The 144,179-nt window shown below is 41.3% G+C and overlaps 5 protein-coding genes across 8 annotated transcripts; all 5 read left to right on the forward strand.

Moving 5' to 3' along the window:
- Positions 1-5,544: 5,544 nt before the first annotated feature.
- On the forward strand, positions 5,545-21,548 carry LOC144517992 (ectonucleoside triphosphate diphosphohydrolase 2-like). 2 transcript variants are annotated; one of them, XM_078250309.1, is made up of 9 exons: positions 5,545-5,744; positions 10,194-10,311; positions 13,959-14,109; positions 14,257-14,416; positions 16,133-16,360; positions 18,162-18,434; positions 20,371-20,490; positions 20,690-20,824; positions 20,966-21,548. In XM_078250309.1, exons 1-9 carry the CDS (start codon positions 5,628-5,630, stop codon positions 21,170-21,172), a joined length of 1,509 nt encoding a protein of 502 aa, XP_078106435.1. In that variant the 5' UTR covers positions 5,545-5,627; the 3' UTR covers positions 21,173-21,548. The 2 variants fall into 2 exon arrangements, with proteins under 2 accessions (XP_078106435.1, XP_078106434.1); XM_078250308.1 differs by lacking the exon at positions 16,133-16,360.
- Positions 21,549-24,454: 2,906 nt separating this feature from the next.
- On the forward strand, positions 24,455-41,800 carry nelfb (negative elongation factor complex member B). 2 transcript variants are annotated; one of them, XM_078250310.1, is made up of 13 exons: positions 24,455-24,728; positions 25,703-25,863; positions 25,954-26,053; positions 26,172-26,402; positions 26,520-26,705; positions 28,406-28,518; positions 28,616-28,718; positions 31,191-31,286; positions 31,433-31,575; positions 35,791-35,897; positions 38,390-38,552; positions 38,838-38,946; positions 41,289-41,800. In XM_078250310.1, the coding sequence occupies exons 1-13, from the start codon at positions 24,627-24,629 to the stop codon at positions 41,445-41,447; spliced, it is 1,773 nt and encodes a 590-aa protein (XP_078106436.1). In that variant the 5' UTR covers positions 24,455-24,626; the 3' UTR covers positions 41,448-41,800. The 2 variants fall into 2 exon arrangements, with proteins under 2 accessions (XP_078106436.1, XP_078106437.1); XM_078250311.1 differs by having other exon boundaries at positions 38,411-38,552.
- Positions 41,801-41,890: 90 nt separating this feature from the next.
- On the forward strand, positions 41,891-51,283 carry LOC144517994 (P2Y purinoceptor 4). 2 transcript variants are annotated; one of them, XM_078250312.1, is made up of 2 exons: positions 41,891-41,989; positions 49,232-51,283. In XM_078250312.1, the coding sequence occupies exon 2, from the start codon at positions 49,261-49,263 to the stop codon at positions 50,257-50,259; it is 999 nt and encodes a 332-aa protein (XP_078106438.1). In that variant the 5' UTR covers positions 41,891-41,989; positions 49,232-49,260; the 3' UTR covers positions 50,260-51,283. The 2 variants fall into 2 exon arrangements, with proteins under 2 accessions (XP_078106438.1, XP_078106439.1); XM_078250313.1 differs by lacking the exon at positions 41,891-41,989 and adding an exon at positions 48,029-48,232.
- A 1,427-nt stretch (positions 51,284-52,710) lies between these two features.
- arrdc1a (arrestin domain containing 1a) lies at positions 52,711-77,259 on the forward strand. Its single transcript, XM_078250314.1, has 8 exons — positions 52,711-52,894; positions 55,678-55,788; positions 57,661-57,711; positions 65,047-65,201; positions 68,587-68,769; positions 70,924-71,100; positions 74,161-74,683; positions 76,046-77,259. Exons 1-8 carry the CDS (start codon positions 52,777-52,779, stop codon positions 76,081-76,083), a joined length of 1,356 nt encoding a protein of 451 aa, XP_078106440.1. The 5' UTR covers positions 52,711-52,776; the 3' UTR covers positions 76,084-77,259.
- Positions 77,260-100,303: 23,044 nt separating this feature from the next.
- ehmt1a (euchromatic histone-lysine N-methyltransferase 1a) lies at positions 100,304-142,094 on the forward strand. The gene is made up of 23 exons (XM_078250315.1): positions 100,304-100,405; positions 100,781-101,210; positions 103,531-103,636; positions 103,978-104,060; positions 105,370-105,592; positions 106,292-106,437; positions 108,344-108,487; positions 110,049-110,356; positions 110,884-110,967; positions 111,079-111,167; positions 113,466-113,572; positions 117,004-117,126; positions 120,527-120,628; positions 120,743-120,847; positions 123,096-123,250; positions 126,302-126,469; positions 127,701-127,845; positions 129,209-129,286; positions 133,008-133,123; positions 137,473-137,559; positions 137,666-137,744; positions 140,294-140,469; positions 141,493-142,094. The coding sequence occupies exons 2-23, from the start codon at positions 100,839-100,841 to the stop codon at positions 141,587-141,589; spliced, it is 3,093 nt and encodes a 1,030-aa protein (XP_078106441.1). The 5' UTR covers positions 100,304-100,405; positions 100,781-100,838; the 3' UTR covers positions 141,590-142,094.
- The last annotated feature ends 2,085 nt before the right edge of the window (positions 142,095-144,179 follow it).

A 144,179-nucleotide genomic window follows, 5' to 3' on the forward strand; every position in this document is an offset into this window, starting at 1 on the left:
CTCAAAACAGTCAAAGAATCAGGTAAAATCTATAAGAAGTTTATTTTACATTATATGAACATTTAGAAAGGAGAAATGCAAATCATTTTTAATTCCAAAACTATATTTAGCAATTATTTAGTGAACGTTTTTTCCTCATTAAAACATTTTTTTTCATGGAACTTGTCCCATTTTCTCAAAATATTCTCTTCATTACTCTCCACATGATGTGCAGAATGTAACTGTGTGCTTTCTGCAGATGTAACTCTTGCATTTCACACAAGGTGCTTGTTTTACACTTGCATATTCCATGCATAGCTAGATTTGGCATCATAGGATGCCCATATTTTGATGCCATACTTGGCAGGCTTGTTGGGCATGTACTGTCGGAAGGGACAGCGTACCCTGAATTGAACAAAGGTTTCGTCTACAGCAGGGATGTCAAACTCATTTTCACTAAGGGCCATACTGGAAAAAGAGAATCACACCAAGGGCTAGACAGGGAGAGTTTATGACGTCCTTTTGTTACTGCATGTCACTTCTTCTTTCTTTTTTTTAACATTTTGGTAGCTTTTTTCCTCATGTTTGTTGTTTTCTTTCCGACTTTTTTGTGGCTTTCTCAGACATTTGTCACCTTTTTGTAAAACATTTTGTACGCTTTTTGTCGCATTTTTGTTGACATGAAAACAAAATGACAAAAGTCATCAAAAGAGTTCCTTAGCCATAGAATTTAGCAAATCAAGCAAAACAATGATAATTTTTTTCATGTGTTTCGCAGCCTGAATATGAAAACTCTCTGCTTCTGAACCCAATCCCTTACATCTCTGATTGCAGCTAGTTTGTCTCTTTCACGTCAACCAGCTCTGGTGTTGTGGAACAGCCGAGATATCACATGAAACTACTCCATAGACATTGTTGCTCAAAAGATCCGGATCGTCAATAGCATTGTCTTTGGTCTCTGAAAGATCCTCTGACTCTGGACCCTCTTCCTCTAAATCACCATTACCATCAAAAATCTGTGCTAAAACTTCTTCAGTTGCAAATCTTCTGGAGCTCATTTTGTAGTGTGCGTGTCAAAAAGATGACATTATAACAGTGAAGAGGACAAGCGTGAGAAAGCTCCTCCTACTTTACATACTCACCTGGTTTGTGGCTCACCACAAACTCGGAACAGACATTCCACTACACATCAGTGTGTTCTGATTTAACAGACAAGTTCATGACCCTAAATGAGGAAATGTCATAAAATTTCATGAAGAAAGAGATAGGTTAACCAGTATTTTGGTCAACACAAAAACGGAAATGGGTCAAATTGACCCTTAACATAATATAAGGGTTATAAGTGGTCTGCTGAGAGATATTGTTCATGGTAGTTTGAACACAGGTTGCTCTCCTCTCTCTGTATATCCACAGCTTGACCCTGTATAAGGCTGGGTCCGTGTCGACACGATGCCTCCTTGTGGTGAGACTGCACCGGGTGACACTCTGTAGCGATGTGTATGTAGCCTCGACACTGTATGTTTTGTAGTGATTTTCATGATATTTTGTAGTAAATCTTGCATGATATATTGGAGTGAATCTTGCATGATATGCCGTAGCGAATTGTGTAGAAATAAGTCTGTAGTGCATGTCCTTGTCGGTGCTGGGCATTCTGTCTCCTCTTTCTGTCTCCTACAGTCGCCTCCCGGGGTGGTGTGTGCGTGCTGACCCAACCTTCCTACTTTGAGGAGAGTAAAGGCCCAGACACACAGACCAGACGGCCGACCCTCGGCAGATAAGGCAGTTGGACTGATCAGTCTACCCGAGTTGGTCAAAAAAGTGCCTCGGAACACACCAAAGTGACGAGACGTAATACGTCGCCATAACAGCAGGCGCCGCTAATCTGTATTGTCGCCCAAAAATGAAAACCAGCAGCTGATTGGACGAACGCGTCACGTGGGTCTGGTTTCTCCGGAAATTCAAAGACAGACTGTCATGGCGGCTTGTTCAGAATACGATCTCATATTGTACTAAAATAGTTCACCGAAACGTGTTTCTGAAAACATTTTAAGCAAGAAATAGGCCATACAGTTGCTGAATCTGTCTTCATTTCAGATCGACAAAGGTCAGTTTAAAAGATTTTCATCAGATTTTGAGACACTCTAGTCACGCTCATTCCGCTCCCCGTTTCCGGGTTAGCACTCTACCAATCAGATGGGTCATCCGACTGCCGGCAGTGCCCGCCGATTATACATGTCAAATCGGCCAAAATGAAGGCCGACGGCCCCTCGGACGGACGACGGCACGGAACATACCGAACAGACTCGAGTCACTGACCTCGCCAGACTGTCCAACGGCCGATTATCGGCTCGGTGTGTAGCTTTAAGACCAAATGTAGCTGCCACCTAATTTATTATTTTACTAATCTGCCCCTGCTATTTTAATTGGGATTTTTTTAACTTCTTTGTAATAAAACCAAACTTATTTTTGTACAATATTTGCCTCCTGTTAATTGTTCCTGTTCGGGGAGAATCAGAGTTGGTCACACAACACACTAATTAACATATTAAGGGTTTAAAGGTCTGAAGGGTTGCTGTGCACTACAGTAGAAAAGGGCATATGAATAGCAAAAGTTGTATCAATGTTGGAGGCAGCTGGGAATATGGATATCCAAAAGTGGGATTTCTGACATTTCCTAGGGGGCGGCTGACTGATGCTGTTGACACAAGTCTCTATGGTAATGGAGTATGGACTACTTGATACAGGACATCAATGTGGCCAGTCAGACATATAAACAGTAGCCTGACAAGCCAGACCCACATCAAGATGTTGGGTCTGGGAATGCACCATTGGCAGGGCTCAATACGAGGGGCAGAATAAACGGTTGTCTTTCAAATTCCCTCTGCACTCATAGCCAACCAGAGCAACGCTAGTTGATAGGTTAAACTTTTGCCGTATCCGGTCGGCAAAACTCCGAACACATCTTTCTTTTTTAAGAATGACTTCAGTGCTTAACTCCAAATCACCAGCAGCAGCAGCCATCTTCTTTGTTTTCAAGTAGCAGGGAATTAACGCGGAACCGTCACAACTCTGCCGTCCTTATGTTAAGCCCGCCCACCGACTCTATACACGATGTGATTAGCCTTACCAGAATTTGGTTTTTCCAGCTTGCAAGCCAACGGAGAGTTGCTAGACTGACCCTGGCTGCAAATTACATTTGCTGCCGCTAGGGTGCGTCTAGATTTCTAGGCTATATAAACAGTATACTGTAAACAAATATCACAAGCGTGTACAAACATATATACGGTAGCATGTGTAGCATAAGGGCTGCAACACATGACCATGACTAATCTGCAGATTATTTTCTCAATCAATAATTTGGTCCACAAAATGTCAGAAAGCAACTCTTCAAACTCAAGACGACACTGTCAAACTGAAGATACTGAGACGGTGCCTCTGCAAAATGGTCTCGGGAAGGAACTTGTTTTGGTGGAACATTTGCACCCTGCAAAAGAAAACGCCACATAAAATATAAAATGAAGTTAACTGTTCACACAATACACAATACAGTAACGTGAGCTATTTAAATTAGTATATGGATATGGTTAAATGGATAAATGGTTAAAAGTAACATCCTCGTGGCCGGGTTAGCTCAGTTGGTAGAGCGGGTGCACATATGTAGAGATTTATTCCTCGATGCAGTGGCCGCATGTTCAATTCCAACCTGCAGCCCTTTCCTGCATGTCTTTCATCTGTCCTGTGAAAATAAAGGCCTAAAAATGCCCCCCCCAAAAAAAATGTAATATCCTCTGTTGCACTGTGTACCTCGCCCACAGCAATCATCACCAAAATGTCCCAGTCCATGAACATATTCTTTGTAAATCTTTACAATCATTCACTGAAAGAACCAAGCAGGCCCGCCTTGTTGCACAATCCAAATATTCTTTTTTTTTGTAACAAATTTTTATTGGTTTTCAACAGAAACACAAGTTATACATGTTGCCATCATGTCAGTAACAGAGATAGATAAAAGAAAAGAAAAAAAAGAAGAAAAATAAATAAATAAATATATATATATATATATATATATATATATATATATATATATATATATATATATATAGCCATCCATCTGTTCTTAGCAGGAAAATGTCCCAATCTACTGCCCCCCCCTTCATCTTCACAGTACATATTAGAGCCTCTCTCCATGTATGCTCTGCACATGGGGATCTGCATACACACACATTGTCCATTCGTGTAGCCATAATCACAACGGCGCCCATATTCTACAAAAGTAAGCAGACATTCATCAAGCGGAGTTAAAACATTAAAAAAAAAAAAAAAAAACACAGTACAAGAGAAGACACTTATGGATTTATCCCAGGTGGGCGTGGCCATTTTAGGGAAAACTGGCCCCTCAGTTGTTTCCCGTAGCACGAGGCGAGCTGACGTCCGCTGTGAGCTACATGTCAGGCCTATCCTGGAAATTTACTTCCATTGATCCAGGCTAGAGGAAAACAATTTTTTTCTCCATAATGATTTAGCAGAACATCACTTAGTGAGGCATGCATGCTGCTCATTAATCATCTCAGTTTGGCTCTTGGGAATGTTTGGTTTTTGATAATGTTAACGTTTCACCAAATTATCTCTCTACTCAGCCATTAGCATTAACCCTATAGTGGTTGCCAGCTGTTTTAAGGGCTGTTACAGCAAAATTTCCTATTTTATTATGTATTTTATACTTCTGTGGTAATCATTTAGAGTTGACAATTGTTTGATGAAGTATTCTTTGTCCAGCAGCTGATGAGCAGTAAAAGATTTAGTTGTGGTTGGTGGCACAAATCAATAGGTCTGGAGAGAAACTGAACTAAACCCTGCCAACTGTGTCTTTAACATTATTCTAGCTGCCAGAGAATGAGCTGGCATCTTCGGCCACAGCAGAAAGACAATGAACTGTTATTATGAAATGTTATTTCATTATTCTTATTGTAATAAGTTATATTGGACATCGTATTGATTTCGTAGACATATAGAAATACCTAATACTGGAAATGTGAGAAGGTGGTGACACCAACACAGGCATTAAATAATATGTGTCATTATGACATGTGACATTATAAATTTTAAAGAGGCATTCAATCAAATGTAATTGGGAAAATGCCACTATGAAATAAAAACAGACTTTTAAAAAAGCACATTTCGATACCAAAAAATGTAATAGCCTAAATAAAACTCTGAAAATAAGAATGATCGAATAACACTTCAATATGCGTTGAGTTTCTTTTTAGACATTATTGTTTCATTTATATATTTTGCACAATGTATTCATGTGATTATTCATTCAATAGTTACGTGTTAATGTATTTAATATTGAATACTTTGAGCCTCCAAACTATGCAGTCAGAAAGATAACTTCAATCTAAAATATAAAATATACCCATCATCAAGTGCGTGTGTGCATGCGCGGCCGCGACGGTTCGTGCAGGAGCGAGAGGAAGCGGTACTGGGAACTTACCAAATGACACGTCAAAAGCTCAGACCAAACCCACAGCCGTCAACTATTAAATGCACGCCCTGTATGTCTGTGGGTTTCATTACTGAGCATTAAGTACTCGCGCGCTTTTACGCAGAGCTGCCGGGATCCTCCGAGCGCACGCACAGTCTCCAGTATGGCTCTGCGCTACTCCCAAACACTACCTGCGGTTGTGCTGCTGATACTGGCGATAGTCGGGATTCTGCTGGTGGCCCTTTCTACTAAAAACACGGAGACACCACCTGAGTACATGGTAATGAAAAGAATTATTGTATGCATCATCTCATAATTGGCAGGTTACAGGTAGGTCTATAGTTTTTTTCAATAGGTCTGCAGATCGTTCTACTGTATTATCATTACATTAATTAAGTTTGTTTTTAGTCATACCGTTTCCTCCCGTTTGAACTAATGTTGCTCTATACAGCACCTTGTTAGTGTTACCATGGTTTTGAAAGGTGTTTTATAATTAAGTTTACATACTTACTTTACTTACTTACTTACTTACAATTAGGGACTGTACGAAAATATAAATGTTTGCATTGCATTGTCATTTTCCTTTGGCAGTCTTGACTTTCTTATGAGAACAGGATGAGGATCTTTTGTTCTCATCCTAGATTTATATGCTATTATATATACTGCACCTCTCTTACTTGCACCATTGTTCATAATGCTTTGCCATATGCAGAGGACGGCAGTTGTGCATCAGGGATTTATAATGTGGGCTATAGGTTGGGCACCTTAGAAGTTCCATTATTAAGATAATTAAGTTTAAATTGTTAAATTGGGCTTAAATGAAATACTGTTTTAATATTTTAACATGTTGTTGGGAGGGCATTGCACATTCTTTAGTCAAGATAAGGGCTCAAAGAAAACATAACCCTGGGGAGGGACTTGTGAAACATATATGCGAAATAATAAGGTTCAGCTTCTGTCACCACCCCAATCCTTTTTGGTGTAGTATGTTAAAATCATAGACTGTAAAAAATAATTGACTAAGCTTTTAGGTCTGAAAAGTGAAGCCAATGCCGAAGTGGAAATCACTGCTTTCAAGTCTTCTTCAAAACAGCATGATGTTCATTTAGTAAATTATTGTCCCATTTCTTTTTAAAATTGACGATAAAGCAGGGGATGCTTCAGGGGCATGGCTACACACCGATTGGAATTTTTTTTAGTCTATGGTTAAAACACTGACTATTTAAATAGATTCCCTAACTCTGGTTTACATATAATGTCACCACCCACAACTAGGCTACATTAAAACATAGTCAATTATCAGTATCTTGTTAGATTAGAACACAGGTTCAAATATAAGTGTTTCACTTGTTACTGTTGCTGAAAAACCTCTCAGCTGTTGTGTCATCATCATAGACAATGGTCAGTTTTGAACCTCATGTGTCCAGATTTTAACTTGCTCTGCCGAAAGTCTGTGTGTTTGCTGAATGCTCAAAATGAAACGCGCAGCTCTTACCACTTTTCCTGGCATGCGACAGATGCTAACCTCAACGGATTAAAAGGTAGTAAAAGGAAGCGATGCAAAGCACCACTGAGCAGACAAGACAGAAAGAAACAGACAAAGGGTGCGAGATAAAAGAAGCCGTTTGTGTTTTATTTGAGATTTTTTTCTGAGAACATTATTCATGTGCTCATCCTTTTGTTTCATGTTACTTTGAAATACATTTGAAAAGAAATTGGTTTCATTCTGCCTTATGCTGCCTTTGCCTACAGAAGAGCGTGATGCTTTGAAGTTGTCATTGCAAAAGAGCACACAAAGACAGACAAAGTCAACATTGCAGAATGAGTTAAGACACCACAATACATAATAACATAACCCAGGGCACTATAGCAAATCAGTTAATCTGTACGTTTAGTCTCATGAAGATATGTTTGCAAAAACGATGAGTTCAACAAAAGGTGATAATCTATAAGAATATGTACATAAGTTGCAAAATTGTAAAAATAAAAAAAGCAATTGACAGTTGGAGGTCTAGCCACATCCTGTTACCCAAGTAACAATACGTGCAAACTAAACAGAACAAGCCCACGCAAGTTGTACAGCACAGAGTAGTAAATACAAATACATCACTAAATCAAATGTACACAGAAAAAAACCCCATTTCAAACCAATTTGGTTTTTACAGATGTAGTCAGTGAACCTGATGTTATCAGAGGGGCTGTGAGGTATGTCCAGTCTTGTATAAAGTACTCGAAAGCAATACTTGAGTAAAAGTATGAGTATCTTACCGAAAAATGACTTTGGTAAAAGTCAAAGTCACCTTTTAGAATATGACTTGTATAAGTCTTAAAGTATTTGATATTTACTGTACTTAACCCTCTGTGGACAAATGACGCACCGGCAAGTCCAAGCGATGTGTGACAACAGTCCTACTCAAAAAGCGATATTACATTTTTTTATTTACTATTTTATTCATATATTGCACTACTTTTCTGAACCTAATACTTTGGTAAACTCATTTCAAGCACCAAAACAATTGAGGGTAGGTACGTTTTCACAGGAAACTTGAGATATTTCCGCTTTAGAGCCAAATTATCTATTCATACATTGATGTGAAACAATTTTGGGCGTTACTATACAGAAAGCTGAGTTTGTTCTGAACATTTTGATATGCAACACATGGGGATCAGGTTATATGCAAAACACCTTAAAAGGAGTAATTCAAGAAAATATCTAAAAATGCCCTTAGACCTCAAGTATCAAAAGTATTTTTCTGATATTAAATGTACATAATTATTAAATTATTAAAAGTAAAAGTTAATAAAAAAAACGTTATGAACTTTATTGTGGCTTCCTTATAGTAAAGCATAATATTCACGGTTTCCACACATCCTAAAACATCAAATTCAAAGTCTGACATTAACATAAAGAAAAACAGAAACAGAATTTTCTTTTTTTTTTGTGAGGAAGAATCTTTCACTCCAACGCACAAAAACATTTCTTGCAAATACGGAAACAGGTGTGTAACATTATCTTCATCACCACCCCGTTCACCGCTGTCGTCGGCGTGATCATCGTCTGTTATTATGGGGTCTATATCCACGACGTTCCACTTCTGGGATTGCTCCGTTGCCGCCGGAAATTCTGCCGGATGTCACTCTTTTCAGCCGGATGTCCGTTACCTTCCGCTTTCTTTGCAGTTTTTTTAAACTGTCGATTTCTGAGGACTACGGTTAACTGCTCCTCAGATCTCTGCAGGGTAAATCCAGACAGCTAGCTAGACTATCTGTCCAATCTGAGTTTTCTGTTGCACGACTAAAACAACTTCTTTTTTTCTTTTCTTTTTTTTTTTACATAGTTTATTTAAGTTTTGTTACAACAAGTCAACAATTCACCATGACACGTTGGGCTTGTATATACCCACCCCCCTCCCCCCACATCAGAAAACATCAGAGGGTAATCAACTTAGCAATGTTGAAAATAAAAACAACAGTAAAGAAATAATAATAAAATAAATAAAAATAAATAAAATAAGGTAACAAAAGTAAATAAACAAACCAAGATGTACAAAACATGAACTCAAGTTATTTACATTGGTGTCCGGGGCACTGACATGCATATGGACAGCACAGGAAATAAAAAATAAAAAATCAATAAACAATGCCATGATATAATCAGCAGACAGTTCAGTACTACATGTCCAACACTGCTAGCTGCATGTACCGAAATCTTCACTCAGCCATAACTAAAACAACTTTTGAACGTACACATGTTCCAACTAAACGAGTTCCTTCCGAGGCTATTTTGCAGAGGCACCGGGGCTCCGTCCGGCACTTAGCACCGCCCAAGACGATTGTGATTGGTTTAAAGAAATGCCAATAAACCAGAGCAAGTTTTTCTCACATTCTCGGAATGCTGTGAGGACTAGCCAGACCCTCCTCTGCAGCGCTGTGGAGGAAGGTCTGGCAATGCGAGACATATGTTGGCGCCTGAGCCTGCAGCAGGTGCTTCCATGATGCTATCAGTTATGCTTCCTCCTCTTCTTTTTTTGTTTTGGTCTTCGGTGTTGACGATAGGCAAGAAACAGGCTTTACGTCACCAACTGAAATGGAGCGTGCATTAACTTACAATCTAGGAGAAATGATTCACCAAACCTGCTTTTTTGCAGTCTAACAAATTTTGGTAACACTTTACTTGAAGGTATCTACATAAGAGTGACATGACACTGTCATGACACGTGAACCCTAACCCTAACTTGTCATGACAAAAACCGAATGACACTTACTAAAAGAAGCGTTATGTCATGAACTTCATGACTTGTTTATAATGTTTATGACACGTTCATGACAGTTTCATGTCACTCTTATGTAGATACCTTCAAGTAAAGTGTAACCCAAATTTCTTCTGATTCTTTTGTAGTAACGAGCAACAAAAATTCTTAGGGGCAGTGTAGTAAAGGAGTAAAAGTATACATTTATTTAAGAAATGTAGTGGAGTAAAAGTTTCCAGAAATATAAATAACAAAGTAAAGTACAGATAGTGAAAATTCTACTAAAGTACAGTAACAAAGTATTTGTACTTCGTAATACTGGGTATGTCAAATTAGGCCATCAGCAAAGCAATATATTAGATTAACTTGATAGTCCATGTTCTGAGCTGCATTAATGATAGCTAAAATGAGGTACTGGAGGCATGCTGTATGTTCTGTTGCCATATTATTTCTGACATTTAATGATCTGTCTGTTTCAGTATGGAATTGTTCTAGATGCAGGCTCATCCCACACCTCCATGTACATCTACAAATGGCCGGCTGACAAGCAAAATGGCACTGGTATTGTTACCCAGCACAGCGAGTGTAATGCACAAGGTAAGCTGCTCCCAGTGGGTGAGAAGGTTGGCGTAATAAACACTGCTTTAAAATAAGGTTTGCCTGGTTGAGGCTTTAAAGACAATACTGACAAGATTCAGGAAGTCCAGTCAGTATTGGATTGGTAAGCTAGTTGTGGTTAGCTTGCAGTCTGGAAGGAAGTACTGCTTGAGAGGTCTTGTTCAGGGCAAAGAAGTATTTTAAAAAAAGAAACAAGTACTCAGCATTTTCTTAGAACTGTGTTCTTGAAGTGGAAACACCAACATGGGACAAACACACTCTCCCCTGAACACACAGATGAATCATTAACGCTTTATAATAACAGTACAAAAACATATAAGTAATGTTTAAACTGGTCTTGGTCCAAACACGTGGTCCACTGTTTCCTCAAGTCCACCGCGGTCGGAAAATAAAATAATGACAAGTTGTCGTCTTCACCGGTGGATGTGCACAAGATTTGTGAATCTTCACTGATCTCCCGATTTGATTATGATTATCAGGTCAGCGATTCGATTCAATTCAATTCGATATCTCGATGCATCACGATGCGTCAAAAAGAAAATTCCATATAGGATATTTGACTTGACACACTTGCATTGTCAAGTGCAATGCCCAAGCTGCAATAAGTAACTTTAGACTGAAATGATGAAGTGTTTGGGTTTGTTTCTTTAAAGGTAGCTACCACGAAGGTTTACCTATTTTGGATTAGTCATATACCACCCTACTTTTAACCGGCAAATCTATTGTGCTGTATTGGAATAACTGACCCCAGACAACTCTTTAACAAAAAAGGTATTGTTTACTGAACGATAACTTAAATGTACAAATAATATTTAGCCGTTAGATTGAATAACAAACAAAAAAAAAACATAACACAAATCACACCCTTCAAATATGCTAACAGCAATATTTCTTCAAATGATATTACACACAACTACCCCTTTACCCGTTTCTCTATCAGTTTCCAGTAAAACTTACTCAAACCCTATTAAACCACTGTGTTACCACACACCCACCCACCCACTTACAGTTAGCGGTTAGTCCAAGAAACACAGCTCAAACACGAAAACGAAAACCAGTCACCAGCTACGGCAAAGTCCTCTTCAGCAGGGAAACACGCTGTCGTCCTCTCCGGTCTAAAATCAGCATCCTCCGAATCAGCAACTCTCCGCCCTTAGTTCCAACTTTATTGTCCGTTAGCTCTAACTTTAGCTAGTCCGTTAGCTCCAACTTTAGCTAGTCCGTTAGCTCCAACTTTAGCTAGTCCGTTAGCTCCAACTTTAGCTAGTCCGTTAGCTCCAACTTTAACTAGTCCGTTAGCTCCAACTTTAGCTAGTCCGTTAGCTCCAACTTTAGCTAGGCACACTAGCACAACGTTTGTTCTTAACCATTGCTGTTAGAGAGGAAAAGTGCTGTAGTGTAGCTACACCTCTTCAGCTCCGTTATTCCACTTAGATCTTCTCCAAGCTAACTATTCTAGTGTCTCTTGATGTTTCTCAGTGTTTTCTTTCCTCTTCTCGATTTGTGATTCTCTCCACTCTCCCGTGTCTCCGCTCAGCCGTTTTGCGTGTGTGTGTGTGTCTGTGTTTGTTTGTTTGTGTTTCTGTCTGTCTGTCTGTCTGTGTGTGTGTGTGTGTGTGTGTGTGTGTGTTTTTTTCATTTGAATGTTTATGCCGCGGCCAAACAAGTTAATATAAATAAGTTAATAGGGCAATTGTCCAGCTTGTAATTACCTTCACAAAAGTGCCATTTTGCCGCTGACAGGCTCAGATTAATATTCTGTTATTCTGTTAATATTCTGATTAATATTAAGTGTCTGACATTAGAAAACATGGGAAAATAGGGTCCAGGTTGAAAGAAATGGCAGTTACCCTTTAACAGAAACTTAAATGACTATTTTGAATTTGGATTGAAACTAATTAGTAATACTTGTAGATACCTATTATTATGTATATAAGAACCTTAAATTACGTAGTAAGAAGGCTATTGTGGCTTTAACTCATGCATGACTCATGGTGATTTAATGCATGAATTACTGCAGGATGGATGTGTTGCTCACTATTAGCAAATAAAATTACTACTACTTACTACTTTATGGTCGTAGTTTACATTAATAGATCATCAATTGAGGAACGGTAATTCACAGTTATTTAATACATTAATTGATATGCGATCAAATTAACAATACCTATTCTCACGGAAATATAAAGCTTTTTTTAAATTATCAAACTGGTCGTCCGATGCAAACATTTACATGTTGCTGCACCAAACCACAATCATCTAGCAGGTGCCAAAGGACAAATTAGAGGAGAATAGACTAGAAATGAGAAAAATTTGCTTTATATTTCTATGAGAATAGTTAATGTTCTCCTTTCAGGAAGGTGGAGCAAATACTTCGGTCTGAAATAAACTTGTATGTATTTGGTATCCAGCTAATATGGCTGCATAAAGTCACTGTGAATTAACATTCCTTAATTGGTGATCTGAACATAAAGTCATAGTGACTTGATCCTTCATTGATACATCCTGCAGGGATCATCATGCATTTAATCATCATGAGTCATGCATTAGCTAAACATTACTTAAGTGTATGATTTGTACCCTTATTTGAAATCAACGTTTTTTTAGGCCAGGGACCCCTTAGCTGAAAGAGAGACCGAGGAGGGACCCCCTACTGCATATATTGTATACAATTGAGTAGAGATTAAACTAAACTAAATATTAAAATAAATGGTTATTATTCATACATCATGTTTTAACATGTAACATACATTTGGAAGGCACAGTGAATTCTTAAGCTTAACTGTTTGGCTATCATAGTGTCTACCTTACCTATAGTAAGCTTATCCTAAATAGGCCAATTTATCTTTGCTAGTAATATGTTGGATTCATATTAATGTATATTTTCAGACATATTTCAATTCTTAAATTGGAGTAACTCTGAGGACCCCCTAGGGTTCATGGACCCCCTGTTGAAGATCTCTGTGTTAGATGTTAGGTCAGTCTAACCCTTAATTACCATTACGGTTGATATAACCAAAACAAATATTTTTTTCGTTAACCTCTTGTGGTATCTAGCCAGGCAGTTCATTTTGGATTAATTTTCCCAGGTTTTGAGATACATCCATCTCAGAAACTTAAAATTCATCATAATGCAGTACAGGTCAACTTGCGATGTTTACAGCAATAAAAAATTACAATTAAAAATTGAATTTCCAAAAATTCCATTCACCTCCATTAAAAATCTTAGGAGATCTACAAAGATACATTTTCAAAACTAAGTAAGGGAAAAAATATGTTTACTTGTAATTTGCCTGAACCAATCCTTTAACTCCAGACTGTCCTGGTGGTAAAGACATTCTCACTTTCAGTTCCACAATGCCATCCTAAACTTCTCCAATGACTTTATCAGAATATTACAGACACAATGTCAACATGCTATGTGTTGTGCAAGACATTTGTTCATAAGTGCTCTACATCCTTACCAGTTGCCGGTTGTTCCCTGTTTGTATTAAGAGTTTCCTTAGAAACCCTTAACTTCGCCTTTCTTCCAGTTAGTCAGTCATCCTTAAAGACAGGGAAGTCCAGTTTTTGAGAAGGTCAGGCTGAGTTCTTTGTAAGCAGAACTACATTCTCTTTCTGACAAGGTGGAGGGATATCCAGCTATGCAGGTGTTCGTGGTGGGGCAGCAGAAAGTCTGAAGGCCTGTCTGGAACAAGCTGTGAAGGATATCCCCAAATCCAGGCACCACCAAACTCCAATCCAGCTGGGAGCTACTGCAGGCATGAGACTCTTGAAGTCAGTAGAAATTCCTATTAAGACAGGATATTGCACTATTATTTCCATCACACTTCTTATCAATTATGCATGAATGCATTAAAATGGATCTCAGAAGGAAATAAATATTGTTTCATTCCCAATTTAACTCTCACCACTTTTTAATAGCATAGTCAATGCCACAGAGACCCAGCTGTTACTGAAAGAAGTGGAAAACAAACTGCGGTCTTACCCTTTCAAATTCAAAGAGGCAACCATCCTGAGTGGACAAGAGGAGGGGGCATACGGCTGGGTCACAGTGAATTACTTACTTGAAAACTTTGTCAAGGTGAGCTCTCTGACTTTTCTGTTCAACTTATAGAAAGTCACAGAGGAAAGAATCCACCCTGAAGTGCTTTAACACTGTTAAATGAAAGCCCCTTTGTGGAGGAATTAAAAGTGCCTGACTTGTGCAAGACATGCGTTGTAACGACAGAAGAAGTAGCCAGCTATTCATTCTAGCATATTTTTGGGCCCTCCTCACATGAGGGTGTGAGGTGTCCCCCCCCCCCAGTCCAACACCCCTGCTCAAAAATAACTAGTTTGTGTGATGTGTCGTCCAATCCCATCCTCCCCAAACTGCTATCTTAGGGTGCCGTCCCAAAAGCCCAACTTGAAGTATTTGCAAGTGCAAGTGCCTACATGTGTGACGTATTTCTGTCAAATCATAACATTATCTTAAAAACTTTCTTCAGGCAGAAACCTCGGACAGAACCTGGCTCTTGGTGGGCGGCCACAGTGCCCAAGTGTCATTAAAGGGTTTACCGTTTTTGTGTCTAAGTGACTGATGTGAACAACAATCTTTGACATTGACAAAAGTGCTTGTTTTGCCGCTGACAGGCTCAGATTAATATTCTAAGTGTCTGACAACATTATGGAAAGGATTTCTAGGGAAGTCGGTCTTATTGTTAAAGAGTAAGATCCTTTTTTTAAACATTAAAAACATCCGTGAAATTGCGTTCGCTAAACCCACCAGACTCCATGTAAATAAACAGTAATTTTAGCATTATAAATTACACATTCAAAGTCAACAGAAACAAAATAAAACTATGAAAAGCCGTTTTGGATCGTCTTCCCACTTTTCCAACAATCACAACTCTAGTTTTGGTTGAAATAAACACATTTATTATTTACATGTGAAAATATGTTGGCTCTATACACGCTAAAAGTATTGTTTTGAAGACTGGTGGGTTTAGCGCTAGCGACCTCAGAGCTGTTTCTGGTTCAACAGAAAGGTTTCAAAGAGGTTTTAAAAAGGGCTATCTCTGTAGGGATCCTTTCCATAATGTTGTCAGACACTTAGAATAATAATCTGAGCCTTTTAGTGGCAAAAACAGCACTTTTAGTGGACCAAACTGAACATTTGCCCCATAGGGTTACATTGCAGCTCAGTCTGTGGCTGCAGGTTAGAGCATTCACGCTTAATACTAGACCAATTTCAAAGATTGTTGGTCCAGGTTGAAAAAAACGGTAGTTACTCTTTAAGACCACAAGCACGTGGAAGTTTGATAGGGCGCATTACCACCCAAAGTGGACTGTTGTTTTGCACTTGCCCACCTGGTACAGATCCTTAGTTTAGCGTGTTAGCATGCTGCTGTGCAAATTAGCACTAAACACAAAGTAGCCTACAGCTGAGGCTGATGGGAATGGGAAATTTTACACAATGGTGGAGCTAATTTAAAAAAGTCAAAGGATCACCAACGTCATTAGGATTGATCGTCAGGGAACCATGGCTATTTATATAAAATTCCATGGCAATGCATAGAGCTGTGTCACTCTGAACCGCAGTGATTGACCGACTGACAGACTGTGACCAACGGATATTTCTATGAATTCATGTTGGTTGCATGGCTAAAAAAAAATCCACACAGAGGGACTTTGAAAGTGTCAGTGTTTTTGAGTGGATGTTCTCCTCAAAGTAAACTCTGTTCAGAATTGGAATATTTATATTGTCCTACATCAATTCAAACTGTTATGTTTTGACATGTCCTTTCTTGCCATTCAGTATGATTTTGTCGGGCGTTGGCTGAATCCTGGCAGAGCAACAATTGGAGCTTTGGATTTAGGTGGAGCTTCCACACAGATCGCTTTTGAGACCTCGGAAAAGGTGGAGGACAAGGATAATGCGATGGAGCTAAAGCTTTATGGACAAACCTACAGAATATACACCCAGAGCTTCCTATGCTACGGCCAAGACCAGTTCCTGCGGAGTCTGCTGGCTCGTCTTATCATGGTACTGTTAAAAAAAGTTATAAGCCTAACAGTTACATATGGCTGTTGTTGAAAAATATCAAGATTTTCATGATTTCTGCTTTAAGGATTCTCTTTTATCTCTGCCATCTGATAGTCTTTCTGTAATACACTTGTCAACAAGGATGTTTAATCCAGAGTGCTCTGGTTAAAGGGTGTACTCAACATTGACTACACCAACCTGCTGCACCAAACGTGCTCAAAGGAATAGTTTAGTTATATAGTTAGACATTTTGGAAAATAATCGTAAGCATTTTCTTGCAGGGAGTTAGATGAGAGGATAGGGCTATAGTGCTATAACGATTATTTGTTGATTTTAACCAAAACAAATTTTATAGTCACATAGGCTAATTATAACTGCTTTCACATCCATATTGTGCTACATTCCTGCCAATACATCAAAATTGTGCTACATTCCTCCTTTGTTGAAGGATACTATGAAGGAGTATGCTATTTCAGCTGTTGTGCGACCGCTTTCCAAACATGCGCGTTTGCCGTGAAAAGATACAAGCAACGCAATTTTCTGTTCACGTTAACGGCGCATGTTAAAATCCCGGTGCCCGGTATCTACCAGACGAAATAGCAACGCAGATTACGGTGCCACTTAAATGTCTGCGTTACACTCTGATGCTCCAAAACAGACGTTAGAGGCAACAGAAACTTTGCTGCATGTCACGCTAGTAAACACTAATAACACGTTACACAGCAGTTAACGTTAGCCTACCATTAGCTACAGTAGTAACTGGATTAAACACGGCTAAAATGCTGACAGCTAAACGGCGTAGTGTGACTGTATTTCACTGTAGAGGATTCCAACAGCGGGACGTACAACTAGTCTGTCGCTAAAGCTATGAGCTAAAAGACTCAAACTAGCACTGGTCACTGCTGTTGTCTGAAAAACAACACAGACGGGACAAAATGTTGGGTTTACTGGTAAACTGGTAAACCTTTTGACGACTTGCTATCTGTTGTGGAATTTTCCTCACATTACTCTGTCCTCTGTGACTGTCTACATCTAAACTAAGCTGCGCGGTGCAGGGAACAACTCTGATTGGCTCATGGAGGCACGTAATCAGACAGTGGTTTACGGAGCTTTGGTAAAAAATAAACTTTGATACAGAGCGTTCTATGAATGGAATGAAGCATTTTAAATATCGCTCGATCACGTGAATTTGATCGTGGGAAGCCAAAAAACGTGATCGTGATTACAATTTGATTAATTGTGCAGCCCTATGAGAGGATCAATACAATTTTAATGTCTGCAGCCATTTAGCTTAGCTTAGCTTATCATAAAGACTGGCAATGGAGTACAGCTAACCTGGCAGCTGGCATTGTCCGAAGAACAAAATCCACCTATCAACACCTGTACATTTCTGGCAGGTTCAAACTTCTCATCAAACTCTCGGCAAAATGCAAATTAAAGTATTCCCAAAATTTTGAACATTTCAGAACATGATACTGTATAAGTTGTGAAGTCATCTTCTTAAGTGCACCTTCTTTTTTGGATTTGGTTGGTTGTCAGTCTAAAGGTAACCCTGTTTATTAATAATTCTAAAAGAGGTGTAGATAAAGCTGGCAATGTAAATATTTGCTTTTTACTGAAATACATACAAGTGTGATTGCACATACTGTATATACTACCAGCCATTCTAAAGTTCTGGCAATTTGTGAATGTCTCCTTATTCTACCATGTTCACTTGGAATTATACTTGTCATATGCTGCACTTTCCTTTCGTATTTACCAGAAGAATGTTTCAATGTTATCTTTTTTTTGCCTCTTTCAGACTGAAGGTGTGAAGCCTCAAGTGTCCAATCCCTGCTATCCACAACAGTTCAATATATCTATCAAGCTAGGAGAGGATGTCTTTGATTCTCCGTGTACTAAAAACTACAGACCTGCCCAGTTTAACCCCCAGATGTCTGTATCAGTAGTGGGCACGGGAGATTACCAGAAATGCTTGGACAACGTAAAAGAGATTTTCTCCTTCAACTACTGCAATTATTCCAAGTGCTCCTTTAATGGAGTCTTCCAGCCCAACGTGAGAGGAAGCTTCATGGTGAGGGAGCCTTTTAAACAGACCTATAGCTGAAGCGGAAAAGTTCCAATTCATTCTCAATCAAAAATTTCTGAAGCTCAAGATTATGTCCAAAGTAGTCTATATCCACGACGTTCCACTTCCAATTCCACCGGATTTCACTCATTTAGGCTGGATATCCGTTGCCTTGGGCTTTCTTTGTGTTGGCATTTTAAACTCCGGTCGATTTATGAGGACTTTCGTTAACTCCTCAGATCCTTGCAGGGTAAATCCAGACAGCTAGCTAGACTATCTGTCTAGGTTCTTTGTTGAGGGGAGGGTCATCCAATTTTTTTTAGTCTAGGGGGGAGGGTCACCCAACTTTTGTATTCGTGAGAACAGCAACATTTCAAAGTGGCTTGTTTGGTGCATATCTATCTATGTAGCTCCATGTAGCTCTCTCAGTCTTGGCCCCCATCGCTAGCAGATGGGTCCCTCCCTGTTTAGTCAGCCAGACAAGTTGAAATTGTCTGGCTTTGGGATTTCCCAAACTGAATAAATCCCGCTCGCACATATAAACACAAAACTGCTTTTCTAGCTCCATCGTGTTGTAACTAAGACATCTGATAAAAAAATATAATTGTATTCATTAGCATGATTGCCGTACTGTTTAGTTCAAAAACATCCAAAACACCGTACGAAAACGTAACGGGCCAGACGCAAACTTTTATTTTGAAAAGTCAAAGCTTGCGGACTGCACCAAGCCGGGAGGGCATGAGAAGGGAGGTCTCCAGGCTGCAGCCATACCCGACTCAAATATCCTTTCGGTCCCAGTGATTATTTGTTAAATTGTGCAAACGACAGCCTTTTCAAGGCATTTGAGAAGGAAGGAGTGGTAGCATGCAAGCTCCCAAATTGACGCTCGTCTGAGAAATGGAGTTTTGGATAATGTTCAGCTTTGGCAGCTTTACCTTTATACTAAAATATACAATGACTGAGGAAGCCTAGTGACGAGTCCATAGCAACCAGTGTTAAATAACCCAGTGTGCTTTGCTGAATGGTCTCAATGTTTTATTGTTTTATTTCATGTGAATACTAGTTTACTAGATGAGTAACTTAGTATTTGAAGTAATGCAGTAATGCAGGAAGTGTGCATTTAGTTTCCATGCTTGTTGTGTTTCCACAATGCGTTGATGCGTAAGTCACGTATGTCATGGCTGTAAAAGAATAATGCTCATCTGTATGTCTTTGCCAAGCGCAAACCAGTACAGAAGGCATCAATAAATTGTTGGGGAGGGTCATCCCTTTTTTCCATATCATTTCGGAGGGTCATCTAAAACTTATGGGGGGGGAGAGACTCAAAATGTTTCTAAACTTAAAATGTATTTTCGCCCTGTTTGTGTTTGTATTGTTTTACTACTTACACTATTATTTGAAGTATATATTATATGCAATACACAGCGTGGTTTTAATGATATTTTTATGGGGGGACAACCCTCAGATGGGGTGGGTCCTGATCCCCCCCGTCTCCCCTGCGATTCCCGCCTATGTCTCTACTGTAGCACACTTTCAGCTGGTTATTTGGGAGGGTTGCAAGTCCAATTTTTAAAGACATCTAGCTATTGTTCCTTTTGAATTTGAATGCACTTATTGTAAGTCACTTTATACAAAAGTGTCTGTGAAATGAATGGAAAATAATGGAAAAAGGGGAATCTTATGTCATAAGGGATCTTAGAAATGTTTCAATTAAATTCAAAGAACTTTATTTCTCCCCTGTGGGAAATTTATAAGTATCCTTAATAGATGACAGTATATTGTATCCCTCCCATTATTTACTGTCAGTTTTGTTATGATTAATTATTTATTGGGGTTCAGTCTAAACAGTATGTTTTCCAATGTCTTTGTTTGAAAACTAATCTTTACATCTCAGGAAGATTGTGTAACTCTGGATTAACTCAGTGTCCAATCTTCCCTACAGGCATTCTCTGCCTACTTCTTCGCTCACAGCTACATCACCAACCTCACCAGCATCCCTCTCACGTCCCCCAGTCAACTGGAGAAGGCAATCCGACTCATCTGCAACCTGACCATCTCTGAGGTAACAGCTCTCTGAGCCCAGCCCCTAATAAATGAGGATTCTCAAACATGTTCCTGTTTAACAACCCAAAGACCCCTGTGTTATCTGCTATACCATTGAATAGTCTAGAAATGTCTACAGTGATGGTAGACAAGATCAAATTGATAGAGATTTGAATAACCTAATACAGATCTTAACCCCTTTGTATTTCCACCCACAGATGACTAAAAGGACAAATCAGAAAGAGAAACACATGAAGAATGTCTGCGCCGTCTCCAATTTCATCCAGGTCCTCTTACTGCAGGGCTACAAATTCAACGAGCACTCCCTTCCGTCCATCTCTTTTCAGAAAAAGGTCAGAAGGAAATAAATGAAACAGTCTGTGTTCAAACTATTGATTCAGGTTAACACTGAAATCTATAGGCTTGTCCACAGTGTGCTTTCAGTGTGTGTGTTTCAGTGTGGTTTCAGTGGGTCCCCTCGTGTGTTTTTGCAGGCGGGAGGAGCATCTGTAGGCTGGGCTTTGGGGTACATGCTGAGTCAAAGCAGTTTGGTACCAGCAGAGGGACTGGGACTGATGAAGGCTCTCCCCCTAGGGCCCTGGGCTGGCATTCTCGTCCTCTTCATCGCCATTCTCCTCATTGTACTGGGATACCTACTCATGATCTACAGACACACAAGAAATAAAGAAGGCATGGTATAAGAGCAAGGGTGACACACCTCCCAGCCCAACTCCCAGCTCATATTAATCTTAGTGTGTCCACGTTCAAAACTCTCTGATAAAATGCTTCTTTTTTTTTCTTCTTTTTTTTTAAACTTTTTTTGTTGCACTATTGTTTGTTTTGATTGCTGTGCTTTTTAATACTCAGGCAGTACCAACGCCATTTCGTTGTAATAATGTTAGACTGGTGCAATGACATAAAAGCTTCTTATGTCTTATGTATGTAAGTGAAATCAACAAAGCAGTAAAATATGGCCTGCAAAATTGTCTTTGCAAATCCTTTTTGTTTTTTTTGCTTGTGGAGACTCATGTCAGTGTGTGTAAAATTAAACCACAGAATAAACCATGTTTTTTGTAAGTGTTTCTGATTCATTACATATTACACCTTCTTTCGACGACCACAAGAGGGAAGCATGCTTTCTGTTTTCTTGCCTGACAGGAACAGCCCACACGCAATGTTAACAAACACAGCTACCTACAAATTCTGAAAGGAAAAATATAAACAAAGTCAAAAATCATGGACATTCTAATGAGTTCTGAACTGTGGTCATAGCAGCATATGTGGATACTCTTATGAGTGACACATTTAGAGGTCAGGATTCAGACAAAACAGCAAACCAAGCGGTGTACAATTAAAAACAACACGTAAGTGTGACTTACTATGGCAATAAAACCTTTTCTGAATCTGATTCTGACATGATATGGGGATATGTGGTAAATGTGAAGATGAGATGTGCCGTGACAGAAACTGGAAAAGAACCGAAGTGTAATCAGTTTGGGGGGAATCATAAGTCATGGCTAGCTGACTGTCTGAAGACAAAGAAAGAAAATGGAAGTCATGAAGATTAGGTTAAAGTGAAGGCTATGCCACGATGCAGCAGCTAGGAAAGTAAAGATTCAAGTCAGTCAATCAGGTAGAAAGCATTGACGATCATTATTTATGTAAGGACAAGGTTAGGTTCTCAACATTTCTGGCCATATTGATTAACTGTAATGTTGCTGAGGCGGAAAGGAAATCGGAGAAAATAGAAATAATTGTTGATGCTGCCGGAACAATTTTGAAAATTGTGAGAATTACTGGAGAGGAAGCGCAGGGACTGTTTAGAGAGGCTTTCAGGCCATCTCAGAGCCTAGATTGATAGGATTGGTTTATTAGAGAATAGGATGAGGGGTGGGAAATAACCTTTTGCTTTATCTCTTTTAAATTTAGTAGATAGGACAATTCAATAGTCTGCAATTTGCCGCAAGGCTTCTCGTCTGCCGGAAAGTCAGAAGAAGAAGAATAATTCAATAGTAGGTGTCAGTCACGGATGTATTAAGAAAATGGTGTCGGTACGCGATCTGTGATGCCTGCACGATCCATTATGCGCATGCGCATAAATACGTAGTAGAAAACATGACGGTTTCCCTATACTATTTGTATCACGCATGCGTTGAAACACTTGACGGCCAGGCGGCACAACTGGCGGCATATTTTTGTAGGCTACATTTTATGTTATTCATTATTCAGTTCATGGCAGGGCGGGCCTGTTTTATAAAGATATTTAAATTAAGTACTCATCGTTGTCACTGATCCAAAGCCGCATATCGACGTCCGTGTACTACGCCTTGGCGACATGTTGTGATGTTTTTAAATGTAGCTTACGCTATGCATTACGAGGTCTTTACGTGGTTGCCAATCCAAAATAATAAAGGAGTTGTTACATGTTACATTTTGGTTACATGTGGAATGAAGTCTGAGTCTTTCTGTTACTGCAAACCTTCAGTTTATTATTAACCAACGTTATAACAAGGGAAAAAAGCTTATGGGGGGGTTGTTTGGCTCGAGGTCAAGGTGCAAAGCAGCCTAGGATGAAATTACTCCGAACCATCACTTTAATTAATTTGATTGAAGAAAAGGACTGTATTTGGAATACTTTCCCTAAATATGTATTTGGTTTAACTGGTGGAGTACAATTTCTGTTAACATGTGATTACAAAATTGATAGATTACCTGTAAAGTTAGAAAATGTTCATAACCAAGCTCTGCTGGCCTGGAAATTAATTTACAAGCATAATTTTACAACAACCTAGATTTGGAATAACAAGGCTATTCAATATAAAAATAAATCTCAGTATTATGGAAAATGGGTTGCTAATGGTATTGTATTGGTAAAACAACTCCTTAATGCTGATGGGCAGTTACTAAAGTATAATGAATTCCTCTCCAAATTCCTGTTAGCAGTCACGGCAAGAGAATATGCAATAGTTGCTGATGCTGTGCCGAGGAGTGTGCTGCAACTTCTTAGAAGTTCAGTAATGTCAGCGATCAATCCGTTTAGTAGTGGTAGTAGTGAAGTATTCCTTGGGGGAGTTCACATTACCAAGAATAAATGTTCATATAAACACATCAGGAATTGTATACAAGAGGTAACTCTGCCCTAAGGAACATTCTTTTGGGCTTCAATCTATGGAGAAATGAACTGGCAAAAAATCTGGTTAATTGGAGACAAATTCTGTCTTAATAACAAAGTAAAAGAGGTTTCTTTTAAAATCTTGCATAAAATATATCCAGCAAAAAGGACATTAAAGAGATTCAAACTTGATATTGAATATGCTTGCACTTTCTGTGAACTAGAAGAAGAAACAATCTGTCATTTGTTCTTTCACTATGTATACTAAAATATTTTGGGTTGATGTTCAACATCTTATAAGACGGAACACTGGGTAATCAATTCAATATGAAGTTCTAAATCGTCTACTAAAACTAGATATTTTTTATTTGTTTTGAAAGCAATGAGATGGACAAAGATGTTGTCTTTGTCCATCTCATTGCTTTCAGATTTTTTTCAATTAATCTTGTTATTTGGAAAATTCCACATTCACAAGAAGAAAAGGGTGGACCCCAAACCAAGCTTTGAACACTTTTTTTCAAGAACTGCACCAATACAGCAACACTATAAGAAACATAGGATAGAATAAGAAGGCAATTAAGACTGGAATTGTGTTTGATAAATTTCTCATGTACCGCTGATACATTTGACTAATATGTACTACTTTTTTTTTTTTTTACTTTTTATTTATTTTCCACATATATTTCGTCTGTATTTGTACCTCTGGTATTGACTTTTTGTATATGTACATACTGGCGATGTAGCTATGTTCTTTACTAATAATAATAATAATAATAATAAAAAAAAAAAAAAGAAGAAAAGTAGGCTCTTGACACGGAACAGTTCCGTGGCTGGTGTTTTTGACGGACTGTTTACAAAGTTGCATCACACTCACAGGAAGTTGGCTTTGAATGCGAAGAGCGTATCAGACCGTAGCCGACCGTAGTGCATCCATGGCATAGTTGTGTTGTGTGGCAAGCGAAATCTTTTCGGCTGCAAATTCACATGGTAGAATACCTAATTCACATATAAATCTTGAAATTGATGATAAAGCAAAAACGAAAATGTTCGCGGGGCTGCCTGAGCTCGGGATATCCAACGGCGAGGATCTTAAAGAAACACTCACCAACTGTACAGAGCCTCTGAAAGCCATTGATCAGTTTCAGGTAACTCCACGTTAGAAGTTTTTTTTTGTTTGCTAAACAGAATTCTCCAAACCATGCTGTGGAATATCGTAACGTTAGCTACATTTCGAATATCAGACTGTGTCCCCAAAAGAGTCATTCTGTAACGTTATCTCTAAATAAACGTTAACGTAACTTGCCTGTTTGTAATGTACCGTTAACGTTAACGCTAGCTAATTTGATGCTCCACCTGCACAAATGCGCGAGATTCTGAGTGTGGATGTAATACACTGTCGCGTGCAGAAGAGGAACTGGAGAACACAAGTACCGGGGGCTAACGTTATACAATTAAGCGTTATGCGACCTGTTGTATTATTATTATTATTATTATTATTATTATTATTATTATTATTATTTAACTCTTCTTATTAGTAATATGATTGTATGGTTTCACCTGAAGACCTACAACCACCCCTAATTCTTAATGGACCGAATACGTTTTTCTTATTAAAAACGTATTCGGTCCATTATTGTGTGTACTGTGTTATTACTGTTTATTACTATTACTGTGTTATTACACATGTGTAATAACTAACGTTACTATTTCCCAGAGAAATAAGTTCTCAGTAGTATCCAAATTGTATTGTGTCTCTAGGTAACGTTAGTAATATTGTGCTTTTGTTTTCATAATTGTCTCATCTGTTTGTTATTACAAATACATCAAAATGCATCAAAGCTTCCAGCATAAACGTATAAATAATGGCTTTAACAGAGTGATTATTTACAATATGCAAGTAGTTTCATGATTATTTAAGCTGCTACTACTGATTCATATCATCACTGTTAAATATATTTGGTCCATTTGTATGCCATTAATGTTTCTAAAAGATGTCCCTGGAGTTGCAAATGTCTTAAGTTGTGTTTTACCTGATAGCCATTTATTCAGCTGGCTCTGAATGACCAGCTACAGCTAGAACTTATCTCTGATGAGTCTTTGATGCGTTACGTGTCTGCAGATGGAAAATGGCATCCTGCTGCCGACCCTCCAGTCTGCTCTTCCCTTCCTCGACCTCCATGGAACGCCTCGGCTGGAGTTCCACCAGTCTGTCTTTGACGAGCTTCGAGACAAGCTGATGGAGCGAGTCGCCACCATTGCAGAGGGCAAGGAGGAGGACAGGTGTGTCATTGATTGAATGGACTTTGAGGAATTGTATTAACATTTGGAAGGAACCAGCTTGGATGCTATTGTACTTCAATCTACTTACAGATATGGGAAGCTTGAAGAGCTGCTGGAGAAGAGCTTTCCCCTTGTCAAAATGCCATCCATTCAGCCAGTGGTAATGCAGGTGCTGAAGCATCTACCCAAGGCAAGTGTCTTTAGGGCTATTTCTTTCAAGTTAAAGCAAATTGTTGACCCAAAATCTTCAAATTGGCATAGCAAAATGTAAAGAGCCTTTAATCTTTACCACATGCTCCGTCCTGCAGGTGCCAGAGAAGAAACTGAAGATGGTGATGGCTGACAAGGAGTTGTACAAGGTGTGTGCTGTGGAGGTGAAAAGGCAGATCTGGCAGGACAACCAGGCTCTGTTTGGGGATGAAGTCTCACCCCTCCTCAAGCAGTACATTGTGGAGAAGGAAGCAGCTCTGTTCAGCAGCGACCTCTCCATCCTGCACAATTTCTTCAGCCCTTCCCCCAAAACACGACGCCAGGGCGAGGTGAGTCCCAGTCGTCACGTTCGATATCTGATAAACACTAATCAAAGTCTTTGAGACATGATGATGGTGTTGTTGTTGTTCAACCTTTTGTTGTTGTTGTTGTTGTTGTTGTTGTAGGTGGTCCTGAAGCTGACACAGATGATTGGAAAGAACGTGAAGCTATACGACATGGTGCTGCAGTTTTTACGAACACTCTTCCTGCGAACGCGAAATGTCCACTACTGCACACTGAGAGCAGAGCTGTTGATGTCTCTTCACGACCTGGACATCAGTGAGATCTGCTCTGTGGACCCTTGCCATAAGGTTAGGACACAAACCGTGATGGTTAATCAGTTTAGTAACACCATTGTAGCACTGCATAGGCAAGGCAGCTTTATTTGTATAGCACATTCCAGCAGCAAGGCAATTCAAAGTGTTTTACATCAAATATTTAAAGAGCAATTTTTACTAGCCCCAAACCCTGTATATCCTGGAGTTGGGTTGATTACCGGTTTCATCGGTCCGGTGTAGGAAGCTATACCGGTTTGATTTTATGCTAACTGGTTATTATATATATAACAGGTTATTATAATCTAATGGCTCTGGAGTTGCTACACTCTCATTATGGGCTCTCTCAGAGCCGGAGTAGGACTTATTTTCAGTCCTAGAGTTTCATGCCCACTTTACTTCATGGCGGACTATATTAAAATAATGTAATTGAAACCTTAGTATATATATGTCTGCAATAGCGCACTGTTCTCGACAGCCTTGTAGTTCACTGTATTTTTGTAAAATATCATTCAGTGCAAACACAGTAAGTGTTGCTTCACAATGTAGACTTATTAGAACAGTTAGGTTATTATCTTTACAACAACACAATAATGTTCAACAATATCAGAATCTATTTTCAGTGCAAATAAGTGTTCACAGATATCCAAACCTTAAAATGAAATAAAAGAATACATACAAATATTAAAAAAAATCATTCCATTCCCTTTCAGTCATGGGCTTTATATATATATATATATATATATTAGGGCTGTCAAAATAACTTAAAGATTAATAAATCTGAGAAAAAATAATGTGTTAAAAAAAACCCAGATTAATCCATTCCATATGGACGTTTGCATACAGATGAAAATCTGGTGCCACTGATATGTCTGCGCTTCTCTCTGCTGCTCTGAAACAGACGATACAGGCAACACAAACCCCGCTGCATGTGACGCTAGTTAACACAATACTCAACAGCAGCTAACGTTAGCCTATCGCTAGCTAGTAGCTGGATTAAACACGGTTAAAATGCTGACAGCTAATGCTAAACGGCGTAAAGTGTGACTGTGTAACAATCTGCAGCTGCTGTCGGAGAAACAACACAGACTTGTTTTCAATGAAACTGGTAAACTACAGCCTCGTGGTGCATTTGAAGTTATTGTAAATGTCCTTTACCATCTGGTGGTTGTTTTTGTCGTTCAACAGCAATTTACTAGTAAAATAAGTTATTGTTATTGTTATACATTATTATTAAATCATTTAATTTGGACCATATGGCCTTAGCAATAAACAAGCCGTTCTTTAATGTCACCAACTGTTGTTTAGTAGCCTTTTTTTTTCTTTTCTTTTTTTACTTTCTTAAAAAGTATTGGTTCAGGTATCGTTAATTATGTATGCGATTAATTAATCACAGAGTATGTAATTAATTAGATTACATTTTTTAATCGATTGACAGCCCTAAAATATATATATATAGATATATATATATATATAGATATATAGATATATAGATATACACACTATCCTACATTTGAGGATAAAAGGCATAATGGGTCAATAGTAACATCTGGGCTCTCTCATCAGTCTCACTCCGGAGCGACTGAGACAAGTCCGAATCCAAGTGGTAAAATCTGGGAAACCAGTCGGGTATTTGGTTTGATATGAAACCGGTTTGAAAAGGTTTACACCGGCTCAAGACTAGTATGTCCTGTGTTTTAGCTCTGTGTAAAATTTTCTTTTATGTGCTGTGACAGTTCACCTGGTGTTTGGACGCTTGCATCCGTGAGAAGTTTGTGGACGGCAAGCGAGCCAGAGAGCTGCAAGGTTTCCTAGATGGAGTGAAGAAAGGACAAGAGCAAGTCCTCGGGTAACAGATGAGGGGATGGGTTTAAGTTCACAAACAGAGCTGTTCGTCATCTGATGAATGGAGGAATTAACCTGTGGAGAGTTTCTGTGCATTCCAGGGACCTGTCCATGATCCTGTGTGACCCGTTTGCTTGTAACACCCTGGTCCTGAGTATCATGAGGAACCTGCAAGAGCTGCTGAGTCAGGACGCCTTACCCAGGGTGAGTATACTGTGCACGAGGATGCAGGTGACATCATGTACAATCACTCCGGCGGTGTCATGGTTTTCTACTGGTTGACATTTGCTGCTTTTGCAAATGTTTTATGAGGAAGGAAATGCTCTCAGCATGTTTGTTTGATCTCAAGGATGTGTTTGTGAGTAACACTGAATGTAAACACAAGTGTGTTTACAAGAAAACTCCACAGGGCTCATTTAATGAATAGGGATGAAATGGTCAAACAGTGTCGTAAAACATGTTAGTGGAAGCATTAGTGAAAAATAAGGACTAGTTTTGATTGTGTAACCAGGCTAAACTAGTCTTCATTAATCCCCCAGCACACTATCGCCTGCAATGGCTCAGCTATGTCCCTCAATTCATGGTGTTGTAAAACTGCGTTGTTTGGGTTGATGGATGACTTTAAAGGCTTACTGAAGTTATAAGAGGATTTGTGCTCTATAAACTAAAGCTTATATTATTAATGGTGATATAAAACAGAAGTCTGAAGCTGGAACCTGCAAATGCTTCACCAATTATCACATTTTTCAACTATTGAGTAACTGTTTTAGCACTAGTAAGCACTGAAGAGTTGACGTCGGGGCTACATTAGCTAAGAATACAGTGTTTGTACCACAAAAACACATTAAAACGAGAAGAATAAACAGCAGCTTAGGTTTTGTAGTAGCTTTATAATAAATAAAACCTGATAGAGCAGGATTAATCTAATAAATGATCAGTTGCAAATTGTCAACTAATACCAATAGTTGACACAATTTAAACCAATGAAAACAAAGCAATAACTCATAACTTGTTTTGCAAAAAAACAATCTCACCCACCAATCTAGTTACAATATTTTAATGCTGCTTTCTATTAAAACTGCAATGTTGTCGTCTTGACAGTCTGTGTGAGCCATCATAAGTCATCAGACATTTTTAATGCAAATATTTACTTTCTATTTGCACATTTCTGTTAGCCTGGAAATCCAGACCCAAATCCGAAAGATTAAGGGTCTGGCACTGAGTAATGAAAATGGCCCAACTCGAGGGACGGCACCAAGCATGTATTTGAAAATCTCACTGCACGCAATTGGATGACACTACGACCAATCACAATGATACACGGGGGGGGGGGGGGGGTGGGCGTATCCAGAGCCCCATACGCTTAGCTACCAGCGGAGCTAACTGGTAGATTAAACTGTCGTCATCTGTTTAGTTCGCCTCTGGCCCGCCTATATCAGATACGCCGATGTGATTGGTGCAGTACGGTTACAAGGGCATGAGCTAATGAGCATCATTACTGAATGCCAGAGTGACTCGCTGAGGAAATTCTAATTGTGCTCTCGCTAGAACTCTGGATATCCAGGGTACATTTCTATCGCTATTGTTTAAATAGTGTATGCTAAGTCTAATGGCGCTTACCCACTGCTAGTACCAGCTGGGCTCGACTTGACTCGGCCGCGGTGCCCCGTCCTCCTTTTTCCATTGCAGATTTAGTACCGCCTCATGCGTGAGGCGAGCGGGGCTGGTCGTCATAGCGACGTCGCAGGAAACTACCTTGACCTAACGCGACACACACAGAACGTTGAAGGTGTGTTGTTTTTGAGTCTCGGCATGTGGCTTGGTTCGCCACAGCCAGAAGACAAGTTTAGTTTCAAAAGAAGCTGGAGGCAGCAAAAAAAACCAAAAAAAAAACATACTACTACAACTATTTAAAAATGGCGGGTTTGTTCAGGACACCCCCGTCTGTCGCTAGCAATGATGACGCAGTGATTAGTGACGATTCTCTCCGAACAATCAGGTTTTCACGTCACCTTTTTGGTATCGCCTCAGCTCGCTTGGAACCTCGACGGACGTGATACTAAAAAAATAAAAAACTGTTGGCAGGTACCAGGCACTTTTTTTCATAATGGAAAACCAAAAAAGGCGAGTCGAACAGGTACCATGTAATGGAAAAACGCCATAAAAGACTTGTATTACTATTGGTATAACACCAGAGCCATTCCAATATGTGATTCTCCACCTCAATTAAATGTGTTTTCACTATAAAGTTCCCTCACACACACACCCCGTTGTATCAAGAGAAGGTTTTTGATTTGATTTTTTTATTTATCCCGAACAATCAACAGTATGTTGTAAAAGAGAAAATGAAACAGAATAAAAACACAAACGTAGACGAATTAATCGGATTTTACCAAAGAACAAAAAAAAGAATAGGTTCAAGAAGGAGCACGCAGAAGTATAATGCTTATATAGTCCTACTGCTACTTAACAATATCATATTATTAAAGAAGAAATCAAATAGACATGCATATAACAGCATAGAAAATTGTAGGTCATACAACACTTACAACGATACACTTACATTACATTTCAATTCCTATATATTAAGGTCTCCTCCTTTCTGTATTGGTCAAGCATTGTTTTCTTAAATCTATTTTTGAACTGTCAAGCTGTTGTATCTGTGTTTGTGAACAGGACAGTCCAGACCTGATGCTGCTGCTGAGGATGCTGTCACTTGGTCAAGGGGCGTGGGACATGATTGACAGCCAGGTCTTCAAAGAGCCTCGTTTGGTACGTACAGGATAAGCCTCGGGTGTATCTGTGCATCGGCTCATCGAATCGCATCAAGTCACTGCGAAAGAAAAATCTTTTTGGATCTTTTGCTTTGACTGCAAGATGTTGATGTCAATTTGTCTTTCCTGTGTGCCTACTCTCAGGATCTGGAAGTGGTGACCCGCTTCCTGCCTGCCATGATGTCAGTGGTTGTTGATGATCACACCTTAAATGTAGAACAGAAGCTTCCCAGTGAGGAGAAGAGTTTGTTGTCATACCCCACCACCCTGCCAGATGCCTACAACAGGTAAAGCACGGCAGGAGGACAGAGGGTGACGTAATATATAATGACTTCATAGCGTTTCAGAGTTACCTTTGCAAGGGCTTGTGTCAGGAGGAGAAAAGAGTGGGTTAGCAAGGTCACAGTCTATATCCACGACGTTCCACTTCCGGGATTGGTCCGTTGCCGCCGGAAATTTCGCCAGATGTCCGTTACATTCCCCTTTATATGTGTTGGAATTTTAAAGGGATATTTCACCGTTGGAAAGATGAATATATCTTTAAATTGGGTCACTTATGTAGTAGAAATGTGAAATCTTTTTAGACATTGGTGGCTTCATGGCCGAGAAAAGCCAGAAAATGTTTACAGACAGACAGACAGACAGACAGACAGTGAGGCAGTCAACTCAACTGAAGTGTGTTTTATTGTCATTTCAACCATATACACGAAACAACGTTTCACCGTGGCTCTAGTGTTGTTACACATTTAAAATATATAAAAACGACATACGAAACAGGCTATATTTAGTGCATACACATAGTAAATTGGCGTGGAATGTAGAATGGTCGGCATATAACAGTCACAAACTCCACCAGCAGTTAGCAGTTAGTTGGATACAAGCACCCCATTTCTGCACCAGTCGGTGTTAACACAGCCCACCTCCACTAGTCTTACCCGGTGACAGAGCAGTAGGCCTGGTAGCTTGATAGTCCGGTACGCTGTTGTTCAGCCATGTTTCCACAACAACAAAAACACAGCAGTCTCTGAACTTGCGTTGGGAGTTTCGTTGAAGTTGGATGTAGTCCAGTTTGTTGTCTAATGAGCGGACACTTGCGAGCAGGATTGATTGAACAGGTGGCCGGCTAGCGTTAGCGTTCCACCGAGGTCGAACCGCTGTCGAGGTCCCTTTCCCCGGCTAGCGCCATCGGGCGACACCGCTGGCTGAAGTGCTGGTCTCCGTAACAGGCGAAGCGAATGCGGAAGTAGCTCCTACTACTGGCCGTAGTCCATTGCCTCTGGGCAAAAAAAAATCTTTTTCAGATTTTTTTCCAGACCCACAATACAGAGATCTCCCGTCTCAGGGGGACATGAGGGAGGGAAGCACGGTCATTCAAAAACACTACCATGTTTCTACTGATACCATGCTCAATGCTAAATCGGTGAAGTATCCCTTTAAACTCCATAACAAGTTCCTTCCCGAGGCTATTTTGCAGCAGCCCCGGGACTCCGTCCGGCGCTTAGCTCCGCCCAAGACGATTGTGATTGGTTTAAAGAAATGCCAATAAACCAGAGCACGTTTTTCTCCCATCCCGGAATGTTGTGTGGACTAGCCAGACCCTCCTCCGCAGCGCTGTGGAGGAAGGTCTGGCAATGCGAGACTAGCAGCTTAACAACAGGCTTAACTTAACTTAACTTTTTTATGAAGGTAAATATGGTGCAAAATGTGAGAGCTTATATAATACGATGTGAGAACTTGCAGAACAAAAAATCTGAACTTGTATGTTAAAATGTGCACTTGTAAAAAATATTCACACACATGTGATCTGAATTTGAAGTCACGCAAAGAAAAAAAAGGAACTGAACTTGTAGAATGATATTTACATAAACACAATGACAGCTGCAAACTTGTAATACAACATTTACTTGTATACTACTCAGGTTTATTTTCCATCACAACCACAACTCAGTGATTACAACCTCTTGAATCTGTCACTGCAACTTCACATATGTGCTATCTCGCATCACGAAAGTGGCGAATCTGCGCACTTCGACTTTTGCAACACTTTTTGCGATACATTTGGTGCAAAACTAATTTGTAGCTGTGGAGCTCTGAGCCAACAGAAAGCGGGGTGGTTGCATTTCTCAGCAGATATGAGTGTTAAGGTACACTCATTCTGCAGAAAATATTGTTGCAGGTGCAATTCTTGGCAGGAATGCAAAATGTGGGCAACAACATCAGCAAAGCAAGCTCTGGTCATGGCCGGGGGATGGGCCGCCGCTGCTACCAGGTGTGGGGCTCTCCGTGTCCCGCTGGAGCTCCGACTGCAGGTCACGGTCGGCAGCGAAGCTGTCTGGCAATAGCAATGTGCTTCGCTACGCTGGTCGATCCCCACTGACGACGGTCCGTCTGCGGCTGCAAGACCTGGAGCTCAACGCCAGTGTTTCAGTTTGACTGTTAAAAAGTGTCTAGATAATTAAAAAGTATTATTTTGGAAGCAGGCTGGCTGGTTAGTTGGCTAACGCTAGCATGCTAATTCCACAAGCTTCCATGCTACATAAATAAGCCGGACAGAGTTGTCCCTCATCTGGCGATAGAAACCCTGCTTTCCCTGTCCTGTTGGCTCAGAGCTGCACAGCCTAAGTCCACAGCTACAAATTAGTTTTGCATCAAGTGTTTGGCAAAAAGTGTTGCAAAAGTCCATGCACGCAGATTTCACCACTTCGTGATGTGAGAGAGCACGTGTGAAGTTGCAGTGACAGATTCGAGAGGTTGTAATCACTGAGTTGTGGTTGTGATGGAAATAAAACCCGAGTAAAAAAAAATAAATAAATGTGTACACGAGTAAATGTTGCATTACAGGTTTGCAGCTGTCATTGTGTTCATGTAAATATCAATCTACATATTTGTGAATATTGTTTCTGTGACTTCACATTCAGAATTGTCTCATTTTCTACGAGTGCAAATTTCAACTTACAAATTCAGATTCTTTTTTTTTATACAGCTTCTCATGTTTTTTTTCTTTGCGTGACTTCAAATTCAGATCACGTGTGTGAATATTTCTTACAAGTGCAAATTTTAACGTACAAGTTCAGATTTTTTGTTCTGCAAGTTCTCACATTCTACAAGCGCTCACATTTTGCACCATATTTACCTTCATATTTTTTCAATGTTTTGTATTGACTCTCTCTGCAGTAATCTTCTCTAAAGTTTGCAGCAGAAACAGCGATGCTTGTATTAGCTATAATGTATGCATTCATTACAGTAGGTTAGTCGTGATTAGGGTTGGGTATCGGAAAAATGCACCAACCGAATAATGTCGGTCCATCCCCTTATCAAAAAACTTTGAGGAAAACCGTGCCAAATTTTGGTGCTTTACGGTAATAGACAATCATTGGGGGTTTCCGTAATTAGCACCGTTTGCTTTGATCGGGACATACTGCAGAGGGAAAGCACAGGTTGGATTCCACTGGGCAACTGTGCTGCCGGAGTTGGACTGTTAAGTGTTTCTTGACAGCGAGATAGTTTGGTCCAGTTCATGGCATGCATACGCCTTACTTCAACAGTCAGAATGCTAGTATTTTGCAAGAATTGATGGGTTTGTTTTTTATCAAGACTGATATGGTTAATTGAAACTTGAAATAGTTGTTAGTTGAAGCTATGTAATGTTCCTAAACTTCCTAACCCTTGGGTTATTTTTGCCTTTAACGTAAAGGAGATCAACCATCTCATCTCATACTGTATAAGGTACATTGTTCTTAATATGTTGGTGTTACATGCAATAGGCTGTGTGTTGCTAACTTCCCAGCTTTAATGAGAACATAGTCTCGCATTGCCAGACACATCTCCACAGCGCTGCGGAGGAAGGTCTGGCCCCACAGTAACGTGAGCTACTGTATATCAGTTAGCTGGATACATGGTTAAACGTAATTTGCTCTTTCACCGTGTGTATTTTGTCCAAAGCAAATCCCCGCCAATAGGTCCCAAAACGTCCAACTTAGAGAGTAAATGCCGTGAACAAAGTCTTTGTAAATCTTAACAATAATTCCCCGAATGGACCAAGCTGGCCTGCACGATCCAAAATATTCCATAAAACTTGCCATTTTCAGCCTGTGATGTTGCTCAGAGGTTCCGGTTAATGTTGCTCGATGCGACTGGAGTTTAAAGTTAACTCAAAGGAAGCAGAAAGTGAGGGACATCTGGCAGAGGTTCCGGCGGCACCGGAACTATACCGTAAATGAACCGTCGTCGATATAGACTCATGAGAACATGCTAGAGATCCGAGACTACGTATCTGGATCATAGCATGACTGTGAGACAGCCCAAAGGCAGTGAGATTTGCAGCTTTCAAAGATCTCTGGAATAAAAACTGCCACGAACTGGAATTTCAAGGCACTCTTTGTAATGTACGGTTTCTTGAATTAAGGATGTTTTTCCATCTCTGAAATGTCTGATGTGAATTGTGAAAAATGCCTCAGTGCGAGCTGTGTGTGATTGTGACAGTCTTTGTTGCTCCCCCTCAGGTATCTGCAGGAGAACAGAGTGGCCTGTGAAATGGGTCTCTACTACGTCCTCCACATTGCCAAACTGAGGAACAAGAATACCTTACAGAGGTTACTACCTGCCCTGGGTGAGTATAGTCAAATGTATAAAATATGAGTCCTAGAATCTCTGAAACCATATTATCTAAAACCCTAACCCAAAATGCTGAAACTTTTATTTTATTTTAACAAAATTGAGTGACATTTGTTTTTATTAACCAAAGCGTTCTGGTGTGGGAGTTTCGTGGTACACTGTTTTTTTCTACATTTTATTTTAATGTTTGTTCCACATTAAATTGCTGTTTGTGTTGTTATTGACAAAAAGAATAGTCAATGCTTCGATCAAAGGAGCCATATTCGACTGACGATCTCACAGTCGAATCTTCGCAGAGGTGTTATGAAACGTGGATCATGCCATTTGGGCTATATAGGGGTTCTCAATGTCTGATTTTACATAGAACTACCTGTTTTCGCCCCATAAAGTTAATATATGGCATATTATGACAAAAATATCAACATTCTATCTGTTGGTATTTGTATCTCATCTGTGAACTGTCCTTTGGTGTGCTGCTCTTTGTAACACCTCCCAGGCGCTGGTCAGTGTTGACAATTAAAGTACCCTAAACAAAAGGATAAGTGAGACAGTGAAAACATGCTGCCGTTCAATGTAGCTGCTCTCATCAGAAAGTTTATTCAACTTAATTTCAGTGCAAAGTCTGTCACAGTACTTTTCTGCTTAGTGTATAAACGACCATACATTTGCGTATGTCACATCTTCATGCCTCTTAATTGTCCCTCGGGGACGAATAAAGTTATTTGAATTGAATTGAATATAGCCTAATGCCGTAAATAAAAATGTGAAAAGAAAGAAGCTTTTAATAAATCTTTTTAAAGTGCGTAAATCGATCCAACCGCCCCAATGACAGATTTAAGTTTCACTTTCTATGATCTGTGACCGATGGAGGAGCATCTTGGCGGCAGAGATTTAAACCTTTTTAAATGAAAAATGTCTGGGAAAAGAAAATCTAAAGTGCGGGTTAGGGCTGGGCAATATATCGATATTATATCAACATCGATTATGAGGCTGGATATTGTCTTACATTTTAGATAAGTTTTCCTGGTTTTAAAGGCTGCACTACAGTAAAGTGATGTAATTTTCTGAACTTACCAGACTTACTAGCTGTTTAACTATTTGCCTTTACCCACTTAAGTCATTGTATCCACATTATTGGTGATTATTTATCAAAACTCTCAAAACTTGTGTTAATATTTTGTGAAAGCACCAATAGTCAACCCTACAATATCGACATTGATGTATTTGGTCAAAACATATCGTGATATTTTCTCCATATCGCCCAGCTCTAGTGCAAGTGCAATTTTAAAATAGTATGATAGATGAGATGATCCAACGTAAGATGCGACAGGAGCACAGCAAACATTATGACAAGAGGTTTGTAAAAGAAGTGTAGAGCGCGTGCTCTGCGTGACCGCAGACTTTTGCTCAGTGCGCTCCGAGTGCCAGCTGCTGACTGCTTGACACGCGAGCACACACCCTGCGTTACACCCCTGCAACACTTACACAATAATAAGCTACTCTTTTTGTGTCTGTGTCCTAATCGGTTGCATGTTTGCACACGAAAGGAACTTGACACACAACCTTATCACAGCTGAATATTTCATCAACGATTCGTCGATCAGTCGACAATAGGCAAGACTTGACGAATCTAATTCGACTATGCAAGTTCTTAGTCGAGGACACCCCTAATTGGCACTGGCACTGTATGGGTTAGCAGTTTGAATTAGAGTCTGGATCGGGCCGAATTTTTCTGTCAGAGTCCGGCCCGCGTCCGACAGCGCCGTGACCGAACCCGGCCCGAGCCCGACAGGCATTAAGAAATTTGCGTCCGAGCCCGACACAGTTAAAATCTCGTTTTTTTGCTCATACTAATGACACAGACAATGCACCTTTGTTTGTGTGGAAAGCCCGCTTTTATTCAGCAATTGTAGGAAGGCATTCGGAAATGTCAACAGATGAGCGCAGCAGCGCACACGGGGCAACAAGCGCACGTTAATAATAAGCCGTTTAATTTAAAATGTTCAATGTGCTAACCTTTTCTGATTGCTTTGTTTCCGAGCATGGTCAGAAAACCAGGGGAGACTCGTTACCTCCAGGGCCGACGTTAAAATCGGGTTAAAATCCCGTTTCTGGTGAGCAAATGAATGAACTTGGCTTTCAGTCTGGGGTTTATCTCGGACACCTCACACACTGTGTACAAAACTTAAACTTATTCCACCAACTCTGCTCCGGTCGCACCTACGCGTCCGCTTCCTCTTCCTCTATCTCTCTTCTGTCCACTTTACACACGCACTGAGCTCTCTTAAAGGAGCCACAGCACCATTTTACAACAAATGCCTTATCGCGCTGATGTGACCGAGCCCGACCCGAACCCGACTCTCATTTCTAAATATCTGTCCGAACCCATGCCTTAGTTTGAATCCTTGTGATTTATACTCCTAGGGACACTAGTATGAAGAATCCATTTGAAGTAGGACTTGCATGACTTGTCAAATTAAGAGTTAGATCTGTGCTGTTCCCTTACAGTGGAGACCTACAATGACATGGCCTTTGGTGACATCTTCCTGCACCTGCTGACCGGACACCTCACCCTGCTCTCTGACGAGTTTGGATCCGAAGACTTTTGTTCAGTTGTCTTTGATGGCTTTCTTCTTACTTCTTTTTCCAGGTGGGCTGAGTCTAGCAGAGCCTTATATATTATATAACTGCATGCCCATGGTCAGTGTAGTCTACTTTATAAAAGTTCAACGTAATTAAAGTACTTCACCAGCATAAAACACAAAGTGGACCGAGACAGACTGTGTGTAACAGATACACACGTATAGCATTTGGCAGGATGGGCTGGTTTGTAGACATGATGGGTCTCCCAGGGACCTTATTAATATTATTCTTGAATCAAAATTCTCCCACATGTCTCCTGACGGATTTAGTTTCTGTCTAAATATTTTTGCAGTAAAGAGAACGTCCACAGACACACCCTCCGGATGTTGCTGCATCTACACCACAAAGTGCTGCCATCATACATGGAAACCTTGATGAAAACTCTCGAACCTCCAAAGCAGGTCGGTTTCATTTCCACATTTAGCTTGTGCTTTGAAATGTACTGCAGTATGTGTTGTAGTGATGGCTAGAATCAGAAAGAGCTCTCCGTAGTCTATAGTTCCACATTGACAGTGTATTTAAAAAAGACCTCGTATATATGAGTCTTAAACCACACTTGGCTGAAATCTTTTAGTCAAGGAGAGTGACTTCAGTATTACCTTCGCTGATCAGTAGTGATGGCCAAATGAAGCCTCATGAAGCTTCATAAATCATTTTCTCTATTTTCCTAGCCCATTAGATGGAGCTCTTTGTTCAACAAAGGTTTAAAGGAAACTGAATTGCCATTTCTTGAGCCTTTTTCTTTGAACCAAGTGCGCCATCTAGTGGGCTCAGAAGAAAAACAATTAGCAAAATATCTCTTTAACATGTTCTACACAGGATTTGGGCGGTCGATATGATTGAAAACATTCTCTTGATATTAAGGATATAGAATAAGGATACTTTACAATATTGATACATATCATTCATATCATGAAATAGCAAATCATCTCAAAATCACATATAAAACACTTAAACTGATGTTCCAGCTGGTGAACTTTTGATAACTAGGGTTGGGTACCTTTCGCATCTGAACCAATACCACTACCTCTACCGGTACCTGGAATTCGGTTCCGGTACCCAACGGTACTTTTTTCGGTACTTTCCCTCTGTAATTACAAAAAAAATGATTTCAGTTGTAAAAGTTATCCCAAACCTATTTACTTAGAACATTGTTATTTATTTAGAATATTTTACACTGACCGAAATGAAAGAAAAACTAAAACTGAAACCCCTAAAACCTATTCAATTGAATAATTATTCAACTTTTATTCTTGTATTTGTATATTATTCTATTTTAGCCCGTTTTATTTTCATCATGACCGTTTTTAATTGCTCTTTAATGTTGCATGTAAAGCACTTTGAATTGCCTTTTTGCTGTAGAAATAATGTTGCCTTGCCCTTCAACCTCATCCTGTCAGTCAGTCCCCAGGGCACAGAAACCACCGTTGTGCCTGCTCAGAGGAAGTGTAATGTCAACAGCACTGTGACTGTTTTCGGCTCGCCATTAATATCATATCACAGTGCAGAGTGAAAGGTGTCTGCATGAAGTTTAGAAAAAACTGTAACCACACTTGAAACCGCTTTATCGGCATTGCCGTGACTCACTGTGACTTTTAAGAAAACTGCAGAGCCGACGTAGTTTGCTCTGTCCGCACCTCTGCGCGCGCGTGTGTGTGTGTGTGTGTGTGTCGGACCTCTGCTCTCTGTCAACATGCAGAGAGGACAGATAAGCTTGCGCTTACTCTCAGGTACCGAAATTAGGCACCATTTGATTCTACGTGAAACCAATACTCGGTAGTACCGACGTGATTCGGTCGGTACTGGTAAAAGTACCGGGTTCGGTACCCAACCCTATTGATAACACTGTTTCACATTGGATTAGTCTCGCTTTGCCAGACCTTCCTTCCTAACCCAGAAAGCTCAGATTGGACAGATAGTCTAGCTAGCTGTCTGGATTTACCCTGCAGAGATCTGAGGAGCAGTTAACCGTAGTCCTCAGAAATCCACCGGAGTTTCATCACAAAGAAAGAGGAAGGTGACGGATATCCGGCCGTAAAGAGTGAAATCCAGCGGGATTTACGGCGGCAACGGAGCAATGCATAAATCTGCATTCAGGCTATGGTCAGGACAGTTAAAAAAAACAACAGCATGCAGCTATTCTTCTGTAGAGGGGAAATGTGCTGTTAGTTTTTCCTCTCCTCAGATATCTAGCATGAAATTACAACATCCATCCATCCATCCATCTTCATCCGCTTATCCGGGGTCGGGTCGCGGGGGTAGCAGCTCCAGCAGGGGACCCCAAACTTCCCTTTCCCGGGCCACATTAACCAGCTCCGACTGGGGGATCCCGAGGCGTTCCCAGGCTAGGTTAGAGATATAATCCCTCCACCTAGTCCTGGGTCTCCCCCGAGGCCTCCTCCCAGCTGGACGTGCCTGGAACACCTCCCTAGGGAGGCGCCCAGGGGGCATCCTTATCAGATGCCCGAACCACCTCAACTGGAAATTACAACATGCCTCAGGGAATAGTATGTGTCCGAAAGCATCCCAAACATCGGGTAAAGTTGAGTCAATTTCAGACATCCACGCACAGGAGCTTAGACCGACACAGATATATTATCGATCCCGTTAATAATTTCAGTTGAAGCATCACGTTGCAGCTTTAAAACAGAGCAACTGCATGCATGAGAGGAATCCGTTGCCACAAGTCTCAGCGTTTGGAGTGTTTAACGAATTGTATGTACTGACACTTTTGTGACCACAGAGCTGCGAGCCAGTGAAGGAGCTGTACACCCAGCTAACGGAGAAGCTGGACGCACAGAAGAAGAGCCCTCCGCCAGCAGATGAAACTCCATCCCTGGACCTGGGGCTGCACCCAGTGACTGTCCCCACCACTGCCTCCACCCCAAGCACGCCTCTCTGAGACACAGCAGAAACACATCAGTGACTGGCTGTAAATACAGCCACCAGTTTGGCTCGAGAATTTTCCAAAAGACTGGACATTTTACATTATTGTTTATTGTTTGTTCTATGTTTTGTTTCATGGAGATTTTCTTTAGTTGTTTATCCCCGCGAGGCTATTTCTGCTCTGACAGTGTAGTTCAGCAGCCATGTGTTTTTCTTCAAAGGAAGGTGTTACCTTTCTAAACGTTGGTCTCGTGTTATTGTCAGAATATACAGAATCTCAATATGTAATTGGGCTATCAGTGTGTTATATTTTAATTTGTATCAGTAGTGCAAAAAACTTGTAAATAAATGATCATTTAAAAATACAAACTGGTGTTGTGCAACAACATTGCAACACATCTGTGCAGATTCAGTCACTTGATAAGAAACACTGAAAATGCCTGGTGTCATTAGAGCTCATTTGGCAACTCCCCTGGTAGCCACACATGTAGGCGCAGAGGAAGAGGAAGCGTTGTGTGTGTTATACTGGGCAACATACTGAGGACAACTTGAACACTGGTAAGATAATTTCTGAATGAGCAATCAATTCCCGTAGAGGTTACAAAATGCCATTTAACCTGCCATATCATTAAGTAAGGGTCTATATGTACAGTGTAGGATATGTTTGCATACCTAAAAAGCTTTATGATCTTGATCATTATATTCAGTATTTATTAGAAAAGCAAGGCTGTAGTATTCTACAGGTCTTAAAGAATTGTGTTGCCATATACTGCTAAGTACATTTGAAAATGTCAAGAAACCTCACAGGGTAAGTATGTTTTTGAGTGTGGCTTCTGTATTTGTATATATAATTATCTTTTATAGAAAACTTAAAAAAAAATAAAAAAAAACATACGAGAAAAGTGCTTAACAAAACAGCTAAATAAAACAGACGAGTCATAAAAACATCAGGTTTTTAAAACAAAAAAGCTGTATATATGAGAAACTGAGAAATTAACAGATAAAAGATGTGGTATGTGCTGCAGATAGAGTATCTGTTCATTTCTCAGTTCCTCAACAATACTAAGGCAGGAAGGGATTTTCTGCGAAGAGGGACCTAACAGACTGTGATCACAACAAATGTAGATGCTGTACAGTAGGTATATATATATATATATATATATATATATATGTGTGTGTGTGTGTGTGTGTGTGTGTATAGGTGGACAGAAAAAGAAGACAACCATACAATATAATGCTAACCAAATGACAAATCTCAGCCTCAAATGGTTAAATAGCTGTGTTGAATTAACTCTAACTGTTTTTAGTTAATTTAGCTGATTGGACCTCTACCCAGGACTTTGTGGGTGTGTATAGACTGATTGATTGATTGATTGATTGATTGACTCCCTCCTGAGTCATTTGTTATGTTGCACCTGTTAGAGAAGGACAAATGACAGCTTTGGTAGAAAAAAAAATGTGAATAAATTCCCAACTAATCAGCCAGAATAACAGAAATCACCTGTGTGGGTGTTCAGAGGCTTGAACAATAGAAGCATCACTGAAGTAGTCTACTATTTATTTCATTGCATTAAAACGGTGTTGATAATAATCAATTTTCATTTTAAACATGCTCCCCAATAACATTTCTGCCCGGTTTGTGTTTTCCATTGTTATGACAAAAACTACAAATTGTGCGGCAGTAAAGTACCATGATAATGGTTAGGGGGGGGGGGCGCTGCTGTACTATAATCCACATGAAGGCAAAAAAAAAAAAAAAATAATCCTAGTGTGAGTGTAGATGCTGTATGCACCCAGCATGTGGACAAAATAACAGGAACACTATACAATATAATATGATATAAACAATGCAAAAAGGCCAAGGTTGAATGTTCTATACAGCTCTTTGACAGACTGAAGATTAGAAGCTTCACAAAATCGTATTTATTGTACGGATATTGGAATAAATTAAATATAAAAAAAGTCGATTTCAGTTCCCCATTTAACACCTTGCAGCCCCACATTTTACTTAACACACTGAATCAACTAAATGTCAATCCTTCATCATTAAAGGCAGAGTCCACCACTCAGCCTTAGCAAAAAGCAGTGATGTGGGTTACCACATTAAGCTAATCAATAAGGTTATGAATTCTTTCAACACTAGCAGCTGAGTCAAGGTAAGCTGTGCTAATGATGAAAAAAAGCTCTGGAGTGCTCAGAAGTTCAAACAGATCATGAATATGGTCTTTGGAAGGGAACACACAAGTAAAAAGGGCCAAGGCACACTTTTTGCAAAAGTTAAAGACTTTATTTAAATATCTATTTTATGTTGAAATTGTTAGTACATTAAAAATAGAGCTGGGTAGTATCCCATGCCTAGCGGGCAGCACAGACAGCCTTCTTCAGGCTTAGCTAGTTTGTGTTATTGTGCAACTTTCGGATCCAACCTAATGAATGAATGATCCATCGTCATCTGCCTCTGATTGGCAAGTACTTGTTGGATTGGTTAGATTTTAGTTTATATCCACGACATTCCACTTCAGGGATTGCTCCGGTGCCGCTGGAAATTCTGCCAGATGTCCCTCTTTTCAGCCGGATGTCCGTCACATTCCGCTTACTTTGTGTTGGAATTTTAAACTCCGGTGGATTTATGAGGACTATGGTTAACTGCTCCTCAGATCTCTGCAGGGTAAATCCAGACAGCTAGTTAGACTATCTGTCCAATCTGAGTTTTCTGTTGCACGACTAAAACAACATTTGAACATACACATATTCCACCAAAACAAGTTCCTTCCCGAGGCTATTTAGCAGCGGTCCCGGGGCTCCATCCGGCGCTTAGCTCCGTCTATGATGATTGTGATTGGTTTAAAAAAATGCCAATAAACCAGAGCACGTTTTTCTCCCATCCCGGAATGCTGTGTGGAATAGCCAGACCCTCCTCCGCAGCGCTGTGGAGGAAGGTCTGGGCATTACTTCACCATCCTAGGAAACGCAAATACTCGTACTGTACTATACTGGAGCAACGTACTGAAGCAACATCAGGTCACTTGGGAAAATGTTTTTAGAAGGGCTAAGGAAAACAACATTTTGATGCTAAATAATATAAACCATTTTTTAAATGGACTCCCACTTTACGTGTTACCATTTATTCCTTACCTACTGCACTCAGCATGTCAGAGTGAACAGATCCATGTCTGAGCCTGTGACCATCAGCACCGGAGCACCTCAGGGGTGTGTGAGCTCACCTGTGCTGTTCACTCTCTACATCAGGGGTGTCAAACATATGGCCCGGTGGCCAGAACCGGCCCGCCAAAGGTTCCAATCAGGTCCACTGGATGACTTTAATCCAGTGGTAATTCATTCCCATTCCAAATGTACCACTTTAATCTCAGAGAATGAGTTATTTTTCCGTAAATTTACGACTTTAATCTTAGAAATTCAGAGTTTTTAATCAGAATATTACCCCTCTCTCCCGGGTCCGTAACATTGTTTTTTTCTTCCTACAATGGCCTTAGAACACTGTCGTAGCAGAAGCAACTTGCAACATGACAAAAAAAAAAAAACACCTCTGTAGCAGATAAAGTTTCTGATCTTTGTGGAGTGGTTTACTGGTCTGGCCCACTTGAAATCAGATTAGGGGGATGTGGCCCATGAACTAAAATGAGTTTGACAGTGAAACCCCTGCTCTACTTGAATGAATGCACCAGCCATACTGAAAACCAAAATATCTTTTCATTTTCTATAACACTGACATCCTGCAGAACTTTGTACAGACCCGTTACAAACATTATCTCATCCTCAACACACACAAAAAACAGAGGAGATAGTGTTTGACCCTAAGTCTCTTGGTTGATCACTCACCAGTGGTCATCCATGACCATAATGCAGGTGAACTCCTACAGGTATCAGGGCATCTACATGGATAATAAACTGGTGTGGAATGTTCATGTGGAGGATGTCTGCTCCAGGGTGCAAAATCTGCACTTCCTGAGAAGGCTCAGAACCTTTGGTGTGAATCAAGAGGTGCAGCTTGTTTCTATAATGCAGTAGTGGAGTGCCTTGTAGTGCTATGGTATCTCTGCATGGTTTGGTAAATTGGCAGTACAGTCAAAGGCCCAGATTACCCAATTTATACAGACAGCATGAAGATCGTGGGAATCCGTCAACATTTCAGTCTTCCGGCTATTTTTCAGCAAACCATAATCAGACAGTTGTTACGCTTGCGGTTCCGACCCAGAACACGGAGAAACCACACGAGACACAGAATAACGTTGTGAAGGTGTTTTAATAATAGTCTGTACTTCAGAGAGATCAAGGATGGCAGAGACAGGGCTGGATAGCTCCAGGACTGGACCGAAGCTCGAGGCGGGCAGGCAGTGGAGAATCCCGGACTGGACCGAGACTCCAGGCCGGCAGGCAGAGGAGAATCCACACTGTCTCACTGTAGAAATCGAGCGTGGAGGTGGCAAGGACAGAGCGGCTAGGAGCTGGCAGAACAGCCGATATCGGCCGAGAAGGGGACATTCTAAAACGCTTAACGCGAAAAAGCTCAACGTGGTTTAATGTACCTAAACAACGATCAATCATCACCAAATTTCTCTCTCATATTGCAGCCTCATAACCACCGAAAACTGTCAAAACATCTAACCCAAAGGTCCTATTTTTAAGGACGTTATCTGACTTTAAGCGTTTCTGCTGCAGGGCAGCGGAGCGGCTGGGGGTTGACTCTCCACGGTTCTCATATGCTTTATAAGTCCTAACGTGAAAAAGCTTAACGTGGTTTAATGTACCTAAACAGCGATCAATTATCACCAAAATTCTCTCTCATATTGCTCCTCATAACCACTGAAAACTGTCGAAAAAATCGAACCCAAAGTCACCGTGGTAAAGTTGGTTTTATATTGGACATTGGATATTCGACACATTCGAAAAATCTATTATGCGGCTTGGCATTTTGACCTATTCATGTCAAAATTCTTCTAATGAACTCAGCTAACCCCCCTACACATTGCACAAAGCTTCTTTTCTCAAAAAACCCATCCCTTTAATTTTATAGAATATTTATTAGACAAAGATTGCGCAAATTACGCACAAACTAATTTGTGTAGGTAACTATGAAAACACCAACTTTGACATATCTCAACCAAAATAAATGCTACCAACACAAAACTTCAGATCTTAGTTTGCCATGACCCTCTAGGGGTCCCCAACACATTTTAAGAAGATCGGCCATTAAGGGGCGCCGTAGCCAACGTAGACCATTTTCGGCCCTTCTACTCAATCAATGTTAACGGGATATTTGCAACGGCAATGTACCACAGACCTTGCGGCTCACGCATGTCGATATTTACTGACTGTAAATGTTGAGACTGTTAAGCTTTTTTCTTACAATATCCCTTAATGAAGCAGAAACGCTTAATGTCAGCTAACGTCCATAATAATAGGACTTTGGGTTCGATTTTTTGACAGTTTTCAGTGCTTATGAGGAGCAATATGAGAGAGAGGTGATAATTGATCGCTGTTTAGGTACATTAAACCACGTTAAGCTTTTTCACGTTAAGCGTTTTAGAATGTCCCCAGCCCGGGTATATGTACTGCAGAGGTGAATCATGGAATGGGCTGCAGCTGTGCAGGTTAAGGTGACCAGATTTCTGAGACAAAATCAGGGGACATTTTCGGCTCAGAAGCGTAAATACCTCCAAAAAAGGTAATGTTTTTATCTTCGTAAAACTTAAAACGGGGACACTGCCCCAGGGGCATCAAGACCTAGAGCTGCACTGGGGCACAAGCCCCCCTAGGGGGGTCCATGGGCATGCTCCCCTGTAAGAAGATTTTGTCTATTTTAACGTTTAAATGCATCAATCTGGTGCACTTTGAAGAGAAATTCAGAGGTATGACTTGATTATTCTTATCTATGGATGGAAATACTGTATTTGTGCTGTAGCCTGAACTATTCTGCACTTCAGAATTTTAACCATGCACACAGGTTGAATAGTTTTTTCTTCATATTTTTGCATTAATGTCACTAGGAAGCATACCAGTATAAATATATATTCATATTTGTAAGTGGGATTGTCTGGAATCTGGTAATATAATAACCATTATGGTGGGATACACTGGCTAAGCAATTTACAAAAATGTCTGTGCTGACATAAATAGTTTACATGAGAATACATTATAATTTTGTCCCAAAGCTGGAGACCATGTAGACATTTTGTTGCAATTTCAAAACCAGATTACCCGGGAACCGCTTGTTGTACCGATGCATGTGATGAGTGAAGAGTTTGTGAAATATTTCACAGAGAGTAATGGTGTGCAGAGATTTATGCAGAATGCATATGATAACATTTCATGTAAGTTCAATGTTAATTTTCTCGCAAACCTGGCACTAATATCATTGGAAAGCTTAGATTCTGGTTGAAGTGGTTGTGCCAGACTCACGCCTTTGGCTGAGTCAGAGGGAGAGCAGGTGTGCGGTTGTGAAGAAGTTGGTAATTTCATGGCACAGATTAACACTTTTGCATGCACTGTATCCGTGTCACATTCTCATTAGGGGCTGAGCCCCCCTAAAGGTCTGATCCTAGAATCAACCCTGCTGCTACTTCATACTTGTACTCCACTACACCTCAGAGGAAAATGTTGTAATGTTTACTGCACTACATTTATCTGACAGCTTTTGCTTTATTGCTTCACGCTGGGCTTGTTTCTGCAACAGCTCATTGAGTATCGGATACAAATAAAACTATTGAGGAAATATTTTCCTTTTACATTGGTCCAGTATTAAACGAGATCGCAGTCGGCAACGGCGAAACAAGCTACAATGTAAGTTAATGACGTCAATTGTCCAGCTTGTATTTACGTTCATAAAAGTGCTCGTTTTGCCGCTGACAGGCTCAGATTAATATTCTAAGTGTCTGACAACATTATGGAAAGGATTTCTAAGGAGGTTGATCTTTCTGTTAGAGTAAGATCCTTTTTTTAAAGATAAAAAGTCCGCAAAATTGCGTTCGCTAAACCCACCAGACTTCATGTAAATAAACAGTAATTTTAGCATCGTAAAATATGGACATTCTAGAACATATCTGAGCAGCGCTTGCTCTGGCTTGAGTTTGCGCGTGTAGGGTGCGCGAGTCAGCGCGACTATATGTTTGGTCAATGTTTTCTTTCTTTCATTCCAATTTCGGAGAATTTTCACAGTGAAAACCGGGGACATTTCCGGGGACAGCTCCAGCCGGGGACAGGTCACCAAAACCGGGGACCGTCCCCGGTTTGGTCACCCTAGTGCAGGTAGCTGTGCAGCATTGAACGGCCACGCCCCTTGACCTACTTCCTAGAAGCCACGCCCCTTGACCACTTCGAGGTTGAGACAAAACAAAACGGACACAAACACAGGGGAAAGGGGAGAGAACAAACACACAGGATGGGGAAGAACAGCTGCCCCATAACAACAGGCCCAAAAATCATTTTGTGATCCAACTCGTGTTGTCCTCAACACCACCTGAAATATCTGTATGCCGTAGCTTCTTGTCGTTGATCACTGTTATATATTATACCACATGTGCACTTTTTATGATGTAGATGGGCATGTGCAATTGCTGTATGAATGTATTTGTTGTCTTTTTTTGCTGTTGTTTTTGCTGTGATTTTCTACTGCAGTCACTGTGATTTCCAATGCAAATTTCCCACTGGGACAATAAAGTCTATCTTACAGTATTATTTTATTTTGTAAATCAAAGTTAACCAGCTTTTTGTTCTTTGATTGAATATGAAAAGTTGCATTTGTATATGATATTGTGAGCAAGTCTGTTTCTTTTCCCGCAGGTGTAAGAAACAAGAAGATCTTCGAGAAGATGGAGCCTCTGGTGGTTTCCTCACAGCTTGGGAACAGCAGCAATGACTCTGGATCTTGTCTGGGGGAGAGACAGCACGTGTCCATCGCTGTCCTCCTGTGCCTGGTCTTCTTCCTGGGCTTCCTCCTGAACACCTTCAGCCTCTGGGTCTTCTGCTGCCGGTTTCCCCACTGGACCTGTGGAACCACACTGCAGTTCCACTTGGCCCTCAGCGACGCCATCGCCACCCCAGTCACTCCCATGATGGCGGTGTACTTTGCCATGGGCAATGATTGGCCCTTTGGTCGGTTCCTGTGCCAAGTCAAGATTGCCCTGCTTAGTTCGCATTTCTACGGCAGCACCATATTCCTCACTCTCATCAGCATCCATCGGTACACAGCGGTGGTGCACTACAACAAAAGCTCCTGCATGAAACGGAAGAAGTTTGTCAGGAATCTGTGTGCAGGAATTTGGTCTCTGCTACTGATTCAGGCTCTGATCTACGCTTTATTGCTTCCTCCTAGTAAAGAGGGCAGTAACAGTCAATGCCTCACCATCCATCAGAGGAACCTATCAGACACCTACTTTGTCATTAACTTCATCCTGTTCATCTTTGGGTTTCTACTCCCTTTTCTTCTGTCAGCTGTTTGCTATGGCCGTCTGACGAAAACCTTAACTCACCTCAACATCAGCACGGCTAAAGGTCTGAATGTCAAGGTGAAATCTCAGAGGATGATCGCCGTGTGTCTGGTGATATTCGGGCTGTGCTTCCTGCCTCTGAACGTGGTACGAACCATGGGAGTTATACTTAAAAAATACCACCCACAAGAATGCCATGTTCTTCTGCAAATCGAGACAGCGTATTATGTATCCTGGATTATAGCAGGGTTAAACAGCTGCCTGGATCCACTGCTGTACTGTTTTGGTTCGCAAAATTTTCGAGATGCATTCCAGTCTTTCAAGATTGGGAAGGGAGAAGGTCCGCCAAGAACTGATTCAGAAATGACTGCAAATCAGTAACATTGTGGCTGCATCTCATAACCCTTATTTGATAGCTCCTCTACTCCTCGGTCCTCGGCTGAACCGGAAGTTGCTCTGTCCCTCCTCGGTGAAGGCCGTCTCAAAGCTTATTTCTTCCAGGAGGACCAAGGAGCGAGTATCGAGGAGGGATCACCGAGGAACTAAAGGCGAGGATACATGAGAGCAGCCTTCCCGGAAGCCGTGGAGCTGAAGGAGTTGCTAGCTCCACCCAAACAGCTGACAAATTCATGTGACGCTTCAGAGGAAAGGACGTCTCATCCCTCTAAAACACATTTGCTTTTTGCCTCTCTCCTCCCATGATTTCCACGCGTCTCTCCCGTGCCTCCTCGGTGGGAGGGACTAAGACGCGAGGAAGGGAGGCAAGTGGAGGACTCGAGGAGGCCATTTGAGAGCTATCAGATGCACTATAACCGAGTTTGACCGGTATTAGAGGCCTAGGATTAAATGTTGACTGTAGCTTTCTATTTTCTGTGCAGAAATGAAATTGTATAATCTTACTCTCAACAAGAAAGCAAGTGAGTATGTTTCCCGAAATGTTTAATTGTTCATTTTATGACCCGAACCCAGCTTAAAAAAACGTTGGTAACCCAAATTTTGTACTGCCAAAAGCTTTATTTGTGCTTTATTTCATCCATTTCTGGTGGTTAACATTACGTTCCCACTGAGCATTGCCTATCTATCTTGCAGCACGTGACACGCATCGATGCATATGTTTAGCACAGTCAAAGAAAAACAGACATTTCTTAATAAATTACATTTGAAAATAACTTAACATGAACCTGAAGCTTTATGCAACCAAACATCCTGACCTGACTTAAAACCTGATACTTTTGTCAGGACCCTTTGGGTTGGAGTTGTGTAGAGACTTCCTTTTCTTTCCTTATAACATCAAATAATTGAAAGTGGTTCTACTATTGCCATAATTGTACTTTAATTACGTGGATTTAACTTTCATTGTACTGAACCTAAACTGTTAAATAAATGTATGATTTCAGAATCAAAATGATCTTGTGATGTTTTACTTCGTCCATAATGACTCACCCACAGCTTACCTATATAGATAACAACTGCATAATTAAACAGCAAATCGGATGTTGGTGGGAATTAATGCACTATAGCAAGTGCATGCTCTGAGCAATACTGTAAGAGATTTGTGTATCATTCCTCATTGTTGGAGAGGGATTACACAATTGCCTCAACAGTTGATATAGCATGATAAAGTTCCCTTTACTGTGCCCTTCCAGTAGAGGAAATCGTGACAAAGTGCCCCCAATGGTGGTCAAAGTGCCCTTTGGGGCAGTTGTTCCCAACCTTTTTGGTCTGAAGTACCCCCACAGCCCTCTTGGATTAACTCACGTAGCCTGTCATCGACACCCGCATGTATGTATTAAATGTATAACTATTCATTATATAAAAGTGGATATTGTGAACTGTCAATATTAATGTTGGTTTGGTCAGAAATGGTACTACTACTACTAAGCAACTACTTGGTGTGAAGCTGAATGTTTCAACCCTTTATCCATTAACATTACTTGCTTTACTAACAGTTCAGCTAACTATTTTAACAGTTTTTCCATTACTTTAGCTAATCATTTGAACTTTAGTTTAGTCCTTTTTTTTGGCTACCTGTTTAAACTTCTGTGCTTGCTTGCTAACTAGTTTTCACACACTCTTACATAACTGCAGCACATAGTGTTCATGTGTAACAGTTGACTTAATGTTAATATGTGGATATAATTGAATCAAATGGTAATTCATATGTTTTCAAATGAGTTGAGCTATACAGTTTAATCTTTCCATGTACCCTCTAGCAACTGCGGAAGTACCCCTATAGGTTACATGTTGCCCTGGTTGGGAACCACGTGCTGCACCAAATGGTTGTGGGAAAAAAATGAAAATACGTCACCAACCATATTACTCTCGGGGGTCGCGACTTGTTGGGCCGACCTCTAGCTCACAAGAGCGTGCGGCCCATGTAGGCTGAGTCCTCTGCAGCGGCCTGAGTTCGAATCCGACCTGCGGCCCTTTGCTGCGTGTCATCCCCCATCTCTCTCCCACCTTTCCTGTAGGCCTATATCCACTGTCACCACAAATGAAAGGAAAAGCCCCCACAAAAATAATCTTAAAAAAAAATAAAAATCGGTTTAATCTGTCACTGGAAGGGCAACAAGATGCAGTGCACTAATGGGTGTCCTTAAAGTGGAGAAAAACAACATGCTGTTGCCCCACCGCATGTAGCTGGTAGCCTACCCTTTTTTATTTTTTCAACATGTTTAGGGGCAAGTTGGCAACATTCATGCCTGAGCATTTGAAAAATGATAGCCTATTACACATCACAATTAACAGTTTTCAACGTGATGTCAATATAAACACATGTATCAGACATTTTGGAGAGGTCCGTGACGTCACGCGAAGGGGCGGGGATAGAGAGTCGGAAATGCTCACGTTGTTTGTGCGAACAGGTGAGCTTCAGTCTCGCTGTGGATCGGGGGAAACATGGGCAAACTTCAGGAGTTTGAGATCAAGTTTGACAAAAACAAAGTGGTGTACACTCCGGGTGAGTCTATCTCTGGAACCGTGAGATTCAAACTGGGACAGCCGCTGCAGTGTAAAGGTAAGAGTCTGCTAACACTGCGGTTATTCCGCCAACATTTGCGCACCTGTTGGTCAAAAGCCGCCGTCGCTAAACAAGGAAGTAAGGGTTTTAGCTGAGATAACATGGGCTGTAAATTAGGCCTCTCACACTATCATTCTACTGTGGAAATAGTCTATGTTATATGAAAATCACTTTAATGTTGATATGATAGTCTCTGGTAGTTATGGGTTCAAAGTGGGCTTTTTATGGCATTGTAAGTCATTTCCTACAGCACTTCACTATAATGTTTCTGTAATATTCTTACAGATTGAATCTGGGTTTCAGTGAGCGATTTGAATGGGACATAATAAAGTAATAGGTTGATTTTTCTTTCAGTACCATAACCCTAGAGACAGCGCCATAAATGGGATTTGTTTAAAATACTGAGATCACGAGTCTCCCCTCCCACAGAAATATTTGACCACACACCAAAAATAAACTCCTACCTTTTTTATTTGCAGTTCAATATTTTTAAATGGTAAATTCACTCAATTAATTGTTACATAGTCTGTAAAAATCAGATCTCCAAATTTGATACATGGTTTTCACTGGACAGTGACTCAGCACACTGTCAGAAATGAAAAACAATTGGTGGGAAAATAATGAAACTGTTATTTAATGACTTACAATCTTACGAAATGATATTTAATCTACAAACCCCAATTCCAATGAAGTTGGGAGGTTGTGTAAAACGTAAATACACAGAACAGAATACAGTGATTTGCAAATCCTTTCCAACCTATATTCAATCAGTTTGAACATTAAATATCTTTGTAGTGTATTCAGTTGAATATAGGTTGGAAAGGATTTTCAAATCATTGTATTCTGTTTTCGTTTATGTTTTACACAACGCCCCAACTTCATTGGAATTGGGGTTTGTAAGATAGAAACTTGAGAGAATGAAATGAAATAAACTAAATACTGGAATCGGCCGATAAAATATCCACCAATATAAAATGTAAACTCCCTTCAGTTCTGAAAACCTTTTTAAATTCCCAGGAAGAAAAAAAAAAAATCAGAAGACATGACCTCAATGATAACTTCAGCCTGACCTCGAAGTGTTATACTGTAGCCTATATTCCTTTCTGTAACCTACCAGTATACTAGGCTATATGAGCCTACTGTAGTTCTTTGTAGAGGCCATACATCAGTGCTTATGTGGTCTGTTGGTTTGAAATCCAACGTCTTAAAGCTTGTGCTTTTTGTGTGATGCTTGTTTATACCAGGCATTGACATTTGCGTTTACATAATTGCATGAACCATGTTTCTGCCTTTACAGTGGTTCTACTCATTGACTGCTGCTCAATTCATATCTGTCGTATGCCATGCACAGTCCAGCCATATACTAGGTTTCAGCCTAGTCTTGTTTAACATGATACTGTGTATGTGCTGGAGCCTGAGTGCCCATTTCTCATAGGCTTTAGATCATTTTTAGTACTTGCCTACTTATTAATTATCGAAGTTATTATGTTTCTCCTTGAGGTCATACTCAAGTGTTCTCTCTCGCTCTCTCTCTCTCTCTCTCTCTCTCTCTCTCTCTCTCTCTTGTTTTGTATCTGTTGACTTGCTGAGAGCAGCTTTTATGTGTTTGGGTGTTTCTGTTTGAATGACAGTGCCTCCAGTCTGTGTACATTCCTTCCTTCAGGTAGAGCGGGTTTGACTGTCAGCTTTTAAGGAAACAAACTCTCTCCCCTTGCAACAGTGTGAATCACTGATGGGTTATTAAGCGGGTTGGGCCCTGAGGCGTATTACTGGGCAAATATTGACATTGCATTTAAAATAAAATATGTCATTGTGGTTCACTTCGTATACAATGGGTATGATGAGGTTACTAATGGACTGTAAAGCATTTGTATTTTTATAGTGTTTTAGACTGAAAAGTTTTTAAAATTTTGGAAAGTTAAAAAAGCATTACAAATGTGTCAATGTGGATATATACTATACCTGCCCACACTCCCATTTCTCCCGGGTTCCGCCTGTATTTTAACCCTTGTGTAGTCTTCCCCGTCAACTTTTTGTTTTTCTGGGTCAAAATGTAAAAAAAAATCCAACGTTTTGGTCGGCTTTTTCGTCACTTTTGTCACTTTTTTCGAAGTTTCTGTCAATATTTTTCTGCGCTTTTTTGACGTTTTTTTTTAAAGCTTTTCCCATGTCACTTTTCCTGACGTTCTTGAAGATTTTCCCTGACATTTTTGTCACTTTTTTCCGGACTTTGTCACTCTTTCCGATGTTTTTGTCACTTTTCTGTGCTTTTTCTGACTTTTTTTTCATACGTTTTTCAACGTTCTCTAATCAACTTTTCTTTACATGCTATACATTTGAATAAAACACCCAAATTCAATGAAAGTAGTGAACTGATCATTTATTTAACTTATGAAGAGCGTTGTATGGAACCATCCACGTGATTTTGTTTTAAAATGTGGTTGAAAGAAACCCACCTTTCTGATATAGAAACTTTTTGCATTGCCCTCAAATATAATTTTATATTTATAATGAATAATCATCATACACTGATCCATACATTTTGTATGTTTGTCTGATGTCACCCAAGTTGATTGTCTAAGAAACGCAATATATACACACACACAGACCCACACACCAGAGAGGTATGATTGACTAATTGCATTATTTGCTTTTGAGAAGGGTTTTTTGCTGCAGCTACTTAAAACATTTTTTGTGTAATTGTATGTTGTTTTAAAATGTTAATCACAAAAAAAATTATCTGTGGCTAAAACCTAAAGTCTGTGCATTCTTATTTACAGCAATCAAAGTGAACTGCAATGGTTTCTGTGGCATCACCAGTAAGATAAATGAGACGGCATGGTCTGAGGAGGAGCAGTACTTCAACAGTACCATCTCTGTTGCAGACAAAGGTACGCTGCCGAATAATTGCAATGCTAACTACAAAACTGATCCAAAGAGTTATTGGTTTTCCTGTTATCAGTATCTGATAGGTGCAGTTTACCACATCAAAGATCATGTAGAGACAAGTGTAAAGACACAGATTAGAGAGCTCTATTGGCCTTAGAGGGTAGCATCGTTTTTTTGGACCATATTTTCCTATATTTCTGTGTCTCAGTGACCGATGGCAACAACAATCTTTGAAATTGGTCCAGTATTACGTGAGACTGCTGTAGTGGGCAGCGGCGAAACAAGCTGCAATACAACATTAATGGGCAATTGCACACCTTCAATTTACGTCTACAAAACAGATTATTATTCTAAGTGTCTGACAACATTATGGAAATGATCCATACAGAGGTCAACCTTTTTGTGAAAGAGTAAGATCTGTTTTGACACTTTTTTTTAACATGAAACATCCCTGAAATCACAATCGCCAAACCCACCAGACTCCATTTAAATAAACAGTCATTTTATCATCGTAAAATGCAGGTTCAAAGTCGACAGAAATAAAATAATCAAAAGCCATCTTGGTTCGTCTTTCCACTGTTCCAGCAATGACCACTCTGGTTTGGTTAAAATTAGTCTAGACGGTTCATTTACCGGATAGTTTGCCAGATGTCCCTCCCCTTCCGCTTTCTTTGCGTTGCCATTCTAAACTCTGGTCTTTTTGGTAAACAACAACCATAACCTCTGGGCTAGCAAGCTACCCGCTGAAAATGACAAGTTTTGAAGAAAATTTGGATCGTGCAACAAAGCTGGCCTGTTTGGTTCTTTCAGGGAATGAGTGTAAAGATTTACAAAGAATATGTTTACGGCATTTATTCTCTAACTGGGATGTTTTGGGGCCAATTGAAATACACACGGTGATACACTGATAAGAGCAAATTGCGTAATGTATGCAGCTAATTTAAATAGCTCAAGTTACTGTATTGTGTGAACAGTTAACTTCATTAAATATTTTAGGTGGCGTTTTCTTTAGCAGCGTGCAACTGTTCCACCAAAACAAGTTCCTTCCGAGACCTATGTACAGATCCACCGTCTTTGAGACAGGAGATTAGCGTCGCCCAAGGCGATTGTGATTTGTTTAAAGAAATGCAAACAAGCCAGAGCGTTTTTTTTTGTTTTTTTTTCTTCTGCTATCAAGGAGTGTATGTGTGGAGGGGCTACCCTTACTCCACAGCGCTGTGAAGATAGGTCTGGCAATACAAGACTAGGTTGAAATAAACCCTTAATACACTCATTTGCATGTGGAAATATGCTGGCTCTATACACGCTAAAAGTATTGTTTATTGAAATGGAGTCTAGTGCGTTAGGGAAAACAAAAATAATCTTAAGGACACTTAGAATAACAACCTGAGCCTGTCAGTGGCCAAAACAGCACTTTTTGCGGACAAAATTGCTGATGCACATTTGCCCAATAGGGTTACATCGCGGCCCGGTTCGCAGCTGCCGGTTACAGCGTACTCGCTCAATACTGGACCAATTTCAAAGGTTTTTGTTCACATTAGTCAGTTAGACACAGATGCATGGGAAAATAGGTTGAAAAATAACAAAATAAACACTTGCTTGTGAGTTGGTTTACCACAGAAAATGTCACAATACGCAAGATGAAAAAAAACTATCCACACACTCAGATTTTAGACACCATTTCTCCCACGATGTAAAGATAAAACGGTGTGGTAAAAATAATTGAAGTACAAAGAATGTAGTAGTGAAGATTTCCATTTTCCACTGTGGATAATGCATGCAGCCCAGAGGCATATCTGCTGGTGGGAAACAGCAGGGTGATTGGTTCAGTTTCCACTGACAGATGTTATCTGTGCTCTCTGTGTCCCGTACAGGAACCCTGCTACAGGGAGAGCAAACCTATCCCTTCAAGTTTTTCATACCAGGTAGGAGCTTCGAGCGATGAACACTTGGTGGGTGTGGGTGGGTGGGTGTGGGTGGGTGTGGCTGTGTGTACAGACAGACATGTCCTGGCATGGTGATATTTAGCCAGTGAGGACATGGCTCTTATCCCATCATTCACTGGGGCTTATGAGTGTTGTGTGAAACATTGCACTGGTTTTCAGTAGTGGTTTGAACCTGCACCTCTTATTATACAAAGGCAGTACTTTGAACTTGACAATTGTAGGTTCACCATTCAATCTGTTACACTTTTGAGCCGCTCTAATCAATAATTTTTCTATTAACAATGGATCCAATGACCATGTGTAATGTCAGCTCTACGGAACTTTTAGCCTATAGCCTGATAAATGGTTCTGCGTTGAATCTACGCCGGAGGTACATGTAAGTACTTAGTACTTACTTAGTAGATACGGACCCTATGCCATAGCCTGACGTGCACCTCCCCAGAAATGTAATTTTATGTCGTGGCTGCAACAGCTGTGATTGGTCCGCTTCGTCGTGGCTCGATGGCGTCGCATTTCCTCCCATTCGTTTCCAGGTTCTCCTCTGTGGACTAGGGATCGACCGATGCTGTTTTTTTTCAAGGCCGATATGAGATTTTGGAATGTTACAAACTCCAACACAAAATTTTGTTTAAATGCTTTAAGCAATTATTTAATACATTTAGAAACTTTCAACATAATACACAGTAAAAGATAGTTAGTGTTGTGGGCGGGACATTAAGTCTGACTCGGTGGTGAGTGAAACCGAAGCAGAGGGACAGACACAGAGCTGTAGCGGAACCAAAGTAGCACACTTTTTAATTAATTAACTTTGTCGGTTATCAGGCAAATAAAACGCCGATCTGCAAACTGCCAAAAAACGGCCCGATAATTGGCCGGGGCCTATAATCGATCTATCCCTACCGTGAACAACATGAAATCGAGGAGAGGGTTAAACTTTTCTTGCTACAGCTTTCCGAGCGTGATCAGAAAGCACAGTGGAGACACTTTGTCGGTACTGGCTCAGGAGCTAATCCTAGTCACTCTCACACTCACCGCAAAAAACCAAATGATACATCTCAAGGGGTTTATCCTAATAAACACATTTGAACACACATCTCTCCCCCTGTTTTAATGTATATGCTGTTTTTAATGTTAAGCACTTTGGGTTTACAGCTAATGAAAGGTGCTACACAAATAGAATTGCCTTTGCCAAACATACCGGCTCTGCCATTCTCTTAAAGCGATACGCTAGATCGACGCAGACACACCTGTAAATACTCACAAGTGGCATAGGCCACTTATGTAGGCTACACCGTAGGCTCTGTGTAGAGCCTATGTCGTACTATGAATCAGCCTTATGTCAGTAACAATATTAACTGTGGGGTAATGAGGGCCAGCGTAACTGGAAGCATACTGTACATTCCTGCCAGGTGGCTCCACCCACTCTGACCTCAGCATGGGAGAATAATTGGAATTTATTTTTGGCTGAGAGTAAGGAGCTCTCAGGCTCTCTCCCTAGGACACACCTTTGTTTGCATTTTGAACCACCCTAGCCAGCTAGCGTCCCAACTAGGGTAGTTTTTGATTATTATTTTTTTCAGTTACCGTGAGATTTTAAGACTTTGGGTTAGGTTAAATGAAAACCCTGTTAATCTTTAAGCTGACTCTCTTTGATTGCTGCCCTACCATTTTTTCCCCCCTGTCATCAGCCCAATCCTGTTACATAGTGTACTCACCAAGTTAATTACTGAGATCTGACATCACTAAAAAGGCGTGACCAGAGGACTTTACCACAAAACAAGTTCGACAGAGCCAGGGTTTCTCTGCCTTAGCTGGCTTGACAAAGCCTGAAGCCCTAATCAGAGATAACCGTATTATTAGTCTTGCTTGCATTGTTAGACCTATCTCCACAGCGCTGTGTCAGTGCTGGAGTAAGGTCTGGCTACACCGCTTATCTATTCTGGGATAGAAGGAAAAAACACCCTGGCTTGTTTGTATTTCTTTAAACTAATCACAACTGTCCTGGGCGGCGATAACCTCCAATAGCTGTGATAGCGAGAGGGGAGGGTCACAGCTTTCTCCCAGCAATGTAGATTCGTTGAGCCAGACTACTATATTATTAATCAGTATGATGTTCACATTTAGTTTGACGTTTACTTGCATATGAAATGTGGTAAAATTCCTTCAAGCCATAGTGTTACTACTTATTACGATAATGTTATTGATCCTGATTTGCTGACGTCCGTTTTACACTGCTGGTATATTGCAGCTATAGAACACCGATTTTAGAAATTTCATTTGCTTAGTCTATTGGTATTTATTACAGATAATATTCAATCAATAAACTGAATTTCTCTTTAATTTGTCAAAAACTAAAGCAAGTTCCACGTCTCCTTCATTATGGGACAGTGTCACACCTCTTGAGTATGACATTTAACTCTGCTGCATCAAGTTTATTCGAGTGTAGAGCTGTAGAATGAGCAGCTGTCACGTTAGAAATAAACGGTCTGCATTGAGCTATAAAATAAATATTCATTTATGAATCTACACAATAGTAATTTTCTGCTAGCATTCTCTCTTGCCTTAGTAAGCGGCATGCGATCGGTTCATTTTGTGTGTAGAAGATTTAAGATTATTTTTTGGGGGGCATTTTAGGCCTTTATTTATATAGGACAGCTGAAGACATGAAAGGGGGAATGACGTGGAGCAAAGGGCCGCAGGGTGGAAGTTGAACCTGCGGCCGCTGCGTCGAGGAGTAAACCTCTATACATGGGCGCCTGCTCTACCAGGTGAGCTACCCAGGCGCCCCCTTTTATGAGAACACGCAGAGAGCCTGAAGAAGAACGCCTTCAGGGTTAACGTAGCAAGTTGATAACCACGGTCGTAGTACCTGTTCTCTTTGATTTAAGGCTTTAGGTAGAGGTCTGCATTGGGATTGGGTTCCCACAGGACACAACACAAATCTCGCGGGAGTGGGCAGTTTTAACGCTGCTGCGGGTCGGCGCGAGCAGTGCAAAAATAGACCACGGGTCCCGGGATTTAGGAGCACTGCTCCTGATCAGTGCTTTAAAAGGCTGTTTTAAACAGTTCGCCTAACTAGGTTTTATAAGAGAACTGAACACACACAGAGCATTCAGTGGAACACCAGCCAAATGCTTCATTAACACTCCTCTCTTTCTTCCCGGGGCTCTCCGCCCCGCCCGTCTCTCCTATGGCAACCTGAGGGATACAATCAACACAGACTAACATAAATTATGTTGCAGGGCTTTAAAGGACAGGGAAACAAAATAAACAAAATAGGCGTCCTCTCTCATTGAAAAATGAAATGAAAAAAACTGAAATTGAAATGTGCAATTTCACATCCTTTTGGACATTTTTATTACATATCTGTGTCTAAAACATTGGAAAAGCTAGAGCACATAATAAATAAATAAATAACACTCAAAAAGCTTAAGGACAATACTTTCTAAAGAAGTCCACTGGGGACCAACTACAATTATTAGATCTAAGAAAAGCCATTTGGTTAGTTTTGATGCTCACATTGATTTTACATTCTTTCGGCTTAGGTGGTGTACAAAACAACTTGGGTGCTGCACCTTAAGGCCGTTTTATAGTCGTGCGTAGAATTGACGGTGTACCCCCGCAGACCCCTCTGCGTCTACGCTGGACCCTACGCTGTAGCCTGACGTTGCTCGGCCGTGGCTTGGTAGCGTTGCATTTCTCCCGACTCATTTCCTGGTTCTCCTTCTCCATAAACAACATGAAATCAAGGAGAGGGTTAACTTTTCCTGCTACGGATTTCCCACCGTGGTCAGAAAGCACAGGGGAGACACTTTTTGTTTCTCTTACTATGCCTCTAGAGTCACAACTTGCTCCGAAGACAGTTGCCGTCACCCTCTCACTTTCTCCCTCGCTCTATCACCCACTCCCCCCCCCACACACACACACACACACACACACACACACACACACACACGCCAGCTCGAGGCACACACCAACGCACAAGTAAACGAAGAGTTTCGCGATTGACCCTTCGGAAACCACACACCCCCTAGCGTTCTGGCGGTGAAATGCACCGCAATGCAAAGAAACGCGTTCAACCCCGACACAGAACTCCGAAAGGGTCACGACGCGTGCTGGTGGATGCACTATAGGTGATGGTTTAGATACATGTGTTCACACCTGCCGAGTGATGTAGCTGAATTGAAAGTATTTGGGGGAAAAAAAGATTTATAATCAGTTGTCACAGTTTGCCGTGTACAGACACACTTCCTGTTTCAACTTTGACACTGTACTTACTGTAGTAATTATTCCTGTGCAATGTTTTTTTTTTTTTTTTTTTTAACCAGCATTTTGGCGCTCTCTCCTGCAGTTTGACCTCCGAATACAGTGGTTGAGATACAACAACCTGTCTGATCCTCCTGCTCCTGTTTGTGTTTCTTAACCAGGCTCACTTTGTTGTAGTGATGCCGCCCAGTGTTCCCAGATCTCAGCAATTGCTTTGGTGAATACAATGTGTGTATAACTGAAAGCAATGATGTATGAACATAAGACCCAAGTTGTACACAACCTGAAATTTCCTTCCAGTTTATAGTTTTTTGCTGGTGCTACTTGATTTCCTTTTTATATTATGTGCTATTTTGTCCATGCTTTTTTAATGTTCAACCAAGCGGAAAAATTGGCAGAATTTTGACATGACATTGTATGTGACTTTAGCCAGTTGTTTCAGAGTTTTTACTAGGGCTGGGTATTGCCAATGATTTCCTGATTTAGATTTCGATTCACAAGGTCCCGATTTGATTACATCTACGGTTCAATTTAATATCTATTAGGTTAGAGAAATTTCAGTTACAACACCAATTGTGCTTGGATATAGAAGAGATTCTTAGAGAACTTATGCTGTAAATTTGTACAAGCAAGAAGCAACCCTCACATATGTTTTATAATACACCAGGTTAATGTTTACATTAAGAACTGACCCACAAAAAGTGTATGGTGGGTTATACATCCATGGTAAAAGGAATATTTTAAAAGTTTGACTTCGGGATATTATTTATTATTTTATTATTATGATCCTCATCCTCATCACTCAAACATAGAGATTTTATTTGGAGAATCGATTATTTTCACCCAGCCCTAGTTTTTACATGGAAGAATCTCCCTAAAACACCTCATCTCTTTTATTAACAGTTATTGCCAATGTTTAAAGTGTTACTACTTTAACCCTTAAAAACCCCTTAAAAAAAGTTTCTATATCAGAAATTTGGGGGAGTTTTTCATCCAAATTGTCACAAAAAATAATTTGGATGATTCCATACAATGCTCTTCACAAGTCAAATAAATGATCAGTTCACTACTTCCATTGAATTTGAGTGTTTTATTCAATTTTATATCATTTGAAAAAAATGTGTGTGTGTATATATATGTGTGTGTATGTATGTATATATATATATATATATATATATATAAAAAAGAACATTGAAAAAAAGTGACAAATGTCAGAAAAAGCTTCAATAATGTGGGAAGCGCAAAAAGTGACCAAAAACTTGGAAAAAAGTGAAAAAAACATCAGAAAAAGCGTCAAAGGTTTTGAAAAAGACAACAAAAACGTTGGAAAAAAAAAAACTGGAAGTGCTCGATGGCAGCCCTTGGTGACAATTTCTCAGACTGGATCTTTATTATTTTAGAGGCACAGAATGAGAACAATTATTGTAGAACTGCAAAGGTTAATCGATTAATTGATTAGTTGTCAATTTTTTACTTAATCAGCAACTATTTAAATTGATTAATCGTTATTTATTTAAAAAAAAAAAAAAAAGTCAAACTTCTCTGATTCCAGCTTGTTAAATGTGACCGTTTTCTAGTTTCTTCACTCCACTATGACAGTAAACTGAACATCTTTGAGTTGTGGACAACAAGACATCTTTCGGACGTCATCTTGGGCTTTGGGAAACACACAACACTGATCCACATTTTTCACCATTTTTCTGGCATTTTATAGATCGATAAAATAATTGATAGATTAATCAACTATGAAAATGACTAGTTGGTTGCAGCCCTAAATTCTTGAAACTGTTCCAAAGTAGAGCATCAAGATTTGTATCTGCCACCACCACTACCGGCCACCTGATGTGTACAGAGGAATGTCAGCAGCTGTCAGTTTGTTCCACTTACGCATTACATTGCAATCTGTGAGAGCACTCCCTGATGACATCATCAACATGAGTTTGTTATCCTAAGATACGGAGACAATTGACTATGAAATATTACCTAATTTTTCTAAAAATCTGTTTTAAGACAGTGAGAAAGTTAAGTCGAATCATGAGAAAACATTTTCTGTGTCTTATGGTAATGAGATTAGAAAGCTGCCCTAATGTCATGTGATGTCCTAAATGACATTGTAACAACTCTGCACACTTTAAGTTTGTATACACAAACAATTAAATCATTTTTTTTTTTAACTTTGTTGGCGTTTTTTGGCACAGTCATAAATCTTGGAGAACAGTACACCTTGTCCCTCACTTCATGTCTAGATACTGTTGCCATGGTTGATTATGATGGGCACTGAAAAACTCAGCCAGCCTTAGCCCTTGTAAGGCCACTCATCTGCAGGCGGTAATTTTCCCAGGTAAAGCGTTCTCCGCAGTGTGACGTGGAACACCACAGAAACTCAAAAGCAACCCAACCAGTCGTTTAGCTGCTGTGAATCTAAATCTGCCATTTGAAACATCTGTGTGTGTGTGCTTTCACTGCTCCCTGCAGGTGTATAACGTCTCTCTCTCTCTTTCTCTTTCTCTTTCTTTGTGTGTGTGAAGATTATTGCTTTGGTAGCCAGACAGATTCTTTTTAAGAGGATGGAAGAATGAAGGGGTGCGTCAATCCAGGAAATGTTAATTACAGAAAAGATTATTGCTTTGGCAGTTTGCCTTCATTTGAGAGTGTAGAGTCCGACACTGCGGACACCGCTGTAAGCACTTCTTTCCAAGTGTTGTTTGCATGTAAACGTCAGGAAAATAACATTTTGTCATGTTTTGAAAGGTGATGGAATAGGAAAATCTGTGCCTGTAGAGCATTGTCATAGTATATAGTGTGAGCAGCAATTCTCTTCTATGATATAAAATGGTCAAATGCCGTAATTCAGTTGCACAGTTATCGTAATTCATTAATTAACTAACTTTTTAGTGAGCAGCCATGCAAGTCTTAAAATCCAGTCAAATAGATAAAAAGGCAAAGGAAAACTGTACAATAACTCTTCTATTACAAACATTGTACATTACATACATTGTATTTGCTATATGTGATAAAACTAATACATATTTGACTTCTTTCCCACAGCCTCTGCTCCGACATCTTTTGAAGGCAACTATGGTAGGATCATTTACAGAGTGAGAGCTTTCATTGACACACCACGATTCGCCAAGGACTACAACACCGAGAAACCTTTCTACCTGCTAAGCCTTCTAAACCTGAATGAAGTGCCAGACATATGGGTGAGACGCGATTAGGTGTGTGTGTGTGTGTATATGTTCAATCCTCGACTGGTTAGACCTGAACGAGGCTGATCTCGGTCTTTAGCAGGGACGTCACTAGGATTGAAAGACGGGGGGGGCTTAGCCCCGAGGCTACGCAAAACTTTCCCTTGCAAAATCTTACTTACAAACTCTAATGTTAGCCTTTAGATACATCAAGGCTGCATTGGGGGGGGGAAATTTACTTAGGCCAGACTGTGCTCCTGCTGAGTTCTTCTTTAGGCTTAAAACTTAACCGCTATCTATCTGCCCGTGTAAATGTGTGGTAAAGTAATACCATACCTAATTCCTCTCTCTATTAGATGAGTTGCAGGTCAAAATAAGACTATTTAATTACTAGGGGTGTAACGATACACGTATTCGTATTGAACCGTTTGGTACGAGGCTTTCGGTTAGGTGCGCATTACAAACCGACCGATTCGTTGGACTAATCCTATTTCATTTTTAGAAAAAGAGCTTAAATTGTGGCAAATATAATGTTCTCAGTGCCGCTGCACTCAACAAGGCAGCCCAAATGACGAAACGGGCAACATGCTACTCCAGTCAGGCATGATACGCTGAACTAGCTCGTTGCAATATGGTTGACAAGGATTTAAAGTGTTTCTGAATTTAATAACCTGATGGCGAGATGAATCAAAGTTCTAGTATGTATGTATGTATGTATGCTCATATATAGCCTAGTCTACATTTAGGCAACATCTACATACTTGTTTAATTTATTACAGCAAAGGAATGCAGAAAGTTAAGTTGGTCAGAATCAAGCATATATAATAAATATCATGAAATAATTTAGTTTAGGCTATGCCTTGGTCTCTCTCTCTCTCTCTCTCTCTCTCTCTCTCTCTCTCTCTCTCTCTCTCTCTCTCTCCTAAAATATCTTCCAGTATTCATTTGTTCAGTGAATTGAAGGGTATACTTGTATAATAGCATTAACAGTGACACTATGATATTTAGGGACAGATATTGTTTTAATACTATAGAGAAAGCAGGCTATATTAATGGTAAAGAATAGAGAGCTCGTTTACACTAGCTAGACTACTGTTTTCTATAGCCAACAAAAATATTCCTTTATCTTTACCTCAAGTAAGTGTAGCTGAAGTGAAGCAAGTAAAAGTCATTAACAACAACTTACAATTTCACTCTCTATCACTCACTGTGTGTGCGGTAGCAAGTCCAGACCAAAGATTTGCGACGAGACAAGATAAATCCTGCAGCTACTTGCAACACACCGGTCTGCAGCATTCTGAAAACTGCCAGTTTAAACCAATGAGAAGAGACAAGACGGTGTATCATCTTCATAGCCATTGACTCTTTGTACTTCTGTCTAACTTTCGACTTTCCGGCTTTTTTGTAGCTGGATATATTATTTGTTGTTTCTAATTATGAATTTGGATAACGTTGATGATAGTGAGATACTTGCTACAGTTGCATTTCGAGTGATAAATCGGCGAAAACAACATTTTATTTCTCTGATTTACTGCTGTGTTTTAATGCTGCCTGGCGCGCTCTCTCTTCACCTCGCTCGTCCACATACCGTTACCGTGCAAGCGGCTGCCCGTAAGCCTCTCTCTAAAACACTGCCATTTCGACCAGTTGACAGTTCGTGAAATAAAAATAAAACAGACTGCAGTGCACGACGACACCAACAGATGAATGGTGTAGGAAGATTGATTCCACGTAGTGAGTGATACAGAGTTTTAATAATTATTTTTCTTATTATTATTTGGGGGGGGGGGCTTCAGCCCCCCTACAATAGGCCTAACGACGTCCCTGGTCTTTAGAGTTAAAAAAAAACACACCAACATTGTTTCTTGTTCATTTAATTCCTACATCAAGACAAATGTAAAATCTGTGACCGTTTATCCATCTGCCCAGCATAGGGTGACCAGATTTCCCGGAACTAAAACCGGAACACTTTGCGCGTGACCGTAGTGCTCGTGCACGCACACGCTTTTTAACATGAACATAGAGACATAGGTCAGACATAGACTCAGACAGATTAGGCACAATTTTGCCAACAGCACAGGTAGGCCTACTGCTCACAACATAATATCATAATCTCAGGTATCTCAGTTAATATTCATGAATTTTCTTGGTATGTAGCCTACATATCTAAGAAATGATGTTAGGACATTGAGTGAGTTTTGTGTGGGACCAAATTTATTTTTCAGAATTAAAGCATTCTTTTGGAAAATGCACCCACTGAACTTTGGAAAAGGTATTTTTCATTGGATGGCACTAAACTAGATAGATAGATACATACATACTTTAATTCATCCCGAGGGAAATTTTAGGCATCCAGTAGTTTAGACAACCATAACACAACAAACACATACATATATCTCGCATACATAAAAATCACTCAGAAATTTAAAGAGTTAAAGGTGCTAAGGTAGACTGTGCAGTGGTGGTAGTGCAAAAGAGAACAGTGTAGGGATTGATCAGTGCAATAGCTTATTATTAACTATGACTATGAAAAGACAAGAATGTAAACCTAATAAATTTTAATTGCTTGACAGAAAAGAAATATATACGTTAAGAATAATGTCTGCCACTGAACACGCTCCTCTGTTTAAAGAACGTGCTGTGTAGTGGGTGGCGGTCATTCTCCATGATCGCCAGCATCCTACTCGTGGTCCGTTTCTCTGCAGTTGTTGTGAGTGACTCCAGCTCAATGCCGACAACAGAGCCAGGTTTCCTTACCAGCCCGCCAACGTCTCTCTTCTTAATGCTGCCTCCCCAGCACACCACAACATAAAACAGGACACTGGTAATGACTGACTGGTAAAACATCCAGAGAAGCTTACGGCAGACATTGAAGCTGACCTCTTCGGGAAGTAAAGCCGACTCTGCCCTTTCCAATACAGCGCACCTGTGTTGGCTGACCAGTCCAGTTTGTTGTCCATGTGTACCCCCAGGTACTTATATGTGCTGACCAGCTCCACATTGACCCCTTCAATGGAGACTGGTGGCATACAGTGGGGCAAAAAAGTATTTAGTCAGCCACCAATTGTGCAAGTTCTCCTACTTAAAAAGATGAGAGAGGCCTGTAATTTTCATCATAGGTACACTTCAACTATGAGAGACAAAATGAGAAAAAAAATCCAGAAAATCACATTGTAGGATTTTTAATGAATTTATTTGCAAATTCCTCGGGAAAATAAGTAAGGACTAGCTAGACCCTCCTCCGCAGCACTGTGGAGGGAGGTCTGGAAATGCGACACTATCTAACTTGCAATGTAACTCAGAAAGAAAACAAAATAAATATATTTAAATGTTCCTTTAACCAACGTGTATCAATGTCAGTCTTGATAAATCCTTTGATGTTATTTCACTGCCCATGCAGGGAAGATGTTCATCTGCAGTGACGCAGCAGTTCACCTACATGCTGGTAAAAACCGGCACTGTGGTCATGAAGGCCCAGACCGACATGAAGGGTTACACACCAGGCCAGATCATCCAGGTGTTGACCAACATCCACAACCAGTCTGGAAAGACCACAGGCAACATGGCAGCCAGCCTGATGCAGGTAAACACTTTTTCTGACCAAACCTGCGAAGAGCAGGTTATGTTATGTGGTATGGTATGTTCATACTTGTGTTGGTGTCTGTGTCGATCTCTTAAAACAATCGCAGTGCCGGCATGTGTGTGTGCGTGGGGAGTGTGTGGTAGAGCGAGGGAGAGAGTGGCGGTGAGTGAGCTTCGGAGCGAGTAGCGACTCTAGAGTCATAGTGAGAGAAACAAAGTGTCTCCCCTGTGCTTTCTGACGACGGTGGGAGATCTGTAGCAGAAAAAGTTAACCCTCTCCTTGATTTTATGTTGTTTATGGAGAAGGAGAACCAGGAATTAAATAGGGGGAAATGCGACGCTACTAAGCCACAGCCAAGCGGACCAATCACAGTTGTTGGGGTCTGCGTCGCTGCGAGGTGCACGTTAAGCTACGGCTAGGGTCCGTATCTCAACGTACCTACCCTTGGCGTCGATTTATTATATTGATTTTATTTGTAAAACTAATTCCTATTTATTTACTTTATTTTTTTATAAATATATTTTTTTATTTATTTACTTGGAGCATTTTGTTATTTATTCAGCCCAGAATAAGCATTATAGGAGCATTATATTATTCTTCACTCGAGCTTCTGCGCGGGAAAGTCACCAGACGCCACAATCTTCGAGGAGCATCTCGCTGCAGCCTGCGGGAAGGCCAAGTCAGTTTTTTTTTTTTTTTTTTGCCTAAGTTACTCCCCATACGCTCGAACGGACCAAGACGGTAGCGAATCTGTTACTGTGCAGGTAATATCCAAGGAGCATCTCGCATGATTGTGAACCTACTGAACCAGACTGAGAGACCATTTAAAGGCTCAGGAACCCTTTGCAGGTGTTTTGGATTAATTAGCTTATTAGAGTGGGACACTTTGAGCCTACAATATTGAACCTTTTCACAATATTCAAATTTGCTGAGGGTTTTCATAAACTGTAAGCCATAATAATCAAAATTATAACAAATACAAGCTTGAAATATCTCGCTTTCCATGTAATAAGTCTATATAATATATTAGTTTTACCTTTTATGTTGAATTAGGGACTGTTCGTTATTTATTTAAGGGGCCACCGGAGGAGTTTTGGGACCTTTAGCCAAAAAAGGCATGACCCTCCCCCAGCAATTCCTTCTGTACTGGTTTGCGCTTGGCAAATATACAGATTCCCATTGTTTTTTTTAAAAACAATGACATACGTGACTAAACCTCTACATTCTCATCTGACGCATCACACTCCCCTGTTATGGTGTGGTGGCCATTTCAGTAGATTTACTCACTAACATTGTTGTGGAAAATAAGCATGGAAACTAAATGCAAACTTCCTGCATTACTTCAAATACTAAGTTACTCCTCTAGTAAACTAGTATTCACTTGAAATAAAACTATAAAATATTGAGACCATTCAGCAAGGCACTCTGGGTAACATTCAACACAAAAACTGGTTGCTATGGACTCGTCACTAGGCGTCATCTACTTCGCCGTTTAAACAAAGTGGAATAAACATATAAAAGTCCAAATCTACACAAAACCCGCAATTAATTAGTAAGCTGACATCAAATGTGGCATTTAGGAAACCTTTATTGCAACCTTGGCACGGTAAGATGTCCAGACATTTATTTTCGTTTTTTACATCCTGCTGCTCCCATCGTCAGCCAGGAAATACTTTTTTTTACTAAAGCAGTATATGAAATCAGATGTATTACCTACCACCATTTAGTTGCTTTGTGTTATTATTTATAAAAAAAACTACCAGGCTGTCTTGGTCCGTTCGAGCGTATGGGGAGTGACATAAGCAAAGAAAAATGGCTGCAGCGAGATACACTTGCAATCTTCTGAACACAGCCATGCTGAGAAATACAGAGAGAGTTGTGTGGAGCTGATAGTCTTAATTAACTTTGTAGCAACTCATTTGGCAATGGCTTGAATGTAACGGACGTTCATTAATATTAAAAAGTTACGCACTAAAGTTTCTAGCGCTCTCGGGTACCTAAATTTGGCACCGTTTGAATTAACGCGAATCGGTCCTCGGTAGTACCAACGTAATTCGGTCGGTACCCCAAAAAGTACAGAGTTCGGTACCCAACTCTACTATGTAACGTTACTGAGTCCAGTTTATGAATCTGCATGTCCACGTGTGTTTTCAGAGAGTGACCTATGAGACGAAGAGGCCCACCTGTGACGTGAGGACGATAGCAGAGGTGGAGGGTGGTGTGGTGAAGGCTGGCAAGGAGATGGAGTGGAAGGAGCAGATCATTGTTCCTCCTCTTCCTCAGTCCTCCCTCGCTGGCTGTGAACTTATCAAGATCGAATATTATGTCAAAGTAAGATAATATGATCATCCTCTGTTGCACTTTCACCAGTATTTTCTCGTGAAGTGGTCCTGTTTGTCATGTTTTTGATTGTTTGACTCTTTTGACAAAGAGTAAACATTTGACATTTTAAGTGACATCTATCATCACAGCTCCTTTCAGTCATACACCTCCCTCTGTAAATGTGGAATTTTGGTCTCATGTCTGAATACCCTACCTCAATTTAACAAAAAAAGGTCACAATGATAATCTCGACTAGGCCTGTAATATTTCTGTGATACACGGCACAAGTCTGAACGGAATGCATTACATTAAGATAAATGTAAAACGCAAAAATTAATAAAACAAAAGCCCTCAAAAAAGAGGAGGGGGTCATTATGCCGCGTTCCATTTACCTTGGAACTCAGAAGCAGGAGCTGGGAATGACGTCATACCCGTGTTGAATGCGTTCTAAAAGTCGGATTTTCATTGTTTTAATTAGCTCTAGTCCGGTTAGCTATTGTTAGCAATACAAGTTGATAACAACGTATTACGCCGTTTTTTGTGCATGCAAACAGCGTAACAACATGTCCACAGATAGAGGTTGAACATGCCTGTGTGAACGACTGATTTAGTGACACAAATTAGACAGAAGTGCTTATAACTTTATGGTACTGCAGCTTTTCACAACTGTTGATACAGGGGGCAGCCATGTTGGATTTTGAACTCGGGCTACTGCGAGGTTGTACGAGTTCCGAGCTCGTAAATCTGAGGTCAGGGGGGCGTGTTTACGAATTTGACCTCGTTAAAACGAGGCCGCGTTCTATTTACCTCGCAAGTGCAGTGCAACTGCTTAATCTCGGGAACCAGCTGCCAAATATTACGCGAGAATTGTGTCTCTGGGTTTAAAGTATTCCGACACCGTGCCGGATCTCCGGTGTGCGGCCGTGAGGGAAAAAAAAAAAAAACTGGGAACTTGCATGCGGTTTATTATATTCGAGTCAATGGATTTCACCTACCAATCATATGAGAGGAAGGCAGCTCTAACTAAGGCAGGGCTTAAATACTCAGGCCTAGTGCCTGATTTGACGTATGACTATTTTAGGGATGGGATTTGTTTTTGATGCGCTGTATTTAACCAATCATCGAACTTCCACCTACCAATGAAACGAGTTCTAGCCATTCAGATGCAAAGTAGGGCGGGTCTTTGCCGAAATGCGTAACGCCTTGGTAACGCGGCAAAAAAAAATAAATGGGGCCAAAGTTTATCAAACTTGGAGCATGTAGATACAGCTTTAGTTGAGAAAGGAGTTAAAAACAAATGGCGCTGGGCATGAATAGAGGACAAGAGGAAAAGGGTGGAGACAGGAAGCCGTTTAGCACTTGTGTCTCAAACTGAGGGAGCCGGGTGCTTGCTTCTGCAGCGCATGTTCAAGGAAGACACTGTACGGCAGCAGCGATAAGACAGTGCTTGCTAGTCACAAAGCTTCGGTCCGTGCACTCTGTCGTACGAGTACATTACAGGTGTCATGCCAAGGTACTTATCCCCGCCAGGATTTGTATCCCCCTGGCCGCGGGAGCGCGCGTGCACTCAGAGCGGAGTTTAACTGCTGTACTTCGAATTCACCTCTTAAATGGAACAAATAGCGACGTGGAAGACTCAACAGGGTTTTCCGTAGTAACAAGGGTCTCATTTATCTACATAAATACGTTTATTTGTCTGTTACATTAAGGCGACGTGTGAATTGTTGAATGCGTCGTTTATTATTGTGGCTTAATCGACAGTGTTTTCCAAAGTTTCCATATTGACAGGACAGACCCTTTGCATGTTAGGGGAGAGGATACACATATCAGGTGAAAAACAGCCCGATATAATGTGTATCCCCTCTGTAACTATTGCTAGAAAACAGCAGACATCTCCATATTATCTCAGATTGTTCACTGTGACCTGGTGAACACTGAAAATAACACACATGAGGACAGGACATACCCTTTGCATGTTAGGGGAGGGGATACACATTATATCAGGTGACAAACAGCCTGATATAATGTGTATCCCCTCTGTAACTTTTGCTAGAAAACAACAGACATCTCCATATTATCTCAGATTGTTCACTGTGACCTGGTGAACACTGAAAATAACACACATGAGGACAGGACAGACCCTTTCCTTGTTAGGGGAGGGGATACACAAAATATCAGGTGAAAAAACGGCCTGATATTTTGTGTATCCCCTCTGTAACTTATATGGTAGACAGGTGAACAAAGTCATATTAAACTAAATGAAATTAAAACAGAAATCACATGAGAGGGCAGGGAGGGACGGGTTAGCAAAGACGAGGAAAAAATATTGTTCATAAACCTGCATGACTCACATAGATAGTCCTATCAGTCGGCCTATGTAGCCAAGGTGCATGTCAATATGGAACTTTGGAAAACGCTGTCTATTAACCCAGACAGCGTCTGGGTTAATAGCGTGGAAAACGCTGTCTATTAATCCACAGTACTAAACGACGCAATAAACACATCGCCTTAATGTAACAGAAAAATAAACGTATTTATGTAGATAAATGAGACCCTTGTTACTATGGAAAACCCTGTTGAGTCTTCCACGTCGCTATTTGTTCCATTTAAGAGGTGAAGTCGAAGTACAGCAGTTAAACTCCGCTCTGAGTGCACGCACGCTCCCGCGGCCAGGAGATACAAATCCTGGCGGGGATAAGTACCTTGGCACGACACCTGTCGGCAACAACAGCTACCGCTGCGACTGCGCCTTCACTGACCGACCCTGATGCCAACAATACGTGTGTGCACGTTCATAGCGGAACACGATTTGTCATTAACGATGGCCACTGTGTAAAAGCTATCTGAAGCCCAAACTGCCTTGACAAAGCTGTCTGTTTGGAATCAGCATGGCAGTTATTTAAATAAGAAAAACAACCCTTTTTTCTGCTGTTTAACTCGCAAAAGTGTTATGAGTTATGAGTTTGGGATTCTGAAGAATGAAAAAGAATCAAACACAAGATTATGTTGTGGGTATAAATTCTGCATATAAATATATAACATTCTCTTTTTTTTCGTCTGATTAATCAGGTCGGTCTAAAGTCTCCAGACGTCATGTTGACGTTACCCATCCACATCGGGAACGTCTCCCTAGACAAAAAACTGCAGCCTTGCAAAAAAGCAGCCACTCCCTCCTCTGCCAAAGCTGAAGACACACCAGCATCGGCCTCTACGCCTGACACCGCCATGCCCCCTCGCCCTACCCCAAAACCCGCTCCCCGCCCCACCGCTCGCTCCAGGATGTCCTCACTTAATTCCCCCAGCGCTCCTCCCGCTGACTACCACCAGGGAGCAGAGGGTGGGACACCGATGAACGATGGCTTCCCTAACAAGCGCCAGTCTCAGCTAGTGTCACCCCACGCTTTCAGCTATGCGCCCGGCCTCTTTTTCCCCCACAACCAGCAGCCCAATGGGCCCAGCACTGCACCCAGTGGGCCTATGTTCAGTGGGTCCACAGGGGCCACAGCACCTTACCCCCCTGAGAACGGCGCTAGCTCAATGCCGACACCACTCATCCTGCCTCCGGACTACGGCACCTCAGCATATCCACAAGGTCAGTTGGCACACACTCACTCGGTACCATGCAGGCTCAGGTCATGAATGCAGACTGGATAAGGACGTACGTAGAGAAGAACAAGGCCGTAATTTAGGATTGATTTGAACACTTATTCGCCATCGTTAAGGTTGCTGAACCCTGGAGCCCTTCTGTAATATTAGAAAACTCTAAAGCAGAACCAGAAAACCCAATACATTAGAAATGTCATGTTGCTCCATTATTTCTGAGATCAGGAAGTGTCGACGAGTTTCAGATATTCTGTCCAATAGAGAGGCGACCGTTTCGACCGTGTGACGTGTGCTTACAATGTTTGGTGCGTTTGACGCAAGTGCAGTGTGAAAGCAAACCAAATGAAAAATGCAACAAGGTACAACCCCCCCCCCCCACATGATAAAGGGGTTTGGATAAAAGCCCTACAGTATATAAATGCATCCCATTCAAAATCCAAAAATAAAAAAATTAAAATTAAAATAACACACCCTATATTTTTGTTGTACTGCACATTGCTGCAGCTCATCTTTTCACCCTGCGTGTTGAGCTCTCTGTTTTAGCTACAGAGTGAGGCATCTCACTTCTGTTCCATCTTTGTTGAGAGTCGCACATGCGCAGTACCTAGGTAAGGACTACTAGCTAATCGAAAGCAGAGTATGAGTGCATGCCACGCTAGCAGCTAGGCGAGCATTATTACGTGCGTTACAAAGTGATAAAGGAAAGGGAAAAAGCCAAAAAGCATAATATGAGCACTTTAAATGCTTTAAGCAATTATTGAATAAATTGGAAACTTTGTTTAACATAATATACAGTAAAAGAGAGTCAGATAGTGTTGTGGGCGGGACATTAAGTCAGACTCAGTGGTGAGTGAAACCGAAGCGGAGGTAATAATAATAATAATAATAATAAATAAGAGTAATAAAACGCTGATACAGATAATCTGCAAACTGCCAAAAAACAGCCCGATAATTGGCCAGGGACGATAATCAGTCTATCCCTAATGCATATTTAACATTATCTGTCAGAAAGGATTCTATGAAGAAAACTAAAAATAATTTCAAGTAGGGTTAGTGCATTAACAATACACAGGTTTACATAACATTTCTACTTTTTGACACTACCATTATAATGGAGAGCAGAGTAATCGTCATTTATTTACAAGGTGCGTGCGAGCGTGCGTGGGAGTGATCTGTCAGTGCCTAAAAATTTAAGAATTGCCACTCACCTGCATCACCAGCTGATGACATCACATTTGGGGTGTGTGTGTGTGTGTGTGTGTGTGTGTGTGTGTGTGTGTGTGTGTGTGCGTGCGCGTGCGTGCGTGCGTGCGTGCGTGCGAGCTGACCTGACGGTAACTGTCTGTTACAGAGGCACCTCCTTCTTATGATGTGAGCTGCAACACATGAAGTGGATAAAGAACCAGCAACCTTCCACCAGAATGGCGATCAGTTCACTCTGATATGAAACTAAATGTTGTCCTGCCATTTAAAAAAGAAAAAAAAACTTGGTATTATGAGGGTGTTTTATCTTTTCATAATGTAACTCTGCTGCCCCGTGAAGTACCCTCACTAATCTAACGGGAGTTATTCTCTCCTTTTTGAACAAGTCCATATCTGTCCTTTTTTTGGTACTAAGTGAAAGGTACACTTACAGTAACAGGAGTCATGTTCTTAGTTGTGGCTTATTTAGAAATCCCTCAGATGGCATCTGTGATGTCAAGGTTGAACGTTTTATGTATGAAAGCCTGTGCAAAACAAACCCATCTCCTCTGGTATTTTGTCCAATATCCTCATTTCTTTAGAAGCCAAATAAGAAATTATGTTTTTTTTTATTATTATTGGAAACGGGTGAAATCATCTTTATTCTTCTGGCAAATTTTTCATTTAGTTTGTGTTTGAAATTTAAGACTGGATTAAACACTTTATTTAGAAAGATGCCTTTTAAATGTTGATGATGATAATGAACAATCCCGATATTGCTGTTGCAAGTTGTCTACATATAGCTTTTTATATAATGCTAAGAAGATTAGCCTCTTAAGATTTCTTCCCTTTTATCATTTGCGACATTCATGTTCTTGAACTGTTTTAAAATTACTGTTATTATGTTGACTTCCTTCAAGAAATGGTGATGTTTAGTGTGTTCTCTGCCCTGCTGAATGTCTGTTGGTTCTGTATATGCCATACATCCCTTCTCCGTCTCATTGATTGTATTACAACAGTTGCGCAATAATGCAACAGCACTGTGATTTGAAGTTTTCTTTGGTCCTTCCTGATGTCGTTTGCATCCTCTATCTTAATTATAGAATTTTTGTGAATAAGCTTAACATTTTTACATTTTTTTTGAGACATATTGTATACATATATTATTCATCTTTATTTGACAGTGTAGTAATGGAAGAGAGAGAGAGAGAAGGGTATGAAGGCCAGAGTTGAGGCCCGGACGTTGTGGTTATTTGGCATGTATACAAATAAATGTGCTGTAACCACTCAAATACCAAGGCTACCATTTAATATGTATATACATATTTATTGTTTTGAGTGTTTTCACCTGCTGTCTGGATTTTAATAAATTTGTTAAAACCACTTGCGTCAAACTGTTTCATATGTCTGACTCTGGCAGTGGGAGGTTGTTTCTGTTCTTATTTCATAAACGCCCAATTCTGCTTTCGGATGCCGTTACATTAGTTGTAGCTTTTAAAGGGATGTAACCTTCCTAATTGATAATGTACATATTAGTAGCATGTCTGTACATGTTAAGGTTACTTGATTGCAAAAAATAGTGGTTGTGTTTGCCAAGAATGTGTGTAGAATTGGAGAGGATTTTTTTTCATGTAAGAGAACAGACTCAAACCTCCAATACTGCCTGCTGGAAACATAAAAAAACTAAAATCAGCCTGTAATATCACTGATGGGTTTCATACAATCAATGTAACTAGAATCGGAATCAAATGTATTTGTAAGTATACAATAGTATACTGACGCCTGAAGGAAGTACTTAACAGTTGTCTGCAGCGCTCAAAGTACTTCCACAGATTGATATCATATATATCGCATATATACGTAAACAATACACATATATAGCTAAACAAAAACAACAAAGCTGAGACAGAAATAGCTAAAAATGCACAGGCAAGAGGTAAAAATGTATATATCATTTTCTGTTGCTTTATATTTCTACTTCTACTTTTCTGAGGAAATATTACTTTTTACTCCAATTCATTTCTTCTGGATCCATTAAATAACTGGCCTTTTAAAAATAAAAATCTGCCTGCCTCTATGGAAATTTAACATAGGGGTGTGTATGCTTATGCCCCCTGTATTTTAAGGAAGAACATTTATTTACGATACATTATTCATTCACAAAGAAAATTGGTGTCTTTAAAGGTTGGATTTTAAAAAAAATGACAAAGTGGGTAAAGGCAAATGATAAAACAGCCAGTAAGTCTGGTAAGTTCAGAAAATTACATATTATTATTAATATTAATTACAATTACATATTAATGCGCCCTTTAAAACCAGGAAAAGACAACACTTATGCCATATTACAATTCCCCAAATCTAAGACAATATCTAGTCTCATATATCGATATGTCAATATATTGCCCAGCCCTAGACCAGACTCCAAAGCAACTTTTTTCCTGATGTTGTCTCTACAGTGATATGTGTCCTTCTTTTATGTCCTAAGATGCTTCGTTGATCTTCTGTTTATGTTTTTATGTTGATTTTTAGGATATTTTTATTTTACTGTTACATGTTTTGTGTTGTGAAGGAACAGATTGTAGCACTATAGCTACTATAGCTGGTAACACTCCCAAGAGAAATTTCCCCTCGGGGACAATAAAGTGTATTCTATTCTATTTCTGAAGTGAGACTCCTCAACTCCTCTTCATCCTCCACACTCCACCATAAAAATGTACTTTTGTTTTCCTTGTGTGACATAAAGGGGACTACAACTGCATTTCGGTGGGACACCAGGGTGTTGTACAATGACAATAAATGACCCTCGAACCTTTTCATCACATCAGTCACAGTGAACATTTGTACATACTGCACAGATGTGGTAAAACTCCTCTCACTGGCCAAGACAGAGCACTGCTGACACATGCTGAGGATAGACTGAATTGTACCGTTTTTATACAAATGTAGATTGTATGAATCTCCTCCTGTGTTTAAAACAGTTAAAAGTATTTGGTTGTTTTCTAAAAATCTTTCTTTAGAGGTAAACAGTCTATGTTTTGTACTCTGATTTGATATGTATTTCAAGTGGTCCCATTTCAGTTTACATGACAATTTCACTAACAATTTTGGGTGTTTTCTGTTCTCCTTTGTCACCCTATATTTATTTCTTAATGTATTCTTCTTAATCTTTCATAATGACATGATCTATGACGCCTGTTCAAACTTTAGTTTACAGTAAAGAAAGGTCATCAAAAAAATTAAAAAAGGCTCCATTACTTTCGAAATAATATTTTTGTGCGTAGATATGTACCATTGCGTAATTGAAAAAGCGCTTAAAGAAAAATATATTAACAGATGTGAAAACATTATTAAAAGTTATATATATATATATCCTGACAGAATCAAATTATTGTATAAAAATCATGTACAGTATATAGAATGAGATGAGTGTATCAATTGCCAGCAAAGAGTGGAACAGTGGCGGTTCTAGACCATTTCAAAAGGAGGGGCCAGGCTGGGGCCACATGCCATTTTAGTGGAACATACCACCATAATTTGTTTATTTATTTAGAATTCCCCTCACAAACAGTCAGTCATCTCACTTCGTAAACATACATTGTACATATAAAAATACCAACCCGGTCTCACGCCAGTTCGTAAATAGTCACGTTATTTTTATTTATTGATTCGTGTACAGGTCACGATTTTCTCGTTTATTTTGTGTACAGGTCACGATTTTCGAACGTTACCATTTCACGAACTGCCATGACACACTGGGCTGCTCAACGGGGAAATTAAATGCCACACGTCGGCGACTACAACGGGACGGACCACTACATAGGGACGCGATCCCTGGGCGCAGGGACGCGATGCGCGGTCTCTGTGGCACGCAACAACGGGGACATGAAACGCCACAACAACGGGACGGTTAGGAAAAGAAAAACTGGGAAAGTTTCACCCATCCACCACCCCGACCAACCCCCCTACGCAGATTTTCTGCTTTTCATACTACTCCCTACCGTTGTCGTGTTGTGATCACGAAATATGCTTCCCATTCATAATTACCACACGTAAAAAACGACATAATCGTGTCCTGTTCAAAAATCAGTAGATTCAATTACGTAAACATTTCACGAACTGCCATGAGACTGGGCTGAAAAATACATATGACATAATATAAAAGTAAAATAAATTGGAAAATAATCTTTTGACGGTGACAGACTTACAAACTTCACTAAAAGTGGTCACAACAAGAAATAGTTCTGAGTAGATATTAGTTATTAGTTACCAATTTAAGAGACTCAAAGCGCATATTTATAAATTTCAATTAAGAATAGTTTAAAACGGGATTGATTTAGAGAATTTAGCTCTGTGAATATGGACTTACCTGATGAAACAAAAAAGATTTACAATATTACACAGGTTCCTATCTTTACATTCGAAATAGGTGATAACATTTTTCTCTTCCACAGTGATTGTATGTGTTCTTTTAAATACTATGCAATTTTCAAAGTCTTTCCAGAATGTAATACAGAATGAACAACCATAAAAAAAAACGAGTTAAAGATTTTTGTTCTGTCTTACAAAAGGTAGGCTACAATTATAACCCCCTTCTCTATCAAAAACTAACTTCTGAATAGTACCTGTTAGGGACCGTTTGTTATTTATTTAAGTGGCCACCGGAGAAGTTTTGGGACCTTTAGGCTAAAAAGACTTGACCCTCTCCTCACCAGTAATAATTTTTCTATGACCCTACAAAATGATTTGAAAAAGTGGCATGACCTTCCCCTTATATGCTAGTTTGCGCTTAGCAAAGCTATACAGATGCCATTTGATTTTTTTTACGGCCATAACATACACACTTAACCTCTGCATTCTGATCTTACGCATCACACTCCTCTGTTATGGTGTGGTGGCCATTTCAGCGGTGCACACTTCCTGCATTACTGCATTACTTCAAATACTAAGTTACTCCTCTAGTAAACTAGTATTCACATGAAATAAAACAATAAAACATTGAGACCATTCAGCAAAGGACACTGGGAAATAACAATTCACTGGTTGCTATGGACTCGTCACTAGGCTTCCTCAGTCACTGTATATTTTAGCACGTAGGTAAAGCTGCCGAAGCTGAACATTATATTCCAAAACATATATGTTTATTTTTAAAGCAGATTTTAAATTACATTGTAACAATTTAACAGTTCGCCCTTATGAAATCCAATCGCGGCACGGCTGTTTTGTAACGCGCCGACACTTGCAGTCAACCTGGCCCTCCACTACATCCTTCGGCACCTGGACTCCGCAGGAACCTACGCCAGGATGCTGTATGTGGACTTCAGCTCTGCCTTTAACACCATCATCCCGGCTCTGCTTCAGGAGAAACTCTCCCAGCTTGGTGTGCCTGACTCCACCTGCAGGTGGATCACTGACTTCCTGTCTGACAGGAAGCAGCATGTGAAGCTGGGGAAACACGTCTCCGACTCACAGACCATCAGCACCGGATCACCCCAGGGCTGCGTTCTTTCTCCTCTGCTCTTCTCCCTGTACACCAACAGCTGCACTTCCAGTCACATAGTCTGTCAAGCTTCTGAAGTTTGCGGACGACACCTCCCTCATCGGACTCATCTCTGATGGTGACGAGTCCGCCTACAGGTCAAAGGCTGACCACCTGGTGAAGTGGTGCAAGCAAAACAATCTAGATATCAATGCTCTAAAGACAGTGGAGATGGTTGTGGACTTCAGGAAGAACCCAGCCCCACCTGCCCCCATCACCCTCTGTGGCTCCACAATTGACACTGTGGAGTCCTTCCGCTTCCTGGGAACTACCATCTCCCAAGACCTCAAGTGGGAGCTGAACATCAGTTCCCTCGTCAAGAAAGCACAACAGAGGATGTACTTCCTGCTGATGAACGATGTGACAGTTATCGAGACTTCGTATCACTTTTATTATTTTATTATTAAAGCTAACTCCTCTTATATCTTCCCCTCGATAACCCTCGTTCTACTATGCCCTCTTCTGCCGTACAGTTAACATCAGTTACTGTCAGCGGAGCGGATGTTTTGGCCTATATTAAAAGGAGATACTTTCCTGTTTTAAGTTTATTATAGAGACACACACACCCATACTAAAGGGTCCTCGCCTGGGTCAGGGAACCCGAAGGCGAGGCAAGAGACTTTGATTAACACCCTAGATTTCCCCTTGTTCACGGGCGTTTTAACCTCCTATACAGAAAAAGTATTGCCCGAGGAAAGCTTCATAACCATATGATTTTCAGTAATACTCACAGTTTAAAGCTGCTCTTTGCGGAATCACCAAAAGCTCAAATCTGCTGAAAAATGCAGTCTCCGATGAGTTGAGAGGAGACTTGCTGTCAAAATCGGTCCCCGCTGGGTTGCAACTCACCCAGCAGTTAAAGAGGAGTCAAAACTGCCTCCCGTACCGCTTGGCAGGGTTGAATAAAAAGAGGAAAAAATAAAAGTCTTCCAAAAAGGCACAAAACGAATACGCAGGTTTTGTTCCCTAGTCCAAACTTGAACTCAGGTATTTTTATTTTAATTAAAGCAGAAAGTTAAAAAAGGCAAAAAGCTAAACAGAAAGAAAATGAACAAAAATGCACTAAGTCCCTAACAGAGTGAAATGAATGCTAATATACGGGGGTCCTTGCGGTACAGGATGCCCCAAAAAGAACCAACCAACTCGTGCCTGTCGGCGAGTTACCTCTATATATACATACATTGACCGGTTTCCTAGCCCAACACGAGCTCAGGTATTTTTTTATTTATTTTAAAAAGAAAAGCAAAGCTAACACAGCAGTGTAAAAGTAAAATGCACTACACTCAAAACCAATTTGATTCTATGAGTTTCCCTCCGAGTGCTGAGAGGTTTAATAAATCTTTTAAGTCCCACTGCCCGAAGGCACGAGGTACCCTATTCTGTCCCTAAGTGCCATACTCCATACCGGATAGGCTCGACAAGTGTTCCCTCCCAATTGGAGGCCCTGACCCTCTGTGCTGTGAGCACGAGGAATCTGGTCCTGCCCCAAAAAAAGAGGGCGCTTTGACTTGCAAAGCTTCTCTTTTATACACAATTCATCTCCCTCCCCTCATAGACGCAGCTCGTGGGTATTCACTCTAATTTCATCTTTTTTGCAAGGCAATACACCAAAAGCTTACAGGAAACACACCACGTGCCATACAGGATATGCAGCTGGGGTTCAACAGTTTGTGGTCGGCTGAAGCCTGTCATTCGGTCCGCAGAGAAGATGATTGGCTGCAATCTGCCGCCGCTCCAGGACCTATACGCCACCAGGACTCTGAAGCGTGCTGGTAAGATTGTGGCCAATCCCTCCCACCCCAGACACAAACTCTTTGAGACACTCCCCTCTGGCAGGAGGCTGAGGTCCATCAGGACCAAAACCTCACGTCACATGAACAGCTTTTTCCCCTCCGCCACTAGCCTTATTAACAAGGCCCGGAAACCACCCTGACTCTCCACCCCTGGCTCTTCATGCCACTGTTCTCTCTCTGCTGTAATGCTCCTTGCTCTTTATTTATTTTATTTTTTTATTTCTATCTTTATTTTTAATTTAATACATACTGTGTACATACACTTATACTTATATTGTTTATACCTATACTTTTATTGTTTAATATTCCATCTAGAGAATGTGTGACGTGCACCAACAACACCAAAACAAATTCCTTCTATGTGTTAAAAAACATACATGGCAATAAAACCCTTTCTGATTCTGATTCTGATTCTGAGATGCCTCTCCAAACGGAGAAACGAAGCACAGTCACACCATAAAACGTATTTTGCCGTAATCCAATGACACGGAAAAAAAAAGTAATCCACAGCGATCAGGAGATCCACAAGAGTCATAGTGTATCCAGCAAGGCCTACGCGTGTCACATTCACCAGTCAGCTCCAAACAGGTGAACGAGGCCTCTCCACTTCGCCGTTTAAACAAAGTGGAATAAACGTATAAAAATCCAAATCGACACAAAACCCGCAGTCAATTAGTAAGCTGACATCACATTTATATACATGGCATTTAGGAAACCTGTATTGCAACGTTGGCACGACAATGTCCAGACTAGTGCAACAGTAACTTTCGTTTTTTGCGTCCTGCTGCTCCCATCATCAGCCAGGTTATATTTTTTTTACTAAAGCAGTATATGAAATATGATGTATTACCTACCACCATTTAGTTGTTTTGTGTTATTTAAGATATTTATAAAATATCTGGTCATGCCAGATATAATTATTCCACTCATTTTTTAAACAATGCAATTACCCGTTTCAGCCACCAGGGGAGCAGTGCTGCCCCTGCCACCCAGCAAACTCATGGGTCAGACTCATCTGGTAGCGAAGGAGGCCAGAGACTAAGAGTTACATGAAAAAATATGCACCAAACAAGCCACTTTGAAATGTAGCTGTTTTCATGAATACAAAAGTTGGGTGACCCCCCCCCCCCAGACTAAAAAATGTTGGATGACTCTCCCCTCAACAAAGAATAAAAAGACATGACCCTCCCCTATTTTCCTCCGGTGGTCCATTCCATAAATAAATAAAATAAACGGTCCCTTAGTAGTCTGTTTTTAGCATTATACATGATTTGTGCAACTTGAAATTCAACTAGGTCAATGAACTTTAAAACTTTGGAATGTAAAAACGGTAAGTTGGTGTGATCATAATATCCTACTTTATGAACTGTTCTTATGGCTCTTTTTTGTAGTGTGATCATTGGTTGCAGTGTGCTTTTAGGTGTTCCCCCAGACCTCCACACAGTAATTTAAATAAGGTAAAACCAGTGAACAATATAGAATATGCAATGATTTGTGATCCAATACATGTTTTGCCTTACTCAGGACTGAGATGCTCCGTGACACTTTAGATTGAATGTGTTTTCTATGAGGTTTCCAGCAAAGCTTGTGATCTATAATCACACCGAGAAATTTATTTACATACACTCTTTCAATAGTCACACTATCTATCTTAACATGCACTTGATTATTTGACTTACAAACTTGCAAATCCTCACCAGTACAAATAATATTTCTGTCATCTGCAAATAAGACAAATTTTTGAAATTCTGATGTTTTACATAAGTAATTTATGTATAGAATATAAATAATTGGCCCCAACACTGACCCCTGGGGGACACCACGGGTTTGAACGGGTGGTTTGACAAAATAAGCATTGCATAGTGTCAGTTTGGCTCTGGGTAATTGTGATTTCCAAATTATACAACTTAAACACACATGTTCAAAAATGATAAATGAACAATAAATCATTACGTTTCAAGTAGTGACAAACCAAAGCAAGTTTATTCTGACCGAAAAAGTTAAGCGTTAGCTTATTACAACTATGACTGTTTTCATTCATTATTTACCATTTCCCCCCATCTTTGGTTTTCCTGGTGTCCCTGTGTAATAATGCTTGTATAACCTCAACCCTGTTATGTAAAATCAAGTTAGATACATCACTAGCACTAGACTACTGATGTTAAAATAAACAGTACAAACAACTGCAAATATGATATATTCAACAATTATACAACTCATTAAGCACAATTACTCAATGAATCCAGAATAAAGCCATTATCCTTTTATGTTACTGTGCTTGTGACTCACGACCAAACGTTAGCGATTGGTTGTGGCAGATCCAGAGTGGCTCTGGGCAGATCCAATAGTTTTAAACTTCAACAGAGTACCCGCCTTCAAGGAAGTTAACACTTGTCAATGGAGAGTGGCCAGACTCTGTACAAATGAAATGTTCGAGAGTCTGGTAGGACCAGGCTAGGTAGACCTCAGATCAGCTGGAGATCAGAGCCCTGTGGCCGTCCATGGTTATGAGATCAAGCAGGTGTCCTCCTTTAAATATCTAGGAGTTTATATTAATAATGACCTGAGCTGTTCTGAGGGTTCTTGGCTTTGATGGCCTTGATGAACAGCTCCAGGTCGGTGCGGTTGTAGGCCATCACAGCCCCAGCTAGAGCCGACTTAAACACAGCATACTTGCAGTGTGACGCTGTGCGTATGGCTGTGTCAAACCGGAGGATCCAGTGGAAGATGTCCAGACGCACAACCATACCACTGTCCACCCAAGGCTGGAACAAAGTCTCTGTCCCTGTTGGTCCCTGTGCACGGCAACACCCATGGAACCTGTCCATGACTCCACGGCACATTGGTTTCAGCTTCTCGGTGGACTCCTCACAGGTTAGCACAAACAAAACTATCTGGGAGTGCTTGTTTCTGATGCTGGTGAACCACTCAGCTGAGCCAGACAGCTTCTTTACCACCTAAAAAATATGTTACGTTTGAATAATGTCATAACTTCTGTTAGATTCTATTCCTATTCTATTTCTGTCAACAGTGTTAAAATGGGTTCAATTAAAGCTGAAGCAAAATAAAAAACCAATACTGCTAATGTTTTGCATCATACAGAATAGCATACTTTTTGCGTTTTACATATTTGCTTGGCGGAATCCATTTTCAGCACAGTGCCAAAACTGGAGAGGATGGAGAGGATTCCGGTAATCCTGAAACATTGTTGGCCTCTGCCAGCAGGAAGGGGTGGCGCAGGAGCAGCGCGGATAGAAGCGCTCTCTGAGGAGGTGGAGCCTGGAATGTGTGTCCAAATGCAGAGACAATCCCTCTGGGTTCTGATACAGCCACGAGGAGTGTGGTGTACAGATCCTTACGATGAAGGTACTCCTCATTATGATTTTCGTGTAGCTGCCGCCACACTTTAATCATGGTGTTCCCTTCGGTCTGGTCTCTCAAAAGGTGAACAACATTCTTATCCACACCTCGCCTGTGAGCGGGGGTCACAATCAATATGTTATGGTTGATTTGAGTGTCTACTTTTAAGTTTAGGTAATGCACACGTTATGTTCAGTACAATAATATTGCACTCATCAAAACAAAGTTTACAAAGTGCTTTATACATAGCAATAGCAAGCAAAGAACACATACAACATGACAAAGTAACACATAAATACACAACAATATGGGAAGCTGGCAGCTGAGCTCTGTATTGTCTGTAGCCAGTCTAGGGTTTTTCTATTTAGTCATGTGAAAGGGCTGTTACAGTAAACCAAGTGTGACGAGACAAAAGCATGTTAAATTGTCTTTAAAACTTGTACAGGTTTCGTTTTGTGCTGCTGAAAGCTCAAGGAAAATGCCGGGAGTAGCTACTGTTACAATGTAGTCTCAAACTGCAATATTTCTAGCAACAAACGTGATGTATTTAGAAAGGTACCTAGTAGATGGCAGAATTGAAATGTTGAATGTTTGTATACTCAATTGCTGGTGAGGAATGAACATAGCTTGGTGAGCCTCACTAAGTTGTGATAAAATAGCGGAATCCCACGCAATCCAGCGACCCACTGTCACACCTTCCTTGCTCCTGCCTGCCTTGGTACACGGCCCGCAGCACAGGACCTCTGCCAGCATGGTGTACCAGCTGGATACGTCACAGATGTAAGTACAGATAGGGGGAAAAAAATAAATGAAGGCCAAAGCTTTTTTCTTGCATGTTTACATAGATAGTATTGGGTATTTAACTGAAATGTAATAACTCTTTACAAAGATGAAGTGAGGTATACCCAGGTGTGGTAGCCAGACTTGTACAGGTGCACATTCTGTGCCCTACCCACACACTCATCACCCCGAGGACACTTCAGGAAGTATCTCCAAACTCCAACAGGGCGCCACACAAACACACGGCTCCGGAAGAAGAGCTGTGGAGTTGGGAGAGCCCCCCTAACATATCCAGGAGGTTCTGGCGGTTAGAACCACATCCGGTCTGACTTCATCACTCGTCTCTTTCTCAGAAGACCGGTGATGTCTTTGTACACCTGGACAGGCGTGAACAGCCCTCTTTCTGGGTCCTCCTTTAACCAGGTGATGTCGTCAGATGGAATGCCATTGGGGCTTTCCCATGGATGCACCCAACCCTCTATTTCCACCTGCAGCACACATAATGCATACAAAACATTTGGTTATTGCTGTGTACATAGTAATGTTAAAACCTAAAAACAATTTAAAAAACATGTTAAATAAAATAAAAAATAATTCTCATTTACATTGTTTTTTTTATTTTTTCTATTTTTTATTAGTTTATTTGTCAGGGACAATGTAGCACACATTATTACATACATAATTATCATCATAGTCAAAGCCATAACAATATGTGTAGATGTGTTGCATAAAAGGTTTCTAGCCAATTGGCTAATTTGCAACCCCAGTCCCTGGTCAAGCCTTTCTAGAAAAAAAATCCAAATATAATTTTTAAAAAGAACTACATAGTGTGAGTTACACAATCATGCAGCAAATACATTGTATACTAATATATTACATCAGCATTTCACAGAGTCGTGACCACATTACACAAAACAGCACATCACGTAACAACGCAAACCCCAAGCACCTGTCGCTCACACTCACTCACCTATACCCTAACCATAACCTTGGCAGCCATATACAAACAGCCATGCATCCACAGACAATACATTACTACAACACAACTGACTCACTCTTCTCCGGGAACCATCACCTTATCGTGGTGGAGAGGTTTGTGTGTCCCTATGAACCTGAGGGCTGTGTTGTCTGGAGCTTTGTGCTCCTGGTAGGGTCTCCCAAGGCAAAGTGGTCTCAGGTGAGGGGCCAGACAAAGAATGGTTCAAAAATCCTATGAAACATCGAGGAAGGGATATAGTGACCCTGCCCGGAGGAAGCCCGGGGCCTCCATCTGGAGCCAGGCCCAGATGGAGGGCTCGTCAGCGAGCGTCTGGTGGCCGGGTTTGCCACGGAGCCCGGCCGGGCACAGCCCGAAAAAGCTACGTGGCGGACATCTCTCCATCCCATGGGCCCACCACCTGTGGGAGGAACCGCTGGGGTCGGGTGCGCTGCCACATGGGTGGCAGTGAAGGTCAGGGGCCTCGACGGACCAGACCCGGGCAGCAGAGGCTGGCTATGGGGACGTGGAATGTCACCTCTCTGTGGGGGAAGGAGCCGGAACTTGTGCGGGAGGTGGAGCGCTACCGGTTAGATCTGGTGGGGCTTACCTCTACGCACAGTCTTGGTTCTGGAACCATACTCCTGGATAAGGGTTGGACTCTTTTCTTCTCCGGAGTTGCCCAGGGTGTGAGGTGCCGGGCGGGTGTGGGGATACTCACAAGCCCCCGGCTGAGCGCCGCTACGTTGGAGTTTAACCCGGTGGACGAGAGGGTCGCCTCTCTACGCCTGCGGGTTGTGGGGGAAAAACTCTGACTGTTGTTTGTGCATATGCACCAAACAAGAGTTCGGAGTATTCGGCCTTCTTGGAGACCTTGAGTGGAGTCCTGCATGGGGCTCCAGTCGGGGACTCCATAGTTTTGCTGGGGGACTTCAACGCGCACGTGGGTAATGATGGAGACACATGGAGAGGCGTGATTGGGAGGAACGGCCTCCCTGATCTAAACCAGAGTGGTTGTTTGTTGTTGGACTTCTGTGCTAGTCATGGATTGTCTATAACGAACACCATGTTCGAACATAGGGATGCTCATAAGTGTACTTGGTACCAGAGCACCCTAGGCCAAAGGTCAATGATCGATTTTATAATCGTTTCATCTGATCTGAGGCCGTATGTTTTGGACACTCGGGTGAAGAGAGGGGCGGAGCTGTCAACCGATCACCATCTGGTGGTGAGTTGGGTCAGGGGGTGGGGGAAGAGTCTGGACAGACCTGGTAAGCTCAAACGGGTAGTGTGGGTAAATTGGGAACGTCTGGAGGAGGCCCCTGTCCGACAGACTTTCAACTCACACCTCCGGCGGAGCTTTTCGTGCATCCCTGTGGAGGCTGGGGGCATTGAACCCGAGTGGACAATGTTCAAAGTTTCCATTGCTGAAGCTGCGGTGAGGAGCTGTGGTCTTAGGGTCTTAGGTGCCTCAAGGGGCGGTAACCCACGAACACCGTGGTGGACACCGGTGGTCAGGGAAGCCGTCCGACTGAAGAAGGAGTCTTTCTGGGATATGTTATCCCAGATATGTTATCCCAAAGGGCTGCAGCCTCTGCCGTGAAAGAGGCAAAGCAGCGTGTGTGGGAGAAGTTCGGAGAAGACATTCGGTCGGCACCAAGGTACTTCTGGAAAACCGTTCGCCACCTCAGGAGGGGGAAGCGGTGAACCATCCAAGCTGTGTACAGTAAGGATGGGACGCTGTTGACCTCAACTGAGGAGGTAATAGGGCGGTGGAAGGAGCACTTTGAGGAACTCCTAAATCCAACTAATACGCCCTCTATGGTAGAGGCAGAGCTGGAGGATGAGGGGGGATTGGCATCAATTTCCCTGGTGGAGGTTGCTGAGGTAGTTAAACAACTCCACAGTGGCAAAGCCCCAGGAATTGATGAGATCCGTCCAGAAATGCTTAAAGCTCTGGGTGTGGAGGGGTTGTCTTGGTTGACACGCCTCTTCAACATTGCGTGGAAGTCTGGGACGGTGCCTAAGGAGTGGCAGACCGGGGTGGTGGTTCCCCTTTTTAAAAAGGGGGACCAGAGGGTGTGTGCCAATTACAGGGGTATCACACTTCTCAGCCTCCCCAGTAAAGTCTACTCCAAGGTGCTGGAAAGGAGGGTTCGGTCGATAGTCAAATCTCAGGTTGAAGAGGAACAATGCGGATTCCGTCCTGGTCGTGGAACAACGGACCAGATCTTTACTCTCGCAAGGATCCTGGAGGGAGCCTGGGAGTATGCCCAACCAGTCTACATGTGTTTTGTGGATCTGGAGAAGGCGTATGACCGGGTGCCCCGGGAGATACTGTGGGAGGTGCTGCGGGAGTACGGGGTGAGGGGGTCCCTTCTCAGGGCCATCCAATCTCTGTACGACCAAAGCGAGAGCTGTGTCCAGGTTCTCGGCAGTAAGTCGAACTCGTTTCAGGTGAGAGTTGGCCTCCGCCAGGGCTGCGCTTTGTCACCAATCCTGTTTGTAGTATTTATGGACAGGATATCGAGGCGTAGTCGGGGTGGAGAGGGGTTGCAGTTCGGTGGGCTGGGGATCTAATCGCTGCATTTTGCAGATGATGTGGTCCTGATGGCATCATCGGCCTGTGACCTTCAGCACTCACTGGATCGGTTCGCAGCCGAGTGTGAAGCGGCTGGGATGAGGATCAGCACCTCTAAATCGGAGGCCATGGTTCTCAGCAGGAAACCGATGGAGTGCCTTCTCCAGGTAGGGAATGAGTCCTTACCCCAAGTGAAGGAGTTCAAGTACCTTGGGGTCTTGTTCGTGAGTGAGGGGACAATGGAGCGGGAGATTGGTCGGAGAATCGGCACAGCAGGTGCGGTATTACATTCAATTTATCACACCGTTGTGACGAAAAGAGAGCTGAGCTAGAAGGCAAAGCTCTCAATCTACCGGTCAGTTTTTGTTCCTACCCTCACCTATGGTCATGAAGGCTGGGTCATGACCGAAAGAACAAGATCCAGGGTACAAGCGGCCGAAATGGGTTTCCTCAGGAGGGTAGCTGGCGTCTCCCTTAGAGATAGGGTGAGAAGCTCAGTTATCCGTGAGGAACTCGGAGTAGAGCCGCTGCTCCTTTGCGTCGAAAGGAGCCAGTTGAGGTGGTTCGGGCATCTGGTAAGGATGCCCCCTGGGCGCCTCCCTAGGGAGGTGTTCCAGGCACGTCCAGCTGGGAGGAGGCCTCGGGGGAGACCCAGGACTAGGTGGAGGGATTATATCTCTAACCTGGCCTGGGAACGCCTCGGGATCCCCCAGTCGGAGCTGGTTAATGTGGCCCGGGAAAGGGAAGTTTGGGGTCCCCTGCTGGAGCTGCTACCCCCGCGACCCGACCCCGGATAAGCGGATGAAGATGGATGGATGGATGGAACTGACTCACTGGTTACATGTTTGGTTTTCTTTCAGCCAGTATTTCACCATTCTATTAAATGTTTTCAGTTCAGTTTGTGTTTTTATTTCAATTGGTAAATCATTCCAAAATGACTGACATGACTGGCCGAAAGCCCCTCTGCTATGCAGTTGCCACCCACTGCTCCCCTAGTGGTCACTCTCCTTGTGTTTGTTTTTGTCACAAAAGGACAGAGTACGGCTGGAGCTAGATTATTTGCGCATTTGAAAGTCAGATTAAGAAAAGAAAACTTAATAAAGCTATCAAAATTTAAAAGCTTGTATTTCTGTACTATCAAACAGTGATGCCATATTGTTGGTTTCTAATCCATTATTTTCAGTGCCTGTTTGTATAATGATATGATGGGTTTGACTGTTGTCTGGGAAGCTTGGCCCCATACAGTAACACAGTAGGATAAGTGAGAGAGTATCATGGCATGAAAAAACAATAAAGCTGCCTTAACAGGTATGTAATGCCTCATCATTCTAACACAGTTCAGGTTTGTCCGGACAGTCTTACAGAGTTTGTTAATGTGTTTATTGAATTTGAGTTGGGAATCCAGAGTAATACCTAGAAATTTAAATTCCTAAACTTCCTCTATGGCCTCTTGGTCTATTTTGATAGTACACTTGGCTTTCCCTCTTATAGAGAAGCACATAGATACAGTCTTTTTGATGTTGAGCGTCAGATGGTTATCTTTAAGCCACTGGGATAAACCCTCCATATCCTTGGTCAGGGTCTCTGCTACTGTACTTGGTGTCCTAGCTGATGCATAAATCACTGTATCGTCAGCATACATTTGACAGTTAGCTGATTGACAGCATGTTGGTAAATCGTTTATATATAAACTAAAAAGCAAAGGAGCAAGGAAAGGTTTACCGGGTGGGTTACCGGTTTAACCAGGGCAGAACAGTGAGTTCTAATGAAGGCAGTGTCCAACCCAAACACATCCTTTGCCTTAGACTTATTTAGTTTGTTAATTATTTTAAGTATTTTATCCTGATTGACCTCCTTAATTTGGAAAAGCTTTGATGGCTCATACTTTGTGGTCTGTGATAGGGTTGCTGGTTCAAAATTCTCAGCAAGCTCCTCCACTCCAATTTGTTTGCAATAGTTAAATTGTTAGAACTGGTAACTCATGTAGTGATGCACTGTTTCCTTCAGATTCCTCAATCAGTTGCATAAAATAGGCTGTCTTTACCTTACGCAGTTCTCTAACTACTGCATTTCTCAATCCTTTAAAGATGAGGAGATCGGTATTTGTTTTAAAGAGCAGCGATTTTTTCAATGCATAGTCTATTTTTTTCATTAGCTGACGAGTGTCATTGTTCAGCCATGGTAGGGAGACTTTTCGTTGTAGACCTTTAAATGTCTTTGTGTATTTCCAAATCAGGTTTGTGAGGTTTTTCGTCAGGAAGTTACAACAATTTTCTAAATCATTCGATTGCAAAACGTTATTCCAGTCTAAATTATTTAGATCATTTTCAACTTGTGTCAGCTTATTTTTGGGGATACCCGAGTTCCCTGGTTTATTTTCGTTCGTGAATATTGGTAAACGCTGTTTAGTAAGTTTTCGGACAGCCATGGTCATATTATGATCGGAGAGCCCCGTTAGCAGATTATACGTTCTAATGATTCGCTGGGGTCTGTCAGTGACTATCAGATCTATCATAGTTTTACTTGTTCGCGTAATCCTTGTTAGGCCCTTCATCATCTGCTGAAAACTGTGTTTTGACAGCAGCCTCTTTAAGTTTTTTCTACGGATTTTCTCTAGCCAGTTAATATTAAAATCACCAAAAAAGATGGATTCGGTGTGACTATTTACATATTTAAAAAGTTTATCTAGGTTATCATAAAATCAAACATCATGGGATGGTGGATTATACAGCACTACAATGTTAAAATTCATTTTAGGGAACAATACAACATTCAAAGCCAAACATTCTAATGATGTATCCAATTTGATTTCATTACAATTCAGAGTGTCTCTAATATAGAATAGTAGGGGAGAGTGGGGGCAGTTGCAACACTTTTTACATTTCCTTCAGTTTCTCAGCAACCGTTTGTATTAGAAAGACAAAAAATATATATTTTAAACCCATATATGTCACCTACCTGCCCATACTGCTGCAACATGTGTACATATGATAATATGGAAGTAATTTGAACTTAAATGGACCCTGAAATTATGTTGCAACTGTCCCCATATATGGGGACAATACAGTACCAGTAACAGTACCGAGGGACAGTTGCAACAGTCATTTAGATGTAATAAAACTCTACTTCGGCATAATTATTGAAATATTTTTTTAGTTTATTTGAGACCAGAGTTATTAAACCACTGAATTGTCTTTTATGTTAATTCTATCTAATTGTCATTATTGTTGTCATGAGGGACAGTTGCAACACCATGTGTGGACAGTTGCCATCACCTAACACATTAGCTTTAACACATGGTACTGAAGTCTGTTAAGAGCTAAGAAACTGCACATTCAAACTATATAATGATAAAGATATATACTTAAACAGTTTAGACAGTATGACAAAAAATCTGGTCATAAAAAAAGTTACTTTTTCACCTTGAATTTCAGTTCTCCCATAAGTAATGATGACATGTGGCTGTTAACTTCCAGACAGATGGAGGGGCCTACTGAGCATGTGCATTAGGAGTTTCATGACTCTAGCTCATTCCTGATAGGAGAAATCAGCAATGCCACACGTTGCAACCGTCCCCACTCTCCCCTACTCCCCCGCCACCTTTGTCAGCTGTTCTGTCCTTTCTGTGACAAATGTAACCGGGGACATCAATCATGCTGGTCGGAATGTTACTGTGCAGCCATGTTTCGCTCAACGCCAAAAAGTCTAAATTAGAGTCAGTTAGCAGATGTTGAATCTGATCACATTTTGGCAATATACTCCGAATGTTCAAGTGTCCACCCAGAATGCCTTTAGGTTTAGACGTAGGCTCCCATATTACCGTGATTTACAGTCTGAAAAAATCTGAATTCTCGTTGTTTTCTTACTGATTGGATACCGTTGTTACCGTGTGGAATTTCTGTTGCCTCGGCGAAGACGTCCATCCCTCCGGAGCTCTGCCGCCACCCGCGCAGTCCACCTGCTGGTACACCCTCTGGGGAAAGGTTAGCAATTGGAACTGGGTTTAGTTGTACGTCCCCAGACAGTAGGATCAGAATCAAGAAAACGTTGAAACCATGCCAATTGCTTATACGCCGACATTTCCGTCATCTCTTTGATTGTTATTTGACTGGTTTCTTTGTTTTGTTCTTGAGCCAGTAACTAGTTGATTAAAAGCAAAGGCTATTCTGCCCATTAGTAGCAGAAAAATTAAGTTAAAAAGGATTGGAGTGGAGCCTGACAAACCACCCAGCCCTTCAGCAGCCATCCTCTCCTCAACCATTGTGTGAGTATCACTTACAGGGGGAGTCACTGAGAGGTGAGTCCATGGGACAATCCTGACCCTTGGTTGTGGAGGGGGACTTTGTGGGCCGGACAGTAGGCTCAGGCTGTTTTGACCTGATAGTGGACACACGCTGCTTGGACTGAACAGCAGACACACAATGCTTTGGACAGATAGCTGATACTATCTGCTTGGGCCGGACAGCGGTCTCAGGCTCAGGCTGTTTGGGCCGGACAGCGGTCTCAGGCTCAGGCTGCTTGGGCCGGACAGTGGTCTCAGGCTGTTTTGACTGCGAACACCTGCTGCTTGGTCTTATCTGTTGCCCGGGGACCCTGAGACTGACTGCTGCTCTCGCCCATAGCCATACATGGGGACTTTTGGGACCTGTGCAAGTCTAAGAATGTATCAAACAAAGTAGTTTTGTATTATAATTTTTTTTTTATTATGATTATATTATGATTTAAGAGTTTGATTTCTATTAATAAATCTCACTTACCTTCCACAGCCTGGCTTACAGCTAACAGTTCAGTCTCCAGTGCTTTAACACCATCCAGCCTTCACTGCTCAGAGTGAAGATGGAGAGTGTTGGAGTGGACCAACACCTGGCTGCATGGACAACAGATTATCTCACCAACAGACCACAGTATGTGAGGCTCCATCAATGTGTGTCTGACGTGGTGCTCTGCAGCACAGGTGCCCCTCAGGGTACGGTGCTCTCCCCATTCCTTTTCACCCTCTACATCTCAGACTTCACTCACAACACCACCCACTGCCACATCCAGAAGTTCTCCGATGACACAGCCGTTGTTGGATGTGTTTCTGAGGGAAACGATCTGGAATACAAGACGGTTATCAGGGACTTTGTCAGCTGGTGTGAGCTCAACCAGCTTCAGCTTAACACCAGCAAGACGAAGGAGATGATCGTCAACTTTAGGAGGAAAACATCCCACTTCACACCGGTGAGCATCCAGTGATCGGACATTGAGGTAGTGGAGAGCAACAAATTCCTAGGTGTTCACCTGAACGATAATCTGAACTAGACTGATAACACCCGTGCACTTTACAAGAAGGGCCAGAGTCGCCTCCATCTGCTGAGAAGACTCAGGTCCTTTGGAGTGTGCAGGACTCTCCTCAGGACTTTTTATGACTCTGTGGTGGCCTCTGCCATCCTTTATGCTATGGTCTGCTGGAGAGGGGGCAGCTCGGACAGGGACAGGAGCAGACTCAATAGACTGATCAGGAGAGCGAGCTCTGTCCTGGACTGTCCTCTGGACTCCATAGAGGAGGTGGGGGAGAGAAGGATGTTTGCTAAGCTGACATCCATCATGGACAACACCTCTCACCCCCTACATGACACTGTAGGGTCCCTGAGCAGCTCCTTCAGCAGCAGACTGATACACCCACGGTATAAGAAGGAGAGGTACCGCAGGTCGTTCATCCCGGCCGCTGTCAGACTCTAAAACACCTGCACCACCAGATAATGTTGTAGTTTTCTGTTCCTGTTTCAATTACCCACCACTCACCATGGCTCTATGTATATCTTTATTGTTATTAATTAATTAATGTTATTTATATTACGGTTAATTACCTTTGCTATGTTATTTAATTACATATTATTCAATCTAATTTCACGTCAATTACTTACTTACATTACAATATTTTTTGTACTATGGCCACCTGACTTTACTTTACAATACTTTTTAAATAATGCCACTTTACATTCATTCAGTACTTTTTGTACATTGTCTGTTTGCCTGTTGTTTGTTTGTTTGGTTGTTTGTTGGTTTGTTTTTATTGTGGAAAAACTGCTGCTGTAACAAGTGAATTTCCCCATTGTGGGATGAATAAAGTATTATCTAATCTAATCAGCACCTGGCCATAAGGAACGATCCTTCTTGGAGGGGCTTGCCTGCGGTTGCCGGACCACAAATGTAATGTAACTATCTACATTTTATGATTTACTAGTTTTTAAATACCAAAAGCAAACATACACATTAATCCAAACTGAATAACATATCATAAAAAAACTAATTGTAGTCAGTAGCTATTAGCTCTTCTTCTTTCATGACAAATGAATAGTCAAATCAACACTGACTTGTTCTTTGTCACTGATATATTTCTGGAACCTCTTCATCTGCACGCTGGTGATGTGAGTGACTGGTGTGTTGAGCCATCTCCTCACAGAATTGGAGGTATTACCTCCCTCTGCTCCTCGCTGTAGTCGCCTGGCCTGTCTTTTTGTTTATTGTACTGACTGTAGAGCTCCCACATCTCCTGGAAGGTGCGATCCTCTAACCCTCTTTGGCCGTATGCACCTGTTGATGTTGGCTTCGAGGTGACAGGAGATTTGTGGGAAGCTCTCAGCGTATTCAGCGAGGAGGTCCTTCACCCACCCACGTTCCCCACCTCTCCCTGTGGGTTTGTGACCTCTGACTGGTGCTTGTCAAGCATGCTGAAATTATATTGGGTAAACGTGCTTATTAAGCCCACCAACATCACTTTTCAGATGTTTAATCTAAACTGCTCCAATTAAAGTGAGAATATTTTAGGTAAAATGAAAGTCTAATGTCTCGGTGTTTATAACCAATTTATATCTGTTTTCACTTTAATTTCATAAATGGCATTTGAAAAAGTGACCAGCTTTTTGCTTTGTTATTAATGCAGAAAAAAGGTAAACTTCCAACATGCCTTGTAATGTGAGGCTTGGTTTTTATTGCAGAAAAAGTCATGCTTTTCTTTCTAAGCTTGTTGCTGCTACTTTTTGTCTGTGATTGACTATGGCGATGTTTTAACATATGTATGCATCTTATTAATGGCTTCACTCCTTAGACACCATGGAGCACTAAAGTTTATTTCAAATCTCAGGCCCTAACTTACCATTGCTCCCTGTGTGCTGGTGCTGGTTGGCCGGCTTTGTCAATCAGGAAACTTAATCACTGGCCTTGCCAATTCTTGCTTCCTTCATATCTATGTACATTTATCCATCTGAAAAATGCTGGAGGCTCCTGTCTCCACTCTGTGACATATTCGCAAGACTTACTCTATCTCTCTGTCCTCAATGTCCGTCTTGAAATGCAAAAGAAAGGCTTCTATGTATGCTGTTCCTGGGACTTGGAATTTGCTGCTGCACACTGATCTTGGTCTAGTGGAGCTGGTCTCTTTAAATGTTTTCAAAAGTAGGTTGAAGGTGTTACAGAAGGGTACATCAGGTTGTAAATGCATTGACTGAGCTATTTGCCCCTGTGTGATCTAGGATACAAATACCTGAATCTTCTTTTTGTTGTCGGTATAATCGTGACGTGATTTGAAATTGTATTGGCTGTTATATATATATATATATATTTATGTAATTAATTGATGTTGTGCTCACTCATTTGTAGTGTGTGAACATTGCAGAAATGAGAGATTTCACATTGTTCCCTCCCTGTAAACACTCCCTGTATGAACCACACTGTGCAGCTACTGTAATGATATCAACAAGCATGACTTTTGAGATAATAATAGAGTGACATGGTTCCTCTTAGTGATGCATTCATTATTCCATGTAATAGACTTGTGTGGAGAGAAGTTACGTGCATTGCCAAATCATTTAAATGGCGGCAAGAGGTTGGTTTCACTATTACCTACTTCCGTTTTCGCTTTAATCCCATTAATACTACAGGTGCATGATATATCAACTCAATATCGTTATCCCAATATCACGTTGCGCAATATTATATTGAATGTGCCGCGATAAGTATGCAATATTTTGTTTATTTTATGGAGGCTGCGTCCCGTCTGTTGGCTGTGTGGCTTAGTTGTGTTCGATTTAGAGCCCGCTTGAAACGCTATAATGATCCTGTTTCATTGGCCAGTTACTGTGCCACTTGCACACGTTAGCGCACGGGTCCACTACGTGACAAACCCTATGTAGCGTACCACGTGTGTGCATATTTCGACAGAGTGACAGTGTAAGAAATAGATAGAGACAACAAAACGGAATGAATCAGAGAAGCGAAAGAAAAGTTGTGTCCTGTTCTCTTTATTTATTTATGTTATACTGTCCAACCAGTAAAACATGTTCTGTTCTGTAGACATGGTCGTTATTTATTTATTCATGTTGGACCAGTCCAATATGACTGTCAGTTGAAATAAATCTTGTGTTGTATTTGTTATGAATGTATTTTGATGTGTTTTCCCATAACTTTTGGAATTTTACATATGTTTTATTACATATGTACTGTGGTCTATTCATAATCAATATCGCAATATCACATTTTGTCAATATCGTGCAACCTTAATTAATACCCGCGAAAATACTTCTATCGTAATTTATTTTGTTTTTTTCCTACTAATATTCGCTGCTGAAAATGATAATAAATAGTGAGTTTGACCGGTGTTGTAAACAGTAGTTGCAGTAGCTTACTGGTGCATTATTTCCGAATCCGTCAGGACATGAAAGCATGTGACACAGCGAGTCACATGCTCGAGCCATAGACAGTATATAGAATGGACCAACAGATCCCGTTGCTCTGAACGGAGACCAGTGAAAGCCATTAGAAGCACTTTTCCGGTGAGCGCCGAGCGTTACTGCGCAGCCTCCAACTGAGAGAGACGACGTAAATGTGACGTGAGCAACCTGTCTGAAAGTTGTAAGCCTTCTGGTAGCTGTGCCAAGAGAAATCTCAATCATTCCCAATCTTGCAGAGACGGAGAGCATAGGTATATGTAAGGAGATAACATGGACACAGGCTAATTATTGCTAACTAAAATGCTAGCTAACATTAGTAATTAAACTTAAACAGCTAATGTAAGTCGAAACTGTCTGCGAGCTTCTCTTGTACTATACGGTAATTCCTCTACTATGCGACAGTAAGTCCCGTGGTTATGACACAATCGTTAGCCTATTTTTACAAAAACGTCTGCCACGGAGCCATAACGTGAGGTACAAGGTAATGGAGCCTTTTATACATTGTCGTGTTTCTTTAGAAATAAACAATGGACAAATAGTCTTTAAACGCTTTAGATGTAAAGTTATTCGCTGTCAAAGTGACGTCAAAATGAATGGCAGTCAATGGGATGCTAACGGGGGGTGAGTGCTTATTAGCATCAAAATGGCGCCATAGGAGGTTCGGGTTGTGAGGAGACGCTTACCCCCTTGGCTCGAGCGGGTGGAGGCGGAAGTGGAAACTCTTGTCTTCCTGTCCCGTCCCATCCCTACCCACCCACCTTCGCTCGGATACAGCTACACCGACTGGAGCTGGTAGGATGAAACTGCTGCTACACTTTTTACTACGGCCTAGTTTTAACTTTCGGTGCTGTTATTATCCTGTTTACGCACTCGTTTTGTCTTATATGAGTCCCTGCTTAGACTGCTCCTCCACCGGGCTGAGCTTTGCCTTGCCTTTCTTCCACATTTAAGCCTCGTTGCCACGCAAAGTTGTGATAACTTTTCGTCTTGGTGCGCTATTCATTGTCTTTCATAGATGCACATAGCCTACTCTGTGTACCGTTAGTAACGAGAGGCTTTAAAACTGTGACGAACTCTGCGTCACAGTTTTAAACTTTGAGACAAAGTGTGTGTTCAGACTTATTTATTTTTTTTAAGAGTGGAGTAAAACTTGTTTAAACTCTTCAGGTGCTGCTGAGGCCCCCTCAGTCCGACTGGCTTCAACAATCAGCCCCTCAGGACAGCAATGGATCACAGTGGAAGCAGTGAGGGGCCTGGGCCAGGTAGAATACCCTCCAGTCCCTCCTCTCGTGCACCCATGGGCGCCAAGGGACACGCAGCACAGAGTGGTCAAAGGCCCAAAGTAAAGATAACTCCTTTCCACAGCTCACCTATAGTCAGCAGTGATGGAGCTCTCCGCAGCAAACAACCAGGAGCCGCTTTTGGGAAACTGCTGGCATCTCCTGGCAGCCTGGCTCTGGACTCACTTGGTCGGCTGAGTGCTCCACCTGTCAGAGGGAGACTTGCTGCTGCTGCTGCTGCTGCTGCTGCTGCTGCTGCTGCTGCTGAGAGCTCAGGGGAACAAACTCCCAGTTCAGGCTCGGTACTGACCACAACAGTAAGTAAAGTTTGTTCATATAGAGGGTTTTCACAACGCGTCATGAGACCCGAAGTCGCCATGTTGGAGGTACTCCACATCACAACAAAGCACAACAGGCACTGAAGTAGATCCCGAACGGCGTTAAGGAAAATGGTTAATTATTGCCGTGTTTTAGGTTGTACCAATAGGTCAGACCGAGAAAAACATTTGGAATATTATCGACTTCCAAAAGTTATTAAAAACCAGGGAGAGGAATGCCAGAAGTTATCAGGCGAAGGAAAGGAGGCGCTTGTGGTTGGCAAAGCTCAACCAGGATCTACGAGGGAAAACTCTGTCTTTTTCGGTCTTTGAAATGAAAAAAAAACTATTGAGAGTCACTTGGCTACACCTTGAGTATCACAATGATATCATACAGTTAAGGTTAGGTTGATTAAAGACGTTATTGCATTACGTACTTTGGCCTTCACAACACAACGGTCGTTAATGACTTGGTACTGCGTCTCCCTCACCCATCCACACACCATCTGGTTATAAGCCTCCAAACTTTTGTAGGATTTAAGGTCTTCCGCTGTGTATGGGCTCGGCGAGAAAACCAGGTAGTTGACTAAATCGGGATATGCAGCTGAAGATAGAATCACCGGGTCGCTATGGATCCAAGAAGAGGGAGCCAACTTGTAGGGATCTGCACCGCCAGTAAACTGTAATTTCTCAAAATATCGCGCCTTTTTTTGTGGTCCAAGTCCTTCCATGCCTTTGCATCTAGTTTTAGTCACATATATGGTATAAGGATAATACAGACAAAAACCCACAAAGAGACACAAGAAAAATACGCGCGCCTAAGTCTTCCACGAAGCTAGGGAAAACACTGAAGTTATCTTGTTATCAAGGTAAAAGGATATACTGATGAGCATTTTAAGGTGGTAAGCAATTTCATGTAAAATGTTTCCCAAAATGACTCAGATCTTTCAAAAATTCTACGTTCTGTGTCTTCTCCTGTTGACCAGTGGCTACTCAGTGATAATGTGAGAGAGGAAGTTCAGAGTGGGTCATATGGTAGAAAATATCTGTGGGCATAGACTAAGATTTAAAAAAAAAAAATACATTTGGAAGAGGACATTGACCTTCTAAAGAAGTAGATATTGTCATTGTAATATCATTTGTTATTTAACCTTTTATATCCAAAAGCACACATGATTAATATAGCCTATGTCAGAAAGAATTAGTGTATTGCATCCAGTATGCTGCACAAAACAGAGAGACCATCAGCCAACCACAGCTGTGGCTGAATTAGACATTATGCAAGTCCTATTTTTGACTACTCAGTGCAGACCAGAGGATGTAGTTTATATTATGTTATATATTTTGCTTTTTTAACTTGTGCTTTGGCAATATAAGAAAGACATTCTAACATGCTTTGATTGTTCAATTGTCTTCAGACGAAAAGTCTGTGCTTTCATTTAACTTGTTTGACAATTAATTACTGCACATAATGTTCACACTTTTATTCTGAAGCATGCATATTCCAGGGGTACGTCCCATAGCACTTAAATTGCATCCCCGAGTCCTCCACTTGCCTCCCTTGCTCGCCTCTTAGTTGAAATCGTCAGACGAGAGAGGCAACGAGCAAATGTGTTTTAGAGGGATGAGACGTCCTTTCCTCTGAAACGTCACATGAATACGTCAGCTGTTTGGGCGGAGTTAGCAACTCCTTCAGCTGCACGGCTTCCGGGAAGGCTGCTCTCGTGTATCTTCGCCTATACCTCCTCTGTGATCCCTCCTCGATGCTCGCTCCTCGGTCCCAGGGGCAGAAACAAGAGCTTTGAGACGGCCTTCACAGAGGAGAGACGGAACAACTTCCGGTTCAGCTGAGGACCGAGGAGTCGAGGAGCTATCAAATAAGGGTTAAGAGATTCAGCCCAGAAGTCTCATTATTTTCTCTAAACCGTGCACAAAGTATAATAATCTAATTGCATGGATTACAAAAGTGCTGTATATTAATAAAACAAGTTTGAAATCATACTTCTCACTAGGAATGGATTGTACTAACCATTAGCTGACATATTGTGCAGAATTTATTGACCTTTAACTGTTTGCATGTCAAATACTGGGAATTTAAAACTCTAAACTAAAACTCTTCAATAATACACAGGGCAATAAGCGAAAGACTGTTGTGAATATTGAAATAATCAATGTTGGCTCCACATATAATCTTACTTTTTATATTGATATACATATATTGCACATATGCATTTAAATGTAATGACGGGATTGGGCTTGCTTTCTCCTTTCTCATTTATTAAATAGATAACATTTTTTTTCTTTCTTTTTGCCTCCAAAGCCTGCTGCCAGGAAGGCACCAAAGACGAGCACAGAGCTTCGTCAAAGCCAGAAAGGGAAAGGCAAAGAGAGGGCAGCTGTCTCCACCTCCATCAGACCTCAGTCCGGTTAGTTAATCCTTTCTTTTGCAAACTTTATCGATTTGGAATCTAACTTGTAAAAATACCTGAAGGAAACCGGTTGCAGCAGCAGCAGAAGAGAGAAAAGCGTGTATACTTCCGTAACAAGACGCTCCTGCAGTTTACGACTACAACAGCTGCATAAATATGGATGGTACATCTTTTTTTAAATGCAATTAAAATGGACTGTTTAAAAGGTATGGCAAGCAAGGATGTACAGGTATTATCTTTACATAGCAAAAGAGCTATGTGTAGAAATGTGTCCATGCATTATTTCCTGGGGATGACTTCTGGCCTCCACCTAACCTCACTCTGTGTGCTTTTCCTAGCTGTGAAGAGGAAGAAGAGGAAGATGGGAATGTACAACCTGGTCCCCAAGAAGAAGGCCAAGACCCTTAAACAGCAGGAGAAGGCAGGTCCATTTATTTATTTCAGTCAGGATCACTCTAGTCATAGATTTAACCGTTTATTGCAACAAATGGAAATACAGTTATGCTTTGCGCTGAAGGCTCCGCTCTTGATAATGCTCCCTGGACCAGCCAAGCAGCATGCCAAGGTGAAACGGGGAGCACCATGCAGAATTAAAGAGTGAGGGTATTAAAGAGTGAGCCAAAAGAAATCCATTTTGAAAACCATTTTAGGCCTCTGAACTCGGAAGGTGGAGGCAAAACGTTGCCAGCAGCAGTGTGTGAAGCAGCAGCAGTGTAGCAGGGATCAGTGAGGAGGGAGTCACATTTAAAGGGACCGCCTTGATGTGAGAATAGCTGTGTGTCTGATAGGAATGACAATTCAATCAGCGGGCGTATGACTTCCGTGTCCTCCATGAACCAACGCTAAGCTTAACTTATTCATTCCTGTATGTCAGACCTCCTACCAGCCCACTCTGTCCGTAACCCCCGAAGGGCAATGCCTGAAACTAACTTTTCACTTTTATACAATATTGATTATTCAAAGCATATTTATAGCGTGGCTGGGTTGGCCAGTGGGTAGAGCAGGCACACATGTTCGAATCTTCCCCCTCTCTCTCCTCTTTCTCACCTAGCTGTCCTATCCATTAAAGGCGGAAAATCCCCCAAGTGACAGGAAACAAACAATTGGGAAAGAGACTGGGGGGCTGTCATGTTAAAAAAAAAATAGTGTCTGGAGTCGGAGATCAAGAACAGCATTTATCAATTAATAGCAGCTAGCATACATCTCTTTCTATCCGCTGGGTCAGTCCTAAGTAGTAAAAGTAGCCACTCTGTGTAAGTTAATACCACTAGTTGGCATACAGTATTTATCAGTGAAAACTCATGCTTTTCTTTTCTTCCCTATCAAAAACCTTTCCGTCCTGTTAGCCATATTTGGCGTTCAAAATCGTGTTTTTCTTTTTGTATTCACGCATCATTTATAACCCTAATACATACAAATTAGGGCTGCCCCTTCTTAGTCGATTAGTCTGTTTTGGTCTTACTCGACTAAGATTTCTTTAGCCGATTAGTCATGTTTTTAATGCCTTTTCCCGCTGAATGGCTTATTTCCAAGAAACCTATGAGTGCGTCTCTGGTAAACGCAAGATATAAAGTCGTGCTTTCGCAAGAGTTGAGAAACTTAGTTTCACGGATCTAAGTTTTAAATCAACCAATCGATTAGTCGACAAAAATCGTATCGTATGGTCAACTAACAATTTCTTTAGTCGAGGACAGCCCTAATGCATTCATCTCATTCCTTTTTTTAATCAGAAAGGGGAGCCAGGTCCCAGTGTGGAGAAGAACAGAGCTGCAGCAGATGAAAAACCAGTGATCCTACCAGAGACTCTGAAGGCCAGAGAACTGACAGCCGTCAGGAATGAATCGCTGATGGAGGTGCAACCTGGAGAAGGCTGCCATGTTGAGTACACAGAGCTGGCTTTGGACTGTTTGGACCTGAAAGCTCAGGAAGAGCTCCTCTCACCTCCCCTGTCAGGTGACAACAGCATCTCACTGACTCATTTGGCTTCATAAGATTGATCTAAGACCACCTAAATTCATCATGTCCCCTTTTTCTTCTACAGAATCCATTTCAGGGTTTTTCCCGGCTCAAAATGGGCCTGTGGGACACATATTAAGTGTGTGTGTGTGGGGGGGGGAGGTCTCCTCCAGGAAATTTTGAGCGTCAAAGACTTAATTTCCTGCATTCTGATACATTTTTAGGCACCAATTTATGGTTAAAATGTCTAACCAAAACACGGAATTAGACTACTATTTAACGCGACTACGATATGTTTTCACCGGTTATCAAACTGTCTCAATGTCAGTGCTGATGCCATCAGACGGCAGCGCAGCCTGCCGCAGACAGAGAGCAGTCGGAGCTTCGGCGGAAGGCTGGGATCTCCGTGCCCGTCTGCAGCAGCTTCAGCTCAGACTGTAGCGGGAGAGGCCGGTACAGTCTGACTCTGCAAACGGAGATCCCGTTAGCACTAGCTTCACAGCTGAGCGTTCAGATCCAGTCAAATCAGCGCCCGCCGCGTGCGTAAAATATAGTGGCTGTGGGTGAGAGGGAGGCTGGCTGCTAGAAATCAGACACCAAAACTATCTCTATGCAGGAAAAACTGCATTTTATAGGTCCCACAAGGTCAATTTCTGTGTGTGATGTGTGTTGAAATAATGGGATTTGTGTGTGCAGGTGTAGCAGCGGATGCTGAGCTGACAGAAACAGACCTGGCTGAGGAGTTACCACTGTGCTGCTGTCGTATGGAGACTCCTCACAGCGGAGGCAGTCTGTCCACAATGGACCAGACTTGCATGGCCATGGAGAGCATGGATGGAATGGTAAATAATCTGAAATAATACTATCACTTTGATACTGGCCTCTGATTAGAAATCATGTTCAAAATATCAGATAACAATCCCATCCAGTAACCAGACGTGGTTAACCAGAGCTAAGTGTGACTGATTTTACTGCATTTTCCACGGGTCACTAATAGACATCTATAAAAGGCATGGAATACTTGATCTGCTTTCATAGCTGCAGCAGGACTTGCTGTCAGTCATCAAAATAAGATGCATCCATGTAGCACTAGTCTTGCATTGCCACTCCACAGCGCTGCGGAGGAAGGTCTGGCACCTCCACACATATGGTCCTGGACCAGGAGAAAAAGTCAGGGGTTGTTTGCATTTTTTAAACCAATCACAATTGTCTTGGTTGGCGTTAATCTCTGGGCACAAAAAAGTGGGATCTGTAAAATTTTCTCAGGATGGAACTTGTTTTGGTGGAAGATTTGCACCCTGCTAAAGAAAATGTCACATACGATATTAAATGAAGTTAACTGTACAAACAATACACTAACGTGATCTATTTAAATTAGCTGGTTTAAATGTAATTTGCTCTTACCAGTGCAAATCCCCTCCAATCGGTCCCAAAACGTCCCAGTTAGAGAGTAAAATTTTACAACAATTCCCTAAAATAACCAAGCAGGTCTGCCTTGTTGCACGACCCAAAAACTTGTCATTTTTAGCTTGTACTGTAGCATGCTTGCTCTGAGTTTCCTGTTGCTGTTCCTTACTAGCGACCGTAGTTTAGAACATAAACACAAAGAAAGCGGAAAGTGAGGGACATCTGCACTATCCGGTAAACTATCTGGCCTAGTCTATATCCTTGATGTTCCACTTGCCGATGTCCCTTTCCTTTCGCTTTCTTTGTGTTGGAATTTTAAACTCTGGTGGATTTATGAGGACTATGGTTGACTGCTCCTCAGATCTCTGCAGGGTAAATCCAGACAGCTAGCTAGACTATCTGTCCAATCTGAGTTTTCTCTCCCACGACTATTTTGCAGTGGAGCTCCGCGCGGAGCTTAGCGCTGCTAAGAAATGCCAATAAACCAGAGCACGTTTTTCTCGCATCCCGGAATGCTGTGTGGACTAACCAGACCCTCCTCCGCTCCGCAGCGCAAAGCGAGACTAGAGTAAGCCCAACACTACAACACTGAGGGCAATCCTTAAAGGTCCCATGGCATTAATTCACTTTATGAGGTCATAAGGAGCAAGGTTACCTCCCCTTTCTTTGCTTTGCCCGCCCAGAGAATTTGGCCTGCCCATGAGAAAGAGAGAGACATCATGGCTTGCAAACAAGCAAAGTGGCAGTTGGTCAAGGCCACACCCCCACCCTCCACCTTGCCCCCCCCTCTCTCCTCCTCAATAGCATTTCAAGCTACAGACACAAATGGCACATACTAAGGAAAGCTCATTGTGGGACTGGCTCTAGTGGCTGTAGTTCTGCACCAAGGCTGAATTTCGGGAAAGAGACTTCAGATACAGTATTAGGGGACCACTAAGGCCTATATAAAAGAGACTTCAGATACAGTATTAGGGGACCACTAAGGCCTATATAAAAGCATCCAAAAAGCAGCATGTTTAATCTTTAATTTAGTTAGCAGCAAACTGCAGTAAGGATTTTCTGCCACATGTGATTTCGAATGGAACTCCTCCTGAAAGGCAGTCATTGGTGTAGGTTTCAGTCGACCAGATTTAGTGTCCTTTAGTGCTGTTCATCCTGGAATCTGAGAAGGGCTCTGTCAGGCAAACAATAGAAACGTATGATCAAACAAAATTTTTTATAAAAGCTGGGTAAGGTTATCAAGGTTCCAAAAGCACCAAAGGTATTGGAACCCTATTGGTTTTAATGTTGTACAGTATCATAGCTAAGTATTATATGCCTACTCTTTTTTTGTCTCCACAGCTGAGTCGTTGCCAGAGGCGAGTGGTGAAGCATGAAATGATGCGACCCTCCAACACGGTCCATCTGCTGGTTCTGTGTGAGGACCACCGGGCCGGCATGGTCAAGCACCACTGCTGCCCTGGCTGTGGACTCTTCTGCAGGGCGGTGAGGGGAAACAAAGAACACTGACACTGTGTTTGATGCTTGACATTAGTACTATACTGTACATTCTTTTGACTCTATTTTGTCAGTATTACACTGGTTATCGATGGGAAGATTTCAAGTAGAACTCAATACTGAGAAAAATCTTGGTCAGATTTTACACGGTCATGTATAAATATTGTTATAATATGATCCACTATTTCTTCTTCTCCTTTTTCCCTCTGCCTTTTGTGGCCTTTTCTCCCCTTCATTGTCTCTTGTCCTGCTTCTCCTTTGCCTACTCTGTGGGCCAGATGTACTAACTAGCTTTTGCGCCCACTTCAGGCGTAATTGTTTCGCAATGTGTGCGTAAAAGCATGGCGAGTTATGTACAAACGGGCATAAGGTAAAAGCGCAGACTGCCTGTCGCTAGAACTGAAAATGGCAAATTGCGCTTCTCCGTGTCATGCATATGCATTCATGGGAGGGTCAAGGGGAAAGTGGGAGTTTCCCATAAAGCGATGGGAGGGGAAGCGTAAAGTGCGCCTAATTATGTATTCCGCGGTATGTACAAAAAACGCATGTGAAAGCGCACCTCTATTTTGCAGTGAGAATTCTCCGCCTCTTAAAAGCAGGTGTAAACCAGGATGCGGGTTTCCTCTCATACGCCTCCTGGTGAAACGGCAGCAGTAATCCGAGCAAGACGAAGACATAGGCCAAGGAGGACGAATTGAAAAGATTTTTGCCACACGGATCACACTTTTTCAGTTGAGTGAACACAAAATCATTAAGCGTGACAGATTTAGCAGTCATGCAATATCACAGTTACTGGAAGAAATCAAAGATGACATGGAATCTCCGACTCAGCGTTCACATTCCATTCCAGCAGTTGTTAAACTCCTCGCTACATTACAAATATTGGCATCGGGATCATTTCAAACAGTCATAGCATCAGCAGTGGGAATATCACAGTCTGCACTCAGCCGTATCATAACACTTAACGCTTTGCTACAGCGCAATTTACAGTATAGTGGGCGGAGAAAGGCGCTGATTACCCGATGAACTGCAGGTTTGGTAAATACGACGTAAGCTGAAGTATCACAGCGTGCGCTTTCTGCGGGTTGGCCATGGCGCTGATAACACCACATTCGCAAATGTACGTACATCCCTGTGTTCTTTTCCTCCTTTTTCTAAACATTCCAAACAGTCCTGTTTTCTAATCTTTCAATTTCTCTTTCTTTTAACCTATTTTTCATGTCCATCTCCTTTGCATCTTCTTTTTCTTGTCTTCTGTCTGAGTCATGCATGGTTTTAGGAAGCTTAAATTGGATTTAGATACATGTTTGAACTAGTTGGCTAAAAGTAATGGATGCACAGTAATGGCACATCAGACAAGAAAAGGAGGGAACCCCTGCTCTGAATGTTTCTGACGTTTTTTTTTTTTCTTTTTACCTTGACAAGAAAAGAATGTCACTTGAAATGACATTTGATTACTATATATAGTATATTATAGAATATATATTATAATATATTTTGATACTGCATTCTTAACCTTAATGCAGTGTTTACTTGGTCCGTCCCACAGGGCACCTTCATGGAGTGCAGGCCGTACGGCAGCATCTCCCACCGATTTCACCGCGACTGCGCCTCCATCTTGAAGGATCTCAGGTTTTGCCCCCACTGTGGAGAGGATGCCAGCGGGGCGAAAGAGGTCACTGTGTCGATGGCTGATCCATCTCCCTCTGTACCCAGATCGAGCCCCGGGCAGCCACTGCCAGCGGTGCCCACTGTGGCTACCCTGCCATCAGTACCAACCACGCCTGCTGTTCCGCAGATACTCAGAGCTAAGAAGACCAGCGAGCCGCAGAGGGGCAGAGACGAGAGCCCGAGCAGGTAACGCAGGACTGATGTGGCTTAAGTCATCTCACCTTCTTATATAGAAAACATAGAGATACCACTTCCTTCTTGAAATCACAAAACTCACGACTATTAAAGGATAATTCTCTCTGGTCAAATAAAATGTTTACTGCTTGCTTTCTAGGGCTGTGCAATTAATCACAATTTTAGCGCAATCGCAATGTGGACTTATGCAATATCCAAATCGCAGGGGAGCCCACTATTTGATAAAGGCAAAATATGTGTCAAACCGTTTTGAATTAATAATTTTGTGGTGCTGCAGAGAGGTCCAGCCTACAAATCGTATCCTACAGACTAAAGAAAGTCTTTGTTTGGTACAGATCCTTGCAGAAATTGTTTTGATTTCTTTTAATTTTATTATTTTTCAATGAAAATTAGAATAATGATACAAAAATGATCATTCCCTCCAATATTGAATTATATCGCAATTGCAATATCAGTCAAAATAATCACAATTAGCTATTTTCCTCATATCGTGCAGCCCTGTTGCTTTCTCGCTCCAGGTTAAAGAGCGAGGCTGTGTGCACTGCAGATAGACCACCTAAAGAGTCACTGGAGAGCATCCTGATGGCACTGGATGATGAGAAGTGAGGTTAACCATGAACTATTTTGCATCACTTTGCAAAAAAAAGTACAGAGTGAGACCACAGTTTGCACTTTGATATGAATAATTGATTGAGACCTTTTATTCTCTTTAGCCTGAAACCAAAGAAAGTGAAGTACCCCACCAGACAGCTGTACATCTCTGCAAAACAAGGAGAGCTCCAGAAGGTCATTCGTCTCCTTGGTAACTCCAATATGTTACTTGACATTAAAAAAAAGCTTCAATTACAATTAAAGCTGCAAGCAGTGTTGGACGGGACCTCGCACCTCCTTGTGTGTCGGGGTTACTGGCGGACGCTGCTCCACTGAAAAAGGAACTCTGCTAAGTTCAATGATACCTCACACAAGAGTCTACGATAAACGGGTCACTAGTTATGAACGGGGGTGTGGCTTAAGCATAGGGGTCGGGCCAAACCATGACAGACAGACAGATTGATTGATTGATTGATTGATTGATTGATTATTGTCATTGCATATCACTACACAACGGAATTTAAGAAATGAATGGCAAAGGAACTCTCTGCTAAGTTCAATGATACCTCACACAAGAGTCTATGATAAACGGGTCACTAGTTATGAAAGGGAGCGTGGCTTAAGCATAGGGGGCGGGGCCAAACCATTACCAATTAAAGAGGAAGTCTCTGCAGTGTTCAATGACCCCTCACACAACATTCTACCTTAAGGCGCTGACACATCAACCCGATTATCTTGTTGTCGGGGTTGTTGAATCGGCCATTGGGCAGTCAGACTCAATGACCAATTACCGGAAATGACGAGCGGGATGAGTGTGACGAACGCCTCTCGAAATCTAACGAAAATCTTTTAAACTGACCTTTGTTTCATCTGAAATGAAGACAGATTCAGCAACTGCATGGCCTATTTCTCGCTTAAAATGTTTTCAGAAACTATTTTTGTAAAATACGAGATCGTATTCCGAACAAGCCGCCGTTATGGTCGGTTTTGAAATTCGGGAGAAGCCAGACCCACGTGACGTGTTCGTCCAATCAGCTGCCGGTTTTCATTTTTTGGGCGACAATACAGATTAGCGCCTCATGCTGTTATGGAGATGTATTACGTCTCGCGCACTCGCAGAACGTACGCTCAAGTCGGCGTCGCTTCGGTGTGTTCCGAGGCACTTTTTTGACCAACTTGGGGAAACTGATCAGTCAGACTGCCTTTTCTGCCGACGGTCAGTTGTCGGGTTGGTGTGTCAGAGCCTTTAAACTGTTCAAAAGTTATGAAAGGGGGCGTGGCCTGAGTACATGGACGTGGTTAAAATATAAGGGGCGGCTCAGTATCACATGTAGACCACACATAAGTTTCAAGTAAATCGGATGATGTTTGTCATATAAGGCTGATATCCTGTTGCCAGCGGGGGGCTATTACCAAAAGTCAATATTGGCATGTAGATGTCCTCAGGCTTGAACTCTTGTTGATCATGGGAAATTTCAAGCCACGAGAAAGTGGCTGTAACTAGAGTGTACATTGTCCATACGAGAAAGTGGCTGTAACTAGAGTGTACATTGTCCATACGAGAAAGTGGCTGTAACTAGAGTGTACATTGAATGTACACTCTAGTTACAGCCACTTTCTCGTTCATCGCTAAACACTCAAAATGGCTGCCATAATAACTTTTCATCGTTGAGGTCTTGAGATAGCAAACACCAAATTTGAAGTCGATTGGTTGAAATCTCTAGGAGTTTATTTAAGTATAGCACCTTGATTTTTAGGCCTACTTCCTGTTGCCACTTCCTGGGCGCTATGACTTTGAGTAAATATCTGTCTCTAGATGTCCTCAGGGTTGGACTCTTATGAATCCTGAACATTTTAGAGTTGATTGGGCAATGTACACTCGAGTTACACCCACTTCTTGTTTCGATGGCGAAATGCACAAAATGGCCACCATGGCCATGCCCTATGACAAAAAGTTTTTCATTTAATAACTTTTCATCTGTATGGTCTTAAGATGGCACAGACCAAATTTGAAGTCGATCGGATGAATTCTGTAGGAGAAGTTCGTTAAAGTACGACGTGGAAATGGCCAAAATCACACTAATTTTGACACTTTCAATTCAAAATGGCGGACTTCCTGTTGGGTTTAGGGTATGGCTCCAATGAGCTTTTTTGTATGTCTTGAGATGCTACATATGTGTACCACATTTCGTTTGTCTACGTTCAACGTACTGCAGGGGCTCAATTTTTTAAATTTTGTAGGGGGCGCTAGCAAGTAATTTTTGTGCGCTTATTCCCGAAACCCTTAAAATACGTACATTTTTCACCAGGCTTGATGCGACCGCAATTTTTTGTGTGTTTTTGAGTATGTAAAGCCCCTCAAAAATGCGATTCATTTCCAGAAAAGAATAATTCCTTCAATTCCAATAGGGCCTTCGCCGCTGTCGGCACTCGGGCCCTCATAACTCAATGTATGTTTTTTTTGGCATTTGTATTATGACACTGATAGACAAAACTTTGTACATTGAAGTTGATGGGAAGGACCCCAACTTTCTGATGGAGGGCCAAAACAAAGTCACCCCTCTTCATGCAGCAGCGGCTGAGGGTCACCAGGAGATCTGCCACATGCTGGTCCAGGTGAGGAGACTGGCTTCACTGCAGGTTGCACCTCAGGGCCTGTATTTATTGAGTGTCTCATAATACAAAAGTCCTCACTGGCCAAACATTCTCAGAGTGACACATTTTTGGTTCTACCTTTTCAGCTTGGATTAAAAGCATTTAAACTCCTATCTCAGCCAATATTTAGGAGAACTCCAGTGCAATATTGCACAATCCAGTGTGGTTAAATAAGTATTTAACACATTTTAATTAAACATATTTCCAATCCAGCTATTCACATGTAATTCAGATCAGACATTGGTATTAACTTGAAAAAACTACACAGACAGAGAAATCATAACATTCCAATCCATAAAAGAAGTTATTTGCAATAAAGTTGAATGACAGGAAGAAAGTATTGATCACACTAACTGAATTAAAAGTAGCATAGTGGCAGCTTCATGATGCTTCCCGTACGAAGACACTAATGTCTCACAGTGTGCAGGTGGGATTTTCCAACACCGTTTTATTTCCTTCCTCTGGAACCGTGACAGTCATCTTTGCAGTATGTTTTGGATCGTTGTCCTGCTAAAAAAAATCCAACTGCATCTCATCCTCATCCTCATCCTCATCGTCCAGGTGGATGGCAACATCCACCTGGACGCTCCACCTCCACCACCTGGATCGCGCCATTCATCTTTCCTTTGATAATTTGGATTCTGCTGGTAGCATGAGAAGAGAAACAGCCCCATACCATGATGCTTTCACTGCTGAACTTCACTGTACTGTAGGTATGGCATTTTTAGTCATATCATATGCAGAGCCATTTCTCTTCCAAACATGGTGCGTCGCTATGTTGCTGAAAAGTTTTATTTTTGTCTCTTCTGACCACACTACATTCCCCCATGATCTACAGGCTTCTCCTAATGTAGTGTAGCAAACTTTAAAAGAGCATTTTTAGCAAAAATATGACAATCCAAAACATACTGCGAACTAGACCGCCAGTTGTTTCCAGAGGAAGAAAATAAAGGTGTTGGAATGGCCCAGTCAATCATGAGACCTAAACCTAATCAAACATTTGTGGAATAAACTGAAGATCAAGATTTACCAGCGTGGCTCTGGAATCTTCAAGCTTCAAAGACTGTGGAAGCATTGGGCCAAAAACCCACCTGCAAACTGTGAGAGTTTCTTTGTGCAGGAGGCCTTGAAGCTGGCATTGCAAACAAATGCTTCTCCACCAAGTATTAAGTACATCTTGCGTAGCGTGTTCAATACTTTTTCCTCTCCTTCCACTTTATTGTAAATAAGTTATTTTATGGGTTGGAATATTATGATTTCTTTATCCGTGTAGTTTAATGAAAGAAATGTTGACGTGTTGAATACTTAATGTCCTCCACTGTATATGCAAGTTGCTATTATAGGCATTGGATAGGGCTTACTGGACTTCCTACTGTAGGCCACACAGCTGAGTCAAATTATCTTCTATTTTAACCCACACCAATGACTTGTCAGTGTTTACTTACAGCATTATACAAATGGCTTTTGGTTAGGCCTTTTCTATTTTGACATTATACTTTGCATACATAACCTAGATAGCTTAGTCATTAAAGGACAAATCCGGCGCAAAATGAACCTAGGGGTTAATAACACGTGTACCGAGTTGACCGTTCTCTGGGATATGTTTTCATGCTAATCGAATGTGACCAGTTTCATCGCAAACCGCTAATTAGCTTATAACACTAGACGAACGCCGTGCAACCAGTAACCAGTAACAGCTCAGCACGGCGTTCGTCGTTCAGCTGGTCGTGAATGTTTTCCAAAGATGGCGGCCGCCTGTATATGGGAACGGTACAGCCTTGTTAGTGGTATAGAAATATTGATTTCTTTTTACTTTACCCTTGTCCCGACGACTAGCGTTATAAGCTAGTTAGCGGTTTGTGATAAAACTGGCCACATTCGATTAGCATGAAAACATATCACAGAGAACGGTCGACTCAATACACGTGTCATTAACCCCTCGGTTCATTTTGCGCCTGATTTGTCCTTTATGTGCATACAAAGATGTATGTATTTTTAGTACTGGGCTTTAACTTTCAGCATTACTCCTAGGAGGGATTGTGAGACGCCTGATAAATACAGATGCAGATCCAACAGAAGCATACAGAGTCTGTAAAATGCATTTACCATCCTTTAACTTCTTGCAGAAGTTTCTACCTTTGGAATTAGTGACCCCATTAAAGTTGTTTTTAAGATACCACAGTAAAATAAAGATAATGAATATGTAAATAACTCAATTTTGACTTTAAGTAAAAGTCTCATTGAAGTTCAAATTTTAACCTTATCTTAATTTGGTAACAAAGACTTCCATGGAAATACATCTTTTAGGTGTGAAATGTAAGTTTGCTTTAAATCCGAGAATGGAAATTCCGTACATGTTATTACTTGAGCTAAACTGACATAGTTTCCCATTATTTTCTTTAGTCTGGACTAGCAAAATGGATCACATGTTTTAAAGCTGCAGTAGGCACCATGTTAAAGGTTAACTTAAGGATTTTCTTTTTTCAACCTGGACCCTATTTTCCTATGTTTTTGTGTCTAAGTGACTGATGGGAACAGCAATCTTTGAAATTGGTCCAGTATTAAGCAAGATCGCTGCAGTCGGCAGCAGCGAAACAAGCTACATCAAAAGTATTTGGGCAATTTGCGCACTTTCAATTTCCGTCTGCAAAAATGCCCGTTTTGCTACTGACAGCCTCAGATTATTATTCTTCTTTAAGTGTCTGACAACATTATGGAAAGGATTTCTAGGGAGGTCGATCTTTCTGTTGAAGAGTAAGGTCCTTTTTTTAAACACAAAAACATCCGCAAAATTGCGATCGCTAAAGCCACCAGATAAACAGTAATTTTATCATCGTAAAATACACTTCGTTCAAAGTCGACACACATAATAAAACCCGTTTTGATTTGTCTTTCCACTTTTGGTTGAAATAAACACATAGTTTACTGATTTACATATTTATTATACACACTTAAAGTATTGTTTTTTTAAATGGGGTCTGGTGGTTTTAGCGATAGCTATCTCAGAGCCGTTTCCTGTTAGAAGAAAGGTCTTTTTTAAAAGGTCTTTCTCTATAGGAATCTTTTCCATAATGTTGTCAGACACTTAGAATAACAATCTGAGCCTGTCAGTGGCAAAAACAGCACTTTTAGTGGAAAAAAAGGACGATGCACATTTGCTCTATATTTGCATCCGGTTTGCGGCAGCTGATCACAGCGTTCTTGTTTAATACTGGACCAATGTCAAAGATTGTTGTTCACATCAGTCACTTTAACATAAAAACATAGGGGAAAAGGGTCCAGGTTGAAAAGAAACAACGTTACCCTTTAACTGTCGTACCGTAAAATCCTGTTGGTTGATGTCAGTGTCTTAATTAGCAACGTTGGGATGCTGTGTGTGCTCACTCCCATAGGCTGGAGCCAACCTGGAAATGTTTGATGAGGAGCAGAGAACACCACTGATGGCGGCCTGTGAAAACAACCACCTGGACACAGTGAAGTACATGCTGAGAGCCGGAGCAGCTGTCAATCACAAGGTGGGTCAGCAGCGCACACTCAGTCTGTTGGATCATCTCAGTCAGGGTCAACTGATGTGTGCTCATGTCAAATTCTGCTTCTACATTCATAATTTAGTCCAATCTCACTCTACCAACTGCTGCCACTGCTCAGACCCTTTGTACTAATATTTTAAAATCCCATTTAATAGGTGCCGTTTTTCTTATGCTACACCTGTCAGATGGCTGGTTTACAGTGGCATCGGATGAAAAGTCTAAAAATTGTGTTTGGAATGATTGTTGACTTAATCTTGTGAAAAACGGAGGCCGAAACAAAAGTGTTTCTTTAAAAAAATAATGGAGCCAAACGGTTAAAGCACAAATCACACAACCACAACATCCACAGTTCGATTCCAGTCAGGAACTTTTATAGAATATCATACACCTCTTTCTCTCTACCCATGTTGCCGGTTTCTCTACACTTTTGACTTTCAATGCCAACAAAAAGTAAAGTAACAGTATAGTAACCAAATGAGGCAGGGAAATAAAAATGTAACCACTTAAGCCAGTGCAGCAACAACATTCACAGGCTAGTTGGCAAATGTGGGCTTTGATTTACTTTGCTAAATGTTAACAAAAGTGACCTCTGAAACCAATTTGCACCCCCTCTTGTAGGAAGAAACTGCTGATAAACTTGATAACATTTGGTTATGTGTAGAGACATGCTGCATTAGATTTTTAGCTTAAACCATATGGTGAGCAAACAAACTCAGTATATCGGTTCAAATTGATAATTGTTGCTATTCAGACTTTACGACTTCTTGTTATACCAATTTGGTCACACTGCAAGACCAGACAGTAGTTGGCAAAAACAAGACAAAAAGGGAAATAGCACCATCAGTTATGGGACATACGGTGGATATGTGGATGTGCACCTTTTGTGAATGTGTGAGCAGTGTGTGAAATCTCAAAAACATGGTATTCATCATGCTGAAATGAGCAATTTACGACAAATTTGTCCAGTTAAGAAGGCTTGGTAAATCAAAAACTTGGAACACTCATACGAGCACAGTAAGAGAGGTTTAGGACAACATCACAAAAATGTTCATGCATGAGGCCCAGTGAGCTAAAAGAGACACAAATGGTAATTAGAGTTGAGAGAGAGTGCAGGAGCAACACCGTTAACATAGAGCCCATGTTTATATACAGGGGTTAAAGTGGGATTTGGCAGGTGGGGGAACCCTAACATTCGGTGCACAGCACTTGTATAAAAAGTAGGGCTGTTAAACAATTAAACTTTCTTAATCGCGATTAATCGTTAAATTTCTATAGTTAATCGCGATTAATCGCATGTTTTATCACATGATTAACATTCTATATTATTTTGCATTTCAGAACTGTTTTTAAGTACATATTAACAATGGAATGCAATTCTTGATTGGGAATCAAATGAAAGCAAAAAAAAAATGACTTTATGAACTTGATTTTAAGATTTGTAATTGTTTATTATATATTTAATCTAGTCACACATTTGAATCTAGAGTCAATATTAGGGTTGGGTATTGTTTAGTTTGGATACCAGTGCTAAAGCGGTACTTTTAAAATGGTACCAGTGCCTTAACGGTGCCTGAACCGATACTTTTTAAGAAAGTTTAAAAAAAGAAGGGTACTAAACAGTTGGCGACATTAAAGAACGGCTTGTTCATTGCTAAGGCCATATCGTCAAAATTAAATGTTTAATAATAATGTAATCACTATAACAATAACTTATTTCACTAGTAAATTGCTGTTGAATGACAAAAACAACCACCAAATGGGAAAAGGGCATTTAAAAACTTTGAATGCACCACGAGGCTGTAAATTACCAGTTTCATTGAACGCATTGTCTGTGTTTTTCCGACAGCAGCAGCTGCAGATTCCAGATCCCGGTGTTGAATCCTATACAGTGAAATACAGACAAACTTTACACCGTTTAGCGTTAGCTGTCAGCATTGTAACCGTGTTTAATCCAGCTTCTAGCTAGCGGTAGGCCAACGTTAGCTGCTGTTGAGTATAGTGTTAACTAGCGTCACGTGCAGCAATGTTTCTGTTGCCTGTAACGTGTGTTTCAGAGCATCAGAGAGAAGTGCAGGCATATCAGTGGCACCAGAATGAGGCACCGAAATCCGCGTTGCTATTCCTGCAGCAGCAGGATGTGTTACGAGGAAGTACGGCAAAATAGTAGCCTGTTAGGCATAACGCAAAGCAGAGTGAAGTGAAAATAAATTAATAAATGGTGGCATGCGATTAATAGGATTTTAAAAAATTAACGCGTAATGCTCGGCCCTAATGAAAACAAAATGTGTCACTTTTAAAGCTGGTTTGTCTGTTACTCCTGTTACTGTGGAGCAATGTAGCATTTAAAAGGCTATTTGCTTGTCTGGTGCAGTTAGGCCTGTCGCGATAGTCAATAAATCAATTAATTTACGGACAGCAGAGGAGCAGAATAAAGTAGCTGTACCTTCACCAAAATGAAGACTGAAAAACAGAACTATTTTGGTACAAACATTTACTCGCCATGTGGCAGATAGCCATATAGATATAATTTATTAATTATATATTATTTCAATTTAATATTTAGTGTTTAATAAATAATTGTTAAATGTAGTACAGAGTCTTTAGTCTATCGCACAAACACTCGACGAACGAATTGCCTGGGAGAACACACGTGTCACAAACGGCAATTCCACAACTGTACAACAGCGTGAAAGATGACATACTAAAGGAGATCAAAGACATATTGTGGATATTTAAAATGTCTTCCAGTTCCAGTGTTAAATATTCTTTAGAAATAAAAGTTTATTGATCTTTGAAAAGGTGTACCTGCATTATTATGCCATTATCATTATATTAGAAGAAAATGGTCTCAGAACGACAATATTATCGTTTATCGCAATAATTCTGGGACAATTTATCGTCCAGCAAAATTTATCGTCCAGCAAAATTTAAACAAAGACTGGAACGGATATTTGGCCTTATTTCTGGCTTTCAAAAAAATAATGTTTGCCTGGTGGGAAACACTGAAACTGCCAACCAGATTAGTTTACTTATTAATTGAAGGTGCACAAATACAGTTCTGGATCGTTCCGGCCCACTTTAACCCCTGTTCATATAACAAAATTGATTAGAACACTTCACTCTTTCACATAAGCTGACCGTCTCTCTGGAACAACATTTTATTAACCTCTCCATCTCTAAGCCTAAACTAGGCTCTAGGGTGGGAGATGAACATATCTGAACTGCTGGACACATTTCTCTTCATTATTTCTGCTCCAGTGTCCTGTTTTCACCAACAAGTTTAATGTCATAGAATCCAGAAGCCAATGAAATGCCCTTTTCTTTGGACTAAACAGCAGTGGCAGTAGCACAGTGTTGTTCAATGTGAATCATGTTGTCATCCCAGGATATCATGGGCTTCACCTGTTTGCATCTGGCAGCTAAACTGGGACATTATGATATAGTCCACCATCTGCTCTCCAAGGCATCCAAATACATCAACTGTCAGGTACAACACACACACTGCCTCATTTACTAACTGCTGCTGACAGCTAATGTGTAAATAAAAAGTAATACGATAGCATAAATCTTTGCACGAGTTTTACAGCCTGTGTCTGTGCAGGATAACGGGGGGTGGACTCCCATCACCTGGGCCATTGAGTACAAGCACAAGGAGCTTGTCCACCTGCTGCTGGCCAGAGGGGCCGATGTTAACATCAGAGACAAGGTCAGTGCACACAGTACGCTGTTCACTTTTACAACTGTACCACACACACACACACACACACACACACACACACACACACACACACACACACACATATACACATGTACATGCCGTAACACTCTGTTTTCACACTTCCTACAGCATTGCAGCTCATCGAGTGTTATCTTGTGGGATGCATAATAGTTTTTACCTCTAAACTGAGGGAAGTGTAAGTACAGTAGACTGGGGAACCAGAGGGGAATTGGATTCTGTGTCACCCCGAGCAAGGAAAAAAAGTAGACTTCACTTATTTATGTCATAATTAAGATAAAATGTATTTCTAATTGAGACAGGAAGGATGGCACAGCATTTCATAACTGTATGATTGTGCTGTATATATAGTTGGCCAATCATTACTATGCTACAATACCGTTTTATTATAGGTAAAACATTTGTTGGTGTATTATCTAAAATATAACAATACAACAACATAATATTTAACTTTAAGTGATCAAATAAAACATTGGGCCTCATACAGTATAGAGCAAAACAGAATACATGACATTCACCAATTTTCTTGTACCTATACGAGCAAAATTCATAATTCAACAATTTTTTTAGACCAATATTGCGATTGCCAGTCAGTATGCAATTTAAAAAAAATCGGTATTATTCACTATACACAAGCAATAAATCCCCTAAGTATGACCTATAACATAGTATGACCGACACGACATTGGATACAGTCAACATATATCAATATTGCCCTGTATGGGAAGAAAAACATGCTTAAATGTTTACGTTAATCTTGATCGCTATAACTATGTTAGTACTGTCGATAGCAACAAAAAAAAAGAAAATCGATCCTAGCAAACTGGAGTTGCTGCAGCTGATGCCCAGAGCTCCCACTGAAAATGGCAGTTTTTGGGCATAACATAAAGAGTGCCTTTGTGCCTCTTAACAGACACACAATACAATTAAAATGTCTGTGAAACAGGGCCCTTACATGACAACAAGATGCGTTTTCAAGACATTGTTTAAATTCACCTACCCTGTTGGGATGGGAATGTCTGGGATGAGTGAGTGTGTTCAGCCCGGCGTCGGTGATAATCAACAAGCAGCAGTTCCGTGTGTATTTGTAGCATATATATCCATTTTGTGTGTGAACGATCTGGCGTTGGTGAGTAGGAGTCTTGGCAGTAGCGATCTATGTGGTAGTTTCCTTAGCCGTGCTAGCAGGCCCGCCCGGCGGCATCCTTGCTTCTGCTTCCTCCCCGCCTTCCCCGCCTGCCGCGGCCGACAACAATCCAACTAGCACCCGCTGGTCTGGTGGATGTCCTCCGGAGGACAGGTCATGCCTTCGCGGCAAAACATTTTAGTTTATTTCCCCCTTAAAAATAAGTAATTGAGCACTGTAGTGGTTATGACCATATCAGTGACTATGTAACTATATGGAAATGGGCCAAATGATGACTGTGCCTTGTACAGTGTTACAGAAGGCTAGCTGTCTCGCGCTGAAGTCCCCTGGGAATTCAGTTGTAGCAGGAAAAGGTAAATAGCAGTGTGCAGATCGGAGCGTAGTGTGTGAAGAGTGAAGAGCGGAGGTGTTCACAAAGGAACTGGGAAGAAGCTTGGAGTAACGTAGCTAACTATGGAGCTAGAGCTAGCCTTCAGTAATGCTATTACTGTACAAGCAACTGGCATAATTTGGCCCATTTCCATGTAGTTAGACTCTGATTGGTTTATTGCATGTTACGCTCAAAACACACTATGAATTAATGAAGACACTAAGTACAACCCTTTTGAACCTTTTTTTTTTTTTTGCTGTCAAACTAGCAAAAGTGGATTTGGACACACCCTAAACGCATCTGCGCCTGGCGCTTCACGCCGTGTGCTTAGATCGTTAAAATAGGGCCCTTAATGTTTCATTCACACACTCTTGTCACAGATTTAAAAGTTTTAGAAAAGTAAACTTTTGACCCTGTGATGACCTGAGATGACATAGTTAAAAACACATCAAAACCATGTCAACCTCATGGTGGCGCTAGAGGAAAAGTCAGGGGATCACTAAAGTCATTTGTATTCCTCCTCTGGGCACCATGAATCTCTGTACCAAATTGAATGGCAATCCATCAACTAATTGTTGAGATGTTTCAGCCCGGACCAAAGTTACCATAGCTGATAAAAGAGGTTGTGAATAAGAATAAGACCCAACAGGTCCAAAGAATGTTATTTATACAGAACAATTCTGTATTTGCTCCTTGTTCAGGAAGAGAATGTCTGCCTGCACTGGGCAGCACTTTCGGGCTGTGATGACATCGCCCAGGCTCTGCTGGAGGCCAGATGTGACCTCAACGCTGTCAACGTTCACAGTGACTCAGCGCTTCATGTTGCTGCCAGAGAGAACCACCTGGAGTGTGTGATGTGAGTATGTAGCAGAGTTCATCTGGCTGAACATAGACCTTTATCAAATTCAGATCAGTCCATTGTTAGTCTCGCATTGCCAGACCTTCCTCCACAGCGCTGCGGAGGAGGGTCAGACTGCACACACTCAAAGAAGAGGGGCACATTTGAAAAACGAGTAAAAATGCATTGTCCTCAAATTTAAAGCTCTGCTTATAGGCAATCATTTCTTCAACCCATATTTTGCTGAAATGTTTTTGTTTTGTTTTCAATTGTAGTGGTGCCTAGGACAACCTGAGAGCTGTAGAAATGAGAACGTAAGCTCTCAGCTCATTTAGAAGCTGCAGCCCAGGGGTTGGTTTGTCATTTCTACAGATGTCAGTGAAGTTGTTCTATGTACAATTCAACATTTAAATAAGGTCTGGGTTTAAAATGATCATTTAAAGTCATTGTTGTATGCAGTGAATGCAAAATAACTCCTATTTTCCATTACGTGTGTCAGTGCTGCGTTCCGGAGGAGTTGCGGCTCCCCGCAACCAATCACGACCATTCAAGTCAATGCTTGATATTCTAACACCCGTGTTATGGTGCGTCCCAGAAGCGTGTGTGAAGCCGCTCTCCAATCCGCTAAAGATACACGCCGGTTCTGTTTTCACGCACGCTGCAGGGCGTTCAAACAACCGGGCAGGAAATGAAAGAGCGAGAGCATCCAGTCAGTTTACCAAAACAACACCATAGACGGCAAGCGATTCATCTTGGAGGTTGAATAACATAATAAGACATCACAGATCCTATTTATAAGGACAATGCCAGACACGAGAAGGCATGGAGTTTAATTGCAGGAGTGCCTGGAGTGGAAGGTAGATACTAGCTTAATAAACATGTGATTGTTCTGAAAAGTACTTAAAATAATCAAATATGCGAGTCGCGCAGGCAAGACGCTCCGCTTCTGAGACGCTCCCTGTGTGGTATGGCGCGTGGCGGAGGACAGAACAGCCAGAACGCTGCACCGACGTGCCAATTTAGAAAAAACCTAAATATACATAACCCTATTTATGCTCTCAATGACAGATATCAGTTTTGAGTTAAATTATGTTTTAGGAAACACTAAAACACTACTCTCACAGTATTTATAACTGACGATTGTAGTGGTCCACCAACATGGGTTTGTCAATGGCGGATTTTTAGAGAGCAGGGCAACCAATGGTCAGTGTATAATGCCAATGTCATTGTTGATGTTATTGTTGTTTTGTTGTTTTTTTTGCATCTGATAAAATACAACAATTTAATATTAATAACAAATGAAACACAAAATTGCTGAACCTAAAGGGAAAATTCGCCACCTTTTTAAATGTGAATGTCCAAACAGTACTGAAGGTATATGTAGTATTTTGAAGAAATAAATACCCCAGTGTGAGCTATAATGAATGAGAAAGCGAGTCCTCCTGCTCGCGGATGCTGTGGCGGAAGTACCTACATGTACCAGGATGTATTGCGCGTGAGCTGTGACTTTGCTTGGCTCTCTTAGCTTTTTTTAAAATAAACTCTCAGATTTGCAAGAAAATAAATATTTTTACACCTAAACAGAGAAATAAAACGGAATTCAAGTTTGTCTCTTTCACAAACCAAGATTGAAGAATGAATTACCTTGTTAACCCATCATATAACCCTTCATTCGGGGACAGAAAAGAAATAAAACTTACAAAATCAGTCTTCCAACAATAGGTAGTTTTTGTCGGAAAATAAATCTTTAATTCACTGAGTGAGATGTGAAAAAATGCTGGTCCACTCGCCATTTAAAAAAACGTAAACAGTGGCTCGTTGGTGGCTCTCACTCCTTCTACAGAGGCAGACCCTTAAATTTGCAAAATACGATGACACAATGCGTCCAAAAATAGCCCTGCTGGTCTTGGTTGTCCTTTCCAGTTTATTTTCGGGATCCTGAAGGTCAGGTTCAGGTTCCAACATCTGGTGGGAAAAGTGAAACCAGAAGAGTGGGGGCTGTTTTAGCAGCACATTATTGCCTATGTTTTTTAATGATATGATGAAGAATCTACATATTATTCCTGGAATGCACGAGTGTCAACGAACTTTGCTCAGGTGTCCACATACTTTTGGCTTTAAAGTGTTTGTTTATTAAGATCCTCTGTCTTAAACAGAAGCTATTCTTCCTGGGGTATTATTTCATAAGAATATTACATGAACTGGATTACATACATCCATAACATTTATACTCACAATACATCAAAAGAACAGCAAAAACATAAAAACATCATCAACAAGGTGTTCAACAAACATAAACGTGCATACATAACATTCATACTCAACTAAGTATATTACTTACTTACTTACTTACTCCTCTTCATCCCCTATGGGACATAAGGCTTCAATGAGCACTCTCCATTGCGTTCGGTCCCTGGTAGCATGTTGGGCCTCTCTCCATGACAGGTTCATCTGTTCCAGCTCTTGTGTCACAGTTCTGCGCCAGGTGGTTTTGGGCCTCCCAGGTTTTCTTTTGGCAGGTGGTGTCCATCTTAAGGCGACTTTTGTGATGCGGTCCTGCTCCATCCTCAACACATGTCCTAGCCATCTCAGGCGTCTGTGCATAATCTCCTTGGTGATGCTCCGGCTTCCCGTTTTCTTGTACAGTTCATTGTTGGAGATCTTATTAGGCCAAAAGATCTGGCATATTTGTCGGAGGCATCCATTATGGAACACTTCCATTCTCTTCAGGTCTGTTTTCACAACTCGCCAGCTCTCTGAACTGTACAGCAGAACAGACTTTACATTGCAGTTATATAGGAGCATCTTCGTTTTAAGGCTGTATTATTTTGATCTCCAGATGGGACGGAGTTGGGAGAAGGTAAGAAAGTATATTAGCTCCTGGCAAATTGAGTCCAGAAATATCTGCAGGATATTGGTTTTAGCTTCAAAGTTCCCGTATTGGCCGATCCCTTGATGCACCAGTTTATTGTGATTTTAAGATTACTGTGTTCTCTTTGTTATTTTACCCATTACACAACAACCGGTTCTAACCTAGTCACTTCTAACTTAAACATCCTCCATCTGCAGGTTGTTTCTGTCTCGTGGAGCTGACGTCAACCAGAAGAACAAGGAGGGAGAGACGGCTCTGGACTGCTGCGTCTACGGCTCCAAGGTGTGGACGGCCCTCAACACCAACAAGAAGCTGACTGACGCCAGGAGAGGCAGGGACTGTCATGGAGAAAGAGTGCTCAGCAGGTAGACAGCAATACTGTGTGTGTGGTGTGTGTTTTGGTTGGATCCTATAATAATATGAATGCTTCTTTTCCAATATTATACGTAAAGAACTGTTTGTAATACATATTGCAGCATACATATCTGCAGCTCTCATCTGTGTTTGGGTGATTTTTTTATTTGCGTTGTTCCTCTGTGAGTTGAGACATTTATAACCATCTTGAAACACATTGGACATATTGGTAAAACAAAAATGGAATGTGATCAAGCTAAAAAATATATATTATTATTATACTGTACTGTATTGTATACTGTATAGTGTGGAAAAGATGTATTCTACACAGGGAGTGTCAGAGTTTGAGGAGTTCTTTAGGGATGCCATAGAATCATAAAAGATCCAAACTACTCGGGAACAGCTTTTTCTCTATTTTCTGATGTCAGGAAGAAGGTACTAGATACAAAAGGACCAGCACTGAAAGGCTCAGGAAGAGCTTCTACCATCAGGCCACTAGGATCTCAAATGCTTAAGACTGCCCCCTCCCCCCCCATCATACACATATATTTATTGTTATTAATGTTTTTAATGCATAAATTGAAGGAACTGACAGATAACATTTCACTGAAATTGTATTTGTATATGTCCAACGTGACAAATAATAAGTTGATTGATTAATACCGCACACACACAACAGTTGCAGTCAGGATGTGTCTAGCTTAGCGACTTTTTTTTTTTTTAAATACTAACTACTAACACCTCTAAAGCTCAGTAATGTTCTCAGAATATTTTGAGAATTCAATAAAGAGATGTTAAAAACGAAACACAAACTGCCATTTTACATTTCTATTTCTGTACATGACCCGATACTTGTTCCTTATAGTGAGCATTAGTGGTGTTGGTAGGTGTATTATTTACTTTAGACAGAGCCAGGCTAGCTGTTTACCCCTGCCTCAAGTTTTTATGCTATGCTAGGCTAAGCGCATCCTGTCTCCAGCTCTGTACTTACACACATATACATGAGGTTGATATTGATCGGAGTCTGAATTCAGTTTTTTGACAATGGAAGTGTTTATAATGCATTTTATTCTTAATTTCCTTGTCATTTCTTCTAGAACTGGTCTAAGTCTTATCAGTTTTTCACATCATGTTTTCATTACTTTATTGTGATATTCTCTTGATACAGATCTACAAGCATATATTTTTCATTTTACCATACATATTTGATCACATTTTAAAAACTATTTGACCTTCTCTTAGGGACATTTCTCGGGGGTACGAGGCAGTTCCTATTACCTGTGTTAATGGTGTCGACAGTGAGCCGAGCCCTGACAACTTTAAATACATACCTGACAACTGTGTCACCTCCCCAATGAACATAGACAAGGATATCACTCATTTACAGGTGAGGCTTCAAGCTTTCTATAAATGGTAAATCCTATAAATTCTACATACAGGGTTTCCGCTGGGTTTTAAAAAGTCTACAATTTCAAAATCAAAGTTTTAGGCCTTAAAGTTCACTGAAGTATTGTGTTCTAGGTCTTACATTATTTTTAAACAGGTCTTAATTTTCCAACGTCCATTTAACGCTACCTCTAATGGTCTTTTTATGCTCTGTTTATTCTGTGGTTCTTCTTTCTCTCGCTCGTCCAAATATAATTTGCTGTATATTTACAGATTATCATTTCTCTATGTCGCCTTCATTCAATTTTGATAAGTTTATTTACTTTGCAAGTACTTCTGTGACCCTGCATTTCATTTTATGTCGTGATATAGGTCTTAAATTATTTCATAAAGGCCTTAAAAAGTCTTAAATTTGACTTGTTGAAACTTGCAGAAACCCTGTACATATATCACAATGCTCTAAAGTGTGGTGATATTCTATATTTTTTGTGTTGTCAAAAAACATTTGCAGACCCAAGCCGATAATGAATGAGAGCTCCTTTGTTATTAGAAACGCATCAATGAGCCAAACTGTTGCACTGGGTGACATGTTCGTTAATTTCTATCAACACACGCACACACACACACACACACACACACACTGTAGTTTATTTTGACTCAATCCCACACACACCGTCCTGCTGCCAGAAAGACTCACCATCCTCACTAGAGCACCAAATGTGGATTAATCCGCTGCTAAAAAATAGTCCCCAACAACTATTTCCTCCTGCTTGAGTAATGTTTGCTAATACCTACAGTGACCATCTGCTTTAGGAAATAACTGACCCTTTAAAAAGGTGTTTTATGAGTGATTTATGTCTTCACTAGTAACCAATGAGTTGCAGTTCTACACACAAGGTAAGAAAGTATTGAGAGACGAACTAAGACATTTATGGTTTTGGTCTTTTCATGGTATTTGTTGACAGGGAGAAAACTATAGAATATCACCAGCATTATCCTTTAACCTGGTGCTGTTGCAACCTTTACGTGACACATTCACGATAGTATTCGCTGTTGTAAGTGTTACAGAAGTGTTACCAGGTCTCACCTACTGAGATTGCCTTTGACTGAGTTGGGGGACTTAATGAAACCAGCAAGCAGAAGGAACTGCTGTTTACACAATATCAATGTTTCATTGTCCTGTCCAAATCAAAAGAGAAAAACACTCCACAGTTTTTTGTAAACTGCTGTTTTTTGTTTTTTTTCTTTCACCGAGGCTGTCATGTCATGAACAATAGTAAAAGTATTAAAAGTAGTAAAAGCAATATAAGATATAAGCTCCAAAATGTCAAGACTAATAATAGCTCACTGATTGTGTCATTCAGCACTGTAGCTGTACAGACGACTGCTCATCCAGTACCTGCATGTGTGGTCAGCTCAGTCTGCGATGTTGGTATGACAGTGTAAGTTAACACACACACACACACACACACACACACACACACACACACACACACACACACACACACACATTCAGCTAACACATTCCGTGATGTTATTTTTTTTACATTTTACATTACATTACATGTCATTTAGCTGACACTTTTTTTCCAAAGCAACTTCAAACTGTGTATTATTGTTTTATCAGAGGTGCAGTTAGAAGAGATGTGTTTTTAGCCTTCGTCTGAAGATGCATAGGCTTTTGGCCGTCCTGATATCAATAGGGAGCTCATTCCTCTATTTAGGAGCCGGGACAGCAAACAGTCGGGATTTCGTTGAGTGATTAGCTGTCCCTCGCTGTGAGGGGGCAGAAAGCAGGTTGGCTGATGCAGAGCGGAGTGGGCGGGTTGGGGTATAGGGTTTGACCATGTCCTGGATGTAATCTGGGGCTGATCCGTTCGTGGCCCTGTATGCAAGTGTCTTGAAGCGGATGCGGCAGCAATTGGTAACCAGTGAAGAGAGCGGAGGAGCGGCGTAGTGTGAGAAAACTTGGGGAGGTTGAAGACGAGTCGAGCTGCTGCGTTCTGAATGATCTGCAGGGGCCAGATGGCACATGCAGGCAGGCCAGCCAGGAGGGAGTTGCAGTAGTCTAGACGTGAGATGACTAGAGCCTGAACCAGAACCTGAGCTGCCTTCTGCGTTAGAAGGGGACGTATCCTTCTGATGTTATGCATGTTTCTAGCAGTCTGGGTGGGGACTGCCACAGAGTTGTCAATTGTTATAGTCAGGTCCTGGGTAGGAGAGTCCTTCCCTGGAAGGAAAAGGAGCTCAGTCTTGTAAAGGTTGAGTTTCAGATGATGTGTGGACATCCAAGAAGAAATGTCAGTCAGACAGGCCGAGATACATGCTGCTACTTGCGTTTCAGACTCCGGAAAGGAGAGAATTAGTTGGGTGTCATCTGCATAGCTGTGATAAGAAAAGCTGTGTGAGTGAATGACAGACCCTGAGAGAGTTGGTGTACAGAGAGAAGAGGAGGGAACCCAGGACTGATCCCTGAGGAACCCCAGTTTGAGTGGGCAAGGTTCTGAGATAGATCCTCTCCAAGTTACCCGGTAGGTTTGGTCTGCCAGGTAAGATGTGAGCAAAGAGAGCACAGAGCCTGAGACACCCAGATCCTGGAGTGTTGAAATGAGGATCTGGTGGATCACTGTATCAAAGGCAGCAGAAAGGTCCAGAAGGATGACGACAGAAGAGAGAGAGGTTGCTCTAGCAATGTGAAGCTGCCAGTGTTTCCCATACATAGGTTCTACTTGGGCGCCCCGCCCAGGTAGATAAAATCCGAATTACATTTTTTTCCAATCAACGGTGTATTTTTTACAGCAGACATAGACCAGCGGCCTCCAGCCCCTCCCCCTCGTGAAGGGTCAACGCTGCACTTCAGGCAGAGATCGTTAGTACTAGTAACATGCTGCTGGTGGTCTTGCGGTGGGATTAACTGTACTAATAAAACCGTAGAAACAACGCGGCCACACCGCTGTGAAAGTTTATCAGAGTCTGGTTGTTATCCCTCTCCGCTGCAGTCACCTTCGCGAGACGTATCTTATAACGGAGCTAACCGTATTTATGGACTTGAGCCCGAATAAAACCCTTAATTTTATGGCTGAACAAGTTTTAAACTACAACCCAGAGTTGTTAGAATGACAGAAATCTGCTCAGATGAGATCTTAATGAGTGCGACATGTATAGTACGAAACGGCATGTTTAGGATCACCAAAACACAAAAAAAACAATGATCTAACAAACAAAATGAACAATAATTAACTTTAGATAGCCCTAGTATAGCTAGATATTTGGGCTCCAGGTAATCTGGTAATTTATCTGCTGAACCTTTAATATATGCTTACACTTTCCTTTCATTTGTTTTAAATTCAACAAGCAATTTGTTGTATTTTAGCAGAATACTAAAAGCAGCAGAACTGAGTACATTTTAATATCCATTTATTGTAAGTAATATCGCGATATCCAACAACGTTATGGCATATCGCATATTTTCCTCATATCGTGCAGCACTAATATTTACCCTGAAATTGTGTCTGATGCAGAATAGTGAATAATTTTATCTGTATCATCGTTAAGTCTAATTTGTTTAATATGTAAATAGTTATATTATAAATAAAATAAAATATATTATAAATCTATAAATTGCAAGAACGTCTGTCTGTGTGTTTTTCGCATATCTCTTGAACCGTTAGTCTGATGGATTTCAAACTTGACAGGTGTCTTGCTGCGGTCACGGGTAAGTGCAGTGCCAAGTTTGACGTTGTTTGGATTAGAAATGCAAAAGATATCGTCTGTAAAAGAAGCACACATTGGCTTTTGCAGCTCTAGCCGCTGGCCACTCCCCCTCTCACACTGCACACTGACTGAGCAGAGCGCAGGACCAGACACAGAGAGGGTCGAAGAAAGCAGCAGAGCTTTGGCAGCTAAAATGTGACATACACCCCAGACCCACAAAAATGTGCAAAGTAGCACTACTTTGGAATGTCTTTGACTCTGAATAAACAAATGACAATTCCCGAATTTAAGGACGTTTCAGAATCCCACACATGCAAAGCACAACCAGCTACAGACAACGCTTTACAACAGCGGGGGGTCGGGGTGGTTACAAGCCTTTGACTCTTTTCCTGCTATTGTATTAAATTGCTGTGAGCTGGCAGAACATAACGTAATCTCGGAGATTATTTCTTCACAGCGCTGTCCCATGTGAGAAAATCTCAGAGCTGAACCGGGCAGACACAGCAGTTTTCATCAGACTCACCCTGGGTCGGGTTAGTTAAGTCTACTGCTAACTTATAACACTAATAACATTACCGTCGCCAAAATACCCCCGCGAATCAAATCCCCTACTTCACCGCTAACCGTCAAGCCACTAAACCTGTATGGAAATGAGCAGCTCTGCTGAAATGTTAAATACGTTAACGTTCTGGTGGTTGATGATCGCAGATAGGTGCTGATTAGCTGTCATAACGGGCCAGTTGGGTAGCGCACTACCATGAGTCCATGACGCTAATGTCTGATTACTCCACATTTTCATTGTGATATTTTGTGATTACATTCTGAATCTTCCCCATTCTCTGTCAGGTAAATACAGTAGTAGGTAGGCCTACAATGTCTTCCTCTGATGTAGACGTGGCCTACACTGTAAGTCAGTAGTAGGCTATACAGTGGAGTAAGTGGTTTGGGGTCCTTCTGTAAGTAATTTTGTGGTACAATTTGGTTTTGAAGAATTCTACAAGCAGCAATACCGCACCAGGAAAATGTTGTGTTTTCCCTTTATTTTCTTCTCGGGGGAGGGGGGGGGATGATGTGTCACCTTTTTCAGCTCTTCTGAGTTTGCAGGTATGTATTTACCTCAGGCGAGTCGAGTGTTGGTTTTTTGAGTAGTGGGGTCACTCTTGCCTCTTTGAGGGTGTCGGGGAAACAGCCAGTTGCAAGTATATGTTACAATACAATAACTTGTTCAGTATCCATTTAATCATATTATATTCCTTTGAATGAATGAATGGTTTATTTTGTTTGCATTATAATAAACAAAGCGTGACAATTTTTTTTTTTTTTCGAAATAAATTTCTAGCTAGGATTCAAAAAATCAAAAGCTGAAAGCAACCGATAACTCGTCTAAACGGTCTAGTTGTGTTTCATCCCTGATAGCAGTTTGTAACATGTCCCTTGGTGCGTTTGTAGGAGGGTCGACTACCACTTGACTTCTGTCAGAGGGAGCCCCCCGTGCTGTTTGAGTGTAACCACGCCTGCTCCTGCTGGAGGACCTGCAGGAACCGAGTGGTCCAGAACGGACTGAGGTGAGTATTCCACTTTTAGAAAAGTTCCAACAGCTCAATGTGGCTGTTTCTCATTGTTCCTTTCTTCCCTTGCAAATACTCCTGCATTTCCTGCAGTAAAAGCCCCTCTGGTTTCCTGGGGGAAACATTTTTATATGAAGCAGCAGCAGAGGTGCATAGTTTGCACTTGCAATGACTTAAATCAGCAAATATAGCTCCAATGTGGCTGCAGGGTAGTAGAAGTAACACCCAAACATAGATAGTTTTAATTTATACAGGAGCTGCTTAACCAACTCCTGGTAAATCAGGGGTAGGTGCTTTGTGTTTAATTTTTTACCCTCATAGTTTTTTAATAGTCCCTTGGTAGCAATAGAGGCAGGGATGTTTACTGTAATGTTACACTCTCACCGCCTCAAATCGGACTGACAACGTCTGATTGCCGATTACATGATTGGCCACCGCAGCGCTACGTTGGGTTGTGTTTCTCTAAAAGTTGAATCTGTTTTAACTGTTCGCCGCATGCTGCAGCAGTTTTCTTTGTCTCCAGGCTAAACCTGCTCCCCCCATTTCAGTAAATGGGAGGACTGCCGTTTTTGCCGGATCGGCAAAACAGCTGACTGTTTCCTGCAACAAGCTCCAGCACAAATCACAGTCCCTCCGTCTTTTTTGGTTCTACCTGCTGTGAAGAACCGCATGCAATTGGAAATATTGAGATCATAAAAAAATTCGGACAGAAAACAGTAATAGTGAAATATAACGTCTACATGTGCTACATTGAAATCCCTGCAACACTTAAGCAGTAACTACCGTTTTTTTCAACCTGGACCCTATTTTACCGATGTTTTTGTGTCTAAGTGACTGATGGGGAACAAAAATCTGACATTGGTCCAGTATTAGGGCGAAACAAGCTACAATGTAAGTTAATAAGGCAGTTGTACAGCTTGTATTTACGTTCACAAAAGTGCTTGTTTTGCCGCTGACGGGCTCAGATTAATACTCTAAGGAGGTCGACCTTTCACTTAAAGAGTAAGATCCTCTTTTTAAACATTAAAACATTTTAGCATCGTAAAATACACTTCATTCAAAGTCGACAGAATCAAAATAAAACTACGAAAAGCCATTCTGGGTCGTCTAGTTTTGGTTGAAATAAACATACAGGTGCTGGTCATATAATTAGAATATCATGAAAAAGTTGATTTATTTCAGTAATTCCATTAAAAAAGTGAAATTTGTATAATGTATACAGTCATTCCACACAGACTGATATATTTCAAGTGTTTATTTCTTTTAATTTTGATTGATTATAACTGACAACTAATGAAAACCCCAAATTCAGTATCTCAGAAAATTAGAATATTGTGACAAGGTTCAATATTGAAAACACCTGGTGCCACACTCTAATCAGCTAATTAACTCAAAACACCTGCAAAGGCCTTTAAATGGTCTCTCAGTCTAGTTCTGTAGGCTACACAATCATTGGGAAGACTGCTGACTTGACAGCTGTCCAAAAGACAACCATTGACACCTTGCACAAGGAAGGCAAGAAACAAAAGGTCATTGCTGAAGAGGCTGGCTGTTCACGGAGCTCTGTGTCCAGAGTGGACTGCAGCTGGAGTCAGTGCTTCAAGAACCACCACGCACTGACGTATGCAAGACATGGGTTTCAGCTGTCGCATGCCTTGTGTCAAGCCACTCTTGAACAAGACACAGCGTCAGAAGCGTCTCGCCTGGGCTAAAGACAAAAAGGACTGGACTGCTGCTGAGTGGTCTAAAGTTATGTTCTGTGAGAGGAGAGGCACAGAATCCACATTGCTTGAAGTCCAGTGTAAAGTTTCCACAGTCAGTGATGGTTTGGGGTGCCATGTCATCTGCTGGTGTTGGTCCACTGTGTTTTCTGAGGTCCAAGGTCAACGCAGCCGTCTACCAGGAAGTTTTAGAGCACTTCATTCTTCCTGCTGCTGAACTTTATGGACATGCAGATTTCATTTTCCAGCAGGACTTGGCACCTGCACACAGTGCCAAAGCTACCAGTACCTGGTTTAAGGACCATGGTATCCCTGTTCTTAATTGGCCAGCGAACTCGCCTGACCTTAACCCTATAGAAAATCTATGGGGTATTGTAAAGAGGAAGATGCGATGCACCAGACCCAACAATGCAGAAGAGCTGAAGGCCACTATCAGAGCAACCTGGGCTCTCATAACACCTGAGCAGTGCCACAGACTGATCAACTCCATGCCTTCGCCGCATTGCTGCAGTAATTCAGGCAAAAGGAGCCCCAACTAAGTATTGAATGCTGTACATGCTCATACTTTTCATGTTCATACTTTTCAGTTGGCCAACATTTCTAAAAATCCTTTTTTGTATTGGTCTTAAGTAATATTCTAATTTTCGGAGATACTGAATTTGGGATTTTCATTAGTTGTCAGTTATAATCATCACAATTAAAAGAAATGAACATTTGAAATATATCACTCTGTGTGATGAATGAATATAATATACAAATTTCACTTTTTGAATGGAATTACTGAAATAAATCAACTTTTTCATGATATTCTAATTATATGACCAGCACCTGTAATTACCGATTTACGTGGGAAAATATGTTGGCTCTATACACGCTAAAAGCATTTGTTTTTTAAATGGAGTCTGGTGGGTTTAGCGCTAGCAACCTCAGAGCTGTTTCTGGTTCAACAGAAAGGTCTTTAAAAAGGCCTATTTCTGCAGGGATCCTTTCCATAATGTTGTCAGACACACAATAATCTAAGCCTTTCAGTGGCAAAAAAATAACAAATTGGCTGCCGGCTACAGCGTTCACGATTAATACTAGACCATTTTCATAGATTGTTCTTTTTATCAGTCACTTATGTACAACAACATAGGAAAATAGGGTTCCGGTTGATCAAAACAGTAATTACCCTTTAAGTTGTATTACAGTTAACATCCCTGCCTCCTCAAGAAAGTAAAAAAAAATTATGAGGGGGGGAAAAGGAAACACAAGCACTTACCCCTGATTGTCCAGGAGTTTGAGTAACTTATCTTAACCGCTGCCCCGAGGCCCCAGGCCATAAGGATTAGGCCTCAGGTTCTCCTCACATCAGTCAGCGCAGTTACATGCACTCAAGAAACATGAAACCAGGTTACCCTTGTAATCAGAGAATGCATTCACATGCACTGTAGCAACCTGGTTACTGTAAGTCTGTTTACATGCAGCAGGTCAGTAACCACATTGTTTTAGTGGAAAATGTGTACGTTCAAAAGTTGTTTTAGTCGTGCATAGAGATGGTCCGATACCATTTTTTGCTTCCCGATTCCGATACCTGAACTTGCGTATCGGCCGATACCGAGTACTGATCCGATACCAATGTGTCATATATTTTATTATGTTTTAACAAGTGTATACTACTATCCCTGTATGGATGTGATATGATTTCTATCTTTGTTGTCAGTCTGGCTCAGGTTAAACTCTTTGTGAAACATGAACAAACACAAACAATGAATGCCACAGAACTTTCTTTTTTTATCCAGTTTGACAATCAGTTATAACGGAAAAATAACATAAATAAACTACTTAACGTAGATTTTCTTTAGGGCTTTATTACGTGGTGTTGGATCGGTGCATAAACTCCAGTACTTCCCGATACCGATACCAGCATTTTAGGCAGTATCAAAACATCTCTAGTCGTGCAACAGAAAACTCAGATTGGACAGATAGTCTAGCTAGCTGTCTGGGTTTACCCTGCAGAGATCTGAGGAGCAGTTAACCGTAGTCCTCAAATCCACCAGAGTTTGAAATTCCAACACAAGAAAACGGAAGGTACCGGATATCCGGCCGAAAAGGACTTCGGCGGAATTTCTGGTGGCACCAGAGCAATCCCGGAAGTGGATATAAACTAGCTGTATACATGCCCAAGAAATCTTAATTATAATTAGTCCTGCTTTATTACCTAATCTTGTGCCCTTAAATAGACTTAGGAAGACTTTATTTTAGTTGATTGTATGACACGATGCTTATTCCTACAAAGGTGGTGTCCTCAAAGTCATTGACACACCAAAAACCTTGTGCCTGGTAGTTTTCCAGTACTGTTATCAGTATGAGTACTGGTTGGTACTTGATGGGAACATAGAGGTGACAGTGAACAGTACATACAAACTACATGGCTGGCAGGCGGTGGTTTTATATCAGGCCAGTGGAAAAATGACTCAATTTCCTCTTCCAGGAAAATGATTAGCTCTTTAAGTTGTTTTTCTCTTGTGAACCTGTGTTTTCTTGGACACAATCCGTGTAATTTCTCCTCATAATGTTCCTCTGAAGTGTGCTGTTGCTGTCAGCTGCTGCATGAGATAACTGCGTTGTTGTTGTTTGTTTCAGAGCCCGGCTGCAGCTCTTCAGGACACAGAAGATGGGCTGGGGAGTGAGGACCATGCAGGATATTCCTCAGGGAACGTTCATTTGCGAGTGAGGACAGGCTCTCAGAAGAGAAATGAGGGAATTCTGTGTTTTACAGCACGAACTATTGAACAGAAGCTGCGCTCTGAGCTCTTTCCCCCTAATGCTTCCACAGGTATGTCGGGGAGATCGTCACTGATGCAGAGGCTGATAAAAGGGAGAATGACTCTTTCCTCTTCACCCTCGACAATAAGGTAATTGAATTTGTTAACATGATTTTTCAAAGCTGCACTAGGTATTGTGCATGTTGGTTCTGAGACATAATTGCATAAGTTTACCAACTTGGCCGTTCTGTCAGGTGAGAGAAGAAATGATCTGATATTTGAGAGCGTAAATATAGACACAGCAGGCAGTGCTGTTACACCGGGGCCGTGAGGTAAGGGGAGCTCATAGACAGAGTGGGCCCTCCATCAATGTGTTGGGCAGAGAGTAAGAGTGACTTGGAGCGATTCAGAGCGCCACCTCGGAAGTACGCCTGTATTCAAAGAACTCGCATTAAATATAAAACGGTGCCATTTGCTATACATGCCCTTGAAATTGGCAAACCCATGGCTTTCATTTTTTTGTAAAGTAGTCAGTAGCAATTAATGAAAACATATGCTTATTACATAATACATAAACTACAAAAAACTATAAACTATCAAAAACTATTCAATATAATGCGGGGGTGCAAACTTCATCAGGGGTGAAAAAAGTTGACCAAGGTTAAGAACATTTTAAATATCAGCTTTAAAATGTGGATTTACAGTCGATTTTAGCAAACACTCCCACTATAACTAATGTATTTACTTCAACAAATGTAAGGAGGACATAAGTTCAGGGCACTTAAAAAAATAAATGAACTCATCGGATCGACACAAATGACATTTTGTATTGAAAAAGGCACTTTTTGCTGAAAGGTGAAAATTTGGCCTCCCTCGAAATGAATAGTTTCTTATTTTCTTTGGTATCTTTGTCATATACAGATAAGTAATGATGATTGCTGCGTAATATGTATGTTGATGTTGTCCAATGTCAAGTCTCTATTTGATCATGTGACTAGTAACTCATGATGGCGTGCACTGGGGCCCATCATAATGGCGTGCACTGGGGCCCATCGTAACTACCTTACGCCACTGTTGAAGAGTCCAGCTTGCTGCAGTTGGAATGCTCAGTTAGTAGATTTTTCAGCAATGAGAGGGTCTACTAGTGTGAAGTTGCTATTTTCTGATACTGTCAGTAGAAATTATTATAACGTATATTTATGTATGTATGTTTTCACAGTTGCAGTTTGTAGAATTAGATGAGTAAAAATGAAGAAAACAGTAACATTTAATATGTAGGTCAGGAAAAAGTCCGGATTCAGTTTAATTTAGCGCGTTATGGATTTAAATCTCGCTCAGTGCAGCATTAGTAACAAGGCACAATTGTATGATGGTATAATGTCAGTGCTCTATAGGCCTGTGAGGTTGCAAAAATGAATGTATTTATTATTTTCTTTTATTCAAGTGTCACACACGCCTAAAGGTGCCCAGCCCACATGGCCTTACAAGACACTACGTACCTTCAGAGGCAAGAGACAACACAAGCCAATACATGGCTCTGTAAACATGTGTCAACTACACTGTATCAAATACAACTGAAGAATTTAAACGTATAAAACTCTCATATGTTGATGGTAAGCATTTAACATAAACTGGGATGTCCGGCAGACATTTTCAGTGATTGAATGCATGTACTGTTAGGTTTGGTCAAGGGGTGGCACTGCAGAGTTGCTCATCCATACCCTGCTCAGTACGTGACACACTGTCTGCAGCATTCTTCATGTTTTTTACAGACTGTGGTTAATCTTATGATGACAGTAGTTGATGGTAGCAGAGTGGACCAGTCTCCTGTATTGCTCAGTAGCAGTTTGTTATTTTGAAGCATCATAAAGAAAGATGTTAAAACCCAATCTCTTTTATTTATTACCTTTACCAACTTATTCCCACTCATGGAAGTGGAAGGCTACATGTTTTAGTGCTGTAATTCCTAGACTGCCCCCCCAATCCCATCCCCAACCTCCCCTTTTAAGAGCTGGAAAACTGTCACCAGTAACAAAATGAGCTCATTTGAATTACATTGTGGGAACCTCTAAAGTTGGTACAAATCGGGAACGGGGTGACATCCCTAAACAGAGGTCTGACAAGAAAACATGCAGGCAGTCAGATGATCAGAAAGGTTGGAAACAAACCAACAGGTTAATGCAACTTATTTTGAAGAGAAAGTGAAGGTGACCTGTAAAATGATGACCCAAATTCTCTGTTGTAAACATCCATCACAGTTTACAGACCCACTTTCTGCTTCAGCTTTGTGCGCACACCAACAGTAAGTTCAGTAGATCAAAGTTTTCCTGTGCAATGATGGATTATTAATGACATGTCTGGTGCTCTCACTCTGTGTGACACCCAAATAAAGAACATATGACCTTCACTTTGAGTTTGATACACTCCCCTCAGGCTGCAGATTTAGAGTACTCCGGTTCAAGAGCAATAGGGGTAAAAACTCCTTCATTCCCTTTGCAATAACTGGGCTTAATTTGCACATGAAATTTAGAATTGTTTTTTAGATTGCTGCTGTAGTATTGTATATTGTACATTGTATGTACAGGAAACATGTTTGTACTTTGTTCGTTGTTTTCTTTTTGTTTATTTGTACCTGTGTTTTGTATATAAAGTGACTGAACTGAACAGAACTCACTCTTTCGGGTCATCATCTTGTGCAGGTGGGAGACGTGCACTGTATTGATGCGAGACTCTTTGGCAACATTGGCCGCTTCATCAACCATCTGTGTGAGCCCAACCTACTGGCTGTGAGGGTGTTCACCATGCACCAGGATCTACGCTTCCCTAGGATAGCCTTCTTCTCCAGCAGGCCCATCAAAACTGGAGACCAGATAGGGTGAGTGGTGGGGGAAAAAAACAACCTCAGCTCTGTCTACTGCCTTCTAGGGCTGAACGATTTGAGATTTTGGGGGGGGAAATCTAATTGCGATTTTCCTGCCAAGTTTAGTTAAAGTTCAATATTCAATATATAACCAACCTGACGGTCGACCGTCGGCAGAAAAGGCAGACTGATCAGTCTCCCCGCAAAAAAGTGCCTCGGAACACACCGAAGCGACGCCGACTTGAGCGTACGTTCTACGCGTGCGCAAGACGTAATATGTCTCCATAACAGCAAGCGCCGCTAATCTGTATTGTCGCCCAAAAAATTAAAAACGGAAATGACGGAACATCTCTCTAGACCTAGTAAACACAGAACACGCTGTCGTCAGTCGTTGTTTTCATCAGAGATAGTAGTAGTAGTGTTGATAGTAGTCAAGAAGGATCGTTGTCATTACTCACTGAACGGAAGAAAATACAATGGCTAGTAATAAGAAGATACTGGCGTCGTCAGCTCGTGCAATGATTCGCTAGTCAAGGGCTAGCACTCCACCAATCAGATTGGTCATTGAGTCCGACTGCCCGCTGGCCGAATCGACCTCGGCAGACTGTCCGACGGCCAATAATCGGGTTGGTGTGTCAGCGCCTTAACAGATAAAACATGTCATGGAGCATTATAACATGAGACGCCATTAAAAATATATTCCTATGCAAGGATGAGAACATGGATATGAATTGCCAGCAATAAGTGTTTTTCTTTTAGTAAGCATGGCACATTGAATCTGTGATACGTTTCATTATAACAGCATTTATCTTATGAAATAACAGTAAACGTAATAATAAAAAGTGGAATAAAAGATGTTAAACCGAACCTTCAACTAAATATTCCATATTTGATTAATCGTGGCCTTCGTGATTGGCTAATCGCATTCTTTCAAATCGCATCGTTCAGCCCTACTGCCTTCCTTTTTTCCTCTTCAGCAGACAAAATAAACAGTTCAAATAAAGATAATATGATGGACTGCTGTCTCTGCCTCATCAGGTTTGACTATGGCGATCACTACTGGAGGGTGAAGAGCAAGTACTTCAGCTGCCAGTGTGGGTCGCTCAAGTGTCGCCACTCAGCTGGTAGGCGATAGAAACTCACTGATGAACCCCTGAGCCCTCTTTCTGCCTGGACACATTCTGTCGCTTTGACCTCTTTGATGTCACAAACACTGTCTTCTGAACCAGATAACATGTAAGAGTGATTCTTTGACACCAATGGTGTAAACACCAATGGGTTTTCTGGTATTCACTTGAATTTCCCAGTTTTCAAATTCCAACAACTGAAAGATAAACATTGTGAAAATCTGTCACCTCAGAGCACATGATCTAACTTATTTATACACCTTACTAAGGTTACTTTTCTATGTGAAGAACACTGCAGCTTGCAACCAGCCAGAAATACTGTATGTGGGAAAGGGTTTAACTAGCCAATAATTAGGTTAAATAATTTTAACAGATGATTTTAACATTCTTGGACTCTTCCTTTTAATACTGCAAAGTGTTATATTTGTGGATTAATGAAGTAAAGAAATGTTTTGGTAGTCGATGTGCTTTTTACTACATGACTAATTAGCAATTAAACACATTTTTAAAGCATCTTTGTCATCTTGTTTTTGATTAATGAACGTTAGTGTCGAGTGAAAGTAGAGAGACAGCTTATTTCTTCACTCCCATTCAGCCATAAGAGCATTAGGCTACATTTACATTGCTACACTTGTGAGCGATATTCAGTTTTTATTTGGGGGGGGGTGTCCGAGACCCGGTGCAAATACGGCACCGGTGCCTTAACGACCGTTATCTACCGGACCGAATAGCGGATTTCGGTGCCTTATTTCGGTGACACTTAAATGCCTGCGCTTCTCTCTGATGCTCCGAAAACGGACGTTAGAGGGAACTGAAACATCGCCGCACGGGACGCTTGTTAGTTAACACTACACTCGACAGCAGTTTACGTTAGCCTACCGTTAGCTAGCAGCTGGATTAAACACGGTTAAAATGCTGACATCTAAACGGTGTAAAAGTGTGACTGTATTTCACTGGAGAGGATTGTAACACCAGACTGTAGCTGCCATTATCTGAAACACACAGACTCCGCCTCGCCAGCCTCGTGGTGCATTCAAAGTTGTTGTATCCATCCAGTGGTTGTTTTTGTAATTTAACAGGAATTTACTGGTGAAATAAGTTATTGTTATAAGTTATTGTTATTCCATTTTTAATAAATCATTTAATTTTGACGCTGTGGCCTTAGCAATACACAAGCCGTTCAATGTCGCCGTTTTGTGCTCTTTTTAGATCAACTTTGTATTGTTTTATATTTTTGAACATACAGAACATCCCTCCATCCATCCATCTTCATCCGCTTATCCGGGGTCGGGTCGCGGGGGTAGCAGCTCCAGCAGGGGACCCCAAACTTCCCTTTCCCGGGCCACATTAACCAGCTCCGACTGGGGGATCCCGAGGCGTTCCCAGGCCAGGTTAGAGATATAATCCCTCCACCTAGTCCTGGGTCTCCCCCGAGGCCTCCTCCCAGCTGGACGTGCCTGGAACACCTCCCTAAGGAGGCGCCCAGGGGGCATCCTTACCAGATGCCCGAACCACCTCAACTGGCTCCTTTCGACGCAAAGGAGCAGCGGCTCTACTCCGACCTCCTCACAGATAACTGAGCTTCTCACCCTATCTCTAAGGGAGACGCCAGCTACCCTCCTGAGGAAACCCATTTCGGCCGCTTGTACCCTGGATCTTGTTCTTTCGGTCATGACCCAGCCTTCATGACCATAGGTGAGGGTAGGAACAAAAACTGACCGGTAGACTGAGAGCTTTGCCTTCTGGCTCAGCTCTCTTTTCGTCACAACGGTGCGATAAATTCAATGTAATATCGCACCTGCTGTGCCGATTCTCCGACCAATCTCCCGCTCCATTGTCCCCTCACTTGCGAACAAGACCCCAAGGTACTTGAACTCCTTCACTTGGGGTAAGGACTCATTCCCTACCTGGAGAAGGCACTCCATCGGTTTCCTGCTGAGAACCATGGCCTCCGATTTAGAGGTGCTGATCCTCATCCCAGCCGCTTCACACTCGGCTGCGAACCGATCCAGTGAGTGCTGAAGGTCACAAGCCGATGATGCCATCAGGACCACATCATCTGCAAAAAGCAGCGATGAGATCCCCAGCCCACCGAACTGCAACCCCTCTCCACCCCGACTATGCCTCGATATCCTGTCCATAAATACTACAAACAGGATTGGTGACAAAGCGCAGCCCTGGCGGAGGCCAACTCTCACCTGAAACGAGTCCAACTTACTGCCGAGAACTCGGACACAGCTCTCGCTTTGGTCGTACAGAGATTGGATGGCCCTGAGAAGGGACCCCCTCACCCCGTACTCCCGCAGCACCTCCCGCAGCACCTCCCACAGTATCTCCCGGGGCACCCGGTCATACGCCTTCTCCAGATCCACAAAACACATGTAGACTGGTTGGGCATACTCCCAGGCTCCCTCCAGGATCCTTGCGAGAGTAAAGATCTGGTCCGTTGTTCCACGACCAGGACGGAATCCGCATTGTTCCTGTTCAACCTGAGATTCGACTATCGACCGAACCCTCCTTTCCAGCACCTTAGAGTAGACTTTACTGGGGAGGCTGAGAAGTGTGATACCCCTGTAATTGGCACACACCTTCTGGTCC

This window comes from Sander vitreus, chromosome 5 (assembly GCF_031162955.1).
Source record: "Sander vitreus isolate 19-12246 chromosome 5, sanVit1, whole genome shotgun sequence".
In the NCBI taxonomy this organism is placed as follows: Eukaryota; Metazoa; Chordata; class Actinopteri; order Perciformes; family Percidae; genus Sander; species Sander vitreus.

Coding starts and splice junctions, on each gene's coding strand:
- LOC144517992 (XM_078250309.1), top strand. CDS start 5,628: ATGGCTCTGCGCTACTCCCAAACACTACCTGCGGTTGTGCTGCTGATA. Junction 10,312..13,958: donor CAGCGAGTGTAATGCACAAG/GTAAGCTGCTCC, acceptor CTTTCTGACAAG/GTGGAGGGATATCCAGCTAT. Junction 18,435..20,370: donor ACGTGAGAGGAAGCTTCATG/GTGAGGGAGCCT, acceptor TCTTCCCTACAG/GCATTCTCTGCCTACTTCTT.
- nelfb (XM_078250310.1), top strand. CDS start 24,627: ATGTTCGCGGGGCTGCCTGAGCTCGGGATATCCAACGGCGAGGATCTT. Junction 24,729..25,702: donor AAGCCATTGATCAGTTTCAG/GTAACTCCACGT, acceptor ACGTGTCTGCAG/ATGGAAAATGGCATCCTGCT. Junction 25,864..25,953: donor GAGGGCAAGGAGGAGGACAG/GTGTGTCATTGA, acceptor ATCTACTTACAG/ATATGGGAAGCTTGAAGAGC.
- LOC144517994 (XM_078250312.1), top strand. CDS start 49,261: ATGGAGCCTCTGGTGGTTTCCTCACAGCTTGGGAACAGCAGCAATGAC.
- arrdc1a (XM_078250314.1), top strand. CDS start 52,777: ATGGGCAAACTTCAGGAGTTTGAGATCAAGTTTGACAAAAACAAAGTG. Junction 55,789..57,660: donor CATCTCTGTTGCAGACAAAG/GTACGCTGCCGA, acceptor TGTCCCGTACAG/GAACCCTGCTACAGGGAGAG. Junction 71,101..74,160: donor AGATCGAATATTATGTCAAA/GTAAGATAATAT, acceptor CTGATTAATCAG/GTCGGTCTAAAGTCTCCAGA.
- ehmt1a (XM_078250315.1), top strand. CDS start 100,839: ATGGATCACAGTGGAAGCAGTGAGGGGCCTGGGCCAGGTAGAATACCC. Junction 127,846..129,208: donor AGGATATCACTCATTTACAG/GTGAGGCTTCAA, acceptor TGTGTCATTCAG/CACTGTAGCTGTACAGACGA. Junction 137,745..140,293: donor TCTTCACCCTCGACAATAAG/GTAATTGAATTT, acceptor CATCTTGTGCAG/GTGGGAGACGTGCACTGTAT.